Source organism: Dendrobates tinctorius, unplaced genomic scaffold (genome assembly GCF_039654945.1).
Source record: "Dendrobates tinctorius isolate UK_male_01 unplaced genomic scaffold, ASM3965494v1 ptg000058l, whole genome shotgun sequence".
Classification (NCBI taxonomy): domain Eukaryota; kingdom Metazoa; phylum Chordata; class Amphibia; order Anura; family Dendrobatidae; genus Dendrobates; species Dendrobates tinctorius.
The window spans coordinates 1,511,827-1,656,005 of NW_027361726.1; the positions used below are offsets into that span (position 1 = coordinate 1,511,827).

General features: G+C 45.2%; 3 protein-coding genes across 5 annotated transcripts in view; 1 reads left to right on the top strand and 2 right to left on the bottom strand.

Moving 5' to 3' along the window:
- Positions 1-1,397: 1,397 nt before the first annotated feature.
- Positions 1,398-52,173, bottom strand: TXNDC16 (thioredoxin domain containing 16). 3 transcript variants are annotated; one of them, XM_073577918.1, is made up of 20 exons: positions 51,951-52,159; positions 37,070-37,254; positions 36,748-36,830; positions 36,388-36,449; positions 34,397-34,471; positions 32,722-32,843; positions 30,981-31,071; positions 30,265-30,421; positions 29,917-30,083; positions 29,678-29,738; positions 29,306-29,408; positions 27,943-28,089; positions 27,248-27,307; positions 25,165-25,333; positions 20,917-21,053; positions 20,424-20,505; positions 16,520-16,658; positions 4,170-4,330; positions 2,968-3,158; positions 1,398-2,145 (listed from the first exon to the last, which is right to left on the bottom strand). In XM_073577918.1, exons 2-20 carry the CDS (start codon positions 37,221-37,223, stop codon positions 1,895-1,897), a joined length of 2,412 nt encoding a protein of 803 aa, XP_073434019.1. In that variant the 5' UTR covers positions 37,224-37,254; positions 51,951-52,159; the 3' UTR covers positions 1,398-1,894. The 3 variants fall into 3 exon arrangements, with proteins under 3 accessions (XP_073434019.1, XP_073434017.1, XP_073434020.1); XM_073577916.1 differs by having other exon boundaries at positions 51,726-52,156; XM_073577919.1 differs by having other exon boundaries at positions 1,948-2,145; positions 3,032-3,158; positions 51,726-52,173.
- A 103-nt stretch (positions 52,174-52,276) lies between these two features.
- On the top strand, positions 52,277-66,041 carry GPR137C (G protein-coupled receptor 137C). The gene is made up of 7 exons (XM_073577921.1): positions 52,277-52,654; positions 56,843-56,886; positions 57,905-58,127; positions 59,885-60,034; positions 60,589-60,714; positions 62,625-62,749; positions 62,825-66,041. The coding sequence occupies exons 1-7, from the start codon at positions 52,322-52,324 to the stop codon at positions 62,961-62,963; spliced, it is 1,140 nt and encodes a 379-aa protein (XP_073434022.1). The 5' UTR covers positions 52,277-52,321; the 3' UTR covers positions 62,964-66,041.
- Positions 66,042-114,106: 48,065 nt separating this feature from the next.
- ERO1A (endoplasmic reticulum oxidoreductase 1 alpha) overlaps positions 114,107-144,179 on the bottom strand; it is a 65,910-nt gene continuing 35,837 nt past the window's right edge. Inside the window, exons 8-16 of the mRNA XM_073577920.1 lie at positions 124,724-124,770; positions 123,962-123,973; positions 122,033-122,059; positions 121,719-121,811; positions 121,338-121,584; positions 119,215-119,284; positions 117,941-118,027; positions 117,448-117,581; positions 114,107-117,017 (exon numbers count right to left, since the gene is read on the bottom strand). Coding sequence (XP_073434021.1) covers positions 116,960-117,017; positions 117,448-117,581; positions 117,941-118,027; positions 119,215-119,284; positions 121,338-121,584; positions 121,719-121,811; positions 122,033-122,059; positions 123,962-123,973; positions 124,724-124,770 — 775 coding nt within the window. The 3' untranslated portion in view covers positions 114,107-116,959. The remainder of the gene's footprint in view (positions 117,018-117,447; positions 117,582-117,940; positions 118,028-119,214; positions 119,285-121,337; positions 121,585-121,718; positions 121,812-122,032; positions 122,060-123,961; positions 123,974-124,723; positions 124,771-144,179) is intronic.

Here is a 144,179-nt window from a genome sequence, read left to right on the forward strand (position 1 = left end):
TGCTGTCTAGCTGCGTGAGCTGCTGCCACACACAAATCTTAAAACATCCCAAGGATTTTGATTTTTTGCCGCTGACTTTTCACATCTCCACACACTTGTACTTCCGTCATGCTGTTATGTAGAGATGGCAGAGCACAGTCTTTGGCTACACGACAGGTTCTGCTTCCAGTATCGCATTGGCCTGGTAATAAATAACACCTGAAACCCCTCCGGCCGCATTCACAAGAGTTTGAATTTATTCCAGCGAAAAATTGGTCCATAGAAAAACCAAATGTCACAAGAATCGCGTCAATGTGCACTCGGCTTTATCTCAGTGACATCAAACTTTTATCCTTGGAGATCCGCCGTGTGTTGCACAGATTTGCACCCTATCATTCAGCTTACACTTTAGTCTTTTGAAATCAGTTCCCAAATCTGCAGTGCCAGTAATTTCCACTGCAGAAATTTTTGCTGCATCATGTGGATGAGGTTTAACAAAATGTCATGAACAATTCTGCTACTGTAACATCCAGCGAATTATTGGCTGTGTATGAGAAGAGCTTCTGTCTGGACACAAGACTCAGTGACATCACACACGAGATATGGACAAATTGCAGAAACTGACATCTGATTTATTACAATGTGACCAGGGAGCACCGCTCCTGCTTCCCTAATCTGCATCTTCTGCCGAGTGTCTCTGTGAGCACCGCTCCGGCTCCCTTCATCTGTGTTTTCTGCAGTATGTTTCGGTGAGCGCTGCTCCGGCTCCTTCATCTGTCTTCTGCAGTGTGTCTCAGTGAGCGCCGCTGCGGCTCCTTCATTAGTGTCTTCTGCCAACTGTCTCAGTGAGCCCCGCTCCGACGCCTTCATCTGTGTCTTCTGCCGAGTGTCTCGGTGAGCGCCACTTGGGCTCCCTTCATCTCGGCCTTCTGCAGTGTGTCCCAGGGAGCGACACTCCAGCTCCCTTCATCTGTGTATTCTGTCGAGTGTCTCAGTGAGCGATGCTCCAGGTCCCTTCATCTCTGTCTTCTGCTGACTGTCTCAGTGAGCGCTGCCCCGGCGCCTTCATCTGGGTTTTCTGCAGTGTATCTCAGTGAGCGCCGCTCCGGCTCCTTCATCTGTGTCTTCTGCAGTGTGTCTCAGTGAGCGCTGCTCAGGCTCCCTTCATCTATGTCTTCTACAGTGTGTCTCAGTGAGCACCGGTCCGGCTCCTTTATCTCTGTCTTCTGCAGTGTGTCTCAGCGAGCGTCGCTCTGGCTCCCTTCATCTGTGTCTTCTGCCAAGTGTCTCAGCACAATATCCCCAGGACTGAGGTTACATATGATCTGATCGCTCTGCCCTCACCCTGTAATAGAAGACAGGCAACTGGCGATTTTTAGGAAAATCCATTAAAAAAAACAAAAACTCAACAGCTCCAATGTAGTAAAGCACATTTATTAGAGGAAAAGGAACCATCTATATGGGAAGACATAACATAAAACCACAGGGCCCAATTAAAAAAATTAAAGGGTACATCATCTAATTAGCATGGACATCAGTCTGAAAAAACAGTGCTGCAGTATAAAGCATGGCACAGATAGAGCAGACTATTCACAGAATAGGGGATAAGTTGCTAGTAGATGGGGTCCTGCAGCTGGGACGCCCACCAAACCCAAAAACAGGTTTCTGGAGCCCCTGTTAGAATGGAGCGGTGGTTGAGCATGCGTAGTGTGTATGGTACTGACAGACATCGCCAAAGACAGCCCTGACAGACAATAAAATCTGTGCCCATTCTTGGGATTGTTGGGGGTCACGGCGGCCGGACTGCCAGCAAAATGCGACTTATGTCCTGTATGTAGATAAGTGTTGAATGGTTCTGGTCGGCCATGCACAGATCAGACACTCAGACTGAGAAATCCGGTAAGTCGCTCCCGGTTCACAGCTCCTGGTGCGGCGCGGACTCTTCTTCTCCATCTATAAACTGCGGGAAGGTCCCGCGGAGACTTGAGGCTTTTCTTTGCCGCTTCTCCTCCTCGTCTTCATCGTACACTGAGGCTTTTCTACTTCTGCTGGATTTCATATGTATCCGAATTTTCTGAGCAGCCAAGTTGGGATCAGCTTCATCCATCATGGCGAGGAAATCGTAGTGTGGAAGCGGAGCCCCCCAATCATCCTTAGATAAAGCGTCTGGAAGGGTAAAAATGAGAACATTACAGCATGTCGGGAAATAAATCATAAGACCCGTCTGCTGTACGGGCACCAATCATCACATGGTCCTCATCAATGCTGCGATGCGAGGTACCGCAGCTCCGCTACGTTCACTTTGCGAGAAAAATTGTAAAAAAAAAAGCTGCAATACCAAACACAACCTATGGCCAGGTGTGGCACTGTTTATAGAATAGAGCGGACATGTTTTGTCTAATCTTTGAGCTCTGTTGCAGTAGCAGGACTCGTTCACACAACGCGTTTTTTTTTTCATTTTGGAGCAATTTTCTTGAAGTGATAAAATCTCAAGGAGTTTTTACAAAAGCATGGCAAAAAAAACCCGCACATTACGAACACATGGTGTGAACATGGCCTTAAGAGTCAAGCTCCGAGCTAATCCGATACACTGCGTTATGCCTAGTGTAGACTGGAAAGGACCGGAGGTGATGTCGGAGGGGACGGGACATGATGCCGGTGTGGACCGGGTGTGATGATGCCAGGGAGGGGGGGACCGGATGTGATGCCGGGAGGGTCTGGTCACGATGCCAGGCGGGAACGGACGTGATGCCGGAGGTCTCTTTTTCTAGCCCTGCACCAGGTATAACATTAGGTAAGTTTTACAAAGACAAAATTAGTCTTTCATCACCGGATATCTGACTGCGGAGCCCCTCGACTGTCTCAAATACTGGCTCTGCAGAAACCATCTTTCTGGAGCTGAGGCCGAGCAGTCCCATAGAAAATGATCAGAGCGGAGGGGGCACAAGCTGGAACTCCGAAGAAGAATCTTATCTGATGGCCACTTACAGATGGGATCTTCCTCGCCAGCTTTTATCATTTCCAGCCAATATAAGATGCCGACTTCATTAACCTGCTGATCTAAGGGAAGAGCGAAGACTTGTCCCGAAGAATCAGAAGTGATGAGTACAAGCTGAGGCAAGGGTGGGATCACGCTGAAATACGCCTTCAGTACCAGGAGCCCGTCCGGAGTGTTCCTTCTGCAAGAAAGTGGAAAGTAATGAAAAAGATAAGTGGCGAACATTGGTATATTGGAGAGAGACTAATATAATAAAGAAATTCCTAAATGTATAACCCCCAAAATTAATACCATGGACAAAAATGGGACCGGTTGTCATACACACGTATGTAAGAGAAGGGGGGAGAAATAACCAAGCAGACAACCACAGGTCCAGATAGAAAAATAATATTGCTTTATTAGTAGGCAGACAAGGATTAGTATGTACATGCTGATAAAACCAATAGACAACCTCAAGAAATGAGGGCACAACAGACCATAAACGCCCATAGCACAAAGTGATGATATAACTTGGTTCTTAGATCAATATTCATACCAGGTGATGAATATATATCACATAATAGTATTATATATTTGCGCATGCGTTCCGTGCTCCTGCTGCCTTGCCGGCCACGGCGCCTATGGGTGATGGGCATCGAATCACGTGGGGCCCCACGTGTTTCTGACTTCACGGCCCGAGCGTAGGTCGTCATGGTAGCGTACTACAACTTCCGGGTCTTACACACGATATTCTTCCGGTCTGTGGTCTTTTTAAACCCGAGCTTGTTCTCCAACATCACGCCCCCTGACGAAGGCATTCCGAAACGCGCGTTGGGGTGGGCACACGGACCACTCAAGCCGCAATTACCTACTCTATCAGGTGAAGTACTGGTGCTTTTGTTCCATATTTTTTATTTAATTTTTTTGACGGTTTTTACATCTACTTCTTCAAAATTGGTTAATGAATTTTGTGCTAAATCAAAAACACTTTATTTTTGTCTTTAACCTTTCTTCTTTTATTTGCAACTTTTTAGAGCAAAACGACAAGTTCAGCTAAAAATGTTCGGACGTACATATAATTGCTCCGTTAAAGGGGTTTGGAGGATATCGGTAGAAAGTCATTGGGATTTATTATTTCCCTTCACAGTTAGGTTCCATCTGCAAAGTCCATGAATACGCCTGAAATACTTGCAAGAAGCGGATTATTACTCACATGTTCAGCCAGCAAGTCGTCATCTGCTCCAGATACCTTCCTCTCACCAGACTTAAAACGTGCTTCTCGATGCGAGGGTCGACAACACCATCAGAGAAGAGGATGAGCATAGGCTTCTGGAGTTTCATGAGGGCGGGGAGCGACTCCACGGTGACCTCCGGCTGTGGAAAGACGAAGAAAAGAAGTCTGGATAATTAAAGGGACGTGGCTACAAGACCTGCTGTTCTGATTGGCATTTATTGCATCCTGATACAAAATTACAATTGATCCCTTTTTTTTTTCCAAGCATTTCGCAACCTTGTTGAACTGCAAAGAGAGTCTCTAGTCTGGACCTGGAACTGCAAACATTATAGATGAGGACCGTTGATTTCAATGAGAGTGGTGTAATTGCTTCATTTCCACAGTGGAGGCGCTGCATGGAATCTTAACACTTGCTGCCTGATGCCGCCAGACAGAACAACGGATCACTACAGAACAACAGTTCACTGAAGGAAAAAGTGGAATATAGGCAACCCCTTTAAGGATCAGGATTGTTAGTCGATCATAGATCTGTGACATTTTTCTTATTGCCTGTTCTGCTCTAATATGTCGTATGATAAGAAGGATGGAGATTCATGCAGCGGGTGTAAGGCGCAGCTCATGGCAAGCGCGGTCTGTGTTATACAGCCAGCACCTGCCTCTGACAGCGGCAAGTAAGAGGCACAAGCCCAGAAGGGCGACCATTCAGGAGCCCCACCACGATGTGATCGCGGGGTACCGATGGACTATCATGGCAGCCATGGTTGTCGCCGCCCCTTTGGTCGTTCAGTGAAGTGTCGCCACAGGTGACTGGCCGAGCTTCATTTGAGGCAGGGATTGTTTTTACTATAAGCTGAAGAACTAATCTTATGGGAAACTAGAAACAAAACAAAAAAAAAAGTCAAAATATGAAAAAGAAAAATGATTTTCAATAGAAAAAATAAATAAATAAAAAATAACAAGCTTTCCCCAATTCAAAAATATAAAAATTTAAAAAGAAAATGAATAACGAACATTGCACAAATAAAACCCAAAAAAAGTCAGAATCGTATTTTTTTTTTTCACCATACTTGGATTTTTTTCTCCTTTTCCAGCACATTGCGGTAAAGTGAACGGTGTCTGACAGAGAACGAGCCCTCACATGGCTGTGAGGGCGGAAAAATAAAAAGTTATGGCTCTGGGAAGAAGGGGAAAAAAAATGCAAAAATGAAAACTGGTGGCATCCTTAAGAGGGTAAAAAGATGTAACTGCGTGATTTACTGATCGTCTTCTCATAAAAGGGCTGTAACTGACTGCAGACGCCCCTGTGATCATCACAGCGCCGCAGTTACGTTCCCTAATGAAGCCTTTGGCAAAGAAGCGCATGTGAACTGTGCCAAGGAAATAAGATCAGGCAGAAAGCAAGCAGCACAGGGCATTTCAGGAGAGTGGACAATACGGCAGTGTGGTTATCTTTGCAATGACTCGGCTGCGTGTGACGAGAAAAGTAGAGGGGGACACAAACAGAAGCGGAAGGAACAGGGTCCCCGCAGCACAGAGTGCTTCAGGAGATTTCATGGGCTATTTTTTTTTTTTTTTTTTTTATTTAGGGACAAAAACACAGTAAATATATATAAAGCCAAAAATCAGACATATTTTCCAAAACATCTGTAACGTGAACAAGAATCTACATTGTGACCTCGTTTCATCCAATCTTCATATTAACATAGGAAGGAGATGGAAAGTAAAGAGAAGAGAGTAGAAATTCAGGCATGAAGGAAAAGACAGAAAGAGAAGGGTAAATGGGGAAAGAAATGAAAGTGTGAAGTATGGAGGGGATAGAGTGCCCCCCAATCCAGGCAGCCATGCCAACAAAGACCCAAATGACATGGAAGTGTGAGGGTCTACTGCACGAGACGGCCATACTCACTGCAGAGCTGGAATCCCATCCAGTAGAGACATGATTTTATAGAAGACCTCGTATCTGCTGTAGAGAGAAGCCGCCAAGTCCTCCATGTAATTAAATCATTGACCTTAGAAATCAGGGGGGATGGGCTAGGGGGATTAGCTTTCTACAGTAAAGGTACTGTCACACTTAGCGATGTACCAGCGATCTCGACCAGTGATATGACGCGGTCAGGATCGCTGGTGCATCGCTAAGTGGTCGCTAGTGAGCTGCCACACAGGCAGATCTCACCAGCGACATCGCTGGGGACGGGGGTCGCTACTTACCTGTCACACTAGGAGATCCTGACGTCCTCCCGCCCGGCTCCACGCTCGTCTCTCCACAGGAAGCGCCGCAGGAAGCTGATGACGAGAAGCGGTCCAGGACGTTCTCGCGCGATCAGCGATAACCAGCGGGGGAGCGGTCGGAGGTAACTATCAGACACAGCGATATCGCTAGCAATATCGCTATAACGTCACAAGTTATAGCGATATTGCTAGCGATATCGCTAAGTGTGACAGTACTTTAACAGCGGAACACAAGCTCTGGCAGCCATCACCAAAAATCTTAGGAGAGACGGATTGTAGGAGGAAACGGAAGTCTCAGAGCTGTAGAAGGAATAGTTCAGGACTAGTGATGAGCGAGTATACTCGTTGCTCGGGTTTTCCCGAACATGCTCGGGTGATCTCCAAGTATTTGGATGTGCTCGGAGATTTAGTTTCTTTCGCCCCCACTGCATGATTTGTGGCTGCTGGACAGCCTGAATACATGTGGGGATTGCCTGTTTGTTAGGGAATCTCCACATGTATTCAGGCTGTCTAGCAGCCGCAAAATCATGCAGCTGCGTCGACACAAAATCTCCGAGCACCCTTGGGAAAACCAGAGCAACGAGCATACTCGCTCATCACTATTCAGGACCCATACGTTGAAATGTCTGTAATCGACCTGATAATGCTTTTCCCTTCAGTCCAGAACGGTTGTAAAACCGGACAGGATCCTGAACCACCGAGAAAGAAGTCTGAGATTCACTTCCCGAACCGAGAATTCATGGGCGATTTGTGTGCCAAGGACAATATCCTTTCCCTTTGTTCCATGGAGCTAGTGATGCCCAAGTCCTCTTGCCATTGTGTTAGTAATCGGGGGGCGGACGATCCATTGGGTTAGTTAGCATTGAGGGATGAAGCACATGACGAATCCTCCCTCACCCAGACAAAGAGTTTCCAAAGCAGGAAGGGTTCATGTGTATTGAGTGTAGTTTGGAAGAGAGCAACCAAAGTGACAGTTGGAGAGAACGCCATGTGCCCAGTGGCAAGGGGTCAATAATAGCTGGAAGTGCCTCTAATGAAGGCCAATCAGCATCTACACTAATATGGGAGGCCCTAAAATTTCCCTGAGATCCAAAGTCTGAACACAGGGTCTGACAGACCAGGGGAAAATCCCAGAGAGCAGATAACAGGCAATAATGGAGATGGAATGGGAAGAAGTTTGTGTATCTCTGGTCTGGCTGGAGCAGCAATCGAGTGTAGCACTAATTGTAGGATGAGATTTTAACGAAGTTTGGGAAATGGAAGGGAACCAGGGGAGCCGCTATAGTGGCCTCTGAAAAGCTTTGTTCTATCTGTACCCATGGCTTCACCGACGCGTGCCTCACCAATCTATACCAACTAGACATGTGAGCAGACAGATAATTGCTTTTATATCCAGAAGAAACAAATCAACCTCGACATTTTGGTCTACGTTGGAGGGATCGCTGGAGTCTAGCTGCTTTATTAGCCCATAGGAAACCTATAGATGTGACACTAGGACACTACAGATTTGAAGAAGGATCTATGGACTTTAATGGGAAGAGTTTGAAAAAGATATAATATGCGAGGGAGAACATTCATTTTAGGAATTTCACATCTGCCAAACCAAGCAAAGTTTACACCATTTTGAACAATCAACTTTAATGTTCTGAAGCAATGGTAAAAAAATCAAGCTTGAAGATGGAATTAGTATCAGCGGTGAGGAGAATGCCTAGATACTTCAGGGACCGAGGTGACTAACAAAATTTACATGAATTGTGTAATGAGGAAACTAATTTCAAAGGGAGATTTATATTCAGAGCCTCCGACTTCGTTATGTTAATTTTAGAATTAGACAAACTGCATATTTGTTACATTCCAACATCAAGCTATGAAGAGATACAATCGGGTAGTCATGAAGAATAATATCCGTATAAGCTGCAACTTTGTAAGATATTTAGAATCTTTAGACCCATAATATCTGGGCTGGATCGGATACACCGAAGGAAGGGCTCAAGAGCGAGGATAAAAATTAGGGGAGAAAGGGGACAGCCTTGCCGAGTGCCATTTGCATTGGAAATTTCATGGAGAAAACACTATTCACCCGCACACAGGCGGAGGAAGTACGACAGAGAGAACTGATCCACTTTAGCATGGAGATCTGCAACCCAATAGATTTCAACTCTTTTTCCACCTAGTTGACCCGATCAAAGGAGTTTTCGGCATCTGTGGATAAGAGCATCAAGGGTGTCATCCAATTTGTCTCTATAAATGAGATTCAAGGCCTTCATGGTGTTGTCCCTTGCTTCTCTGCCGGACGTAAATCCCGACTGGTCAGTGTGAATTATGTCTCCGGGCACAAGAGCTAGTATGGTTGCTAGAATTGTGGTATAAAACAGGATTTTTGGGTTGCTTACCGTAAAATCTGTTTCTCGAAGCCTTCATTGGGGGACACAGAAACCATGGGTGTATGCTGCTGCCACTAGGAGGCTGACACCATGCACAAATAAGGTTAGCTCCTCCTCCGCAGTATACACCCCACTGACCGGCACTAATTTCCTCAGTTAGTGAGAAAGCAGTAGGAGAAGTAACAACACAGAATGAAAACAGAACAAACAACTCAACTGGAATCAACAACAACATAAGAACAGGAGTTGCAGAACATGGGAGGGTGCTGTGTCCCCCAATGAAGGCTTCGAGAAACAGATTTTACGGTAAGCAACCCAAAAATCCTGTTTTCTCCATCGCTTCATTGGGGGACACAGAAACCATGGGACGTCCCAAAGCAGTCCCTGGGGGGGGGGGGGGAGAAGCAAACTTCCATTAGGTCTGAGGACCCACCACTGCCGCCTGCAGGATCCTTCTGCCTAGGCTGCCGTCCGCCGAAGCGTAGGTGTGGACCGAAGACCAGGTTGCCGCTTTGCAGAGCTGCTGCACGGAAGCTCTGTGGCGCACCGCCCAGGAGGCACCCACTGCCCGGGTAGAGTGAGCTCTAATTCCAGGAGGGGGCACTCGATGCTTGACCGGGTAGGCCTCCAAAATAGCCGATATGATCCAGCGAGCAATGGTAGCCTTAGAGGCCGGCTGACCTTTGCGCACACCATCTGGAATGATGAAAAGAGAGAGTCTGTCTTCCGCAAGGGAGACGTCCTAGCCAGGTAAACCTTCATCGCCCTGACAAGGTCTAGCTTGTTCAAGGAGCGCTCCAGAGGGTGGAGTGGACCTGGACAAAAGGACGGGAGAACAATGTCCTCATTTAGGTGGAAAGTGGACACCACCTTAGGAAGAAAGGAAGGCGGGGGCCGCAGGACCACCTTGTCCTGATGGAGCACCAAGAAAGGGGGGGCGACAAGAAAGGGCCGCCAATTCCGACACACGCCGGATGGAGGTGATGGCCACTAGAAAGGCTACTTTAAAGGAGAGAAGGGATAGGGCGACTTCCCTGAGAGGTTCAAAGGGTGACCGTTGAAGAGCCTCCAGAACCAGATTGAGATCCCAAGGATCCACATGAGCGTGGTACGGGGGTGCCGTATGAGCCACTCCCTGAAGAAAGGTTTTGACCTGCGGACGGGAGGCCAACATCTTCTGAAAAAGGATGGAAAGTGCCGAGACCCGACCCTTCAGAGAGCTGAGGGCAAGGCCCGCATCTAGGCCTGCCTGGAGGAACGCCAGGATAGAAGGGAGAGAAAAGGACATGGGCAGAACGTCATTGGCCTCGCACCAAGTGAAATAGGCCTTCCACGTACGATAAGAAATTCTGGAAGACGATGGTTTTCGAGCCTGGATCATGGTGTGAATAACCCAATCCGAAAAACCTGACCGATTCAGAACCGCGGTTTCAACAGCCACACCATTAAATTGAGCGGCTGAGAATTGGGGTGGCAGATTGGACCCTGAGACAACAGATCTGCTCTGTCTGGAAGCTTCCAGGGGGCGTCCGCAAGAAGGTTGACGATGTCCGCGAACCAAGCCCTTCTGGGCCAATCCGGAGCGATGAGGATGACTGGTACCCCCTCCGCCATGATTTTCTTCAACAGTTTGGGAAGAAGAGGAAGGGGAGGAAACAGATAGGGGAGCTTGAACTGAGACCAGGGAATGGTCAGAGCATCGGCGCCCACTGCGAGAGGATTTCGGGCCCTGTCTACGAACTGTGGGACCTTCCTGTTCAGGCGAGACGCCAGAAGATCTACGTCCGGAGTCCCCCAACGACGGCAAAGCTGATGGAAGACGTCCGGATGTAAGGACCACTCTCTCGCCGCGAGACCCTCGCGGCTGAGAAAATCGGCAGCCCAGTTGTCCATGCCGGGAATGTGCACTGCAGATATCGCTGGGACCGATACCTCTGCCTAGTGAAGAATCTTGGACACTTCCGCTAGAGCCGAGGAGCTCCGTGTCCCTCCTTGGTGGTTGACATACGCCACCGCTGTGGTATTGTCTGTCTGAATCCGGACCGGCAGACCCTGGAGAAGCCTTTCCCAGTGAATGAGAGACAGATAAATCGCCCGAATCTCGAGGACGTTGATAGGCAGAGTTGTCTCCTGAGTCGACCACTGACCGTGAACAGTCTGATTTCGAAACACTGCACCCCAGCCGAGAAGGCTGGCGTCCGTTGACACGATCTGCCAGTGAATCGGAAGGAATGACCGGCCCAGGGAAATGAGAGGTGACGTCAACCACCAATTGAGGGACCGTTTGACCCGGGGCGAGAGGTGAATTGGGCGATCCAGGGAGAGAACGGACCTGTTCCACCGAGATAGGATGGCCTGTTGAAGCCGTCTCGTGTGGAATTGAGCAAAGGGAATCGCTTCGGTCGTCGCAACCATCTTTCCCAAGACTTTCATGGCTGACCGGAAGGATGGAAGCTTTGTACTCTGCAGCGATCGTACATCTCGCCGCAGGGAGATCATTTTCTCTTCCGGAAGAAAGATCCTCAATTGACGGGTATTGAACAATAAGCCTAGAAACACAAGACGTTGGGTCGGAACGAGGCATGACTTTCTTTTGTTTACGAGCCACCCGAATCTGGACAGGGTGTCGAGAACGATGGTAAGGCTTTGGAGAGTCTGGTGAAAACGAAGCTTTGATCAGAATGTCGTCGAGGTACGGGAAAAGAATGAGACCTCTGACCTCAACAGGGCCATCACCGCCGCCATAATCTTCGTAAACACTCTGGGCGTGGTGGCGAGACCAAGCGGCAGGGCGACAAACTGGTAGTGGTCCTAATGAATCGCGAAACGCAGGAATTTCTGATGCCCGTGAAAGATGGGGACATGCAGATAGGCATCTTGAATATCTATTGAGCACATGAATTCCTGCGCCTCCATGGAAGTGATTACTGAACGAAGGGACTCCATCCTGAAGTGTCGCAGGCGGACCCTCTTGTTCAGTAGTTTGAGGTCCAGAATGGGCCGAACAGTTCCGCCTTTTTTCGGCACTACAAACAGGTTTGAGCAGAACCCTGTGAATCGTTCTGTTTCGGGAATGGGCACAATCACCCCCGAACTGAGAAGAGAGGCGATGGATGCAAAGAAGCTCGGAACTAAGGCGGGGTCTTTTGGAGGTCGGGACTCGAAGAAGCGATCCCGGGGCCGAGAGATGAACTCTATTTTGTATCCTGAGGAAACACCCTCCCTGACCCAAGCATCTTCCACCGAGGCAAGCCAGACGTCTCTGAAGAAAAGTAGTCGGCCGACCAGTTGGGAAAGCGCCCCGGAACTTTGCTGATAGTCATGCCGATGTGGACCTTCCAGTTCTGGACCTGGAGGATCTGCCCTGGGAGGAGTGAGATCGCCAGGATGGAGTGGGCCTAAAGGAGACCTTCTTCCTATCCTGGCGTGCTTGCGGCCTTTGTTGGTTGGAAAAAGGTTCTGCCGTCGCGAAGCGGCGGAAAGACCGAAAGGGCCAAAACTGGCGCCTTGGAGGCTTGGACTGAGGGAGAAGAGAGCTTGTGTCCCCAGTGGCGTCTTTGATAATCTGGTCCAGCTGGGATCCGAAGAGACGCGCACCCTGAAAGGGCAGATTGGTAAGGGACTTTTTTGAAGACAAATCCGCCTGCCAGGCCTTGAGCCAAATTGTAAGCCGGATTGCAACTAAGTTGCTGGACGCTTGAACTGCGCAAATGGCAGCATCTAAGGAGGCGGAGACCAAATATTCCCCTGCATGGGAGATCTGGTTGGCTAGCTCTGCCAGTCGCTCTGGTTGGGCTCCATCAAGAATGCCTTGGCGGAGATCCTCCGCCCAAGTAGCTATGGCCTTGGCTACCCAAGTGGAAGCAAAGGTTGGGCTTAGCACCGTCGCAGCCGCTTTGAATGCTGACTTTGCTAAGGATTCTATGATCCTGTCGTTAGAATCCTTCAGAGACACCACGCCTGAAATTGGAAGGACCGTGTTGTTAGATAGTCTAGACACGGGAGCGTCTACAGAGGGGGAAGCCGACCAGTTGTCAGTGAGCTCCTGAGAAAATGGATATAGCACGCCGAAACGCTTCCCTCTTTGAAAGCGCCTGGTGGGATTTTCTCTTTCCCTGGTGAGGAGCTTGCCAAACTCAGAGTGAGAGGAGAAGACTCTGGAAGGTGTTTCTGCCCTTCTGAACGAAACCTCCTGATCTGAGGGTTTCGCAGGGGAGGCTGTAATCTCGAAAGTATGGTTAATTGCTGCAATGAGGTTCTGTACCGTAACCTTCATGTCCGCGTCATGTTCCGAATCCAGCTCTAAAATCTCTTCGGATGGCGCATCCGAGAATGCTTCGCCTGACTTGGGTGAGGAGGCACGGGAAGGAGAGTGCTGGGAAGGACTATGTGGTGAGGTGGGGCGAGGAGAGGATTCCGACCGGAGATCCTGCCTGGGCCTTTTGCGGCTCATACTAGCTGTCTCAGATGGAGCCTCTTGTGACCTGCTGGATCCTCCAGAAGTGTCCAGGGGCAACTTATCAAGAACAGCCACTAGGGATTGAGACACCTTAATAAGAACCGCCACCGATTGAGACAGAGAAGAAGCCCAGTCAGGAATGGGGAATTCACTCTCACGTGGAGCAATAGGTGGCTCCTGGGCAGCGGGCTGGATGGGATTGCTGCAGTCAAGGCAGAGGGGAGTAGACTGACCTGAGGGAAGTTTGTGTTTGCAAGAAGAACATGCAAAAAACTTGACTAAAGTGCAAGTGGAAGAAGGGAGACGGGCCCGATCAGGCTTAGAGTTAGACATAATGAGGGAACAGTCACTGAAGGAGTGCCGGAAGGTTAGGGGACAGGAGGCAGAGGAGGGTGTCAGTCTGCACAGCAGAGCCTACTCACGGTCCGGTGTCCTGCGGCTGCTTCCAGCAAACGCTTGCTGTGTCCCCCAATGCTGCACCGCTCATCTGGGTCTGTGGGGCCCCCGATTCTGACAGGCTGAGAAAATGGCATCAGCCTGAGAAGAGCCGGGTAGAAAAGCGCGCGCTTCCTGAGGAGACAGGGGAAAGGAGAGGGCGGGGCTGACCGCAGTAAGGAGGCGGAAGATGGCGTCGCCCGCTGCCTATAGGCAGGTTAGGAGGCTGAGCGCCGCCCCTGGGACACAGACACCAAGGAAGAGAGCGGTGGGCGGGAGAGAAGCCCGTCTAAGGAGGAAGGCGGGGGCGTGGCCGCAATGCCGAGGTAGGCCCAAACTGAAGCCGGGGCCTGTAGTAGATGCGGCTGCCGCGGCGATCGCCCCCATAACGGAGACATGACCGCAGCCCGGTTGCTAATCAGCACTAGGATAAGTGCAGCCGGGGAGGAGGAGAGAAAGGGGCTGCTGAAGGGAGCCGACACCTGGGGGAAAATGGAGCCATGACTGCAGCCCGGCTGCTAACAAGCCCTGAGATAAGTGCAGCTGGGAAAGGAGGAGGATACTTGAGGGAGATGCCACTCAGGGGTCTTATACTTACCCTCTAATCCTGCCGCTCTTCAGTGTCTTCTGAGTATGTACCGGTGGAGGAAGATGTACCTCTATCATCCAGCCGAAGGATGTCCACGTCTCTTCCAGCCGACAGGCTCTGGCGGGCGAGTGGGTGGGAGACGGGGACGAGGACCGGTGGATCGCCTGACACGCATCCGTGCTCGGGGCTCTTGGTCCTGCCGTGGAGAGCTATGAGGATACGGGGTGGCAGTACACGCCGTACTCATAGCCTCTTTGTGGGACTACAGATGTGACCATTCACTCTGTATCCCTCCGGAAACCTGAAAAGAAAATGACGCACACTGAGGTAGATATGGGTCTAATGAAAGACCCGTGTCCACCTCCTACTGACACTAAGTTAAACTGAGGAAACTAGTGCCGGTCGGTGGGGTGTATACTGCGGAGGAGGAGCTAACCTTTTTTTGTGCATAGTGTCAGCCTCCTAGCGGCAGCAGCATACACCCATGGTTTCTGTGTCCCCCGATAAAGTGATAGAGAAAGTGTCAACTCTACATTAAGTAAAGATATTGGGCGATAGCCAGAGCCCTGAGTAGGATCTTTACTTACTTTAAGTATAATTGTAATGTGGGCATATCTGGGAAGAGTCATGTCAGTGATGGCAGACAAGCAGAGACTTAACAAGTAGGAGCAGAGTTTTTGGAAATAGATCATGGGGAGACCACCAAGACCTGGGGCTTTACCTGAATTTTTGTGTTGTGGTCACGGAGGTTCTTATGTGGCCAGCAAATCACTAATAGCTGAAGCTTGCTCTGTTTTTATACGTGACTCATGTTTGATTAAGATCTGCCGGACCACACATTTATGCGCGCCACAGATTACCGTATGTTGGGGAACATGCCCTCACTAGAATTAGTGGCAAGAAATTAGGACTATCCACAATTTGCATAGTTTCAGGCGCTCCCTCAAAACACATTTGTTCAGAGCGGCCTATCACATTCATTAATCACAGTCATTCTATGTGTAAGTGTGCTTGAGTAGCCCATTCACCATCTCCATCCATCCCTCACGACGGCTTGACCATCATTGTAAATACATCACTGTAAATACACACCTGTACTTTGTATCTCCCCCACCCCATTGTAGATTGTAGCTCTCACGAGCAGGGTCGTCTCATTTTGCTTTCATTATTGTATTGTTAACATTGTTACTTATGACTTGTGTTTGGAACTGTTAAACTGTAAAGCGCTGCGGAATATGTTGGCGCTATATAAAGATTATTATTATTAGTGGCAAAATAATCCAATAAGGTATTCTGGATTTCTTGAATAGTAAGCTGATTATCTAATAGTGATGTATTTAATATCCATTGCCCATGTCTGGGAATAAAACCGGATAGTGAGAATAACCCGTGAGTAATCAGAGAAACAAACACTGTCAATAGCGACTTGTACAAGATAGTGTACACCATCGTGTTTGATGAAGAAGTAATGTAAACATGGATATTTATCATGTACCGATGAGTATAACGTACACTCTCAGTCACATGGATGTAGAAGACGCCAGGTGTCGATCAGTTGGTCTTTATGTAACCCCCATCTGATACGTCTCATGAGGATGGAGCTGCAGGCGATGGGGTCATGTCATGATCTGTTAGTTGGAGATACGTGGAAGATAAGACTGGCAGTTACCTAGCAGGAGAATTTAGTGTCACACTGCAGCACAAAGTATTTCAGATGCTTTCATGCCGGCAATGGGGTAGTTTCATGATCTTTTAGAAGAAGACAAGTGGGGGATAAGACTGGGAGTTACCTAGCAGAAGAATTTAGAGTCACACTGCAGCACAGAGTGTTTCAGGACACAAGTGGAAGGCACATTGACGAGGACAGTGCTGCATTTTGTCATATAAGAGAATGGAGACAACAGTCTCTTTGGGAAAATTACAGCAGAACAGAGTATTTCAGAAGAAGACTAAGTGGAAGATGCTGTGCGCCACAGCAGCACAGAGAATGTAAGACAAACTGACCCACACTGCATGTGCAAAACACACAGTGGTGACATGAATAAAGGGACTAGACAGGTCGACTGTCACAGTCCCGAGGGCATCATGAAAGCTGCACACTGACGCCCCACATAATAAAATGCCGCCTTTCGTCGTACTGACCGGGGAGGGGAGGGCATTTTATACCCATGGTTTCCTGTGTCCGCCAATGAAGAAATAGAGAAATATTATTTATTAAATGTAAAAAACTCACAAACTCTCCTAGAAGTTCCCGTCGTAGAAGTGGGAGGATGTCATCTACGGTAGCGCTGTGGATGGAGACGGCATTGACTTTCTGCAAGGAGTGCTGGGAAAACAGCACGGCAGGGGGCAGCGTGCCATAATGCTGAGCCCTGCAGGATGGTGCAACCGGACATAGAGGAGAAGAGAGAAAAATATTAAAAGTCACCACCGACATTTACAACGTGATGTGAAAAGATAGCAAAGTAAGAGATTACCAAGGCTGGGGGACTGATGCGACTACTGGGGAAATGTGCGCCTGGGGTCCTGCTGTGTATTGGGGATGAGGTGGCAGCCGTGACTAATGGGGACGTGGCGAAGTCACCTGCTGTGACTACTGAAAAGTAATAGGGGGTCCTGCAATTTCCTAAGATATAGAGGGGTGCTGCGACTGCCAAGGAGGTTAGTAGGGGATGTAGTGACTAGTGGGGAAATGAGAGTGTGCAGTGACTACTGGGGAAATGAAAGGGTGCATGCAGTGACTGCTGGGGAAATGAGAGGGTGCATGCAGTGACTGCTGGGGAAATGAGAGGGTGCCTTGACTGCTGGGGAAATGAGAGGGTGCCTTGACTGCTGGGGAAATGAGAGGGTGCCTTGACTGCTGGGGAAATGAGAGGGTGCAGTGACTGCTGGGGAAATGAGAGGGTGCAGTGACTAGTGGGGAAATGAGAGGGTGCAGTGACTAGTGGGGAAATGAGAGGGTGCAGTGACTAGTGGGGAAATGAGAGGGTGCATGCAGTGACTGCTGGGGAAATGAGAGGGTGCATGCAGTGACTGCTGGGGAAATGAGAGGGTGCATGCAGTGACTGCTGGGGAAATGAGAGGGTGCACTGACTGCTGGGGAAATGAGAGGGTGCACTGACTGCTGGGGAAATGAGAGGGTGCACTGACTACTGGGGAAATGAGAGGGTGCACTGACTACTGGGGAAATGAGAGGGTGCACTGACTACTGGGGAAATGAGAGGGTGCAGTGACTAGTGGGGAAATGAGAGGGTGCAGTGACTAGTGGGGAAATGAGAGGGTGCAGTGACTAGTGGGGAAATGAGAAGGTGCATGCAGTGACTGCTGGGGAAATGAGAGGGTGCATGCAGTGACTGCTGGGGAAATGAGAGGGTGCATGCAGTGACTGCTGGGGAAATGAGAGGGTGCACTGACTGCTGGGGAAATGAGAGGGTGCACTGACTGCTGGGGAAATGAGAGGGTGCACTGACTACTGGGGAAATGAGAGGGTGCACTGACTACTGGGGAAATGAGAGGGTGCACTGACTACTGGGGAAATGAGAGGGTGCACTGACTACTGGGGAAATGAGAGGGTGCACTGACTACTGGGGAAATGAGAGGGTGCACTGACTAGTGGGGAAATGAGAGGGTGCACTGACTAGTGGGGAAATGAGAGGGTGCAATGACTAGTGGGGAAATGAGAGGGTGCAGTGACTAGTGGGGAAATGAGAGGGTGCAGTGACTAGTGGGAAAATGAGAGGGTGCAGTGACTAGTGGGGAAAATGAGAGGGTGCAGTGACTAGTGGGGAAAATGAGAGGGTGCAGTGACTAGTGGGGAAAATGAGAGGGTGCAGTGACTAGTGGGGAAAATGAGAGGGTGCAGTGACTAGTGGGGAAAATGAGAGGGTGCAGTGACTAGTGGGGAAAATGAGAGGGTGCAGTGACTAGTGGGGAAAATGAGAGGGTGCAGTGACTAGTGGGGAAAATGAGAGGGTGCAGTGACTAGTGGGGAAATGAGAGAGTGCAGTGACTAGTGGGGAAATGAGAGAGAGCAGTGACTAGTGGTTAAATGAGAGGGTGCAGTGACTAGTGGTTAAATGAGAGGGTGCAGTGACTAGTGGGGAAATGAGAGGGTGCAGTGACTAGTGGGGAAATGAGAGGGTGCACTGACTAGTGGGGAAATGAGAGGGTGCACTGACTAGTGGGGAAATGAGAGGGTGCACTGACTAGTGGGGAAATGAGAGGGTGCACTGACTAGTGGGGAAATGAGAGGGTGCACTGACTAGTGGGGAAATGAGAGGGTGCACTGACTAGTGGGGAAATGAGAGGGTGCACTGACTAGTGGGGAAATGAGAGGGTGCAGTGACTAGTGGGGAAATGAGAGGGTGCAGTGACTAGTAGGGAAATGAGAGGGTGCAGTGACTAGTGGGCAAATGAGAGGGTGCAGTGACTACTGGGGAAATGAGAGGGTGCAGTGACTACTGGGGAAATTAGGGGGTGCAGTGACTACTGGGGAAATTAGGGGGTGCTGTGACTACTGGGGAAACAACGGGCAGGGAGATTTGTGACTACTGGACATTGGTGGAGGTTTTAGCTGTGACTGAGGGGGGATGACCTCTGTGACTAGTGGATGAGTATGAGTCATCTGCTATGACTACTGGGGGCTTTGGCAAGACCTGGATGAGATCACCACTGAATGAGAAGTCTTCTCCTGATGAAGCACCTCGCACTGCGTAATATAAGACCGCACATGGAACGTCACGTCCTGGTCGCCTTCCGTATTCCCAGATCTACCCATATATTTTCTGTCCTATGTCGTCCGGGGAATTCAGTCCCGGGAATCTGTGTCATTTCCAGGAATCAGATTCCTAAATTACCCTGCGATCTGGGGTCAGGAGGATGCAGGAAAGCCATATGGTGGGACCGCATGTTGTGCTACCACTGTTTACTCGACCCCTCGTTCACATTCATCAATGTTCAACTTTTGGCAACGGGAAAAGAAAAAATTCCACAAAATGAGAGAATTTTCATAAATTAACATTTTTCCTGTTTTCTTAAAGGAAACCTAAATTGTATTCAAACCACAGCATGGAACACAAAGCGGCCCCTCACTGCCATGGTCATCAGCCGTCAACTATAACGGATGTTCTGGTTTAACTGGTCGTGCACCATTAACGCCAGACTCAACATTCGACTCCTGTTACCAGATGTTATTAGGAGTGAAACGAAGGGGATAACTCCCATTATTTTCTCCTTTTTCCACTTAATCCTGTAATGGATCCTTTATTGTGATGACATGAAATTTAAAGGGGTGTTACTGAAATAATAAGTTATTTCATGTCCTTAGGATGAGGATAACTTAGTGATCACTGATGGTCTGACCGGAGGGACGCTCAGTGAGCTCACTAATGGGGGTTTCTGGAGCTCAAACTTAAAGGGATTGGAGGTGCACATTCAGGACTTCCACTCTATAGTGGAACTATAAGGTGGCGACGTTTGGATACTGTCTAGTTATTAGTAGGTTGTGTATAGCAGATGGAGAGCAGGTAAGCAGTCCAAAGTTGCCGAGCAGGAGTCCTGTGTATCGACTCCTATCTGACGAAATCTCCGGCGCCTCTTCTGATTGGTATGCCCGATGTAACGTCAAAATATGGCATCTTTCTGAAAAAATACGAACCACCTCTCTGCAGAGGATGAGTCTGGTACTGCAGCTCAGGCTGTGTGCACATGCTGCGGATTAGGTGCGGATTCATCCGCGCGGATTTTGTAAGGAGAATCCGCAGAAAGAATTGACATGTCAATTCTTTCTGCGGATTGAAAACCGCAGATAATCCGCGCGGAAAATTCCGCACCGTCTGCACTGCGGTTTTTGATTCCCATAGGGAATCATGGTACTGTACACCGCAGCAGAAACTGCTGCGGGTCCGCAGCGGCCAAAACCGCTGCGGAACCGCAGCAAAATCCGCAGCGTATGCACACAGCCTAAGGTCAAATAAAAAGCTGCAATACCAGATCTATCCTGTGGATAAGTGTGGTGCTGTTATTGGAAAAGGAGCCATGTTTCTGTACTCATGGAAAACTCCTTTAAGTGAGACGATGGGTCCTGATGTAACAACAGCGCTGAGGGAAGGAGAAATAATGGTCCATCATTTACTCACAGGACGGAGGCGGCTTCTCCGTTGTAAATTCCCACAACGGCAAAACCTCGGAGGTTTCCTGCTGCGCTGATGAAATCTTCAGCTGCTCCAGAGAGAAAGAAAAAAGAGCAACAATTACATCCCATCAGTACAGGACTTTATGCGTATGTCTACTTGCGGTCAGTGAATGGCTGAAGAAAAACTGAACCCATATTGACAGCACAAATCACACTCCTGTGCTGACAGTTTGGTTTGCTACAATGTATCAGTGCAGGTAAAATGTATCAGCCTGGATGGTCCAGTCTGATAACAATTGTTATATTCGCTATCAGTAAAGATCTTGGAAATGGAAAATAATTAAAATACAAAGAATATCAGAAAGTTGCAGAAGTTTTCATTATGCATCAAATAAGCAAATTTATATAAACCAGAAATTCCGTCAGTGTATTAATAGACATATCCCGAACCCCAGCCCTATAACATTGGCCAGACCGTCCTGCTCCACGTCCAGTACCTTCTCTCATACCGGGAGTAAATAATCCCAGAGCCGAGATGTTGTAGAAAGGGGATAATGATCTGTGCATCACTCCACGTATATAATCTCCTGCCTCCTCCACTGTCTGTAACCGCTGGGGACACTCCAGTGTAAACCTGTGCGATAAATGGACGTGTTACTAATAGTCTGACAGCAAGAAAGTGATACAAACAAAGCAGGAAACACAGAAATACGGTGCATCCTGTATTACAGAGCTGCACTCACTATTCTGCTGGTGTAGTCACTGTGTACATACATTGCATTACTGATCCTGAGTTACATCCTGTATTATAACCCAGAGCTGCACTCACTATTCTGCTGGTGTAGTCACTGTGTACATTACATTACTGATTCTGAGTTACATCCTGTATTATACTCCAGAGCTGCACTCACTATTCTGCTGGTGCAGTCACTGTGTACATACATTACTGATCCCGAGTTACATCCTGTATTATACCCCAGAGCTGCACTCACTATTCTGCTGGTGCAGTCACTGTGTAAATACATTACTGATCCTGAGTTACATTCTGTATTATACCACAGAGCTGCACTCACTATTCTGTTGGTGTAGTCACTGTGTATATACATTACATTACTGATCCTGAGTTACATCCTGTATTATACCCCAGAGCTGCACTCACTATTCTGCTGGTGCAGTCACTGTATACATACATTACATTATTGATCCCGAGTTACATCCTGTATTATACTCCACAGCTGTACTCACTATTCTGCTGGTGCAGTCACTGTGTACATACATTACTGCTCCTGAGTTACATCCTGTATTATACTCCAGAGCTGCACTCACTATTCTGCTGGTGCAGTCACTGTGCACATACATTACTGATCCCGAGTTACATCCTGTACTATGCTCCAGAGCTGCACTCACTATTCTGCTGGTGCAGTCACTGTGTACATACATTACTGATCCTGAGTTACATCCTGTATTATGCTCCAGAGCTGCACTTACTATTCTGCTGGTGCAGTCACTGTGTACATACATTACATTACTGATCCAGAGTTACATCCTGTATTCTACTCCAGAGCTGCACTCACTATTCTGCTGGTGCAGTCACTGTGTACATACATTACATTACTGATCCAGAGTTACATCCTGTATTATACTCCAGAGCTGCACTCACTATTCTGCTGGTGCAGTCACTGTGTACATACATTACTGATCCTGAGTTACATCCTGTATTATGCTCCAGAGCTGCACTTACTATTCTGCTGGTGCAGTCACTGTGTACATACATTACATTACTGATCCTGAGTTACATCCTGTATTATACTCCAGAGCTGCACTCACTATTCTGCTGGTGCAGTCACTGTGTACATACATTACATTACTGATCCCGAGTTACATCCTGTATTATACCCCAGAGCTGCACTCACTATTCTGCTGGTGTAGTCGCTGTGTACATACATTACATTACTGATCCTGAGTTACATCCTGTATTATACTCCAGAGCTGCACTCACTATTCTGCTGGTGCAGTCACTGTGTACATACATTACATTACTGATCCTGAGTTACATCCTGTATTATACTCCAGAGCTGCACTCACTATTCTGCAGTTAGATATTGCAGCCCATGGACAGGTGGGGCACAGTATGACTTTGGGAGCGAGGGGGGGCAGTGCAGTGCGACACGGTAGTGACTGAATCATCACATAAGTAATTATTGGTAATTTTGAAGCCTGTTCCTCTTTAATTGGAGACAAATTGGGGGACGTCGGCGGCAGATGACACATAATACAATCAGGATGAGTGTGCAGAGGAGCTACCCCCGGTATTACATCGGATCGGATACAATTACAGATCATTGCATTAGGAGAATGGTGAACTTCTGGATCTTTCTCATCCATGCGCTACCAGAATAGAAGCAGCGGCTTATAGGTCTCCTAGTTATATCAGCTGCAGGGAAGGCCAGGGTACCAGTATGGCCGTCATCACTGACATTGCCTGACAGAGTAAGTGCCTCGATGCAGGAGGATCAGGACATATAAAACAGGCCGATATACTCAGGGGCTCTAGAAATCTGGGAGCACCATCACCTACAGCACCACCACCGCAGGAACCATCCCAGCCCTCACGCTCTAACATCCTCTCATTTTAAGTGATTCCTTTTCATTTGAATTCTGCCAGCACAATAAGTGCAAGAACTTCCCTTTCCATTATGCATTGTTCCAGCCATTGTCCAGCCCACATCTATGTTATGCCTTTATGCAGCTTGACAGACATGAGCGCAAGAGAAAAAAAGATAATGACCTGCCCCACTCCATACAGACACAAAGCCCTGCACCCACTTCCTGTAGAGATACAAAGCCTCATCCCCACTTCCTGTAGAGATAGAAAGCCTCATCCCCACTTCCTGTAGAGATACAAAGCCCTGCACCCACTTCCTGTAGAGATACAAAGCCTCATCCCCACTTCCTGTAGAGATAGAAAGCCTCGTCCCCACTTCCTGTAGAGATACAAAGCCCCGCTCAAACTTCCTGTACAGATACAAAGCCCCACCCCCCGCTTCCTGTAGAGATACAAAGCTCCGATCCCACTTCCTGTAGAGATTCAAAGCCCCATCCCCACTTCCTGTAGAGATACAAAGCCCCGACCCCACTTCCTGTAGAGATACAAAGCCCCGCCCCCACTTCCTTTAGAGATAGAAAGTCCCGCCCCAACTCCTGTAGACACAAAACCCCGCCTCCACTTCCTGTAGAGATACAAAGCCCCGCCTCCACTTCCTGTAGATACAAAGCTCTGCCTCCACTTCCTGTAGAGATACAAAGCCCTGCCCCACCTTCTGTAGACACAAAGCCCCGCCCTCACCTGTAGAGATACAAAGCTCCGATCCCACTTCATGTAGAGATACAAAGCCCCACCTCCAGTTCCTGTAGAGATACAAAGCCCCGCCCCACCTCCTGTAGAGATAAAAAGCCCAGCCCCCACCTCCTGTAGATACAAAGCTCCGATCCCACTTCCTGTAGAGATACAAAGCCTCGCCCCCACCTTCTGTAGATACAAAGCTCCGATCCCACTTCTTGTAGAGATACAAAGCCTCGCCCCCACCTCCTGTAGATACAAAGCTCCGATCCCACTTACTGTAGAGATACAAAGCTCCGATCCCACTTCCTGTAGAGATACAAAGCCTCGCCCCCACCTCCTGTAGATACAAAGCTCCGATCCCACTTACTGTAGAGATACAAAGCTCCGATCCCACTTCCTGTAGAGATACAAAGCCTCGCCCCCACCTCCTGTAGATACAAAGCTCCGATCCCACTTACTGTAGAGATACAAAGCCTCGCCCCCACCTCCTGTAGATACAAAGCTCCGATCCCACTTCTTGTAGAGATACAAAGCCTCGCCCCCACCTCCTGTAGATACAAAGCTCCGATCCCACTTACTGTAGAGATACAAAGCTCCGATCCCACTTCCTGTAGAGATACAAAGCCTCGCCCCCACCTCCTGTAGATACAAAGCTCCGATCCCACTTACTGTAGAGATACAAAGCTCCGATCCCACTTACTGTAGATACAAAGCCTCGCCCCCACCTCCTGTAGATACAAAGCTCCGATCCCACTTACTGTAGAGATACAAAGCCTCGCCCCCACCTCCTGTAGATACAAAGCTCCGATCCCACTTCTTGTAGAGATACAAAGCCTCGCCCCCACCTCCTGTAGATACAAAGCTCCGATCCCACTTACTGTAGAGATACAAAGCTCCGATCCCACTTCCTGTAGAGATACAAAGCCTCGCCCCCACCTCCTGTAGATACAAAGCTCCGGTCCCACTTACTGTAGAGATACAAAGCATCATCCCCCAGTTCCTGTAGACTGTAGAGATACAAAGCCCCACCCCACTTCCTTTATAGATACAAAGCCTTGCCCCCAACTCCTGTAGAGATGCAAAACTCCGATCCCACTTACTGTAGATACAAAGTCAAGCCCCCATTTCCTGTAGATACAAAGCCCCACCCCACTTCCTGTAGATATGCAAAGCTCCACCCCCACTTCCTGTAGAGATACAAAGCCCCGCCCCCACTTCCTGCATTCAGTTTTGATGCCTCTGCTGCATTTGTCATAAAACAATGTAAGGAGGGAGACCCCTAGTGGCCGCACTTTGATGTGATTTTTGGGGGTAAAAAAACAATTTATGAACCAATTTCCATTTTGTCCATTTCTCACATTATACATCAAAGGAGACCAGCGGTGGATGTGCGTCTACTCACAGCAGGAGAAATCGGGCCAGCTCATCGGTGCCCATCATGCCCCCGTACAGAAGTGGCCGCTGACCTGCCTGGTAAATCTTCACTGAAGGGAAACTGGTGATTTGCTCCTTAGTGCAGACGTCCGTCCAGTCCGCGCAGTTCACCGTGGCCATAGACACATCCAGCCTCTCTACAGGAAGACATGAAACAGATCAGTCGCAGCGCCGCACAATCTGCGAAAAGTCCAATAACCTGGCATATTCATCCGATGTCCTAGTCTGCAGCACGTTCTGATCTCTGGGGCATTCATCATGTGAAGAGGATCGGTCAGCGTGCCCTCCTGCAGGAATCAGTCAGCGTGCCCTCCTGCAGGAATCAGTCAGCGTGCCCTCCTGCAGGAATCAGTCAGCGTGCCCTCCTGCAGGAATCAGTCAGCGTGCCCTCCTGCAGGAATCAGTCAGCGTGCCCTCCTGCAGGAATCAGTCAGCGTGCCCTCCTGCAGGAATCAGTCAGCGTGCCCTCCTGCAGGAATCAGTCAGCGTGCCCTCCTGCAGGAATCAGTCAGCGTGCCCTCCTGCAGGAATCAGTCAGCGTGCTCTCCTGCAGGAATCAGTCAGCGTGCCCTCCTGCAGGAATCAGTCAGCGTGCCCTCCTGCAGGAATCAGTCAGCGTGCCCTCCTGCAGGAATCAGTCAGCGTGCCCTCCTGCAGGAATCAGTCAGCGTGCCCTCCTGCAGGAATCAGTCAGCGTGCCCTCCTGCAGGAATCAGTCAGCGTGCCCTCCTGCAGGAATCAGTCAGCGTGCCCTCCTGCAGGAATCAGTCAGCGTGCCCTCCTGCAGGAATCAGTCAGCGTGCCCTCCTGCAGGAATCAGTCAGCGTGCCCTCCTGCAGGAATCAGTAAGCATGTCCTAAAATCAGCATGCAAAATGCACAGATATCACCATTACCTTCCTTTTGTCTCCACTATGGGAGCTCAATGCATATGAATTTATACAGTCACCACTAGGGGGAGCTCACTACATACAGACTTATACAGCCACCACTAGGGGGAGCTCATTACATATAGATTTATACAGTCACCACTAGAGGGAGCTCACTACATACAGATTTATAGTCACCACTAGAGGGAGCTCACTACAGATTTATACAGCCACCACTAGGGGGAGCTCACTACATACAGATTTATACAGTCACCACTAGAGGGAGCTCACTACATACAGATTTATGCAGTCACCACTAGGGGGAGCTGTATAGGACATACTGCGCTTTGCCATCTCCGCCAGTTCCACAGACTATGAATTGAGCGGCCGCGAACATGGGGGTCCACATGCCCACCACTTATCTTGTGGTCTTATTACACCCCCCTTGTATACGCACCCCTAGTGGTGGCTATAGGCAACCAGAATTAGATCAGAGAGACAAGGATGTAAAACAAGGCACATTCCTTATGCACAACAAATAAACTTTGAAAAATTTCCTTTACTTCTTCTCAGTGATAATTTTCAATCTGGTGGTCCGTATGGCACACCACCACCATTGCGCCTGTGAATGTGCCCGCTGAAAATGTACCTGGAGATGGCGCCATCGTGCAATCCCATCAGCGCTCAGGTTTTCCGGTTGTCTCTATAGGAACTAAGTATTTACTTGTTTGTGAAAAGCCCCTTCTAAGGTGAGAGGGCGGAGCCCCACCATGTCGGGGAAGGTTAATTCCTGCACTTCACCCTATTATTTTATCAGCTGAAAAGGAAAATCAGCACTGAAGCTGTGTCCAGGAAGAAAATCCCTTTAATTACTTCAAAGTGGTAAAAAATGCAGCTGATTTATTACTCGGAGTATCTCATGATGCCTACTAGGTATGAGGCAGGAATAAGAAAACTATGATGGAAAAAGAAAGGATATAAAAAAAACAAAAAAAAACACTTCTGCAGGCTGCAGTGTAAAGAATGGTGGTTTCCATGCTTAGTTATCATTTTCTCTTCTCGTCACAAAATAATTATATTGCTCCAAAAATTATTATATTGGGTTTTAAAGTAAAAGATGACGTCCAATCCTTACTGAAACCCTAACCTGTAGCATAGTCGTCATTAGAGAGAAGCCACGCACCTTTATATTTCTTGGCCACCTCTTGAAAAGACTTCAGAAAAGTTAAGGACACATGTTCCCCTGTAGGAGAAGAACAAGATGAATCAACACATAACGTTCCTGCTCATTTGTCTTCACCTTTATCCCAAAGCTTAAAGGGGTGTTCAGTGTTCAGTAAGCGCTACATGATCTCATTAGTGAAAGTGTTAAAGGGATATTCGCAAAATTGCAAGGTATTCCCTAATCATAGAATAGGGGATAACTTACTGATGTCTCTGGGGGTCCGAGCACTGAGACAGCGATCCCAAGAACGAGAGTCAAGAACTCTGAGGACACGGTAATACAGAGCAATATCAAATACATGCTTCCCCTCTGCTCCATTCATTACCTATAGGACTGCTGGAAACAGACCCTGCACTCAGCAGCCCCATGGATAATGAATAGAGCGGAGGTTTAGAAAACCCACCCTAAATGGGGCTGCAGAGTCTCAGGCTTCAATGGCCCTCATTGTAGGACCCTCGTGTGCACTCAGCCGTAGAAAATACCCCGACAGCTCCTAGGAAATGATGTGCACGTGTTCAAGTCTCCTCCATTATGGACCCCCAGGTGGTTGCGACTTATGTGCAGGATTACTGGAAGCTAAACATTATGACAAATGTCTGCAGTTACATCACGTCGGCTTCTACTTCCAGAAAAGAGCACAGCTGGGAACTCACAGATCAGGAAGAAGAGGACAGCAGTGGGGCGAGCGCCGGAGGACACCATCCGGAAAGTGTCATCTGTCAGTGACGGCACCAGCGGCAGGGGCAGCCGGGGCCTTCTGCTCCTGAATATGTCCTTTGCTACCTCGTCATCCTGGACTTCTGCAGGAAGGAAAGTATTCACAGCGCAAATATTTACATGGCGGAGGCACTGCCTGAAAAGGAACCACCATGTGTGCATCTAAGCTGCAAATTATCTAGGCAGTATCCAAGCAGTACGGTACCCAAGCAGCATGGTTTCTAATACGCACAGGAACCAAGCAGCAGGTTTCTAATAAGCACAGTACGCGAGCAGCATGGTTTGTTACAAGAACGGTACCCGAGCAACAGATTTCTAATACCCACGGTACCCAAGCAGCATAGTTTCAAATAAGCACAGTACCCGAGCAGCATAGTTTCAAATAAGCACAGTACCCGAGCAGCATAGTTTCTTACAAGGACGGTACCTGCGCAGCCCAGTATCCCAGCAGCCATCTTGTGAACTACGTATAACCATATGTACCATGGCTTATTATGCGTCAGCATCGCACTAAACTACTTTGTGCGGTTAGATGTGTATTTTGGTGGTGGTCTTGCTCACCGCAGGAGCGCACTGTGCCAGTCCTGCAGATGGCGGTCCGTGTATAGAGTAACCAGGGAGGCCGCTGCAGTGAGGGCAATCAGCTTCATACTTCACTTTGTGAATGTGGCAAACACAGCGAGGACCGTCAGCTTCATGCTTCACTGTGCGCACGCGGCAAACACAGCGAGGACTGATCAGCGGGGCCACCAGCTTCATGCTTCACTGTGCGCATGCGGCAAACACAGCGAGGACTGATCAGCAGGGTCATCGGCTTCATGCTTCACTGTGCGCATGCAGCAAACACAGCGAGGACTGATCTGCAAGGGCAACAGCTTCATGTTTCACTGTGTGCATGCAGCAAACACAGCGAGGACAGATGAGCTTCATGCTTCACTGTATGCATGTAGCAAACACAGCGAGGACTGATGAGCTTCATGCTTCACTGTGTGCATGCAGCAAACACTGCGAGGACTGATCAGCAAGGGCCATCAGCTTCATGCTTCACTCTGTGCACGTGGCAAACACAGCGAAGACTGATTAGCGAGGGCCATCAGCTTCATGCTTCACTGTGTGCATGTGGCAAACACAGCGAGGACTGATCAGCGAGGGCCATGAGCTTCATGCTTCACTCTGTGCACGTGGCAAACACAGCGAGGACTGATCAGTGAGGACTGCAATGGGCAGATGCCTGTGAGCCGCTATATAAAGGATCCAACCTGCCAGGACCTCACGTCCTGCCGGCAAGAATCCGATTACCTGGGTCGGCGAGTACGTCATCAGGCTTCTCCTCTTTAGGGACATGTATGAGGTCAAGGATCTGCTGAGTCGTCTCCAACGTCAGGTACTTCACTGCTGAGCTCTGTAGACAGGAAGGCTGTTAAAGGGGACTCCAGCGTATCGTTAGGATATGAAGGGGACAATCCTGAGAAAGAAGGGGCTGCAGAGCTGGTGCAGAAATGGAGGCCACTTCACGCTCAGCAGTCAGAACCCCATTTTTTTTTAACATACCATCACTTTCTAAGATGGAAATATCCCTTTAAGTAGAGCGCACAGTCATGGTGGAGTTTCTTTATATTGGGGTGCTGGGGGGTTTTGTACGGATGTGTTGGGTTCTCCGCGCACACTCACCTCGTCCGGTCTCTTCACGGCCACGTTGTAGGTGGCAGGAACCTTTACCTGAGACTTCTCCCTGGAAATAACAGAAAAACTACAACTGAAGAAAGCGCTAATTTTTACCGCTGGGTGCACACGAGATTCCCCCTAACCAGAAATGAACACAATCGGGGGTACGCAATCATTTTGGCGCCACTTGGTAAGACCCCAGCCCCCAGATTCACGTTGGAGAAGTAAATGCCCCTGACTTGCACCTCGATAACACGGCCACGCCGGCTTTTCCCAGTAGCTGCCACGCCACGTCCTCTGCGGTCTCCAGATCCGCTTCATAGGTCTCCTGCTGGCTCAGGATGAAGATCACGGGTAATCCGAGCTGGAGGTGAACGCTGGAAAACTCCTCCGGATCCACGGAAGACTGAACCTGGAGAAGCAGAGCTGGAAATGACAGCCGCGCACAGTTCACAAGGGGGATGCAGTCTCCACATGGAGAAAACAACAAAAGCTAGAAAAATCTAAGTCCAGAAGAGACAGAGGAGATATTTGCTTTAAAAAAAAAAAAAAGAAAATGTAAATAGAAAAACGCTTGCAGCGCGCACACGTACCACCAGAGGGAGTCCCATGAGTTTCAGAAAGCGATGGACGCCGATTGTAGTCAGCGGCTGATCTGACAGCGATCGCCGACACTTCTGACTGACGCCCGTCACCGATTTACAATGGATGAATGCGAGTCTGGCTGGGACTAGGCTGGGGTCTTCAGCGCTATCAACAAATAACCAATAAAATAAAACACAAGCACATCATAAACTATTCCCATCCTACAAACGTGTGTTGGGATTTCTTTCTACATCAGCCATTTCTGGTGGCAGGCGCAGTTTTTAGCCGCTATGGAGCAATGATTCGGTGACCCCGACAAAATGCATAGCCCCTGATCCTGCAACATGGGCAGCTGCTGAAAAAGCTTTATTCTATAAAATCCTAAATATTTCCTGGCTTATTTCATTCTATAGATCAATGGCCTGCAATGAGCGGTTCTGCGGCTGTAAAGAAACTAATAGTCCCAGCATGCCCTGAAAGCAGAGCACTGCTAAAGCGATGGGGACATAACAAGAAAATGGTGCAACTGCACCCTCTGCTGGCACAAAGAGAAAAGTGCAAGAAAAGCAAACAAAGAACTCGTCTATTGCGGCAAAACAGCCATAACGATTCCCCTCCTCATACCACAATTTTATATTATTTTTTTTTTTATAATTTTTAACAACCAAAAAATGATAAGAATTATTGTACCTACGTGGAGATAAATTCATGATCACGACGTTACCTAATGTCCTTCAGCACATTCATCTCTGTGGTCACAACAAACTGGTGTGTCGACCCATGGACAAAAGCGGCCTCCATGACATAGCGGTGCTCTGAGGACAAAGGGGGTGGCATGACTGGGCAGTTTTTCACATTTTTCTTGTTCTTCACGTTTTTTACTCCCTTTTTTCCCCAAGAGTCGTCATTGTCATTTCACGGATTGTGTTTTTTGTTTTCTTTTTAAAGGACACCAATAATTTTATTATACAAGGGTAACTTTTTTTTTTTTTTTACTTTTTAAAGTCCTTGGAGGGGATCTGAACCCACAATCATCTCATCAGCAGTGTAGTATATAGGAGAAGTGATGATCTCCTAAGGGAATACAGAGAAGGTCTTCAGATCCGTCTGTACTGGAACCATGGGCACAGGACTGATGTCAGCACCCGGGGAAAGGGCCCTGAGCAGGCAGGGGGGCCCACTCACTGTCAGGGACACCAGCGTGCTATGGGGGCCCGATGTCTGTGCCAGCACCTGTGGGCCCTCCGCTTGCTCAGGGCCCCGATACTAGAGATACTTACCTCTCCCATGCGGCCTCTCCCAAGTCTCCGGACTGTGATGTTCAGGTCAGAGGGCGCGATGACGTCACGTGTGTGCGCCCTCTGCTCTCAGCAGTCACAGTGCAGAGAGCCAGAAAATGGCGATACTGAGGAGTCCGGCGCAGAGTAGCGGCCGTGAGGAGAGGGGAGGATTTCATTATTCTTTTTTTTTTTTTTTTTCCCCCATATTTGGAGCAGTATTTGGTGGCTCAATGGTTGGCACCGTAGCCTTGCAGCGCTGGGGTCCTGGGTTCAAATCCCACCAGGGACAACATCGGCAGGAGCAATATTATGGGGCTCATTATTCTGTAAGGAAGAACAGGTGAAGTGTCACTGGATGCGCTGCTGATAATTATATTCAACTAATGTTTTCCTTGGAAACTTTATTTTAACAGGTTTACAAAGTCAACACAGGATCTCTTCGTCCGGAAAACATTTAAAACCCTATTGTGCGCTCTTCTTTTTCTCAGTTTTCCCTACTATTATATTCTGTATGGAGCAATATATGGGGCTCATAACACTGTATAGAGCACTATGTGGTGCCGATAATACTGTATAGAGCACAATACTGTCCTGTCTAAAATGAGAAGTCTGCAGTCACTCTGTGTGTCTCTCTGTGTGACTGCAGACTTTTGAATCCCCTCAGGAAACGCACTGGGCGCTACGAAGATTCGCCGATTTCTGAGCTATTAATATCACTCGTGTAAGGTAAGAAGTGAAATCTTCAGCACTGTACTATACCTATCTTTCTCTGCTGTATCTGTGCATCATGAATTGTGGTATGTGGGGCCCACTGAGACTCTTTCGCCAGGGAACCATGAAAACCTGGAGCCGGCCCTGCATGAGCACCCCACTACTGCGTCGTAGGAGGAAGAATGATGAGGACATGAGAGTCATGTGATCAACCCACTTAAATGTCGCTGCCAGAGACTGACAGCAGCATTTATACAGCAGCAATCCGCGCTGGCGATCGCTACTGTTAGAGCACAGCCGGCACCCGCAATGGATGCAGCAGGCTCGGCTCCAAACCCTGTGTGATGAACATGTCAGGAAGGGGTTAAATACATTTTGTATGTTATTTGGAATGGCTGATAACAGGGAACAATAACACACCAGACAATCATTGCATCAGCCCCTATAAAACAGCCCCCGTTATTTCTACCATACCTGGCGTCCCAATCGCATGGACATAAGCGAAGACGATGTTCTTCTTCCCTTTTGCGGCGTCTTCTAATTTCCGCAGTTCCGGGGTGGAGGTGATGTATCGGACCTCGTTGTACAGTAAGACGCTGAAATATAGAGACGGACGGGCGGCGATGAGCAGGACGACACATTAACCCCTTACTGACCAGAGTCTCAGCCATAAATGATCAGATGCTGTACAGGGATTTTGACAATTCACCATTTTTGCAGCACAGTGAATCCGAGCCGGCTAAGACCCAGCAGTTCTGCCATGGCGGGTGGGTGGCCAGTGATCGCCGGATCTAACACAGGCAGCGGTATTGGACTTGGCTAAGCGAGGAGGCTGTAGGGAATATACGGAATATACCGGCATCGGGGCACAGACCCCGTAAGGAAAAGGCACTCTTTATGGGGGCACCTGCAAGACGGTCCCCTAGAGGAGGAGGCCCTCTTTATGGGGGCATAGGCGAGACAGTCCCCCAGAGTAGGAGGCGCTCTTCATGGGAGCAAAGGCGAGACGGTCCCCCAGAGGAGGCGCTTTTCATGGGAACACAGGCGAGACGGTCCCCCAAAGGAGGGTGCGCTCTCTATGGGGGCACAGGCCGAAACAATCCTCCAGAGGAGGAGGTGCTGTTTATGGGGGCACAGGCAAAATGGTCCCCCAGAGGAGGAGGCGCTTTTTATGGGAATACAGGCGAGAAGGTCCCCCAGAGGAGGAAGAGCTCTTTATGGGGGCACAGGTGAGACTGTCCACCAGAGGAGGAGGCGCTCTTTATGGGGGCACAGGCGAGACAGTTGTCCAGAGGAGAAGGCACTCTTTATGAGAGCAAAGGAGAGATGGTCCCTCAGAAGAGGAGGCCCTCTTTAAGGGGGCACAGGTGAGACGGTTCCCCAAAGGAGGAGGCGCTCTTCATGGGAGCACAGGCGAGATGGTCCCCCAGAGGAGGAGGCGCTCTTTATGGGGGCACAGGCAAGATGGTCCCCCAAAGGAGGATGCACTCTTTATGGGGGCACAGGCGAAATGGTCACCCAGAGGAGGAGGCGCTTTTTATGGGGGCACAGGCGAGACGGTCCCCCAGAGGAGGATGCGCTGTTTATGGGGGCACAGGCCGAAACAATCCTCCAGAGGAGGAGGTGCTCTTTATGGGGGCACAGGCGAAATGGTCCCCCAGAGAAGGAGGCGCTTTTTATGGGGGCACAGGTGAGACGGTCCCCCAGAGGAGGATGCGCTGTTTATGGGGGCACAGGCCGAAACAATCCTCCAGAGGAGGAGGTGCTCTTTATGGGGGCACAGGCGAAATGGTCCCCCAGAGAAGGAGGCGCTTTTTATGGGAATACAGGCGAGAAGGTTCCCAGAGGAAGCGCTCTTTATGGGGGCACAGGTGAGACGGTCCATCAGAGGAGGAGGCGCTCTTTATGGGGGCAGAGGCGAGACAGTCCTCCAGAGGAGAAGGCGCTCTTTAGAGGGGCACATGCAAGATGGTCCCCCAGAGGAGGAGGCGCTCTTTATGGGGGCACAGCTAGAAACCCTACTATGGCACAGAGCAAATCAGGAACATGATCGGTGTCACACAACTTTACCAGCTGCGGAGAGAATGAAATATGGCTGAAATGAAGGATGAGACAAACGAGGCGCCGACACCAAACGGATGTTACTCACAATAAGACATTGGCCACGATGGCATTCACATCAAATAGTGTATCTGTGGGGAAGGACCTCAGTAATCTGGATCCCCTGGAGAAGAAGGAGAAACAGAGCGGCAATGAGAAAAGACCCTGCACCTTATATTCAGCAAGAACTCACAGTAATTGAGGAAGGAAGGATGGAAAAGGAAGGCTGGAAACGGAGAGAGGGAGGAAGGAAGGACGGAAACAGAGGGAGGAAGGAAGGACGGACGGACAGGGATGGAGGACGGAAGGACGGGAAAGGGAGAGAAAGGGCGGGAAAGAGAGAGAGAGAAAGGGCGGAAAGGGAGAGAGAAAGGGCGGAAGGGCGGAAAGGGAGAAAGGGCGGACAGGAAAGGAGGACGGAAAGGAAGGAAGGATGGGAAGGAAGGAAAGGGAGGAAAGGACGGAAAGGAAGGAAAGGAAGGAAAGGATGGATGGAAAGGATGGAAGGAAGGAATTGGTGGAAGGAAAGGAAAGTAAACAAAAAGGTAAAAAATAACTAAAAAAGGAAAGATAGGATAGATAGTGGAGCGCCTTGGGTTTTGGAAGTGGCTCTATGGCCATGATTCGATTTAAATCTGTCAGTTTTGCCTTGGGTGGGTCAGTGTTGAAGTTTGCAAGCTGCAGAGCAGGAGGCTCAATGCACCCAGGCCGGTGTGGAGCTAACACAGAGCCAGGGACTTTCAGGCAGCTGACGCACCCAAATGGCACGGCGGTGCTATTGTCCACCGCAACAGGTCTCTGCCCATCTGTCGCACTGCACCCACCCCGCTGCACTACGATAGATAGATAGATAGATAGATAGATAGATAGATAGATAGATAGAAAATGGAACGGTACATTTAACAAATGCAAGGAGGGTGCAAACGCCTTCCAAACAAAATATCTAGATTTTGTCAGGAGTATATAAAAATGAAAAAAGGTAGTCAGCACTCCTATAGTTACCAAAGGAGAAGGACTTTATTTAGCCCATGTGGCGTGGCGACGTTTCAGGTAAAATGAAACTTTCGCAAATATTTTTTTTTTGGATAGACAGAATAGACAGACAGGAAATTAATAAAAAAGATGAAAACAAAGATGCAGGAAATTGGAAAAAGGAAGAAATTAAATAAGAGAGCAATAGAGAAACAAAGGAATGAAAGAAAAAAAGTAAAGAATAAGGAAGTGAGAGAGAAAGAAAGGACAGGTGGTGGGAAAGAATGTAGAGTAGTAAAGAAAAGGAAGGGAAGAGGAAAAAGAAGGAGTGAGATGTCATACTGAAGGAATGGACAAAGAGAAGGCGCACAGGAAGAAATAAGGAAAAAAGAAGTAAGGAAGGAGAGGTGGTAAAGTAAGAGGAAGAAACAAAAAATATGATCACCAGCCAGATCCGCTGATGGGCTCCGTATAGGAAACTGGTGTCTGGTTTTCTATGACGTTTCTGGGCTTCAGTGCTCCATGAGACTGCAGATTGCTGAATCCTGACAGTGGGTTGTGTGCACACAGTCAGGACTGCGCTCTGTCTCCTCCTCAAGTGGTCACGTGCGCTTTATATACTTGTGGTCACATACCGAAAAGTAACTGTTACTGGTTCTCTCAATGTTCTGAACCTTGTCAGTATGTGACCACAAATATTTAAATGTGACAGCGTGCTAGAGGAGACAGAGCGCAGACCTGTGTGCACACGGCCCAGTGTCAGGATTTGTGGCAATATGTAATCAGACGGAGCGCTGAGGCCCAGAAAAGTCATATAAAAACAGGTAACTTTCCGATATCGACTGCTCCTTGGCCCTTTCCCACCAGAGTGTTGAACCCCAGAAAACCCCTTGAATTACTGTATAGTGAAAAGTTCCACAACATGATACAAAACTTTTTGCTAAACTCCTGCTTTCTGTCAGTGAATGGGAACATCATTGTCTACATCCAGAAATGTCTCCGTTCTGAGGGTTTGTTGCAATGTGTGACCCTGACCTCATATAACGATGACCCCCATTCTGTTCTTACCTGAATAAATAGGCGTTGTCCTCCACACAGAACCGCAGCACCGCTTCCTCGCCACAGATGACCTAGGACACAACACATCAATGTTGGAGTCCCTCAGGGATCATCTTGTTGCACCCAACACCAATCATACTGCCTCCGTATTACCAATTTAAAGGGACAGTAAGTATGAAATCTATCTATTCTACTCAGCCACTTTAGACAGACAAAAAAAGTCAGTGTGTTTAGGAAACCTCAACAAAAATTCCCTCCACCTAATGACTACTACCAGATCTTCCATCCACAGCATAATCAGGGGATGCTGAGAGTTGTAGTTTTTCACCGGATATTGACAGCATTATCTGCTGTAATAGATTTCTTTACCTTAGCTACGGCGATCCCGTAATCCTGTAAGACGGGGGATGACTTCTGTAACTCCTCCAGGAATATGACATTACCGGAAAGACCTGCAGCAAAACGGATCATAAGAACACTGATATAAAGTGCCAGACCGACACGGCTACTAGAAGTGGAAGAAGTGAACAAAAAAAATGGATGCTCATTATCTAATAAGAGACAATGAAAAACCTGGACAGACAGAAGACTCCTCACAGCTGAGAGTCTGCTACAATTGTATCCAGTCTATATCCAGTCTAAACAATCTTTTGTGAGCTTAGGGTCCTAATACTACAAAGCATTTACCCACCCGCGCTGCTGAAGTACAGGAGAGACGTCGTCCCCGGCTGCAGGACGTCAGAATAGTCATCTGTGGTCAGTATGGGCAGACCGTGGGCAGCTCCGAACACCAAACATCTGCTCATATAGAAGAGCAGCAAAAGGAATCCATGGGACACAGTCATCTTTTAATATGCAAGACTGCATGGAGGAAAGCTGAAAGAGAAGAGATGAGATGTCAAATACCAGAACTAAACGCACTATTCTGCTGGTGCAGTCACTGTGTACATACATTACTGATCCTGAGTTACACATCCTGTATTATACTCCAGAGCTGCACTCACTATTCTGCTGGTGCAGTCACTGTGTACATACAGTCATATGTTAAAGTTTGGGCACCCCTATTAATGTTAACCTTTTTTCTTTGTAACAATTTTGTTTTTTGCAACAGCTATTTCAGTTTCATATATCTAATATGGACTCAGTTATATTTCTGGATTCAAATGAGGTTTATTGTACTAACAGAAAATGTGCAATCTGCATTTAAACAAAATTTGATCGGTGCAAAAGTATGGGCACCTCAACATAAAAGTGACATTAATATTTCGTAGATCCTCATTACATTACTGATCCTGAGTTACCTCCTGTATTATACTTCAGAGCTGCACTTACCATTCTGCTGCTGGAGTCCCACCATATGTGACTTATTGTCTGGCTTTCTCTCCAGAGTGAGGCTGTGTGCACACGTAAGCGTTTTTTTCGTGTTTTTTTAAGCGTTTTTACTGACAAAAACGCTTAAAATAGGGATTTTTGTGTACTCACCGTAAAATCCTTTTCTCCGAGCCAATCATTGGGGGACACAGAAGGTGGATGTTGTGCTGCTTGCCACTAGGAGGACACTAAGTAAAACACAGAAAAAAGTTAGCTACTCCCCTACAGTATACACCCTCTCGCTGGCTGGGAATTCCCCAGTTCAGTGAAAAAGCAGTAGCATTAAATGAATGACAATAATCATAACTCTGTCAAAGCCTAAAAATGCTACAGTGAGCCAAAAGGCCAAACAGGGTGGGTGCTGTGTCCCCCAATGATTGGCCCAGAGAAAAGGATTTTACGGTGAGTACACAAAAATCCCTATTTCTCCTACACCTCATTGGGCGACACATACAGTGGGACGTTCTAAAGCAGTCCCTGGGAGGGGAACATACAATTGCTAATACCCCATGTACCACTGACTCAACACTGTGGTACTGCCGATTGCAGAACGTGTCTGCCAAGAGCTGCATCCGCAGAGGCCTGAGAATGAATTAGGCAATGTTTGTAAAGGTATGCAGGCTGGACCAAGTCGCAGCCTTGCGGACAGGCCTGAGAATGAATTTGGTAATGTTTTGTAAAGGTATGTAGGCTGGACTAAGTCGCAGCGTTGAAGACACGTTATGCCGACGCCTGGTGCCGAATGGCCCAAGAGGCGCCCACTGAGCGGATAGAATGCGCCTTAATCCCTGCTGGGACAGGTGTGTCCCGAACACGGTAGGATTCCTGAATAGCCAAGCAAATCCACCTGGCTAGCATGGTTTTTGAAGCGGCTAGACCCTTCATATGCCCCTCTGGAAGTATGAACAGGGCATCTGACTTGCGGAAGGGAGCCGTCCGCGAGATGTACTGTCTCAGAGCCCTAACCACATCCAGGGTGTGGAGGTCCTTCTCAATGCGATGGACCGGTGCTGGACAAAAGGAGGGCAAAACAATTTCCTAGTTGAGATGGAAAGAGGATACGACTTTGGGCAGGAAGGACGGGGACGACCTGAGAACTGCCTTGTCCTGATGAAAATTCAGGAACAGAGGACGGCAGGACAGGGCCACCAATTCCGAAACTCGTCTGATTGACGAAATTGCCACTAGAAAGACCACTTTCCAAGAAAGAATAGTTAGTGGTACGTCCTGCAACAGTTCGAAAGGAGCCTCCTGTAAGGCCCCGAGAACCAAGTTAAGGTCCCATGATTCCAATGACCTTTTATAGGGAGGCGCTACATGAGAAACTCCCTGAATGAACGTCTTGAACTGAAGTTTGGTGGCAATTTTGCGTTGAAATAGCACTGACAAGGCTGAAATTTGGCCCTTGAGCGAGCTAGGCGCGAGGCCTGACTTTAATCCTGACTGAAGGAATTGCAATATGGCAGGAATGGAAAACACTAGAGGGGATCGATCATGATCCTTGCACCACGAAATGGTTTTCCAGGTGCTTTGATAAATGCGCATGGACACGGGCTTCCTAGCACTAATCATAGTGGAAATCATGTCGTGAGAAAAACCAGCCTGTGCTAGAATCCAGTATTCAACGGCCACGCCATCAAAGACAGGGCCCCAGAGTTCTGGTGGTAAATCGGACCCTAAGAGAGTAGAACCATGCGATCTGGAAGTCGCCAAGGGATGCCGGCGACTAGTTGTACTAGTTCTGCGTACCATGACCGGCACAGCCAATCTGGCGCGACTAGGATCACTGGTACTCCCTCTGTTCTGATCTTCTTGATGACCCTCGTGAGTAAGGGGAGAGGGGGAAAGATGTATCGGAGCCGGAACTGGTGCCATGGCAGAACTAGGGCGTCTGCTCTGATGGCGCATGGATCGCGCGATCGGGCAATGAACCGAGGAACCTTGTTGTTTAGCCTTGAGGCCATGAGATCCACATCCGGAGTGCCCCAACGACGGCAAATCTGTTGAAAGACTTCCGGATGAAGAGACCACTCTCCCGAGGCAAGGCCTTGGCGACTGAGAAAGTCTGCCGCCCAATTCTCTATGCCCGGGATGTGGATCGCTGAGATGGGCGAACGGCTGGAGTTGGCCCAATGGAGGATGTGACTCACTTCGTGCATGGCCATCCTGCTCCGAGTACCCCCCTGACGGTTGATATACGCTACAGCTGTGGCGTTGTTGGATTGGATCCTGATGGGGTGACCTGCGAGGAGATGGTGGAAACTCAGTAGGGCTAATCTGATTGCTCGTATCTCCAAGATGTTGATGGGAAGATGTGACTCCCGAATTGACCAACGACCCTGTGCCATGTGGTGAGGAAACACCGCACCCCAGCCCAGAAGACTTGTGTCGGTGGCCACCACCAACTATCGTATTGGGAGAAAAGACCTCCCTTCACTCAGGGAGGATTTCAGTGTCCACCACTTGAGGGCTTGTCTGACCCGCAGGGACAGAAGGCACCGACAGTACAAGGAAGACGGGTTCTTGTCCCAAGTCAACAAGGCTTGTTGCAAAGGGCGGAGATGGAATTGCGCAAATGGCACCGCTTACATTGCTGCCACCATCTTTCGGAGAACTCTCATGCTCAAACGAATAGAATGAGAGACCGGACGGGAAAGAGTCCGCGCTGCCTGTTGCAAAGCTTGGGCCTTTTCTGGAGGGAGAATGACCAACCCGCGGGAAGTGTCCAAGACTATTCCCAAAAAGGAAGTCTGCTGGACCGGTGTTGGGGAAGACTTTTCAAAGTTTATCTTCCGACCCAGGCGAGAAAGTGTATTTACTGTGACATTCACAGATTTCTCGCAGGCTGGAAGAAGGTATGGACCCTTGATCAACAGGTTGTCCAGATATGGCAGTACCACCACTTCCCGAGCGTGGAGAATGGCCATGGCGTAAAGGGGTATTTAGCCTCGATAAGCGGTTCACAGGGCAAAAGCCTATGTGGTTGGTTCCTACGTTTCTAGACAATGTCCTTCAAACTCCGGATGGCTGGCAAATACCCTGCGTACACGTTTAGTCTTCTTAAAGGTGATAACGTGTTCCGGAGCAGGAATATTCTCCTCGTCCAACGTCAGAAACTTGTTGACTGTCAGGGAATCAAGCGATTCATGGACATTTGGGGAATTCTGAGGGACTGACGTGTCAGACTCGAATTCAGAGACATGTTCTCTGCGAACATTAGGAGAGGAAGAGCAAGAGAAGGAACTCGCTGATGCTGAATCGCGAGCGTGACTAGGGGACGCGTCATTGGTCCGCTTTCTAGAGACCTGAGGATCTCTTGAACGAGCACGGCCCCTGCTGGTGGACGGTTCCCGGCTGTCGCCAAAGCCCTCCTCGGGCGGTAAAGACGCGTTCTGACTTAAAGAGGATTCCAGAAGGAGTCTATAGCCTTGGTCAGTGACTCCACAAACCGTGACAAGGACGCGGCCCACACAGGGGGACTAAACGCAGGGAGCACCTTGCAGCAGCGGCATTTTAGCACAAGCTGGGTCGCAATCCGTGCATAGCGGATTAGTCTGGGTACTGGGCAAGGCAGTCTTGCAAGAGGTACCAGTGGTAAAGAACGCAGTGCGCTTCTTATTAGCCCCCTTTTTGCTTTCTTAGACTGAGACATAGTGCCCGTGAGTTACAAGCAGAGCCTGGGCTGCAGCTGCAGGGAATGTGCAGCGAAGGGGTTAAGCTTTTCTCTGAGAACAGATGCAGCTTATCCGCGGTCCTGATGCTGTGTCCCTGGGAGGAATATCGGTGGCCCTGTAGCGTCACCAGGTGTTGTCCATCCGTGCGCACACCCCTGCAGCCGTCACGGAGCCCGAGGAGCAGAGAAGGGGTTAAGGACATGGCCCCCGAGACTAGCAGGGCGCCTCTCGTACAGAGCGAGAGGCGCCAAAGACGTGGGCGGCAACGCTAACAGTGGGCGGCGCTATGTAAATTGCGGCCTAGTAGGCCGAAAAACCGGGGACTAAATTTTTGAGTCCACCCGCAGCGAACGCCGGGTGAAGGGGGGGAGCGGGGGGCCGCGACGGGGCGCCGGTATGCCCCCACATAGACTCGGTCAGCGCTTCTCTCAGGGACCAGGACCCGACCCCATACCTTCAATCCGGTGCTTGCGCCGTCTGCGCTGTCCAGGAGCCTGCAGGTTTCAACCCATCTCAGATCCTGAAGTAAAAGAGCTCCCGGGCGATGTAGCAGAGCCGGAAACGTTGTGAAAGGGGTATTGCTCAATCGGTTCACCCTATGGGCAGGGGGACGGAGAGCTATGGGGCTGATTCAGGGCATCCGAAAGCACTGGTCAAGTCTTCTCCGTGCGTTCGCCCTCATATCCGTGTGGGGTACCGGGACCGTAAAGGAACCATCGCCAGAAGAATCATCCCCAGTCGTCGCAGGAAAGTGTACGGGGAGTTATACGCCGCTTGCTTGCCTGTTGTTGGTTTGGGGGAGAGCGGGCCATAGAAAGGAACCGTTGCCCCCTTCACTCCGTTAATTAAAAAATAAAAATTTACAGAAAATTAAAAAATAAAAAAACGGTGGGGTCTGAAGCCAGACCCAAGTGCCTCCTACAGACACTAAGCAAGAATTGGAGAAATCCCAGCCAGCGAGAGGGTGTATACTGCAGGGGAGGAGCTAACTTTTTTCTGGTTTACTTAGTGTCTTCCTAGCAGCAAGCAGCATAACACCCAGTGTCTGTGTCCCCCAATGAGGCATAGGAGAAAACCGCTTACAAGAAGCTTCCCATTCATTTTAATGAATTCTGCACTTTTTGTGCATATTGATGCGTTTTTTTTCCGCGAAAAAAACGCATTGCGGTAATAAACGCAGCATGCTCATTAATTATGCAGAAAAATCCGCATTTCTAGCGATTTTCTATGAGGCTGGAGACGCACGGAAAAAAAACACATAAAAAACGCGCGTTTTCTGGGAAGGAGTCCGGTTTTCTGTCAGGAATTTTCTGCATACGTGTGCACATACCCTCACAGTCAGCGGCCATGCCCATGAGAAGCAGTTAGCACAGAAGTTTTACGACATGTAAACAGGAAATAAGATATTTACAAACTTGTAATTGTGTTTCCCTAAACACTTCAGTACATTTTATGGTCGGATCCGTCAGGCAGGAATCTCTCGCCCATGCGCCATTTCAATCTATGCTGAAAATTTCTATCACCAATTTCCGGTTCAGATTTCCCTGAGGCATCAAGAGACGAGTACAGACTCATTCTCATTATGTCTATCAAGCGTCCATTCTCACCAGGGCCATATTTGGTGCCATAGGCAGATGAGGCCGATGGCGCCCCTTCCCCACCCAATAAACCCTCATCCCCCAAGTAAAGGAATGGGTTAGAGACTGAAGTAAAAAGGAGCCCTAATGCACCCCCCACCCCATCAGGTCAGGCAACAAGCTGACGACCACTTCCACTGGAATTGTTACCTTTTTCACCAAATAATATCATCAAAATGTAAAAAAAAAAAAAAGTGGTGTACTTCAGGGCTGAGGCTCAGAGTGCGTTATCAAAGTTAGATCTAGAATCATTGTTTGTGGACCATTTACACAATACCAGGCACAAATAGTGATATTCATCCCTGACATCATATACTTAAAGGTCAGGCTCAATGACAGTCATGGAATCTAATATAACTTATAACCATAATGGTGGCCAATTGGTTTCAAATAAGGTGTCCAGAATTTGACGGAAACCCTAATGGAAACTAAACAGCCCCCATTATGATGGAGGGTACTTATGATGGTTTTTACATCCCTCATCTGACACATACTGTTTGCAACAAAAACTGATGGCAGTTATAGTGCTAGAGTACTCCTGTACAGATGGTGGTTCTTGTGTCATATTCCTGTCCTGATAGTGGTTCTGGGGTCGTGAATCAAGTGCTGATGAGGGCTTTGGTGCAGCATTCATCACCAGAACCATCATCAGCACATAAATCTGAAACCAAAGTCATGATCAGTACATAAATAGCAAACAAGAGCCATCGATAGTACTTAAATACAGCACCAGAACTATAATCAGTAAGTAAATAGGACACTAGAACCACCACAAGTACATGAAATCACCCCACAATCGCACTCAGCACAATAATACATCACCAAAACCACCATCAGTACATTAATGAGTCACCAGAGCCTCAATCGGTACTTGAATATACCACAAGAACCACCATCTATTTATATAATTGCCTTGTAATGTTTTCATTTCCTGTTCTATCCAGATGTCACCGTATCCCAGAATTCCAAGCGGAGGAAGTTCACCGTCCGCCATATTGGGACACCCAAGTGATGGGTGTCTCAATATGGAAATTGCTACTGGTACCAACCTATTGCGCTGTACCACCAGCGGAACACCGTCGCACCACACACACTCACAAACACTCTATACGCCATACGCACCACACACACTCTATAAGCTGTACGCACCACACACTCACCCTCTTGCGCGGTACCACGAGCAGAACACCGTCACACTGCGCCTGCGCAAATTCCACGCAGGTGCAGTGAATCATTCAACTGATCCCGGCAGAGAATGTGCGACGTGTCTACAGGCAGAGGAAGCCGGTCACATTAAGGCTGTGTGCCCACGATGCGATTTTTAAGCGTTTTTTATGCGATTTTCGGCGCGAAAACGTTTAAAAATTGTGTACAGAACGCCCCCCATGCATTCCTATGGCATTCCGCACATGCTGTGCTAATGCTGCGCTTTTTTCCGCGGCAGAATTGCATCGCGGAAAAAATCGCAGCATGCTCATTCTTTTGTGCGGAATCGTAAAGAATTGCCGCGATTCCGCACCCATAGGAATGCATGAGAATCGCTTACTTCCCGCATGTGGCTATGCCCACCATGCGGGAAGTGAAGCGTCTCATGTGCGGTTGGTACCCACGGTGTGGAGGAGAGGAGACTGTCCTCCAGGCCCTGGGTACCATACCCCTGTAAAAAAAAAGAATAAAAAATAAAAAAATCGGGGTATATTTACCTTCCGACGTCCCGCGCTGCATTCTCGGCCTAAGCGTTCCCAGTAATGCCTTGCGGCAAGGCCCTGTAATGACGTGGTCTCGCCAGATCGCTATAGTAACGCGAGACCAACGTCATCACAGGTCTCGCAAGGCATCGCTGGGAACACTGGGACGTCGGAAGGTAAATATACCCCGATTTTTTATTTTTTTATCATTTTTAACATCCTATCTTTTACTATTGATGCTGCATAGGCGGCCTCAATAGTAAAAAGCTGCTCACACTTGTCAAACACTATGTTTGACGAGTGTGACCAACCTGTCAATCACTTTCCAAGCAATGCTTCAAATCGCTTGGAAAGTGCTTGAGAAAATCGCAGCAAAATCGCGAACAGAATCGTGGTAAAATCGCGGTGAGATCGCGCGGGGAAAAAAATGCGCGATTTCTGGGAAGGAGTCCGGTTTTCACTGTGCGTTTTAAAATGCTACTTGGGCACATAGCCTAAAGGGGTTTTCCCACGAACGAAAGTTCATTTTAAAAATTGTCTGTGTCTGACACACATATCCTGGGCAGGGGAGGAAGCAAAAGACAATACTGACATTACAGCAGGGGATCACAGAGGATTCATTTTGTGAGGTAAAATATTTCACTGACTGTTTTTAAACAATATTTTACCTCACAAAATGTATCCTCTGCGATCTCCTGCTGTAATGTCAGTATTGTCTTTTGCTTCCTCCCCTGCCCAGGAGCTGTGGTATGTTCTGTACACGGTCAGACACAGGGGTGAGAGAGACAGAGCACACGGGGGAGACAGCTCAAGCGGGACAGCACATGAGGGGAGAACACAGGAAGGAGAGAGACAGCAGACAAGGGGGATAGCACATGGTGTAGACAGGTCAAAGAAGAGAGCACAGACGGGAGAAGTCAGCACATGGGGAAAGAGAGAGTGGATAGGTGGGTGAGCACATGGGGGGAGAGATTCTCAACGCTGCAAAGCCTGCACCTATCGTGACATTAACAGCCCCCCCCCCCCCCCCCGATGCAATAGCATTGTAACTGAGGTTACAAAACCAATTTAGTTCTTCAGGAAGTCAGTAAAAAGTAGTTAGGAGTGTTCAAATCAAGAAAATGATAAGGGTGCCCATACTTTTGCACCGGTCAAATTTTGTTTAAATGCAGATTGCACATTTTCTGTTAGCACAATAAACCTCATTTGAATCCAGAAATATAACTGAGTCCATCAGTTATTAGATATGTGAAACTGAAATACCTGTTGCAAAAACCAAAATTGTTATAAAGAAAAAAGGTTAACATTAATAGGGGTGCCCAAACTTTTACATATGACTGTACCATGTGGTGCTCGGCGCTATATACCATGTGTGGCTGGGCTATATATACCATGGGGTGCTGGGTGCTATATACCATGTGTGGCTGGGCTATATATACCATGTGGTGCTGGGCGCTATATACCATGTGTGGCTGGGCTATATACCATGTGGTGCTGGGAGCTATATACCATGGTTGGCTGGGCTATATATACCATGTGTGGCTGGGCTATATACCATGTGGTGCTGGGAGCTATATACCATGGGGTGCTGGGCGCTATATACCATGTGTGGCTGGGCTATATACCATGTGGTGCAGGGAGCTATATACCATGTGTGGCTGGGCTATATACCATGTGGTGCTGGGAGCTATATACCATGGTTGGCTGGGCTATATATACCATGTGTGGCTGGGCTATATACCATGTGGTGCTGGGAGCTATATACCATGGGGTGCTGGGCGCTATATACCATGTCTGGCTGGGCTATATACCATGGTTGGCTGGGCTATAGATACCATGTGGTGCTGGGCGCTATATACCATGTGGTGCTGGGCGCTATATACCATGTGTGGCTGGGCGCTATATACCATGTGGTGCTGGGCGCTATATACCATGTGGTGCTGGGCGCTATATACCATGTGGTGCTGGGCGCTATATACCATGTGGTGCTGGGCGCTATATACCATGTGGTGCTGGGCGCTATATACCATGTGGTGCTGGGCGCTATATACCATGTGGTGCTGGGCGCTATATACCATGTGGTGCTGGGCTGTCTATACCATGTGGTGCTGGGCTGTCTATACCATGTGGTGCTGGGCTGTCTATACCATGTGGTGCTGGGCTGTCTATACCATGTGGTGCTGGGCTGTCTATACCATGTGGTGCTGGGCTGTCTATACCATGTGGTGCTGGGCTGTCTATACCATGTGGTGCTGGGCTGTCTATACCATGTGGTGCTGGGCTGTCTATACCATGTGGTGCTGGGCTGTCTATACCATGTGGTGCTGGGCTGTCTATACCATGTGGTGCTGGGCTGTCTATACCATGTGGTGCTGGGCTGTCTATACCATGTGGTGCTGGGCTGTATATACCATGTGATGATGGGCTGTATATACCATGTGGTGCTGGGCTGTATATACCATGTGGTGCTGGGTGCTATCTACCATGTGTGGCTGGGCTATATACCATGGGTGGCTGGACTATATATACCATGTGGTGCTGGGTGCTATATATGGGAGGTAACGACCATGCTATTTTAGAATTTTGGATAACTAGAGGAGGAAGACCTGTGAAGACTCAGATGTCAAGGTTAGATTTCAGAAAGGCTGATTTTAAGGGATTCAGAAAGGGAATTGGAGGGATCCAATGGCTGGATATCCTTAAAGACAAAAATGTCCAGGAAGGATGGAAAATCTTGAAAAATGAAATTCTCAAAGCACAATTGTTAACAATTCCAAAAAGAGGGAACAATAGGAAGCATTTATGGAAACCAGGATGGATGAACACAGAACTTAAGCACATGCTAAAAAGGAAGAAAGAAAGGTTTATAAAATGGAAAGAGGGAGGTATATCTAAAGAAGAATATAATGCTGTCTGCAGAAATTGCAGGGCACAAATCAGATTATCTAAAGCTGACAATGAATTGAGGCTTGCTAGAGATGTCAAAAGCAATAATAAAGGATTTTGGGGATATGTCAAAAGTAAAAGAAAAGTCAAAGATGCTATAGGATTTTTACAGGATGAAAATGATGAAATGGTAAGACAGGATTGTTGAGAAGGCCGAACTTTTAAATTCCTATTTTGCCTCTGTTTTCTCTCAGAAAGGAAATGTAACATCAACTGTTCTTCACTGTCCTATTAAAGGAATAGAAGAATCCAGGATATCTATAAACAGAAAGATAGTGAGGAAACACTTAGCTAACCTAAATGAATTCAAGTCTCCAGGTCCAGATGAATTACACCCCAGAGTACTGAAGGAGATAGCAGAAGAAATTTTTGAACCCCTCTCCATAATCTTTGAAAATTCTTGGAGAACAGAAGTCCCAGAAGACTGGAGAAGAGCAAATGTTGTTCCTATCTTCAAAAAGGGGAAGAAGGTGGACCCAGGCAACTATAGGCCGGTGAGTCTGACTTCTATACCAGGAAAGATCTTTGAACAAATTATTAAACAACATGTATGTCAGTACCTGGATAAGAATGAAGTGATTAAACAGAGTCAGCATGGGTTTGTAACTAATAAGTCATGTCAGACTAACTTAATTTCCTTCTATGATGGAATCACTGATTGGGTGGATCAAGGAAATGCTGTAGATATAGTATATCTTGACTTCAGCAAAGCATTTGACAAAGTATCTCATACAATCCTTATTGAAAAAATGACTAAGTATGGAATGGACAAGGCAACTGTTAGGTGGATTCATAACTGGCTTAGTGATCGGACCCAAAGAGTGGTCGTAAATGGCTGCACATCCAGTTGGAAGAATGTCTCAAGTGGGGTACCACAGGGCTCTGTCCTGGCCCTGTATTGTTCAACATCTTTATCAACGATTTAGATGAAGGAATTGAGGGTAAACTGATTAAATTTGCTGATGACACAAAGCTAGGGGGGATAGCTAATACTAGAGAAGAGAGAGAGGATTCAAAAAGATATAAATAAACTGGAGCAGTGGGCAGCAACTAACAGAATGGTTTTTAACAGGGAAAAAGCCAAAGTACTACATCTGGGCAATAAAAATGAAAAAAGCATATACAGAATGGGAGGAATAGGGCTAAGCAACAGCACATGTGAAAAAGACTTGGGTATACTAATAGATCACAGACTGAATATGAGTCAACAGTGTGATGCAGCAGCAAAAAAGGCAAATGCAATTCTAGGATGTATTAACAGAAGGATACAGTCTAGATCACGTGAAGTCATAATTTCCCTCTACTCCTCTTTGGTCAGACCTCATCTGGAATATTGTGTCCAGTTTTGGGCACCACATTTTAAAAAAGACATCAACAAACTGGAGCAAGTTCAGAAAAGAGCGACCAGAATGGTGACCGGTCTGCAAACCCTGTCTTATGAGGAAAGGTTGCAGGATTTGGGAATGTTTAGTTTGCAAAAGAGAAGACTGAGAGGAGACTTAATAGCTGTCTACAAATATCTAAAGGGCTGTCAAATTGTAGAAGGATCATCTTTATTCTCATTTGCACAAGGAAAGACTAGAAGCAATGGGATGAAACTGAATGGGAGGAGACACAGATTAGATATTAGAAAAAACTTTTTGACAGAGTGATCAATGAGTGGAACAGGCTTCCACGAGAAGTGATGAGTTCTCCTTCAATGGAAGTCTTCAAACAGAGGCTGGACAGACATCTGACTGGGATGATTTAGCGAATCCTGCTTTGAGCAGGGGGTTGGACCAGATGGCCCAGGAGGTCCCTTCCAACTCTTCGATTCTATGATTCTATGATATACACCATGTGGTGCTGGGCTATATACCTTGTGTGGTTGGGCTATATATACCATGTGTGACTGGGCTGTATACTATGCGACTGTTATATACCATGGGGGGTACATTTTACATTATATTCTATGGGGGAGGCTGTGTTATATGGGGGGGTGCATTATATTCTATTTGGGGCTACATTATAATCTATTGGGGGCTGTATTATATTACATTCTATGGGGGTGATTGTATCATACTCTATGAGGGGGCTACATTTTATCCTATGGGGGTTAAATTATATTGTATGGCGGGGCTGCATTATACTCGATGGGGTGGATGCATTATACTATATGTGGGCTGCATTATACTGTATTGAGGACTATGGGGAATACATTATATGAAGAACTATGGGGTGCATTATACTATGGGAAGTGAATTGTACTACATGGATGACTATGGCAGTGCATTATACTATATGGAGCACTATGTGGAGTGTATTATACTATATGGAGGACTGGGCAATGTATTTTAATATATAGAGGGCTATGAGGAGTGTATTATACTATATGGAGGACTATGGGGCACATTATATTATATGGAGGACTATGGGAAGTGTATAATACTATATGGAGGACTGAGGAATGTATTATACTATATGGAGGACTATGGGGCACATTATATTATATGGAGGACTATTGGGTGTAAACTGCAGATATGCTGCTGATAACATGATACTGTATGGGGACAGATTAATCCATTAGTGATTGTTCTGTTCCCATCATTCTTTCTCAGACGGTGGAAAGAGGCCGGGAAACAAGTGTTGAACGACTTCAATATTGTCGATCACACTCATTTAGCGGCCTGAACGCAGCGCATGTAAATACAATCAAAATGCTTCTGTGTGATGTGCAGTATGTGAGCATTTGGGGCCTCATTTTAAACTTTGCCTACAACCAGCCCTGCCCCACAGCCCCTCACATACATGTCCCCACAGCCCCTCATATACAGTACAAGGCCCCACAGCCCCTCATATACAGTACAAGTCCCCACAGCCCCTCGCATACATGTCCCCACAGCCCCGCATATACAATACATGTCCCCACAGCTCCTCGCATACAGTACATGTCCTCACAGCCCCTCATATACAGTACAAGTCCCCACAGCCCCTCATATACAGTACAAGTCCCCACAGCCCCTCGCATACATGTCCCCACAGCCCCGCATATACAGTACAAGTCCCCACAGCCCCTCATATACAGTACAAGTCCCCACAGCCCCTCGCATAAATGTCCCCACAGCCCCGCATATACAATACATGTCCCCACAGCCCCTCGCATACAGTACATGTCCTCACAGCCCCTCATATACAGTACAAGTCCCCACAGCCCCTCGCATACATGTCCCCACAGCCCCTCGCATACAGTACATGTCCCCACAGCCCCTCGCATACATGTCCCCACAGCCCCTCGCATACATGTCCCCACAGCCCCTCGCATACATGTCCCCACAGCCCCTCGCATACATGTCCCCACAGCCCCTCGCATACATGTCCCCACAGCCCCTCGCATACATGTCCCCACAGCCCCTCATATACAGTACAAGTCCCCACAGCCCCTCGCATACATGTCCCCACAGCCCCTCGCATACATGTCCCCACAGCCCCTCGCATACATGTCCCCACAGCCCCTCATATACAGTACAAGTCCCCACAGCCCCTCGCATACATGTCCCCACAGCCCCTCGCATACATGTCCCCACAGCCCCTCGCATACATGTCCCCACAGCCCCTCATATACAGTACAAGTCCCCACAGCCCCTCGCATACATGTCCCCACAGCCCCTCGCATACATGTCCCCACAGCCCCTCGCATACATGTCCCCACAGCCCCTCGCATACATGTTCCCCACAGCCCCTCGCATACATGTCCCCACAGCCCCTCGCATACATGTCCCCACAGCCCCTCGCATACATGTCCCCACAGCCCCTCGCGTACATGTCCCCACAGCCCCTCGCATACATGTTCCCCACAGCCCCTCGCATACATGTCCCCACAGCCCCTCGCATACATGTCCCCACAGCCCCTCGCATACATGTTCCCCACAGCCCCTCGCATACAGTACATGTCCCCACAGCCCCTTGTCTATATATCCCCTTGTATACATGTCCCCCTCGTCTATTTGTCCCCACAGCCCCTCGTCTGTTCGTCCTCCCGTGCTGACACGCACCTGTACAGCAGCCGCCAGGCTGAACCTCTCCTGCTGCCGCAGCAAAGCGCTGCTTCCTGCTGGTATCGGGGCTGCGCTGGATAAGGAGGCCACGCCCCTTTTGATGACTTCATCCCCCCCACAGGGCTTTTCGCCTACTTGGATCTAGTCACAACCATCTTGCAATCTGCTGGGGCATGCTGGGAGTTGTGGTCCCTCTGTGACCAGATGCCAGATATTACTCACAACCTCACTGACAGCATCACCGCCTGAAAGTCCCGCCCTCCCATCGCCATAGCGATTCCTCCGGACCAATCACCATATGCCAGGGGGCGGAATCTGCAGCTGAGACAAAAGAAATAACAGACGTCCTAATCAACTAATGAGATTTCTGTTCTTCCTGCTGGGCGGAGTTGACTCCGTCCAATCGTGTTAGAGCAGAGGCCATGCTCTTGAGAGGCCGGGCCGTTCTGGGATAATTGACAGCAACAGCGACCTATAAGAGAGCAGAAGCCGCAGTGGGCGGAGTTCTGTGTGGCCAATCCGCTGCGCGCAGAGTAGCTGAAATGCTCGGGCTCAGCTGATGTCTTCCAGTGGAGTTGTTGTGGAGCAGTGGCATGCTCGGGCTCACCATGAGCGCCGCCATCCCGTGGGCAGTGCAGCTGGGGCTGACGGTGCTGTGCACGGCGCTGTGCTCGCTGCTCTTCCTGGCGGTGTACGTGCAGCTCTGGCTGCTGCTGCACTACAGGCAGAAGCGGCTGAGTTACCAGAGCCTGCTGCTGTTCCTAGGGCTGCTGTGGGCCGGCTTCCGGACCGTGCTGTTCTCCTTCTACCTGAGCAGCCGTGCCCGGGCCAGTGTGCTGCAGCCCTTCCCGCACTGGCTGCTGTACTGCGCCCCCATCTGCCTGCAATTCTGCTCCCTGTGTGTGCTCACCCTCTACTTCTCACAGGTGAGTGAGTGCAGGGGGCGGCTCTGCCACTATTGTCAGTGGCTGCTATTGTCAGCGGCTGCAGTCCCGCGAGTGGCCGGCAGGTGGCGCGCTGCTCACGGCCGCTTGTTTTCTCCAGTGCGGGAGGGGTGACGTCACCGCTTAACCCTTCATTCCCTGTAGCTGTGAGGCTGGCGGCAGGGGGCGCTCGTGTTCCCGGTACATCAGTGCGGACGGTCTGCTGAGCTCGCTATAGGGGGCTGCTTCTCCCTGTGGCCTGCAGCCGCAGGGGGTGTGCTGTTCGTCTCTAGCATGCGTTGCCATTTCATGTTTTGCACTGCGGTCCCGTTGGTTGTTTGCTTTGTTTTTTATTTTTGCGGTGATGTCAATAATGCTCTCTTACTCATTTTATATAGCGCCATTAATTCCACAGCGCTTTACAGGCATTATCACAATCCCCGATGGGGCTCACAATCTAAATTCCCTATCAGTGTTTTATTTTGGGTGCCTGTTCACCCTGTGGCCTGAAGGGGGCGTGTGGCTGTGGCATTACTCCCTGCAGTTCATGATCTGCCCTCCAGGTGGCAGCTGTATCTTGCAGTAGATGACATCACTGCTTCACCCTTCACAGCCCGGAGCTCTGCACGGATGCCTGCTCCCATGTCCTGCAGGGTGTGTGAGCTGTGACAATGATTTTTCTGTATCATTGTGCCTCCTGTGCTCCTTATGTGCTTTCGTTTTTTGTTTTTTTTTTCCCTCCAGTACATATTGTATTTTATTGCATGCTTGTTATAAATCTTCAGTGCAGTTCCTTATATGACCTGTAGGTGACGTGCTAATGTCACTTGTTGGATGTTGTGGTGTAACTCCTTGCACTGAAGTGCTTTGCAGTTTGCTCTTTGGCCTGTAGAGGGCACTGTCTGCCAGGGATCTCTGGATGACATCATTGGTTAACCCTCTCCTCCCCATGCTGCTGCTCTCAGGGGATGTGATGGCTTCCTGTGCGGTTGTGGATGCTGAGCTGTAATTGACTTTCTTGGGTTCTTTCTCAGACTGCTGTCTGTGGTGATCAGTTGCATAGGTTTGTGTCTGTCTGTAAGGCGATGGAGGTTTCAGTTCTCTGGACTTTACTTCATCTTGCTCTTCACACATCAACTTCAATTATCGCCCTAAATTCCCAGGTTAAGAACTTTCCTGCCAGCTACTGAACATGAAGGCCTGCGGCCATTGTGGGGGTCTCTACCTCCATTGTTAATCTGAGTGGGATGTGCTCCAAACTACAAAACTAGGGAGCTTTCATTCTTGTTACAACATGAAGCCCTAGATCAGAGCCCAATCACCACACCACTTACTGGGCGAGAAGGGCCCTGTTTGTGGTGGTGGGGGGGGGGGGGGGGGGTGTGGTTTGGTGACTGGGCAGGTTGGGCTCTGTGTGGGGGTGACTGGGTGGGTTGGGCCCTGTGTGGGTGGGGTGCAGTTGGTGACTGGGCAGGTTGGGCTCTGTGTGGGGGTGACTGGGCTTCCTTCAGAGGCGCTTATGGGAGCGGATGTGAAACCTTCACTTAGGGTATGTTTCCACGGGATGTATTCCTTCAGTATTTGCTGCGGATTGGATGCATTGTGCAGATGTTACAGCATAGTGGAGGGGATTTTATGAAATCCCATCTCCACTCTGCATACAAACACGTAGGTGGCAGACCTGTGTATATGCACATGCAGCGCGTCTTTCTAGACCACAGCATGTCTAGTTATCTTGAGAAAACACTCAGTCTCCTCAAGATAGTTAGGTCCATATATATTTGGACAGACAACATTCTTCTAATTTTGGTGATAGACATTACCACAATGAATTTTAAACAAAACAATTCAGATGCAGTTGAAGTTCAGACTTTCAGCTTTCATTTGAGGGTATCCACATTAAAATTGGATGAAGGGTTTAGGCGTTTCAGCTCCTTAACATGTGCCAGCCTGTTTTTAAAGGGACCAAAAGTAATTGGACAATTGACTCCAAGGCTATTTCATGGACAGGTGTGGGCAATCCCTTCGTTATGTCATTCTCAATTAAGCAGATGAAAGGCCTGGAGTTGATTTGAGGTGTGGTGCTTGCATTTGGAAGGTTTTGCTGTGATGGAAACATGCGGTCCAAGGAGCTCTCCATGCAGGTGAAACAAGCCATCCTTAAGCTGCAAAAACAGAAAAAACCCATCCGAGAAGTTGCTACAACATTAGGAGTGGCAAAATCTACAGTTTGGTACATCCTGAGAAAGAAAGCAAGCACTGGTGAACTCACCAATGCAAAAAAGACCTCAGCGCCCACAGAAGACAACAGTGGTGGATGATCGCAGAATAATCTCCATGGTGAAGAGAAACCCCTTCACAACAGCTAACCAAGTGAACAACACTCTCCAGGAGGTAGGCGTATCAATATCCAAATCTACCATAAAGAGAAGACTGCATGAAAGTAAATACAGAGGGTTCCCTGCACGGTGCAAGCCACTCATAAGCATCAAGAATCAAAAGGCTAGACTGGACTTTGCTAAAAAACATCTAAAAAAGCCAGCACAGTTCTGGAAGAACATTCTTTGGACAGATGAAACCAAGATCAACCTCTACCAGAATGATGGAAAGAGAAGTATGGCGAAGGCGTGGTACATCTCATGATCCAAAGCATACCACATCATCTGTAAAACACGGTGGAGGCAGTGTGATGGCTTGCGCATGCATGGCTGCCAGTGGCACTGGGTCACTAGTGTTTATTGATGATGTGACACAGGACAGAAGCAGCCGAATGAATTCTGAGGTATTCAGAGCCATACTGTGTGCTCAGATCCAGCCAAATGCAGCCAAACTGATCGTCATTTCATACTACAGATGGACAGTGACACAAAACATAAAGCCAAAGCAACCCAGGAGTTTGTTAAAGCAAAGAAGTGGAATATTCTTGAATGACCAAGTCAGTCACCTGATCTCAACCCAATTGAGCATGCATTTCACTTGTTAAAGACTAAACTTCAGACAGAAAGGCCCACAAACAAACAGCAACTGAAAACCACCGCAGTGAAGGCCTGGCAGAGCATCAAAAAGGAGGAAACACAGCGTCTGGTGATGTCCATGAGTTCAAGACTTCAGGCAGTCATTGCCAACAAAGGGTTTTCAACCAAGTACTGTAAATGAAATGTTCATTTCTAATTATTCAATCTGTCCAATTACTTTTGGTCCCTTTAAACAGGGTGGCACATGTTAAGGAGCAGGAACTCCTAAACCCTTCATCCAATTTTAATGTGGATACCCTCAAATGAAAGCTGAAGGCCTGAACTTCAACATGCATCTGAATTGTATTGTTTAAAATTCATTGTGGTAATGTCTAGAACCAAAATTAGAAAAAATGTTCTCTGTCCAAATATATGGACCAACTGCATAACAGTTCTATGTATAGGATGCCGTAACTCCGCATGGGTCAATGAACACATGCAGCATCGCTGCATGTACAAAAGGGGCTGCGCTTTGAGCAGATCCAGGTATCCGCTGTGTCCAAAGCTCTGCCAATACACCATGGACACCCATATATTTTTATAATTCTACCATTGATGTCTAAAGGCCGCACCAGCTCTGGGAGACACCGGCTGTTTTTCTAAACCTGTACGACCGCTGTCTTAATCATGAGCAAAATTTATTCGGCGTGCAGTCACAACGGTGTGGATGAAAAGGGAGCGGGCCCCCCCAATGTTAATGATGCATCGGACACCCCTCCCCCAGTTCTTTGTCACCTACTTATGGGCAGTCTTCAACAGTCCTTCCTGGAAACGAAGACTATCCTTCGTGCCTGCAACCCCCACCAGATTATGTAGCCAGATACTGCACCTACAATGCCAATGCCTCATGTCACTCTGGAGGAGGGGGGGAGCAACTTTAGAGCTGGAGTGCTGTAAAAGGGGAGGGGAGTGACTGTAGAGCTGGAGTGCCGTAAAAGGAGGGGGGGAGTGACTGTAGAGCTGGAATGCCGTAAATGGGGAGTGACTGTAGAGCTGGAGTGATGTACAAGAACTGGCTGACAGCAGATCTCCTGCTGTCCACTGCTCCTCCAAGAAACCCATGTCCATCCTCCTGTGATGTTGGGCTCTTTCCATGTCACCCAGAGTCCATGTAGCCAACTTGGCCGATATCGTGGCACAGCGTGCCATCTAACATCGTCTTTCTTTTTTTTTGTAGGTGATCTTTAAAGCTCGCTGTTCACCAGAATTCAATAGATACAAGTACGTACCAGACCTGCTGGGGTCCTGTCTGTAGTGGCTGTGGCGTCAGATACAGGGGTTGGTGACCACCAATGGATGGCCCTGTATTTCTAAATCTCATGTCTATAAGGGGCACTTTCTTTTTGGATACTGAATGCAGAATATTCCCCAGGTGTCTGAGGCCTGCCTCTGCATTGTGTAGATGGGACCCCTGACAATGCTGGGACTGGGGAGGCAGTGACACTTGTCAGCTGCTCATCTCTCACCACTCACTTTATTGGGAGTTCCAGACCTTATTGTAGACCAGAAGTTGGCAATTAATTTTCCTGAGGTTCCACATGAGACCCTGACTGTTGTGGAGGGCTGAACCTATAGCTTGAATCTAACTCAACTCAATATCCACTTAATATTGTATCGCTTAATATTAAGCAAAATTAAGTATGCTGACATCCCCTATATATCTTTGAACCAAAGTAGAGCCCCTTCTGTATATCATATAAACCCCCCCACACTGTGTGTGTGTGTGTATATATATATATAGCCTGAGGCCCCACAAGCCTCATGTTCATACACATGAAAAGACCACCACATACCTCAGTCCCATTCCCTGATGCTGACTCTCCGGTGGTACATAGCTGATGCCATGATATGACATCATTGCGTCAGCTGTTTCACATGCTGATTGGTGGAGGAAGTGGCCGGAGGCCCCTCCTCCACCAATGCTGTCTGCGCCTAGGCAGACAACAGAGCCAGTGGGCAGTCAGTGTAGCCTGCAGACCTCTGGCTTCCAGCCCCATGGCTGTCTCGGGCCACACTTTGCCCTGGTCTGCTGTAGAGTCGGTCAACCATTTTTGGGAGTGCTTGGTGGCAGGCTCTGCTGGTGTTAGATGAGGGTCTTGGAGGTGGGAGACCCTCAGACCAGACATGTATGGGGTCTGCAGTCCAGGAACCCCCCCTTGGCTCGGGGGTGGTTGAGGGTGATGTTGGAAATGATAAACTTTCTCCAACCTCTGGACTAATGTCTCCTTCTCTCATACAGAATCCCGCTACATCTCGGATTCTTCCTCACCAGTCTCGCCTTCCTAACCGTGAACTTATCTTGCATTTTGCTGGGTGATGGGGCCAATGATCAGCGCAGCTGGATCACTATGATCAGGATGATATTTAGTGACTGTCTCTTTGCCATCTGCTCAATTTCCCTGGCCAACAACACCTATAGGATTGCCAACATGTCTCCGGCATATGTCTACCTAGAATCAAAGGTGAGTCTTTCCTATAGAAGACCATCAGTGTTGTCATAGGGTCACCAGTCGCCCTCATAGCAGGAAATTAAATACAGTGTGTGTGTATATATATGTGTGTAAAATATATCTATATCTATATCTATATATATATATATATATATATATATATATATCTCACAAAGCATCTTTCACTTTAACAGAGCTGCTCAAAAGAAGCTGAGCTATGATTGGTTGCCACGAGCAACAGTTTTCCTTGCAACTAAGCATCTCTCATTTCACCAGAACTGGTTAAAAGAAGCTGAGCTGCGATTGGTTGCTATGAGCAAGTTTTCCCACTCAACAACACTTCAGCAGACACTGACATGGTGGGAGAAATCTAGCATCCCTGGGAACATAAGCTCCCAGCCATTGTCTGCCCCCAGAAAGGAGGACAGGGCACATGACCGAAACAAATTCCCTCCTGTGCCCATATACACATCACACATCCTCCATCATATAGGCACATCTTCCCTCTTAAAGGGATCATTGGTATGGAAGTCAGAGCAAATCCATTCAGCGCTTTGGTTTTGACCCCAGGCCTCTCTAAGGGATCTCTGGTATGGAAGTTAGGGCAAATCCACTCGGCTCTGTGCTTCTGACCCCTGGCCTTTCTTAAAGGGATCCCCAGTATGGAAGTTAGGGCAATTGCCTTCAAATGCTCTGGTACTGCCCCCAGGCTCTCTTAAAGGGATCTCTTGTATGTAAGTTAGGGAAAATCCCTCAGCGCTCTGATTCTGACCCCAGGGTTCTATTAAAGGGATCATTGGTATGCAAGTCAGGGCAAATCTACTCAGTGCTCTGGTTCTGATCCCAGGCTCTCTTAAAGGGATCTCTGGTATGGAAGTTAGGGCAAATCCACTCTATGCTCTGGAAGTGACCCCAGGCCTCTCAAAGGGATCTCTGGTATGGAAGTTATGGTAAATCCCTCAGTGCTCTGATTCTCACCTCAGGCTTCTATTAAAGGGATCATTGGTATGGAAGTCGGGGCAAATCCACTCAGCGCTCTGGTTCTGACGCCAGGCCTCTTAAAGGGATCCCTAGTATGGAAGTTAGGACCATTCCACTTAGCGCTCTGGTTCTGACCCCAGGCTGACGGGATGATGTGGGATATTAGGGGTAGTAGTTTGGTGGCTCTGGCTCACAGGATTATATGGGATATTAGGGGTAGTAGTCTGGTAGCTCTGGCTGATGGTAGGATGTTGGATTTTATAGTGAATGTGGCTATGCGGAGTGGGCGGGGCTATACACTCATATAGAATTAAAATTTGTTATAACTAACTGTAGTTAGTTACTATGTCCGGGCAGCGCCGGGCTCTTCAGCTAGTTGGTATATAAAGTTGGAGCAAGAGTGTTCCTTTCAATAGTAGGAAGGTGGATTTCTAGATGCTAAGCTGTGTCCTAATGAGCATGAAAGTCTTGGGGCTCATACTTGCATGTGAGAAACTTAAAGTGGTCTCGCATCAATACCCAGCACTGCTGCTGGCACTCAGATCATAGCGTTCAGCTGCATGTTGGTCTATGCAGCTGAACGCACTGATTCCAGTGCCGGCGGCAACGCCAGGTGTTGACGTCAGACTCGTCCAAACTTCTTCCATGTGAGTATGAGCCCTTGCCCAACATTAAACCTTTAAGACAATTATTTTTTTTTTTTTTTTTTTTTTTTTTTTTAGTGATGTCAACTCAGAATGAGACACCCTTGTGTCCTTGGATAATTGTGTTGTGATCTGTTTCTCTAGGGCACCTCCGGAAGCCAGGCTGTTGTAACTGGCTCCATTATCAGCGCACTCTATATTCTGAGGGCCTTGTACAACTTGGTTGTGGTTTCCATCCAGCCAGAAAGCAAACCAAGTCCGTTCAGCTATGGGTGGAGCGGGGTCTCCGATCATGTAAGTCATCGGCCATGGTATGTCTATGGGATTATAATGACCAGTGGCTGCGGACAGATCCTTATCACTGTATACAAGAAGCTCCCCTAGTGGTAGCTGCAGACAGAATCCTTATGTATCTCTGTATACAGGGTGCTCCCCCTAGTGGTGACTGCAGATAGGACCCCCTTAGTGGTGGCTGCAGGCTTATTATACAATAGTGCAGTTTTGTGCTGGAGATTTTAGACTCTACGGTCATTCAACCACTGAAGATACTTTGTATAATTACAAGGGTTGTCCTCCAGGATTAGACAACATGGTTGCTTTCTTTCAAATAACACTGCAGCTCATGTCTAGGCTCCATGGATGTGAATTGGGCTCTGTTGATCGCATGCCTCATGGCAGATTGCTGCTGTTTCTGGGAGAAGGCATCCATGGCTTTTCTGATCAAGGATGGCCCCCTTGAATCTTGTGCTCCATTTTGATCATGTCTGCAGTAAGGATGGAGGGGGGGGGGGGGGGGCTGCATGCACTGGTGTGAGGGATTAACTTGAAGTCTCCATGTGTCCCCCTAGGCTGTTACAGATGACACAAATAGTCTGGAATACCTCATCTTTGGGCTTATCCTCCTGTTCTGTGAGTTCTTGCCAATGGCCCTGATAACTTGCTTCTTTCGTGCTAAGAAGCTGAGCCAAAACCTGGTGAGTTCTTGCCCCATGGTGTATAAATCCAGCACTTGGAGTCATTCCCATCTCTGTAAGTGATGGGGTTTATGCCGACACTTGAATTGCTGGAGTCTGACCTCTGGGACATGGTGCCGCTCCCTGCATGGATGGGTGGTTGGAGGAGCCTCTTGGGGCAACAGTAAAGGAGCTGCAGACTCTTCACTTGGGTTCACAGCTGTCAAAAGGAGGTCAGACAATCCTCCACCCATTGCAATTAATGAGAAGGGGAGCCCCCATTATAAGGTTTTTGTGGCAGTCATGTCCACAGCATACATGATTGGCACCAATTACCCATCACAATGGCTGGGTTCACATTGCATTATGGCCATGCGTTTAACACATCCATTACATAGCGGCATTAACGCACCCATTGGCCGCCATTATAGTAACGCATTCCAAATTCGGCAGGCATTACTTTGTGACGAACACTGAGTGTCTACAGCGTTCGCTGTGCGTTAGATCCAACGCACTCTAGAACGGATGAGTTTGCTGTGCATAGACCAGTATGACTGACACTCAAAAGCAGAAAAGAATAGGCCACAAATCGGGGATCACCCTGAATAGGAATTGGCAAAAATATTACATTTTTTATTAAATTGAGCACAGCAAACAACACATTAAAAACATTTAAAAATGGTCACACATGTGACACATTCAAAAGATATACATATCTCATAATAGAGAACCAAACCTGATAACCACTACCACTTTTGGCAGAGAAAATGTCCTATACCCAAGGTCCATGTGAACTAATACCCAATTAGAAGGTTTTGAAAGCACACTAATACACTGTAGCAATCACAAATGAATCATAGATATCAGTAATGCAGATATATATTAAGTGGATGTTATCATAAGCTCAGATAATGCCTTGAGACAGTGCATACAATTATATAGCTCTGGCATACTCTTATTCACAATGCGGTACATAAAAAAACAAATGTTTCTGGAATGTACTGAAAAAACCTCATTTGGAAATACCTCAGCCGGAAATCAGGCTCCAAGAGCAGACCAGATCATCCAGACCAGAAATGGGCTAGAAGGAGTGCGAACAACCAAAGGACATCTCCATGTCCACCTTCAAATGATATACACAGAACCCAATACATCACATGTGGAGTGGGGCAGGCTGGACCAAAGACCCGCCGCGTGTCGCCACTCTAGGTGGCTTCGTCAGGGGTACCTCTTGCCAGTCACTGTGCTATTATATAGGCTTATCTACTTAAGGAATAGGGAGCAGCTGCGTCATTGCTAGCCAATGCAGGATTAATGCCCGAACATGCCTGCAACTCAGCGGTTTCTCATCAGACGTTAACCATAGCTGACAGACCTTAGCGCCGGCATGTGACGTCATATGAAAAGACCCCTTACAGAAGGTGCTTATAAACATAAAGATTATTCCATATAGATTACTATGATAAAAAGGAAACGCCAAGCACATGTAGCCAGATAAGATTGTGGCTACCTGTTGTATAGTTTGTTTATAAACTGCCTTCATCTATAGCTGTGTAAACTGCACTGAAAAACCTAAAACATGACTCGCCATAAGTTGATAAGGCGAGATATGTATTAGTCCAAGGCCTAGTTGTCAGCAAGGGTAATTAGCAGTGCATGAAATGCTAATGCACAAACAAGTGAAATCAGCCAAGTGGGCGGTTCTCATTCACCCACAACTATCGTGTCACTATGCTTTACTAGACCAGTATGACTAACCCATAGAAACAAAATGCTACCATGTGTTAGTGCTAGGGGTTAAAAAGATGTAAAAAAACGACATCAGCGTTAGTGCATCCGTTCAACAGATCCATTAACGCAATGTGAACCTAGCCTTAATAGAAGCTGGTGGCAGATGCCCTTTCTAACTCTGAACATTTCTTACGTCCCAGGAGCCGGCTGGTATGGTGAATAGTCACAGCTTCGGGTCAAGGGCGTACTTTTTTGACAATCCTAGAAGATATGATAGTGACGATGACTTGCCCAGACTGGCAGGTGCCAGACCCGAGAGATCAAGGTGGGTGTTAGCGAGTGCCTCTGGTCTTTCTGGTGCAGCATCGCATATCTTGACTTTATTTTTTTTCTCTTCCAGTTTGTCATCCACTCCCAAATCCTCCGGATGGTATGGAACAATATGTCCGACCAGCAGCTGTGCACTTGCCCCACCTCTGAGCGCGTCGGCCTCTGGGACTCCCATCCTGTTTACATGTGGTGCCAATACACTGGCATGACCCTGCTGACTGGGGGCCCACCTGCACCTTCCGCCGCCTGTCACTGTGACAGTAGGGCGCGTCCAGTACCTGATGTTTACATTAACACTGCATCTGAGAATCCACATTCCGTTTTTTGGGGGGGTTTTTTTAAACCCCTTCTGAATCCCAGTGTTGGATGCAAACGTCCTTAACGATTGCTGAGGTTCCTGCAGGGTCTTCAGCAGTGAAATTGCGGCTGGCAGCTTACACTTTTCAAGCAGAGACTTGATTCCTGCCAACTCCAGACACAGAAACCAAAGAGGATTAAAGCATGACAGTAATGTGGATGGATTCTTCAAGGGGTGGGGTTCATGGAGTCGTCTTGTTGCACCCCCTCCCCCTCCCACTTCACCATTTATTTCTGGTCCCGGCAAGTCTAATATGGACGTACTTCCAGTCTGATCCCAGGGGGTATTGGCTCTTGTAACAAGGCGGCTTGTACTCTGCAGACAGCTGTGAATTAAGCAAGGAAGAGTAATACCAGCAATGATTTCTGTGGTCACACTGCTGGTTATGGTTATGTCCACTAGGGAAGCTAAGAAAATCCTTCTACACCCCATAATATGTAATGAGCTCCCCCTAGTGGTGGCTTCTTCCAGCCAGTGTTCATCTAGTACCATATGTATCCATGCAGTGTGGCTGCCTCCCTGGTGTGTGGATTGCAACTTTGTACCATTCAGTAAAGCTGGACTGGACTAATCAGGCACAACTAGTAGATGAGGGAGAGGGGCTTCCTGTTTTCCATCAGCTAGGCCTGTTTTTGCTTATACTCAGAACACCCCTGTAAGGGTATATGCACACGAGTCATTCCTATGAGGGAAAAACCTGAGACTGACTTGTGCAGTAGCGCTTTACGTTGCACAGGGTGACATTTGCTGGGGTGATGCACAGGGGTTTTTTTGTCTATTTTTTTTTTTTTTTTTTGTTTTTTTAAACTTAACACTTTAGTAGTTTTTTGGCCTTGGGCACTTATTTATTGATTCTATATCATTTTTTTTTTTTTTTTTTTTTACATCTATTGTGCTAATTATGAAATGTCAAGTGTAGCAGTTGTATGCAAATCAGGCTGGAAGTGCATTGAGGGTGTCTATGTACTTAAGCTGCTTCCAAGCGCCCACACATTCAGTGCACTTCCAGTCTACTTTGCAAATGGCTTATAATCTGCAGTAATTTGTGTAACACATCTGTACAAAAGTCTCTATTAAAAAGATGGGCTGCAGTACACCAGATGACCTGAGAACAAAAGTGGTGCTGTTGGCGCAATTTAACGGAAATCCTGCTAATGGTCAGTGTCTTAATAAATTTCCCCCTTTCAGTAAAATGTGACACGTTTATGAAGATGCATAGACTTCCCAAAAGTTCTGCTATTACTTTGCTTCAATGTCCAAAAAGCAAATCTATGCCAAAGTAATGACTGGTTCAAAAGTACTCCATCTGCTGGTTGAGCTGAGTCCTAGAAACTAAAGGAGGTGACATTTCCTGGTAAAAACTTCAATTTGCGAATAAGTGATTGTAAATTTTTCTTGCCTTAAAGAATTTCTTAGAAATTCTGTGTTGCAAACAAATCCCGCATTGTGTGGTCTGTACAATGGCTGCCTTCATATCAGCTGCTTAAATGGGGAGGGTGGAGGATGTTTAAGATTCTTCTGCACTTTTCCTCATTGCAGCAGATGCTTGTGTCCTCATGAAGTTGCCATTTTCAATACCCAGACTACATTCCCTTTTCTAGTTCACAAAAGAGAAAATATTCTCAGAACAGCACCACGCCTGTCCATAGGTTGGGTCTGGTATTGCAGCTTTTTTTTTTTTTTTTTTTTTTTTTTTTTTTTTTTTGTGAATGATGCTGTAATCCTTCAGAGTATTGAGGTGTTTGCTAGTTTCTGACCCTGCCTTATCCCTAGTAAATAACTTGTGTTTACAAAAAGAGAGCTCTGCTTCCTAATATCAAGTACCGAATCCATAAACTTCATTTTTCTCTTCCCTCTTTTTTTTTTTTTTTTTTTTTTTTTTTTTTTTTTTTTTTCTCTTGCTAGTTTAATTTTCAGATCTATTTTTTCTGTGCATTGCAATGAATCTGTTTAAAAGAAACTGTCAACAAGCTGCTGTTAATTGATCCTAATTTGGCTATAATCTAGTTATTGTGTTAACAAAGCTAAAGCATCCTAATGCATTAAGGTTAAAGGGCTGGGTAAGGGACTACAATCTAATGTTTCATGTTGGCCCCACCCAATGTGGCTTCACTATAGAAGGCAGACTAGTTAACAGCAGCTTCCTGACTGTTTCTTTACAATCAAAAGCTGGGCTTCTCATTAGTTAGTTCCCAATATGGGCACAAATATGAAAAAAAAGCAATTTACATGGTGGGGAGGTAGGAGCACAAATAACCCCTTTCTGCACAATCTAATTGTTGCACTAGGATGTGATTATCACTGTGTGGATGGAATATATGGCATTGTAAACCTGAACTTGCTTGTTTGCAGTTGCATTCTGACCGGACTGGAACGTGCTTGTTTATATATAAACTGGTTATCGCCGAAGACCCCAGACTGGCTCCTGACCTGTGTTCTGATGCACTTTAAGAGCTGGATTAGTTTGAGGATGTGTATTTTATATTTTTTTTTTTTTTCCCCTTTATTTCTATGTTGGTCCATCCCCTTTGTTTAAGAAATGTATAATAAACGCTAGATTTTAATGTCCTGGTATTACAGCAGTTTTCTTGGCCTGTTCTCCATAGACTGACTGCCATTTTGCTTAGTTGACAAAATGGACCTCTGGCACAAGGGAGAGGAGGAGCCAATCAGATAGCTAGAACGATTATCTGGTTGTGGTGGTCACCTCTTGGTCCCCTCCTAGTTTAATCCTATGCCTGCCAGTAACAAACTGCAATGTTATTTACCTCCCACCCCCTCTGCTAGCAGAGGATTTTTTTTTTTTTTTCTTTACGACTGTTTTCTACTTGCTGGTTTTTAACCTGCAGTGGCCAATGAATGTACTGAGTAATTTTACTAAACCTGTAAGGAAGCACTACCATACTGAAATAAAATTATCTGCACTAAAGCTGCCTCCTGTGTCTGAGCGTCTACCATGCTGGCTCCATGGCTGCTGTGAATGACCACTTGGCTGACAGGCCTGACGGTAGGGTGCAGCCAGCAATGCCATCAGTCACCAGCCTTGGCCGATCTTCGTGTTAGGCCTGTTTCACACTTCAATTGTTTGACGTCGGTCAAAATCTGCCGTCTTTCAAAAAAGATCCGCCTTTTTTCCCATAGACTTGCATTAGCAGTGGATTTTGACAGATGGTCATCCGTTGCATCTGTTTTTTGACGGATCTGTCATAATTTTGGCATCCGCTGTCTTGAGCGGACGGACAATGAAATGGTTTTTTTGAGTGTTAAAATAGCAGATGGGAACAGATCAGTCACTGTCCACCATCCATTATAATGGACGACTCTCCCATCTCCCAGCCCCGTCACAAACAGCAAGATTGCTGATTTTGTGAAGCATCAGTGACTGCCCCACCAGGTATCGCTGCTCGTGCAGGATTGTCCTAGGCCACTCTTTGATCATTGGTCTACCGCTGGCCAGCACGCATCACTGCATGTGGCAGTGAGAGACCAACGATCGGCAACGCTGGGAGCTGGTATCCAAGGTAAACGGCAGGTTTCTAAGAGCTGCGTGGCTCTTGGATACCCGCTGTTTACCTTCGATACCAGCAGGGCTGTGGAGTCAGTAAGCCACAGTTGCGACTCCGACTCCTGGATTTTATCAGGCTCCGACTCCTTCATAAATGGCCAATTCATAACAACAAATTTACTGTTGTAAAATATTAAACATCGTGCTTATTCAGTTTCTCACCATCATATAAGTAATCAGACCACTTAGAGCAAAAACTACATTTATTAGAATATAGCAAATAACTTTTATAAAATTTTCTAAACTGTAAGTAAATATGCAATAAACACTTTTATGCAGTTAATAAGAAGAAATCTATAAATTTGTCCTCAGAAAAAGTATTGCCTCGGTAAGATCCTCCTTCATGGATGCCCTCAAATCTGATCTAATTATTTTGAGAGCAGAGAACAACCTCTCTACACTAACTTGTGTTGGTGGCAAAGCAGTAACCACTCGGGCAACATCTCTGACAATGTCAGGATACAGAGGAATCGCTTGTTGCACTGTTATTTTTGATGAACGGTCAAATTTCTCAATTTCTTTTAGTGCACATGAAAAATTCTGCTGAAATGTACTGGCTGTGTTCCTTGATGGGGATGACTCTTCTATGCGGGAACGCTTTGCACGGTCCTTGTGATCCAAATATTTTTCGAACTTAAATTCTTCATCAGTTGATGAGGGTGAAGATGTGGCAGGACGACCAAATTCTTGTTCCTCCTGACTGTTCTGCAACCCTTTCATCCTTACTGCAAACAGAGCTTCTTTTCCTTTACTTAGCTGTTGATCATCTAGAAGAATCCGATGCATTGGGTCTACATAAACAGCTGCCAAAAGTATGTTATTTTGTAATAGTAGCTCCTCTCTCCATTTCATTGATATAGCAATGCCACTTGCAATTAGCCCTCCTCTTTGGAACAGGCGAAACATCAGGTTCTTCAACTCCTTTAAGAAAATACCTGGAGTTAAGTCCTCTGCTTGTAATTTTTTAGTCACTGTAAATGGGTGCTCTAGCAATTTTTCCAGCTCAGTCACCTGATTCCACTGACTTTCATTTAGCGTCAGTTGAGGGTTAGCCATGTCTACAAGAAAGGTTTTCAGTTCAACCAAGCGCTGAATCATTAAGTACTGCCCCATCGTGTGGCTTGATCAATAATTGCCCCTTTTCCAGCACGTCTCTTCAAAATTGAGTCAACTTTAGGGGTTCTGGCAACAGTAGCCAATTTTCTCACCTTGCCAATCAGTGCAGCAGCATGTCCTTCTTGCAGACTGTCTCTTATAGCCAGCTGTAGTGTATGCACAACACAGCGCATGTGATGAATGAAAGAACATATTGACACAGTTTCAACAAGATCATCTAAACTTTCATGTTGCTGTTCATCTGAAGCAACTTCAGTTTGCTCCTCAGTTACAATACTGTGTTCCTCTATTTCAAACATTTCTGTGTCTGTGGACCCAGAATGTTCTTCTAGCTGCTGGTCACCATCATTACTCTCATTCATTAGCTTAATAGTACTTATCATATTTGAAGCATTGTCAGTTACGACAGAAAGAACTTGCTCTTTTAAGTTCATAGTCTTGCAGAACCTTTTCCACCAAGACCTGGAGAAACTCACTGGTGTGATGAGCTTTGGTGTCTTTTACTGCCAATGTCTTGGTAACTATTTCATTTTTGTCACAAACAAATCGGACATTGATGGCAAAATAGTTCACTCTGTGACGTGTGCAGGCATCCATTTTAAACAGAAAGCGTCCCTTGAGAGTTTTTTAAGTTCTTCCTTTTGTTTAAAAGCTTCTTCGATTACTAATTTTCTAATACTCTCTCCAGAGAAACACCAAGCTTGCGGGCCATTTCCCCATTCAGACACATAAAAGCTGGTTGTGAAAATAATGAAATGGGCACACTATCCTTTACAACAAGCTCTATGATCTGTTTTTTAAATGTATCTACTGTCATTGTCACAGTAACTTTGTCACTGACAAAATATCTTGCAACTGATGGCTGCAAAGTTCTCTGCTCCTTTGTTTGGCTGGAAGAGCTGGGCACTGGTTCATTGGTTTGGATGCAGTCTTTCTCATCCACTGCTTTCAGTACTTCTGGATGAAAGCGCTGTAAATGTCTCTTTAGATTAGAAGCTCTGGTAGGAGCATTTTTATCTTTGCCTGAATATGCACTCATCTTGGCTTCACAGCATTTGTTTTCGTCTGGATCATTTGTCATACACTGACAGACATAATGTTTTCTATCTTGAGTGATGGTGAAATGTTCAAATACAGCTGATTTAATGTGATGCTTCTTTGACATTCTCAGGTTTTTAATTCTGCATTCACAATCCAAATGACAATTGTTTTTCCTAAAAACAATTGTACAAAATTATTGCCAGGTCGTACAACTGATATAGTGGTCAGTAATACTGTTATTATTCCTCATGTACTCACAGTTAACTGATGCAAAGTTTGTTGAAAGGATAATACTTCTTACAGTCTTCCTCTTCTGAGTAGCAGGCAGCTGTGAGATGCTTGGAAGACGCACACCTAGTATGATCTAGTCTAGAGGAGGAGCTTTACTACTAAGAATTTGCAACACATTTTCACTTTCAGTTTCATACATTGTAAGTAGGGGGGTTGGGGCAGCATGAGGTTAACCAAGTATAAGATTAGATAAGGGCAGTGGAGAACAGTGACACACAAGAAGTAAGAAATGTCTATCTCCAGCAGAACTGCTTATCACTGTTGTTCATAGTTTGATAGAACATATATATTTGAGTAACATTTATAAAATTCATATGAAAGTTCAATTATGAAATATTAATACATTTTTTTTTTTTTTATTTAAAGCTGGAGTCGGAACATTTCTACCGACTCCAACCAAAACTAACTCCGACTCCACAGCCCTGGATACCAGCTTGCTCACTGGTCCTGATTACTGGTGGGTCTAACTGTCCCAGCAATCCCATCCATGTTGGATCGTTGGGACATTGAAGCGTGTAACGGGGCCTTTACAGTACGATGCCCAGTTCATGTAGGCAGAGCCTGAGTGAAAGCATTGATGTCATTCACCGACCCTCACATTCCCCAGCTGCAACCCTCTAGGACAATGACCACATACATGTACTCAAGGCAGAGTAGTTCCACTGCCTGGCCAGCTGATGATTAATGCCCTGACCAGGTCTGTACACATAGGACGCCATTCTCCCAGCACAATGTGGAATCGCATCAAGTGCTGTGATGCATTTCATGCAAAATGTATCCAGCTGTGATTATCTTTAATCCAGCCCTCAGTTTTGATTTTTTTTTTTTCTCATAGTATCCGCTTAATTTAGCTTCAGTAAAAGTGATGGCGGACAGGACAGAATGGGATCATGCAGATTGCACTGCAACATATTACATGCAGGCTCTACAAGCCAGATTGAACATTTTTTAATGAATCATCGATACACGGGTATTACGTACCTGGTAATGTGTTGTGTTTTTTTCCATTATCCACGACAGCACCACGAGAGAGGGGATCCGCACTTCAAGGACAGGAAACCTTCAAGATAAAAAGGGCGGCACCTCTCTCCATCAGTTATACAGAGCATGAGGAACTCCGCAGCTTAGTGTACATTCAAATAATACATCAAGCTATCGCTTACAATTCTATCTACCAACACCCAAGGGAGTGCCTAACCCTAAAGATGCACCGATTATACTAATGTGATCAATAGGGAGGGACTATAAGGGTGCAGTCATGGATCTTGAAAAAACACTTTACCAGGTACATAATACCTGTGTTTTTCCATCACTTGTGATGGCACCACGAGATAATTAGATTTGTAGTTTCTTAGGGAGGGATCTCAACCTTCTCCCAAATGTGAGGTCAGAGGAAGCAGACAGATATAACCTATGTTTGAAGAAGGTAGACTGAGAGGACCAAGTAGCTGCCTTATAGATCTGGTTGATGGAAGCATCTTCTCTCTCTCTGCCTAGGATGTTGCCATGGCTCTCATGGAATGGGCCTTCAAACCTTCTGGAACAGTCCTGCCTGCACTAGTATATGCTAGCTTAATGGCCTCTCTCACCCATCTAGCTATAGTTTGTTTAAAGACCTTAAGTACCCCTTCTCGCCCCCCCCCCCCGAAACGAGATAAACAAGGCCATCTAAGTATTGTAGGAGACACCTCCTGACGTCCTAGGCAATGAAGTCTTTCCTCCTTCTGGTTACTAGGGCAAGGACAAAAGGATGGTAGGATGATCTCCTGAGTTCTAAAGAATCTTGACACCACCTTGGGAAGATAAGCTGGGTCTAACCTTAAAGGCCCCATTACAACGATGTCCCAGAGATCCCACTAACGATCTGACGTGGATGTCATCGCTGGGACATAGTTGGCTGATTGCTGGTGACCTGTCACATAGACTTGCCAGCGATCAGGACCAGCAAGCAAGCTGGTATCTAGGGTAAACAGTGGGTAACTAAGAGCCTGCGGCTCTTAGATGCCTGCTGTCTACCCTGGATACCAGTGTGCACTCTGGTATCCAGGGTAAACAGCGAGTATCCAAGAGCTGTGTGGCTTAGTTACCTGCTGTTTACCCTAGATACCAGCTCCTAGCGTCGCTGATCGTTGGTCTCTTGCTGCCACACACAGCGATGCGTGCTGGCCAGCGGGAGACCAACTATCAAAAAATGGCCCACAAAATTGGCGATCTTGCGGTGTGTGTTACGGGGCCTTTACATAACCCTATCGTCCCTGACCTGAGTGTAGGGAGCGTCTGCTGACAATGCCCTGTAAGTTGCCTATTCTACTTGCTGAAGTGAGTGCCACTAATAAGGCTGTTTTTATTTTGATAACCCTTTCTGACACCGTGCTCAGTGGCTCAAAGGGACTTTCTGTTAAGGCTCATAATACTAGATTGAGATCCCAAGGAGGATGTGTAGGAGATGGGACAGAGCTTGCTCTACTACAGGCTCTGATATATCTATCCACCCACCTATCACTCACCAGGTCACAGTGAAATAATGCCGCCAAGGCTGGAACTTGCACTTTGAGGGTACTAACTGCTAGTCCCAATTCTAGACCCTTTGGCGACTATCGTTACTTCCCCTTCCTGTATTGGCCCTGAGGCAGATAAAAATGTTCTCCATATTCACATAAATTTTTGTGGTTATTGGTTTTCTGCTACTAAGCAGTGTGGACAGTAGCCCTGCTGAGAAGCCCTTCTTTTCTAATAATGACCTCTCAAATTCCAGGCTGTTAAATGCAGTCCGGGCCTCTGAGGATGATGGAAGGGACCCTGTGTTAGACGGTCCTGGTCCTCTGGGTACCCATGGATCCGATACGGACATTATTGTTATAGCACCATTTATTCCATGGCGCTTTACATGTAAGGAGGGGTATACATAATAAAAACAAGTACAATAATGTTAAACAATACAAGTCATAACTGGTACAGGAGGAGAGAGGACCCTGCCCGCGAAGGCTCACAATCTACAAGGGATGGGTGAGAATACAGTAGGCGAGGGTAGAGCTAATCATGCAGCGGTTTGGTCGATCGGTGGTTACTGCAGGTTATATGCTTGTCGGAAGAGGTGGGTCTTCAGGCTCTTTTTGAAGGTTTCGATGGTAGGTGAGAGTCTGATATGTTGTGGTAGAGAGTTCCAGAGTAGGGGTGATGCGCGAGAGAAATCTTGTATGCGATTGTGGGAAGAGGAGATAAGAGGGGAGTAGAGAAGGAAATCTTGTGAGGATCGGAGGTTGCGTGCAGGAAAGTACTGGGAGACTAGGTCACAGATGTATGGAGGAGACAGGTTGTGGATGGCTTTGTATGTCATGGTTAGGGTTTTGTACTGGAGTCTCTGGGCAGTGGGGAGCCAGTGAAGGGATTGACAGAGGGGAGAAGCTGGGGAATAGCGGGGGGACAGGTGGATTAGTCGGGCAGCAGAGTTTAGAATAGATTGGAGGGGTGCGAGAGTGTTCGAGGGGAGGCCACAGCAGGAGGTTGCAGTAGTCAAGGCGAGAGATGATGAGGGCATGGACTAGGGTTTTTGCAGATTTTTGGTTGAGGAATGAACGGATTCGTGAAATATTTCTGAGTTGAAGTCGGCAGGAAGTGGAAAGGGCTTGGATATGTGGTTTGAAAGAGAGATCAGCGTCAAGGATTACCCCGAGGCAGCGAGCTTGTGGGACTGGGGAGAGTGGGCAGCCATTTACTGTAATGGATAGGTTCGTTGGGGGGGGGGGTCACGTGAGATGGGGGAAAGATGATGAATTCTGTTTTGTCCATGTTAAGTTTCAGAAATCTAGCGGAGAAGAAGGATGAAATAGTGGACAGACATTGAGGGATTCTGGTTAGTAGGGAGGTGATATCTGGTCCAGAGATGTAGATCTGTGTCATCAGCATAGAGATGATACTGAAAGCCATGAGATTCTATGAGCTGTCCCAGGCCAAAGGTGTAAATGGAGATGAGCAGGGGTCCTAGGACTGAACCTTGTGGGACTCCGACAGATAGGGGGGGAGGTGAGGAGGTGGTGTGTGAGTGGGAGACACTGAATGTCAGGTCTGTTAGGCATGATGAGATCCAGGATAGGGCCAAGTCTGTGATGCCAAGGGATGAGAGGGTCTGTAATAATAGGGAATGGTCCACTGTGTCAAAGGCAGCCGACAGGTCCAGGAGGAGGAGGACGACCGAGTAGTGTCGCTTGATCTTGGCGGTTAAGAGGTCATTGGTGACCTTAGTAAGGGCAGTTTCAGTGGAGTGGTGTGACCGGAAGCCATATTGTAAGCGGTCGAAGAGGGAGCAAGAAGAGAGATGGGAGGACAGTTCAAGGTAGACGTGTTGTTCCAGTAGCTTGGAGGCATAGGGGAGAAGTGATATAGGGCGATACAGAGGCTGGGTCAAGAGAGGGCTTTTTGAGGATAGGTGTGATGGAGGCATGTTTAAAGCTTGAGGGGAAAATACCAGTAGTTAGTGATAGGTTGAAGAGATGGGTTAGGGTTGGGATGAAGACTATGGTGAGGTTTGGGATGAAGTGGGAAGGGATCGGGTCAAGTGCACAGGTGGTGAGATGTGATCTTGAGAGTAGAGTGGAGAGTCGATCTTCTGTAATGGTGGAGAAGTTGGTTTTGGAGGTGGAGGGCTGGGAAGTCGGGAGGAGGGGCTCTGGGTGGTTGTTGACCAAAACTGTCTCTGATGTTATCAATCTTCTGTTTGAAAAATGAGGCAAAGTCTTCAGCTGAGATGAGTGGGGAGGGAGGAGGTGCTGGGGGACGGAGGAGAGAATTGAAGGTGTTGAATAACTGTTTAGGGTTGTGAGACAGGGAGGATATGAGAGATGAGAAGTAGGTTTGTTTAGCTGTGGCGAGTGTGGTCTTGAAAGTAGTGAGGGACTGTTTGAATGCGATGAAGTGCTCGTTGGAGTGGAATCTTTTCCATCTGCGCTCAGCAGCCCTGGAAGCACGCCTCAGTTCTTTGGTTAGGCTGGTGTGCCAGGGCTGTCTGTTGATTTTGCGAGCTTTGGTATGTGTAAGTGGTGCAGCAGATTCCAAAGCTACAGCTATTGTGGTGTTATATAGAGCAGCAGCGTCATCCGCATTGTGTAAGGAACTTATATCTGTGAGAGGGAGGAGGGATTCAGAGAATGAGTGTAGGTCAAGGTGTTTAAGATTTTTGCGAGGGTGTGAAAGTTTGTGGGGTGGGGATTGTAGACATGGAGTGGAGAGGCAAGAGAATGTGAGAAGGTTGTGGTCAGAGAGAGGAAGAGGTGAGTTAGAGAGGATAGGGAGCAGAGGCGGGTGAAGATGAGGTCCAGTGTGTGGCCATCTTTGTGGGTGGCTGTAGAAGACCATTGAGTGAGGCCGAAGGAGGAAGTGAGAGATAGAAGTTTAGTGGAAGCTGAGAGGGAAGTGTCAATGGGGATGTTGAAGTCGCCCATGATGATAGTAGGGATGTCCGCGGAAAGTAAATGAAGTAGCCAGGTGGTGAAGTGGACAAAGAAGGTGGTAGCTGGCCGTGGGGGGCGGTAGATGACAGCCAGTTGGAGGGGGAGTAGATGGCACAGAGTGCACCTCAAAGGAAGGGAGGGTAACAGAGGGTGGCATTGGGATTGGGGTGAAGGAGCAGGTATCTGACAGGAGAAAACCAACTTCTCCGCCACGTTTGCTGCTGGGGCGGGGGGTGTGAGAAAGGTGGAGCCACCATATGAAAGTGCAGCAGGAGAGGCTGTGTCAGAAGGGGTGAGCCAGGTTTCGGTGATGGCGAGGAAGGAAAGTTTGGTAGTAACAAAAAGATCATGGATGTAGGAAAGCTTGTTGCAGACAGAGCGAGCGTTCCACAGAGCTACGGTTAGTGGGACTGGGGAAGCGGGGGCTGGGTGAATGGGTATAAGGTTGGAGTGGTTACGGAAGGTTGTGATAGAGCGTGGATGGGAGGTAGAAATGACATTAGCCAGTAGAACCACAGTCTTTTTGGCCAAAACGAGGCTATTAAAATTATTCTGGCCTTGTCTCCTGATTTTCCTCAGTAATGCTGGTATGAGGCATATTAGAGGGAAGGCGTAAAGGAGCCCTGATGTCCATTCTATCCTGAAGGCGTCCACTGCCAGCGGTCTGTCTGCTGGACTTGGGGAACAAAACTTCTGGACTTTTCTGTTGGCTCTTGAAGCATAGAATACCTATTCTGGGCCAACTCCACATGTCCACTAGGGTGACCGGATCTCATATGGGGGGGAAAAAAAGTCAGAATCTTGTTCGTCTGGACCCCACAAAACGATTCCCCTTTAAAGATATTGAGAGAGCCAAAATTTGAGCTCGATCAAACGACGTTAACCCGTGCCGCTCGTCGCTCAAAGTTTGAAAAAATCCAAATTGAGGTATTTTAAGATTTAGGTATTTTGCATAGTCTGTTAGACTATAAAGAATGTGACAACAACATTACAGAAATAGCCCTGACCAAATTTTCGAACCATTTGTGGTATTTGAATGCAGAGTTGGTGGGATTATTGTTTTTTGATCCCACCATTACAGACAATGAAAAGTTGTTAATGGCTAATAAATTGCTCAGTAGCACAGATGAACCATCAGAGCACGCTAACCTACATGAGTTGATAATTTTACATAGTTATCTAATCTATTCTAGAGCTTTTGTTAAAGTAGTTTTTGAAACGTCAGAATATAATACTCGGCATTTGCTTACAACTTGCAGGACATATTGCTTTTGTTCTTCATCTTTTGTCAGAAGGTCGTTAAAGTCGGTTACTTCCTACCTCTTTTAATTTTTCTTTCCTAACTTTTGGATTTACAACCCTAGCGTGCTCTGATGGTTCATCTGTGCTACTGAGCAATTTATTAGCCATTAACAACTTTTCATTGTCTGTAATGGTGGGATCAAAAAACGATAATCCCACCAACTCTGCATTCAAATACCACAAATGGTTCGAAAATTTGGTCAGGGCTATTTCTGCAATGTTGTTGTCACATTCTTTATAGTCTAACAGACTATGCAAAATACCTAAATCTTAAAATACCTCAATTTGGATTTTTTCAAACTTTGAGCGACGAGCGGCACGGGTTAACATCGTTTGATCGAGCTCAAATTTTGGCTCTCTCAATATCTGGAAAGGGGAATCGTTTTGTGGGGTCCAGACGGACAAAATTCCGACATCGATTTTTTGCGGTCACCCTAATGTCCACTATCCGATTGAAAATGGACTTTTTTCAGGCCCTATTCTCCTTGTCTTAACTGATGGCGACTTAAGAAGTCTGCCTTCAGGTTGCCTACTCCTTGGATATGCAGGGCCGATAATGAGAGGAAATGATGTTCTGCCAGACATAGGATCCTCTCTTATCTGCATCAGCTTTAGAGAACGGGTGCCCCCCCTGGTGATTTATATAGGACACTGCCGACTGGTTGTCTGACAGGACTCTCACATGTTGGTCCTGTAAATGCGGTAACAGCCCATTCAGTGCCTTTTTGACCACCAGCAGTTCCCACTCATTTGAGGATAGGCCCCTTTCTTCCTGAGACCAGGGATTCTGGAGCCACACGGTATCTATGTGGACTCCCCACCCCCCAGGGACTGGCATCCGTTGTGACTGTCCTGGAGGCGCTGCATGTCCATGGTACTCCTCTTGGGGCTGACTCGATTTGTAACCACCTGAGTGACTGAACTAGAGTCCGGGAGGGTAAACTTCCGCTCTGCTTCAGTAGTACTAGGTCGTTTTGCAGTACGCACCACTGTAGTTCCCTTGTATGGAACTGAGCCCATTTCACCGCTGGTGTGCAGGAGGTTAGGGTCCCCAACAATGACATCGCTTTCCTGAGTGTCATTTCCAGTCTTTTTATTGCTGCCAAGACCAATTGATTGATTTTTTGCTCTTTTTCCTCTGGGAGGTGACATTCCTGTGACAGGAGTGAGTCTATCAGTAGCCCCAAGAAGACCTGTACCATTGCTGGTTCCAGTCTGGATTTTTTTTTTTTTTTTAGATTTAGCTGCCATCTGAGAGTCTGTAATGTGTCCATACAGTTGTGGCCAAAAGTATTGACACCCCTGCAATTTTGTCAGATAATACTCAGTTTCTTCCTGAAAATGATTGCAAACACAAATTCTTTGATATTATTATCTTCATTTAATGTCTTAAATGAAAATCACAAAGAATTGTCCTAAAGCCAAATGGGATATAATTCCACACCAAACATAAAAAAAGAGGGTGGACACAAGTATTGGCACTGTTCGAAAAATCGTGATGCTTCTCTAATTTGTGTAATTAACAGCACCTGTAACTTACCTGTGGCACCTAACAGGTGTTGGCAATAACTAAATCACACTTGTAGCCAGTTGACATGGATTAAAGTTGACTCAACCTCTCTCCTGTGTCCTTGTGTGTACCACATTGAGCATGGAGAAAAGAAAGAAGACCAAAGAACTGTCTGAGGACTTGAGAAACCAAATTGTGAGGAAGCATGAGTAATCTCAAGGCTACAAGTCCATCTCCAAAGACCTGAATGTTCCTGTGTCTACCGTGCGCAGTGTCATCAAGAAGTTTAACCCCTTCACCCACAAGGGTGGTTTGCACGTTCATGACCGGGCCAATTTTTACAATTCTGACCACTGTCCCTTTATGAGGTAATAACTCTGAAACGCTTCCATGGATCCCGGTAATTCTGACATTGTTTTCTCGTGACATATTGTACTTCATGTTAGTGGTAAAATTTCATTCATATAACTTACGTTTATTTGTGAAAAAAACGGAAATTTGGCAAAAATTTAGAAAATTTCGCAATTTTCCAACTTTGAATTTTTATGCCCTTAAATCACAGAGATACGGCACACAAAAAAATTTAAGTAACATTTCCCACATGTTCACTTTACATCAGCACAATTTTGTTAGGAAGTTATAAGGCTTAAAAGTTGACCAGCGATTTCTCATTTTTACAACACCATTTTATTTTTACGGACCACATCACATTTGAAGCCACTTTGAGGGGTCTATATGATAGAAAATACCCAAAAGTGACACCATTCTAAAAACTGCACCCCTCAAGGTGCTCAAAATCACATTCAAGAAGATTATTAACCCTTCAGGTGCTTCACAGGAATTTTTTTAATATTTAAAAAAAAAAATGAACATTTAACTTTTTTTCACAAAAAAAAAAAAAACAGGTTCAAGTTTTTTATTTTACCAAGGGTAAAAGGAGAAATTGGAATGGAAAAGTTATTGTGCAATTTGTCCTGAGTACGTTGATACCTGATATGTGGGGGGGAAACCACTGTTTCGGCGCATGGCAGAGCTCAGAAGGGAAGGAGCGCCGTTTGACTTTTTCAATGCAAAATTGGCTGGAATTTTGATCGGACGCCATGTCACGTTTGGAGAGCCCCTGATGTACCTAAACAGGGGAAACCCCCCACAAGTGACCCCATGTTGGAAACTAGACCCCCCAAGGTACTTATCTAGATATGTGGTGAGAACTTTGAACCCACAAGGGCTTCACAGAAGTTTAACGTACAGCGGTACAATTAAAATCATATTTTTTCCACAAAAATGATCTTTTCATCCCCAATTTTTATTTTCCCAAGGGTAACAGGACCCTAAAAGTTGTTGTCCAATTTGTCCTGAGTACCCTGATACCCCATATGTGGGAGAAAACTACTGTATGGGCCCACATCGGGGCTCGGATGAGAAGTAGTGACTAGAGTTGAGCGAAACGGGTCGAACAATTTCAAAAGTCGCCGACTTTTGGCAAAGTCGGGTTTCATGAAACGAAACCCGACCCTAGGATGAGGTCGGCCACGAGGTCGGCAACTTACGCGCCAAAGACGCGTTTCAAAAGTTTGTTTAGCGCTCTTTTTCAGCCAATCAGGATCCACGGACACTGTGGGCAACGTGATGACATAGGCAGGGGTCGCCACCATCTTTCAGAAGGGCATGCAAGTGATTGGCTTGCTTTGGTGGGCGTCACAGGGGTTATAAAAGGGTGTGCACGCCAACCGCCATCTTACTTCTGCCGATCTTCAATTCAATAAGGAATAAATTCTTGGACTTTGAGTGCGCTGCCAGACGAATTCAATAACCACACAAGGTTAAAAAAGTTAACCCTTTAATCCCTACGCGTTTCGAAGCGTAACGCTTCTTCTTCAGGGGTAGATACATGACTACAGAGAGCTGTCATCACATTTATACATACAGGATTCAAATTTGGCGCCCTCAGAGACACGAGGAGCGCCGCAAAAGGTCAAAGATCAAAGTGATTCAAGCATCAAAAGTTCATAAAGGTTAAACATTCTCTAGTTAAAATCAAATCTTTATTAAGTTTTACAGATAAAAGAAAAAGAAGAAGAGAAAAAGGATGATAAAAATATAAAGAAAAACGAAAAAAAATGTACATATGTGTAAAAAGAACCCATGACGTTAAAAAAGAAAAAAAGAATCAAAGTCCAGCGAACACACCGCTATACCAGGGAGAGTGTTTGAATTTAAAAGAGAATTTGTGATCCGACCATTGGTATGAGTCTCAAAAATAGATATTTATAAAGTGATAAAAGGTGTATATATATGAATAAAAATATGCTAATGAAGTTGATGTGAACAAATGAATAAAGATAAAAATAATAAAAATAAAGATGAAAATAAATAAATAAATATGTGTCACTAGTTATTTTATTTCAAATTCCATGAAAAATCCGTGGCGTGAGCTGGAAGACAAAAGGAAAAAAAGAAAAAAAGGGGAAAAAAAAAAGGAAAACGCAAATAGAAGAAACCATGATCGGATACCGCTGAAGAAATATTAAAAATATTGTATAAAAAAGAAATCACCCAGAGCAAGAACTAATTATTATAAAAATCTGTATGCATGAAGATATTTTTTGAACAGAAAAACGCATAATTGATTTCATTTCAGTTATCTTTTCGAGATGTGAGGTTCCAATAACACGAACCAGAGGAACAGGAAAAAATTGTAGGAAACGAAAAAATGCAAAACAATGACCAAAAAAAGGGAAATTAACACCTTAGTTTCCAGAACAATGTCCCATTATAAGGAATATGAACAAAAACAATACATAAAAAGTAAAAAATACATCCAAAACACAAGCATGAATGAATAAAAAATATTATTAAATAAAAATATTGTTATTATTATTATGGAAAACGTGTAAAAGTACAAGAATTATTTAAAGAATATATACACCCGTATTGGCCATAATAAGTGCATATTAAAGTATATATGGATAAGATTAACCCACTAAGAGGGTGTAAAAAATGTACAAAGAGAAATATATATATATATATAAAATATACATATACATAAACAGAGAGAAATTATTAAATATTATAAACCATTCACCACCAGGTGAAAAAAAAGACCACATATGTGAAACGGAATACACACCAAAATCACAGTGTATGAAGAGATAAAATCAAAAATTAATTGGTATGATAAAAACATATAAAATATGAGGCATATAAAAATACAATAAAAACTCATAAATGTACCTGATTTAAAAAAGACAATAGGTAGATTAATAAATTAGTGCACATTTAGAATATCAAAGAAACACTTCAGAAATTTCATTTAACCCATTAGGTTTCAGAGTGTTCAACCTATAGATCCAGAAGATTTCCTTCCTATTGAGTTGTCCTATCCTATCCGGATGGTTGAAGGGAATCTGCTCAATGGGACTAATTTTTAATCCCTGAGGGTTTTTATCATGTTTTAAAGAGAAATGTCTAGACAGACCATGCAAAAGAAAACCCTTTTTAATGTTATGTCTATGGGAGTTCATTCTTAGATGTAACGGTTGTGTGGTTCTCCCCACATATTGTCTCCCACAGTCACACTCAATTAAATAAATGACATATTCTGAGGTGCAGTTAAGGAAATCACGAATAGGAAAAGATTCATCTGTAGTAGTGGATCTAAAATATTTCATTCTATGAGTAATATTGCTGCAACAAGCACAATTTTTCTTTCCACACCGAAAAATACCCCTAGGTATATTATTATTAATCACTCGAGTTTCTGTCTTATTTCTTAAACGACTGGAGGCTACAAAATTTTTAATATTAGGAGCCCTCCTAAAAGTAATCATTGGATTATTAGGGAGAATTTTTTGCAGAAGTGAATCATTAAGTAAAATGTGCCAGTTTTTACAGAGAACTCTCCTGATTTCCTTGTTCTCTAGACAATATTGGGTTATAAAATTAGTAGTATATTTATTCTTATCTATTTCAACTTCTTTTTTTCTTCCGTTAATCAAGGAGTTTTGAGACATATTAAGACATCTATTATAGGCATTTGTTACTAATTTCTCAGGATAATTCTTTTTATTAAATCTGTTCATCAGGATTTTTGCTTGATCTTTATAATCCCCTACATCTGAACAATTTTTTCTAATCCTTCTATATTGATTATCAGGAATGTTCCTGAGCCACTTTCCATAGTGACCACTATTAAAAGGGATATAGCTGTTAGTATCAACGTTCTTAAAAAATGTTTTGGTTGCAATAAAATTCTCTTTAATAAAAATAGTCAAATCTAAAAAGTTAATTTCATTACTGTCAAATGTTGAGGAAAAAGACAAACCCCAATTGTTCATGTTAAGATCATGAATAAAATTATGAATATCATCATTGCTGTTATCCCATATAAAAAAGAGGTCATCAATGAATCTTTTATAAAGAATTATATTGTCATACCATTTTGATTTAAAAATATGGGACTCCTCAAAAATACCCATGAAAATATTAGCATAGGTTGGTGCGACCTTAGAGCCCATCGCAGTCCCCAGCTGTTGATGATATAAACTACCCTCAAAAGTAAAAAAATTATTTTTTAAAATAAATTCCATGCCTTTTAAAATAAAGTTTTTCTGTGCCTTGTTAAGTCTCTTATCACTTATTAAAACTTTATTAAAACAAGCCAATCCCAATGTATGCGAAATATTGGAATAAAGTGACGATACATCCATACTTAAAAATATAAAATTGGGTTTCCATTCGATATCATGAAGATATTGTATTAAATCAGTTGAGTCCCTGATGAAACTTTTCAGTGATGGGATATGTGTAACCATGATTCTATCTATAAAGTGAGATAGGTTACTAGTAACTGAGTCTATACCCGATATAATGGGTCTCCCCGGTGGACTTTCTAAATTCTTATGGATCTTAGGTAAATGATAAAAAAATTGTGTGCGAGTCCGTACAAATTTTAAAAATCTATATTCATTATTATTAAAGATATTATTATCTTTTCCTTCCTGAATTAGTTTATCATAATTGATTTTAACACTAGGGATGGTATCAAATGAAGTTTTCTTATAGTACCTGGGATCAGATAAAATTCTATGAGCTTCATTACAATAGTCTGACCTATTCTGCACGACTATACCACCACCTTTATCCGCTGAGCGAATTACTATATCGTGATTAGTTTTTAAGGATTTTAGGGCCAATTTTTCAGTTTTAGTTAAATTGGGTTTAGTTTTTACAGATTTTAATTCCTTAAATTCTTTCTGCACAATGGCGTTAAAGACATCCAGGTGATGACCTCTACTTTCAATCGGATAAAACTTGGTCTTAACCGGTACATCTAAATGAAACCCATCAGGATCTATAGTGTCATCATTAGATGAATCAATATTAATGCTTTTTCGAACAGGAATGGATTCCTTTATTAAAAAATGCCTTTTCAGTGTCAATTTTCGAATAAAAACTTGTAAATCAAGAAAAAGGTTAAAATCATTAATTTTATGTGTTGGACAAAATGTTAGTCCCTTAGATAGGACTCTAGTTTCATCTTTAGTTAAAACATAGGAAGATAGATTAAAAATGTTATTACTACCATCATCTAAATTTGCATCACTTTTAGTCTTAATTAAATTTTTACTTTCCCTTTCTTTTTTTCTCCCCCCTCTGGTTCCTCTATAGGATTTTTTCTTTTCCCGTTTTTTGGTGAAAAGAATTTTTTTATTTCTGTGTTCTTCAAAATTCGGGGTAAAAAAGGAACCGTAGCATTGTTGTCTAAATTAGTATTATCAATCAAAACAGTTTCATTAGTTGGAGTGCTGGATATATCATTATCATAAATCGAAAAATCAAAGAGGGATTTTTGTGTGCACTCTGGAAATTCGATAAGGGCAGGTGATGGGATGACTACAGGGATAGGTTTAATAATCTTAGTTTTACCAATAATAGGATTAGCGGAATCAATGAGATTTTTACTCACATTAAATCCTTTCACTTGTTCCTTAATACTATCTAATTGTTTTATAGCATTGATTAAAGGTGCTGTCATCTTCGTGATTTTTAACTGAGGTGATTTTAAAAGAGCATTTCCCACATTTCCTCCATTAAATTGCTCTTGTGCTGGGATAAGTCCATTATCCTTCCTAGTCTGTAATTTAGTACTAGGGTCAGTCATACAAACTTTATCAAAAACGTCAGAATCTTTTTTGTTGCCACATGTATTTGATTCATTGCCATTACTAACCACAGTATCAGTTCGATTTATGTTCCCTTTACCCACTATATTTTTATTTTTAATTTTATTGTCATTAAAAATCCTGTAATCCTCTCTATCCCTTTGCAATTTCTTAGATTTTTTTAAAATGGTCTCATGTTCAACCTGCATCACATGCGTTATTACATTGGAATTAATTTTTTTATATTCTGGGTGTTTAAAAAATGGGATCAGTTCTTTAGAGAAATTCAACACTTTATCTGCTGCTAATTCAGCAAGCTTAGATCTCTTCTTGTATAATAACAATATCATTCTATGCATACATATGTCCAAACTCTTATCCCATTCTTCCGTAAAATCTGAGTCCATGGGAAATGGAGAATCAAAAACTAACCTTAGCCCCCGTGGGCAAATGTTCTCCTCCAAATAGATAGATAAAAAACGGGCATCCAAATTATAGTATAGTTCTTCCTTCATAGCCTCTTTCAAATTCGTGAAGATTTTCCGGAATAAATTAGTCTCTTCATCCTTAAAGACCTCCGTAGTTTCCTCATTCTGAGCTGTATATCCAATATTCCCGATAGTCTGTAGGATTAGCCGTTCCCTTGATGAAAGCCTGTTTTGGAAATATTCCATCCTTTTTCACTGAAACGGACCCTCTGCTGCTTAATCAACCAAAAACACCGGCCGAACTTTCCAGGAACCGCCAGAGAAATTTCAAGGTTATTTTCACTAGAAGGTTGAAACAAAAGCGCAATAGGGTCTTATCCGGGTAAAATGTTCAATTCATAAATGTGTTAAACTCACCTTCTCAAAGATAAAATAAAGCTTGTATAGTGAGTCAGCCTGCTGCACGTCCAACGGTCCACAGCGGAACCGTACCACAATTCAATAAGGAATAAATTCTTGGACTTTGAGTGCGCTGCCAGACGAATTCAATAACCACACAAGGTTAAAAAAGTTAACCCTTTAATCCCTACGCGTTTCGAAGCGTAACGCTTCTTCTTCAGGGGTAGATACATGACTACAGAGAGCTGTCATCACATTTATACATACAGGATTCAAATTTGGCGCCCTCAGAGACACGAGGAGCGCCGCAAAAGGTCAAAGATCAAAGTGATTCAAGCATCAAAAGTTCATAAAGGTTAAACATTCTCTAGTTAAAATCAAATCTTTATTAAGTTTTACAGATAAAAGAAAAAGAAGAAGAGAAAAAGGATGATAAAAATATAAAGAAAAACGAAAAAAAATGTACATATGTGTAAAAAGAACCCATGACGTTAAAAAAGAAAAAAAGAATCAAAGTCCAGCGAACACACCGCTATACCAGGGAGAGTGTTTGAATTTAAAAGAGAATTTGTGATCCGACCATTGGTATGAGTCTCAAAAATAGATATTTATAAAGTGATAAAAGGTGTATATATATGAATAAAAATATGCTAATGAAGTTGATGTGAACAAATGAATAAAGATAAAAATAATAAAAATAAAGATGAAAATAAATAAATAAATATGTGTCACTAGTTATTTTATTTCAAATTCCATGAAAAATCCGTGGCGTGAGCTGGAAGACAAAAGGAAAAAAAGAAAAAAAGGGGAAAAAAAAAGGAAAACGCAAATAGAAGAAACCATGATCGGATACCGCTGAAGAAATATTAAAAATATTGTATAAAAAAGAAATCACCCAGAGCAAGAACTAATTATTATAAAAATCTGTATGCATGAAGATATTTTTTGAACAGAAAAACGCATAATTGATTTCATTTCAGTTATCTTTTCGAGATGTGAGGTTCCATCTCACATCTAAATGTGCACTAATTTATTAATCTACCTATTGTCTTTTTTAAATCAGGTACATTTATGAGTTTTTATTGTATTTTTATATGCCTCATATTTTATATGTTTTTATCATACCAATTAATTTTTGATTTTATCTCTTCATACACTGTGATTTTGGTGTGTATTCCGTTTCACATATGTGGTCTTTTTTTTCACCTGGTGGTGAATGGTTTATAATATTTAATAATTTCTCTCTGTTTATGTATATGTATATTTTATATATATATATATATTTCTCTTTGTACATTTTTTACACCCTCTTAGTGGGTTAATCTTATCCATATATACTTTAATATGCACTTATTATGGCCAATACGGGTGTATATATTCTTTAAATAATTCTTGTACTTTTACACGTTTTCCATAATAATAATAACAATATTTTTATTTAATAATATTTTTTATTCATTCATGCTTGTGTTTTGGACGTATTTTTTACTTTTTATGTATTGTTTTTGTTCATATTCCTTATAATGGGACATTGTTCTGGAAACTAAGGTGTTAATTTCCCTTTTTTTGGTCATTGTTTTGCATTTTTTCGTTTCCTACAATTTTTTCCTGTTCCTCTGGTTCGTGTTATTGGAACCTCACATCTCGAAAAGATAACTGAAATGAAATCAATTATGCGTTTTTCTGTTCAAAAAATATCTTCATGCATACAGATTTTTATAATAATTAGTTCTTGCTCTGGGTGATTTCTTTTTTATACAATATTTTTAATATTTCTTCAGCGGTATCCGATCATGGTTTCTTCTATTTGCGTTTTCCTTTTTTTTTCCCCTTTTTTTCTTTTTTTCCTTTTGTCTTCCAGCTCACGCCACGGATTTTTCATGGAATTTGAAATAAAATAACTAGTGACACATATTTATTTATTTATTTTCATCTTTATTTTTATTATTTTTATCTTTATTCATTTGTTCACATCAACTTCATTAGCATATTTTTATTCATATATATACACCTTTTATCACTTTATAAATATCTATTTTTGAGACTCATACCAATGGTCGGATCACAAATTCTCTTTTAAATTCAAACACTCTCCCTGGTATAGCGGTGTGTTCGCTGGACTTTGATTCTTTTTTTCTTTTTTAACGTCATGGGTTCTTTTTACACATATGTACATTTTTTTTTCGTTTTTCTTTATATTTTTATCATCCTTTTTCTCTTCTTCTTTTTCTTTTATCTGTAAAACTTAATAAAGATTTGATTTTAACTAGAGAATGTTTAACCTTTATGAACTTTTGATGCTTGAATCACTTTGATCTTTGACCTTTTGCGGCGCTCCTCGTGTCTCTGAGGGCGCCAAATTTGAATCCTGTATGTATAAATGTGATGACAGCTCTCTGTAGTCATGTATCTACCCCTGAAGAAGAAGCGTTACGCTTCGAAACGCGTAGGGATTAAAGGGTTAACTTTTTTAACCTTGTGTGGTTATTGAATTCGTCTGGCAGCGCACTCAAAGTCCAAGAATTTATTCCTTATTGAATTGTGGTACGGTTCCGCTGTGGACCGTTGGACGTGCAGCAGGCTGACTCACTATACAAGCTTTATTTTATCTTTGAGAAGGTGAGTTTAACACATTTATGAATTGAACATTTTACCCGGATAAGACCCTATTGCGCTTTTGTTTCAACCTTCTAGTGAAAATAACCTTGAAATTTCTCTGGCGGTTCCTGGAAAGTTCGGCCGGTGTTTTTGGTTGATTAAGCAGCAGAGGGTCCGTTTCAGTGAAAAAGGATGGAATATTTCCAAAACAGGCTTTCATCAAGGGAACGGCTAATCCTACAGACTATCGGGAATATTGGATATACAGCTCAGAATGAGGAAACTACGGAGGTCTTTAAGGATGAAGAGACTAATTTATTCCGGAAAATCTTCACGAATTTGAAAGAGGCTATGAAGGAAGAACTATACTATAATTTGGATGCCCGTTTTTTATCTATCTATTTGGAGGAGAACATTTGCCCACGGGGGCTAAGGTTAGTTTTTGATTCTCCATTTCCCATGGACTCAGATTTTACGGAAGAATGGGATAAGAGTTTGGACATATGTATGCATAGAATGATATTGTTATTATACAAGAAGAGATCTAAGCTTGCTGAATTAGCAGCAGATAAAGTGTTGAATTTCTCTAAAGAACTGATCCCATTTTTTAAACACCCAGAATATAAAAAAATTAATTCCAATGTAATAACGCATGTGATGCAGGTTGAACATGAGACCATTTTAAAAAAATCTAAGAAATTGCAAAGGGATAGAGAGGATTACAGGATTTTTAATGACAATAAAATTAAAAATAAAAATATAGTGGGTAAAGGGAACATAAATCGAACTGATACTGTGGTTAGTAATGGCAATGAATCAAATACATGTGGCAACAAAAAAGATTCTGACGTTTTTGATAAAGTTTGTATGACTGACCCTAGTACTAAATTACAGACTAGGAAGGATAATGGACTTATCCCAGCACAAGAGCAATTTAATGGAGGAAATGTGGGAAATGCTCTTTTAAAATCACCTCAGTTAAAAATCACGAAGATGACAGCACCTTTAATCAATGCTATAAAACAATTAGATAGTATTAAGGAACAAGTGAAAGGATTTAATGTGAGTAAAAATCTCATTGATTCCGCTAATCCTATTATTGGTAAAACTAAGATTATTAAACCTATCCCTGTAGTCATCCCATCACCTGCCCTTATCGAATTTCCAGAGTGCACACAAAAATCCCTCTTTGATTTTTCGATTTATGATAATGATATATCCAGCACTCCAACTAATGAAACTGTTTTGATTGATAATACTAATTTAGACAACAATGCTACGGTTCCTTTTTTACCCCGAATTTTGAAGAACACAGAAATAAAAAAATTCTTTTCACCAAAAAACGGGAAAAGAAAAAATCCTATAGAGGAACCAGAGGGGGGAGAAAAAAAGAAAGGGAAAGTAAAAATTTAATTAAGACTAAAAGTGATGCAAATTTAGATGATGGTAGTAATAACATTTTTAATCTATCTTCCTATGTTTTAACTAAAGATGAAACTAGAGTCCTATCTAAGGGACTAACATTTTGTCCAACACATAAAATTAATGATTTTAACCTTTTTCTTGATTTACAAGTTTTTATTCGAAAATTGACACTGAAAAGGCATTTTTTAATAAAGGAATCCATTCCTGTTCGAAAAAGCATTAATATTGATTCATCTAATGATGACACTATAGATCCTGATGGGTTTCATTTAGATGTACCGGTTAAGACCAAGTTTTATCCGATTGAAAGTAGAGGTCATCACCTGGATGTCTTTAACGCCATTGTGCAGAAAGAATTTAAGGAATTAAAATCTGTAAAAACTAAACCCAATTTAACTAAAACTGAAAAATTGGCCCTAAAATCCTTAAAAACTAATCACGATATAGTAATTCGCTCAGCGGATAAAGGTGGTGGTATAGTCGTGCAGAATAGGTCAGACTATTGTAATGAAGCTCATAGAATTTTATCTGATCCCAGGTACTATAAGAAAACTTCATTTGATACCATCCCTAGTGTTAAAATCAATTATGATAAACTAATTCAGGAAGGAAAAGATAATAATATCTTTAATAATAATGAATATAGATTTTTAAAATTTGTACGGACTCGCACACAATTTTTTTATCATTTACCTAAGATCCATAAGAATTTAGAAAGTCCACCGGGGAGACCCATTATATCGGGTATAGACTCAGTTACTAGTAACCTATCTCACTTTATAGATAGAATCATGGTTACACATATCCCATCACTGAAAAGTTTCATCAGGGACTCAACTGATTTAATACAATATCTTCATGATATCGAATGGAAACCCAATTTTATATTTTTAAGTATGGATGTATCGTCACTTTATTCCAATATTTCGCATACATTGGGATTGGCTTGTTTTAATAAAGTTTTAATAAGTGATAAGAGACTTAACAAGGCACAGAAAAACTTTATTTTAAAAGGCATGGAATTTATTTTAAAAAATAATTTTTTTACTTTTGAGGGTAGTTTATATCATCAACAGCTGGGGACTGCGATGGGCTCTAAGGTCGCACCAACCTATGCTAATATTTTCATGGGTATTTTTGAGGAGTCCCATATTTTTAAATCAAAATGGTATGACAATATAATTCTTTATAAAAGATTCATTGATGACCTCTTTTTTATATGGGATAACAGCAATGATGATATTCATAATTTTATTCATGATCTTAACATGAACAATTGGGGTTTGTCTTTTTCCTCAACATTTGACAGTAATGAAATTAACTTTTTAGATTTGACTATTTTTATTAAAGAGAATTTTATTGCAACCAAAACATTTTTTAAGAACGTTGATACTAACAGCTATATCCCTTTTAATAGTGGTCACTATGGAAAGTGGCTCAGGAACATTCCTGATAATCAATATAGAAGGATTAGAAAAAATTGTTCAGATGTAGGGGATTATAAAGATCAAGCAAAAATCCTGATGAACAGATTTAATAAAAAGAATTATCCTGAGAAATTAGTAACAAATGCCTATAATAGATGTCTTAATATGTCTCAAAACTCCTTGATTAACGGAAGAAAAAAAGAAGTTGAAATAGATAAGAATAAATATACTACTAATTTTATAACCCAATATTGTCTAGAGAACAAGGAAATCAGGAGAGTTCTCTGTAAAAACTGGCACATTTTACTTAATGATTCACTTCTGCAAAAAATTCTCCCTAATAATCCAATGATTACTTTTAGGAGGGCTCCTAATATTAAAAATTTTGTAGCCCCCAGTCGTTTAAGAAATAAGACAGAAACTCGAGTGATTAATAATAATATACCTAGGGGTATTTTTCGGTGTGGAAAGAAAAATTGTGCTTGTTGCAGCAATATTACTCATAGAATGAAATATTTTAGATCCACTACTACAGATGAATCTTTTCCTATTCGTGATTTCCTTAACTGCACCTCAGAATATGTCATTTATTTAATTGAGTGTGACTGTGGGAGACAATATGTGGGGAGAACCACACAACCGTTACATCTAAGAATGAACTCCCATAGACATAACATTAAAAAGGGTTTTCTTTTGCATGGTCTGTCTAGACATTTCTCTTTAAAACATGATAAAAACCCTCAGGGATTAAAAATTAGTCCCATTGAGCAGATTCCCTTCAACCATCCGGATAGGATAGGACAACTCAATAGGAAGGAAATCTTCTGGATCTATAGGTTGAACACTCTGAAACCTAATGGGTTAAATGAAATTTCTGAAGTGTTTCTTTGATATTCTAAATGTGCACTAATTTATTAATCTACCTATTGTCTTTTTTAAATCAGGTACATTTATGAGTTTTTATTGTATTTTTATATGCCTCATATTTTATATGTTTTTATCATACCAATTAATTTTTGATTTTATCTCTTCATACACTGTGATTTTGGTGTGTATTCCGTTTCACATATGTGGTCTTTTTTTTCACCTGGTGGTGAATGGTTTATAATATTTAATAATTTCTCTCTGTTTATGTATATGTATATTTTATATATATATATATATATATTTCTCTTTGTACATTTTTTACACCCTCTTAGTGGGTTAATCTTATCCATATATACTTTAATATGCACTTATTATGGCCAATACGGGTGTATATATTCTTTAAATAATTCTTGTACTTTTACACGTTTTCCATAATAATAATAACAATATTTTTATTTAATAATATTTTTTATTCATTCATGCTTGTGTTTTGGACGTATTTTTTACTTTTTATGTATTGTTTTTGTTCATATTCCTTATAATGGGACATTGTTCTGGAAACTAAGGTGTTAATTTCCCTTTTTTTGGTCATTGTTTTGCATTTTTTCGTTTCCTACAATTTTTTCCTGTTCCTCTGGTTCGTGTTATTGGAACCTCACATCTCGAAAAGATAACTGAAATGAAATCAATTATGCGTTTTTCTGTTCAAAAAATATCTTCATGCATACAGATTTTTATAATAATTAGTTCTTGCTCTGGGTGATTTCTTTTTTATACAATATTTTTAATATTTCTTCAGCGGTATCCGATCATGGTTTCTTCTATTTGCGTTTTCCTTTTTTTTTCCCCTTTTTTTCTTTTTTTCCTTTTGTCTTCCAGCTCACGCCACGGATTTTTCATGGAATTTGAAATAAAATAACTAGTGACACATATTTATTTATTTATTTTCATCTTTATTTTTATTATTTTTATCTTTATTCATTTGTTCACATCAACTTCATTAGCATATTTTTATTCATATATATACACCTTTTATCACTTTATAAATATCTATTTTTGAGACTCATACCAATGGTCGGATCACAAATTCTCTTTTAAATTCAAACACTCTCCCTGGTATAGCGGTGTGTTCGCTGGACTTTGATTCTTTTTTTCTTTTTTAACGTCATGGGTTCTTTTTACACATATGTACATTTTTTTTCGTTTTTCTTTATATTTTTATCATCCTTTTTCTCTTCTTCTTTTTCTTTTATCTGTAAAACTTAATAAAGATTTGATTTTAACTAGAGAATGTTTAACCTTTATGAACTTTTGATGCTTGAATCACTTTGATCTTTGACCTTTTGCGGCGCTCCTCGTGTCTCTGAGGGCGCCAAATTTGAATCCTGTATGTATAAATGTGATGACAGCTCTCTGTAGTCATGTATCTACCCCTGAAGAAGAAGCGTTACGCTTCGAAACGCGTAGGGATTAAAGGGTTAACTTTTTTAACCTTGTGTGGTTATTGAATTCGTCTGGCAGCGCACTCAAAGTCCAAGAATTTATTCCTTATTGAATTGTGGTACGGTTCCGCTGTGGACCGTTGGACGTGCAGCAGGCTGACTCACTATACAAGCTTTATTTTATCTTTGAGAAGGTGAGTTTAACACATTTATGAATTGAACATTTTACCCGGATAAGACCCTATTGCGCTTTTGTTTCAACCTTCTAGTGAAAATAACCTTTTCTGCCGATCTTAGCATAGGGAGAGGTTGCTGATTCTGTAGGGAGAGCGTTAGGCAGGGAAGAAGACAAAAAAACTGCTTCTGCTGCTAGCGATTTTGCCTGTGCAACACACCAGTCACTGTGTGTGCAGTGCAAGGGGAGGCTATATTGTGGTGGATCAGCGGTGTTGGTTGTTAGGCTGCCTTCTAAGGCTTCCTGACAGCTGCATTGCTGTTTCCCCACTGCTCTGCAAACTGCTTTTTTAAAAGCAATCCCAATTTATTTTTTGTCCTGCTAAGGTACTGAGCGTGCATTTATTCACACCATACAGCGGTGTACGCTCCTCACACAGTACCGTGTAACGGCTGTTATCTGTGTGATATCTGTGTGTCACTGTGGAAGGATAAGTGGAGGACTTGTTCCGTTCTTACAGACCTACACTCTAGGGAGATTCCTATTCTGCCCAATTCTACAATTCACTTTTTTCACACCTGTGCCATCGAGCCTGTGACATAGCGCTCTGATATTCAGTGAGCCTCACACAATCCAAAAGTGTCCAGTGTCCACAAGTGTCTGCAGAAATTCAAAATCTCCCTTATCCTGTAGTCACTTTTTCAACACCTGTGCCATCGAGCCTGTGACATAGCGCTCTGATATTCAGTGAGCCTCACACAATCCAAAAGTGTCCAGTGTCCACAAGTGTCTGCAGAAATTCAAAATCTCCCTTATCCTGTAGTCACTTTTTTCACACCTGTGCCATCGAGCCTGTGACATAGCGCTGTGATATTCAGTGGGCCTCACACAATCCAAGTGTCCAGTGTCCACAAGTAATTCAAAATCTCCCAGAAATTCAAAATCTCCCTTATCCTGTAGTCACTTTTTTCACACCTGTGCCATCGAGCCTGTGACATAGCACTGTGATATTCAGTGGGCCTCACACAATCCAAGTGTCCAGTGTCCACAAGTGTCTGCAGAAATTAAAAATCTCCCTTATCCTGTAGTCACTTTTTTCACACCTGTGCCATCGAGCCTGTGACATAGCACTGTGATATTCAGTGGGCCTCACACAATCCAAGTGTCCAGTGTCCACAAATGTCTGCAGAAATTCAAAATCTCCCTTATCCTGTAGTCACTTTTTTCACACCTGTGCCATCGAGCCTGTGACATAGCACTGTGATATTCAGTGGGCCTCACACAATCCAAGTGTCCAGTGTCCACAAGTGTCTGCAGAAATTCAAAATCTCCCAGAAATTCAAAATCTCCCTTATCTTGTAGTCACTTTTTTTACACCAGTGCCATCGAGCCTGTGACATAGCGCTGTGATATTCAGTGGGCCTCACACAATCCAAGTGTCCAGTGTCCACAAGTGTCTGCAGAAATTCAAAATCTCCCAGAAATTCAAAATCTCCCTTATCCTGTAGTCACTTTTTTCACACCTGTGCCATCGAGCCTGTGACATAGCGCTGTGATATTCAGTGGGCCTCACACAATCCAAGTGTCCAGTGTCCACAAGTGTCTGCAGAAATTCAAAATCTCCCAGAAATTCAAAATCTCCCTTATCCTGTAGTCACTTTTTTCACACCTGTGCCATCGAGCCTGTGACATAGCACTGTGATATTCAGTGGGCCTCACACAATCCAAGTGTCCAGTGTCCACAAGTGTCTGCAGAAATTCAAAATCTCCCTTATCCTGTAGTCACTTTTTTCACACCTGTGCCATCGAGCCTGTGACATAGCACTGTGATATTCAGTGGGCCTCACACAATCCAAGTGTCCAGTGTCCACAAGTGTCTGCAGAAATTCAAAATCTCCCTTATCCTGTAGTCACTTTTTTCACACCTGTGCCATCGAGCCTGTGACATAGCACTGTGATATTCAGTGGGCCTCACACAATCCAAGTGTCCAGTGTCCACAAGTGTCTGCAGAAATTCAAAATCTCCCTTATCCTGTAGTCACTTTTTTCACACCTGTGCCATCGAGCCTGTGACATAGCACTGTGATATTCAGTGGGCCTCACACAATCCAAGTGTCCAGTGTCCACAAGTGTCTGCAGAAATTCAAAATCTCCCTTATCCTGTAGTCACTTTTTTCACACCTGTGCCATCGAGCCTGTGACATAGCACTGTGATATTCAGTGGGCCTCACACAATCCAAGTGTCCAGTGTCCACAAGTGTCTGCAGAAATTCAAAATCTCCCTTATCCTGTAGTCACTTTTTTCACACCTGTGCCATCGAGCCTGTGACATAGCACTGTGATATTCAGTGGGGCTCACACAATCCAAGTGTCCAGTGTCCACAAGTGTCTGCAGAAATTCAAAATCTCCCAGAAATTCAAAATCTCCCTTATCCTGTAGTCACTTTTTTCACACCTGTGCCATCGAGCCTGTGACATAGCGCTGTGATATTCAGTGGGCCTCACACAATCCAAGTGTCCAGTGTCCACAAGTGTCTGCAGAAATTCAAAATCTCCCAGAAATTCAAAATCTCCCTTATCCTGTAGTCACTTTTTTCACACCTGTGCCATCGAGCCTGTGACATAGCGCTGTGATATTCAGTGGGCCTCACACAATCCAAGTGTCCAGTGTCCACAAGTGTCTGCAGAAATTCAAAATCTCCCTTATCCTGTAGTCACTTTTTTCACACCTGTGCCATCGAGCCTGTGACATAGCACTGTGATATTCAGTGGGCCTCACACAATCCAAGTGTCCAGTGTCCACAAGTGTCTGCAGAAATTCAAAATCTCCCTTATCCTGTAGTCACTTTTTTCACACCTGTGCCATCGAGCCTGTGACATAGCACTGTGATATTCAGTGGGCCTCACACAATCCAAGTGTCCAGTGTCCACAAGTGTCTGCAGAAATTCAAAATCTCCCAGAAATTCAAAATCTCCCTTATCCTGTAGTCACTTTTTTCACACCTGTGCCATCGAGCCTGTGACATAGCGCTGTGATATTCAGTGGGCCTCACACAATCCAAGTGTCCAGTGTCCACAAGTGTCTGCAGAAATTCAAAATCTCCCAGAAATTCAAAATCTCCCTTATCCTGTAGTCACTTTTTTCACACCTGTGCCATCGAGCCTGTGACATAGCGCTGTGATATTCAGTGGGCCTCACACAATCCAAGTGTCCAGTGTCCACAAGTGTCTGCAGAATATCTAGATCTCCCCTGTCCTATAGACACCTTGTACCTTGTTTTACATTACTATATAGTTTGTAGGATTTTGTCTACATTTCTACCAAAAATGAGGAAGGCTGGTGGAAGAGGCCGTGGAATTGGGCGGGGATTGGCAGCTGGTAATGATGGTGTTGGTGGTGGATCTGATGGTAGTGGCAAAAGCAAAATAGGACCGAATGCAGGAAGTGTTGAGCCTGCGTCATCGTCTGGCTCCATAAGGCTTCGAAGGCTTAGTTTTCTAGGAGTTGGCAAACCGCTTTTAACGCCAGAGCATCAGGAAAAAGATTTGTCTTACATTGCTGACTCAGCCTCCAGCTCTATCGCCTCCTCTTCTGAAGTTGTAAAAAGTAAAAGCACTGAGTCATCATTGGAGGCTCATGTTCATGAACCACACCTTTCCTTGTGTCCTTCACCACAACCAAGATTGAAGGATGACGCAGGCCATACTACTGATTACTCCATGGAGCTGTTTTCACATACCATGCCTGGATTATCAAGTGAAATGGTGAATTACCCAGGCCAAGATGAATCTGACATGGAGTGCACTGATGCACAGCCGCTGATAGATGATTCTGCTGGTACATTCACTCAGAGCACTACATTGTCCTCGCAGTGTACAGAGCCAGATTCTGACCCTGATGAGACTCAGGTGCCCCTTCCCGCACACTATACCACCATACACGGTGACACAGAGGAAGGTGCACATGACATTGAAGAGGAGGTGATGGATGACCCAGTTGTTGACCCAGATTGGCATCCATTGGGGGAAGAGGGTGCTGCTTCCAATAGCTCAGATGAGGAGCATCCACAGCAGACATCAACATCGCAACAGCTGTTATCTGGCAGGCCCGGAGCACTCCAAAGACAGGTTCCAAAAATCAAAAGAGTTGCTGGACAGCTTGTCCAGAGGGTCAAAACATCACAGCGTGCTAGGCCGCAAAGTAGGAAGAGTGCAGTGTGGCACTTTTTTGAACAAAATCCTCATGATCAGGCCAAGGTTATCTATAAGAAGTGCGCAAAGACCTTTAGCCGAGGGAAAAATCTGAAAAATTTGAATACCAGTTGCATGCTTAGACATTTAACCAGCATGCACTTGCAAGCGTGGACACAACACCAAACCTCAAGTGCCACATGTGCAACTGATCACAAAGAAGGTAGTCAGTAACGCTACATTGTTTCCCCCACTGTAAGCCCACCGGTTAGCACAGCAGCAAATGTTGAGGTGTCGTTGCAAGGCCACAGCAGTCAGGGAATCCCACTGTTATATCAACGAAAAACTGAATCTAGGCCATCAGAAAGAACACCAACTCCATCACCATCATCAACCCTCTCTCAGTCCACCCTGTCCACCGCTACTTCCACCATATGCAGCTCTCAAGTCCAGCTCACCCTCCCAGACACTATGAGTAGGTCAAGAAAGTACTCAGTCTCTCATCCGCGTACACTGGGTTTGAACTCCCACATTGCCAAACTAATCTCGTTTGAGATGATGCCCTATCGGTTGGTGGAAAGCGCAGCTTTCCGCGAACTCATGGCCTATGCAGTACCACACTATGACCTACCCAGTCGCCACTTCTTCTCTCGCAAAGCCATCCCAGCCCTCCACCATCATGTGAAAGACCGCATTGTCCATGCACTCAAGCAGTCAGTGAGTGGAAAGGTGCACCTCACAACTGATGCATGGTCCAGTCGGCATGGCCAGGGCCGTTACGTGTCCATCACTGCGCACTGGGTTAATGTGGTGGATGCAGGGTCCACAGCGGACAGCGGTGGTGGGACATTGCTGCCTAGCCCACGGTATAGGAAACAGTTGGCTGTAGGCGTTCCACCCTCCTCCTCCAGAAGCGAAAGCTCGTCCACAGAGCGCAGTCGTACGAGCACTCCATCTGCAGCTGCCACTGTTGCACACGAGGTGTCCCCCTATCGAGCAGCTAGTGGAAAGCATCAGCAGGCTGTGTTGCAGATGATGTGTTTGGGCGACAGACACACCGCCGAGGTGCTGGCCGAGTACTTGATGCGACAAACTGAGTCATGGCTGGGCAGTGTACATCTTGAGGCAGGCAAGGTAGTTAGTGATAACGGCCGTAATTTTGTGGCAGCCATAGCCCTTTCAAAACTCAGCCACATACCTTGCTTGGCTCACACCTTGAACCTGGTGGTGCAGTGCTTCCTCAAAAATTATCCGGAGTTAACAGCCCTGCTCCAGAAGGTGCGAAGACTGTGCGCGCACATCCGCCGGTCGCCTGTACACTCCGTTCGTATGCAGAAGCTGCAGCGATTGCTCCACCTTCCCAACCACCGCCTCATTATCGACATCGCAACAAGGTGGAACTCCACCCTGCACATGGTGGAGCGGCTGTGCGAGCAGAGGCAGGCCATAATGCATTTGTGGGAGGATACACGGCCAGGCACTTTGAGAGCAGACATGGAGTTGACAGGTGTGCAGTGGTCGAAGCTGAAAGACCTCTGTAAAGTCCTTCAGTGTTTTGAGGAATGCACACGGCTGGTAAGCGCAGACGACGCCATCCTAAGCATGAGCATGCCACTTATGCGTCTGCTCATGCAAACTTTGACGCACCTTAAGGAGCAGGCGTCTGCAGCCAATGTTGACGAGGAGGAAGAGGTGGAGGGAATCCTTGATGACATTCAGCCATTGTCTGCTCAGGGACCTCTCCTGGACGAGTTGGAGGAAGAAGAGGAGGAGGATGATGATGGGGATGATTACTTAGGGGAGGAGGATGCATCTCGTGGGGCAAGTGAAAATGTTGGCGTGGCAAGGTCTGGTACAGGGTTTGTGCGTGACTGGAGGGATGTGGATTTGCCAGAAAGTGCTCCTCCAACCAGCACTCGCAGTGCATCATTGACACCGGGAACATTGGCCCACATGTCAGATTATGCCTTGCGGATCCTAAAAAGGGACCTCCGCATTGCCAAAATGATGAACGATGACGACTACTGGTTGGCCAACATCCTGGATCCACGCTATAAAGGCAAATTACAAAACATCATGCCACAGGAGAACCTTGACCTAATATTGGCTAATAAACAAGCAACTCTGGTAAATCGGTTGCTTGAGGCATTCCCAGCACACAGCAGCGGTGATGGTTCTCACACGAGCCGTACGGGCCGGGGGCAGCTTGGCAGAGGTGTTCATGGTGCACACAGCAGAAGTGGCATTGGAGACAGGGGTTTCATGACAATGTTGTGGACTGATTTTTCAAGTACCGCTCACACAACTGGTAATACAGCATCGATGGAAAGTGACAGGAGACAGCAGTTGTCAACTATGGTTACAAACTACTTTTCCTCCCATATCGATGTTTTCCCACACAGGTCATTCCCCTTTGACTATTGGGCTGCTAAACTGGACACCTGGCCTGAATTGGCACAATATGCCTTACAGGAGCTCGCTTGCCCAGCTGCAAGTGTGCTATCGGAAAGAGTCTTCAGTGCAGCTGGATCAATCCTGACAGAAAAAAGGACCCGTCTGTCAACCCAAAATGTGGATGATCTAACCTTCATTAAAATGAACCATGCATGGGTTTCCAAGGATTTTGTCCCACCTTCCCCTGATGACACATAGGGTGACAGAAAAATGGCTTGCTTTGGTCCACCTCTTCCTGGGACTTGACCTATTTCGCCTTTTGCATTAGCTGAATGTCCAACATCAGCATATGCCACTTTCTAAAACTCCCTAACTGTGCTGCCTCCCCCCCCCATGGCCGGGGTCACCACCTAGCGCACGACACCGTGCGAGTGCCGTTGCCCTGGACAGGTGGGTAGGCCGACTCTTGGGCGCGGGCACTGGCACAGGGTCCCTCATAGTGCAATCAAGTGTCTCTGACGGTGGTGGTGCACACCCGCCGTCAGACACACCGCCGTACTATGAGGGGCCCAGTGCCAGTACCGACGCCCACGAGTTGGCCCCCCTTGCTTGGGCAGGGCCCCAGCATTTGCAATCTTTACCTCTCCCTGCTCCTCCGCTGTGTAGTCTGGGCCGTCAAATCCATACTGTGCCTGACACCGTCTGAGCCTGCCTCCTGATGTATAGACATATCTTTTGAATGTGTACGCTATCCATACATGTTATCCGCGGATACGGTACCCTTTCTCACCTTTGTGCAATCACTTGCAAGCCATACTGGGCCTAACACCGTCTGAGCCTGCCTCCTGATGTATAGACATATCTTTTGAATGTGTACGCTATCCATACATGTTATCTGGGGATACGCCTTTCTCACCTTTGTGCAATCACGTGTAACCCATACTGGGCGTGAGAACGGCTGGCGAGCTGTTAAGCAAGCTACAGCACCTGTGGTTTGCACACGTAAGTTTTTCATTTTTTTCAGGAATGACGGTTAGGCCTAATTCCGGAACTGCGGTTGACCTGCACTTACTGGGAAATCATCGTTCGCGAGTAATAATTGTAATCAGTGATCCCCATCACTAACGTTGTTCAGCGGGTTATCTGCACCTGTAAGCGACAAACGCTGGCCTTTTCAGTGTAGCGCACATGCAGCCACAGACATGTAAGGGCATGACACACCAGTTATTGGCCAATCTCATGTGCCAGAGCCTCACGTGTCCCTCTAGTAAGCCGGACTCGGACCGCGGGGCATGACGGAGTCTCGTTCGTTAACGGAATTAAGCTTGCAATGTGTGCATCTGTTCTGTAGCTGGCATGGTTGAGGTTGCCCGTGTTGAGTCAAATTACGCCGTAGGCTCCACTCCTGGTGGTGCCCTTCTGGACATTCCTTTAAGGTTCAGCTTTGCAACCATACTGCCCACGTAAAACAAACACTTTGCCTTCATGAACGCTGTTTGGAGGGTCATGACTCGTGGGAATAACGCCGCCCAATCAGTTAACCTGCTAGAGAGATCCTTCGTTGCTCCCAAGCATGACATCACATTCCCTAGGAGGAAGGTTATGCCACTGTGGCGACCGTACTCCTAGGGGCGACACAAGTGCACTGATGCCCAGCCACTGCTCGATGAATCTGCTGGTACATTGACCCAGACCACTACATTCCCCTCGCACGCTACCCGGCCTGAATCTGACCGTGATGAAACTCAGGTTACCCTTCCCATATACAGTTCCATCTTACACGGTGACAAAGAGGAAGCTGCAGATGAAAGTGCAGGTTCGGCCCACCCACCATCAGACACACCACCGTACTATCAGGGGCCCTGTGCCAGTGCCGTCGCCAACGAGTGTGCCCTCCCTGCTTGCTCAGGATCACAGCACTTGCAAGGTTGAAATACTGTGCAGTGAGATGGAAGATGGGGACGACGAGGAGTCCAGACTAGTACAGGGATTCCCTAGCGAGGAGACTTATTTGATTGTTTTCAATGTTGGGACAGCAATTTTTGGGGAGCACTATACTCTGGAGAATGATAGATGGGGCCCACCATACACTGGAACATTCCAAAGGTGGACATCAGACACTGGAGCAGCATTTACAGGGCCCATTATACACTAGAGCATTAGAAATGGGGCCCATTATGTTTGGAGCATTATTTGGGCCCATAAGACAGTGGAGCTTCATCCATGGGGACCAACAAATACTGTAGCATTATGTGGAGCTCATCATATACTGTTTCAAACATTATATGGGACCAATGATTCTGTATGGAGAAATAGATGGGCCTCGTCATGAGATGTAAAAAGTGAAGTATTTTTCATTGTACTATACCGCTATTTCTCTGCTGTATCGGAGCATGATGAGTTGTGGTATTATGTGTTAAAGGGGCGCTCTTTCGCCCAGGGCACATGAAAACCTGGAGCCAGCCCTACCCCCCCACAGCTTTAGCCAAATAACCCCCATTTTTCAGTGCGTAACTTGTATTATGAAGTTAATTAAGGTTGACCAGCTTAAGTAAGAAGAATTGATGCTTTTGGCCTTCAAATGAGCACTGTAGGTGTGTTTCCTGTCCTCCTCTCACTGCCGACTTTTATTCCCCATTGACTTACATTGGGTTTCGTGTTTCGGGACGACCCCGACTTTTCCCTATAATCGGCCGATCTTGCTCGACCCGACTTTTGGAAAAGTCGGGTTTCACGAAACTCGACCATAAAAAAACAAAAGTCGCTTAACTCTAGTAGTGACGTTTTGGAATGCAGACTTTGATGGAATGCTCTGCTGGTGTCATGTTGCCTTTGGAGAGCCCCTAATGTACCTAAACAGTGGAAACTCCCCACAAGTGACCCCATTTTGGAAACAAGACCCCCCACGGAGCTTATCTATATGTGTGGTGAGCACTTTGAACCCCCAAGGGCTTCACAGAAGTTTAGAACGCCCGGGCGTGAAAATAAAAAAAATATTTTCCCACAAAAATGATATTTTTGCCCCCAATTTTTTATTTTCCTAAGGGCAGCTGGAGAAATTGGACCCCAAAAGTTGTTTTGCAATTTGTCCTGAGTAGGCTGATACCCCATATGTGGGGGTAAAACACTGTTTGGGCGCATGGCAGAGCTTGGAAGGGAAGGAGCACCATTTGACTTTTTCAACGCAGAATTGGCTGGAATTGAGATCCGACGCCATGTTGCATTTGGAGAGCACCTGATGTGCCCAAACAGTGGAAACTCCCCAATTCTAACTCCAACCCTAACCCCAACACACCCTTAACCCTAATCTCATCCCTAGCCCCAACCCTAGCCCTAACCCTAATGGGAAAATGGAAATAAATACATTTTTTTAATTTTATTATTTTTCCCTAACTAAGGGGGTGATAGCGGGGGGTTTGATTTACTATTTATGGCGGTTTTTATTTTTGGCAGCCGTCACACGCTAAAAGACGCTTTTTACTGTAAAAATAGTTTTTGCATGACCACATATTGAGAGCTACAATTTTTCCGTATTTTGACCCACTGAGTCATGTGAGGTCTTATTTTTTGCGGGACGAGTTGACGTTTTTATTGGTATCATGTTCGGGCACGTGACATTTTTTGATCGCTTTTTATTCCGATTTTTGGGACGCAGAATGCACAAAAACCAGCGTTTCATGAATTTCTTTTGGGGGGGTGCATTTATACCATTCTGCGTGCAGTAAAATTGATAAAGCGGTTTTATTCTTCAGGTCAGTATGGTTACAGCGATACCTCATTTATGTCATTTTTTTATGTTTTGGCGCTTTTATGCAATAAAAATAATTTTATACAAAAAATTATTATGGCATCGCTTTATTCTGCGAGCTATAACTTTTTCACTTTTTCTCTGATGATGCTGTGTGGCGGCTCGTTTTTTTCGGGACAAGATGACGTTTTCAGCAGTACCATGGATATTTATATGCATCTTTTTCATCGCGCGTCATTGCACTTTTTGTTCGGCCGTATGATAAAAAACGAAGCAAAAAATGATTTATTTTTTAAGGGGTTCGCTGAAGGGGTTAATTAATGGGACAGTTTTATATGGCAGGTCGTTACGGACACGGCGATACCAAATATGTGTACTTTTGGTTTTTTGTTTTTTTTTTTATTTAAAAAAATATGAATTAGGGAATATTTTTTTTTTATTTAGCGATTTTTTTTTAAAATTATTTTTACACTTTCTTTTATTTTTAACTTTATTAGGTTGTCCCAGGTGGGACATCACTGTCCTGTGACAGATCAGCAATCTGTCACAGGAAGTGCAGAAGGCTTCCTCATGCCTGCGCTTTGCAGGCACTGAAGAAGCCAGCTCACTGCAGGCCCCCGAAGGTCCCCGTCGCCATCTTGGATCCGGGGGCCTGCAGGGAAAGACCCCCCCCCACAGCAGCGCTGCACATTACGCTGCTGTGGGGGGCTCAGGGAAACACGGAGGGACCCCCCTCCCTGCCGATGCTTCCCTTTAACCCCCGTTACACTGCGATCGTGTTTGATCGCGGTGAGCAAGGGGTCAACGTGTCGGGGGCGGTCCGTGACCGCCCCTGACACATAGTGCCAGGTGTCAGCTGTCAGCTGTGATAATCAGCTGACACCCGGCCGCGATTAGCGGCGCTCACCACGTGGGCGCCACTGATCGCGCTAGACGTACTATCCCATCCATGGGCATAGGGGCCCAGGGCCCATGGCCGGGATAGTACGTCTGATGTCAGAAAGGGGTTAAAGCCCATGGCACTGTGGCTAACCTCCCTAGATGTGGACGGAAAAGAAAAATTGACAAGATATTTCAACGCAAGATTGTGCAGATGTTGGATAAAGAACCTCGACTAACATCCAAACAAGTTCAAGCTGCCCTGCAGTCCGAGGGTACAACAGTGTCAACCCGTACTATTCGTCGGTGTCTGAATGAAAAGGGACTGTATGGTAGGAGACCCAGGAAGACCCCACTTCTTACACCGAGACATAAAAAAAGCGCCAGGGTGGAGTTTGCCAAAACTTACCTGAAAAAGCCTAAAACGTTTTGGAAGAATGTTCTCTGGTCAGATGAGACAAAAGTAGAGCTTTTTGGGCAAAGGCATCAACATAGAGTTTACAGGAGAGAAAAAAAGAGGCATTCAAAGAAAAAAGGAGATTTTTGTGTACTCACCGTAAAATCTCTTTCTCTTAGCCTTTAATTGGGGGACACAGAACCGTGGGTGTTATGCTGCTGTCCACTAGGAGGCGACACTATGCATAATCTGAAAAAGATTAACTTTGGCTCCTCCTCTGCAGTATACACCCCTGGACGGCGTCAGCCTTCTCCAGTTTTGTGCAAAAGCATTAGGAGGAATATACCAGAAACATAACCATGCCTGTAAAGAAGGCTACTATAAACAGGCTCAAACAACAATATGAGAACCCAACCATAACAACGGCCCGCAAGGGCAACAGGGTGGGAGCTGTGTCCCCCAATTAAAGGCTGAGAGATTTTACGGTGAGTACACAAAAATCTCCTTTACTGTCGCCTTATTGGGGGACACAGAACCGTGGGACGTCCCAAAGCAGTCCCTGGGTGGGAAGCAGTGGATGAATATTGTGCTGACAGTCCCCTAGACTTGGGGTACTGCCGCCTGCAGGACCAGTCTACCCAGGCTCGCATCCGCTGAGGACTGGGTATGCACTCTGTAGTGTTTTGTAAATGAGTGCAGGCTAGTCCAAGTGGCTGTCTTACACACTTGATGTGCCAAGGCTTGATGCCGAATGGCCCTAGAGGCCCCTACCGCCCGCGTAGAGCGTGCCGTGATAGCGGCCGGAAGGGGAGATTTGTTGAGGAGGTAAGCCTCTTGAATGGTGGACTTGATCCACCTAGCAAGGGTGGCTTTGGAAGCCGGTAGGCCCTTGCGAACGCCTTCTGGAAGAAGGAAAAGTGAATCAGACTTCCGGAAGGGAGCAGTCCTAGACACGTAAATACGCAATGCCCTGACAAGGTCAAGCGTATGCAAAGCCTTCTCTCCCCTATGAACGGGAGCCGGGCAAAGAGACGGTAGTGATATTTCCTCATTGAGGTGGAAGCTGGACACAATCTTCGGAAGGAAGGATGGTACTGTACGGAGAACCACCTTGTCCTGATGAAAAACCAGGAAGGGTTGTCTGCAGGAAAGAGCTGAAAGTTCAGACACCCTGCGTAGCGAGGTGATTGCCACCAGGAAAACCACTTTCTGTGATAGAAAGCGGAGTGAGACCACCCTAAAGGGTTCAAAAGGAGGTGACTGTAGTGCTGTCAAGACCAGGTTGAGGTCGCATGTCTCCAACGGACGTTTGTAGGGGGGAACCAATCGGGAAACCCCTTGGAGAAAAGTCTTCACTTGCGGCTTGTTAGCAATACGCCTCTGAAAGAGCACTGAAAGCGCTGACACCTGGCTCTTCAGCGAGCCCAGGGATAGCCCGGCGTCCAGGCCTGACTGAAGGAAACCGAGGACCTTTGGAAGAGAATAGGGAAGTGGGATATGCCCACGAGATTCGCACCATGTGAAGAAAACCTTCCAGGTACGATAGTAAATCCTGGCTGAAGTTGGCTTTCGAGCCCTGATCATGGTTTTAACAACGTCCGGTGAAAAACCTGCTTGGGTCAAAACCCAGGTCTCAATGGCCACGCCGTCAAATTGAGAGCCCCTGAGTTCTGGTGGAAGAATGGGCCTTGTGACAGAAGGTCGGGACGTGTGGGGAGACGCCAGGGAGCGTCTGCTGTGAGTTGCACGACGTCAGCGTACCATGTACGCCTGGGCCAGTCTGGAGCGATCAGAATGGTGGGAACACCCTCTTGTTTGATCTTCCTCAGGACTCTGGAGATCAGGGGGAGGGGTGGTAAAATGTACAGAAGCTGGAACTGGGTCCAGTCCTGAACCAGGGCATCTGCTCCGAGCGACCGCGGATCGCGCGTCCTGGCCATGAAATTGGGAACCTTGGCATTGAGATGGGATGCCATCAGATCCCCGTCCGGGGTCCCCCAACGATGACAGATCTGACAGAAGACTTCGGGATGGAGAGACCATTCCCCCGAGTCCATTCCTTGTCGGCTGAGATAGTCGGCTTCCCAGTTGTCCACACCCGGAATGTGAACCGCGGAGAGTACCGACCTTGCAGCCTCCGCCCATTGTAGGATATGTGTTACTTCGGTCATTGCCTGGATGCTGCGGGTGCCGCCTTGATGGTTCATGTATGCCACTGCCGTGGCATTGTCTGACTGTACTCTGATATGAGAGTCTGCTAGCAAGTGATGGAAGGCTTTCAAAGCCAGGAAGATGGCCCGAATTTCCAGGATGTTGATGGGCATGGTCGATTCCCTTGGTGACCACCTGCCTTGTGCTCTGTGATGCAGGTGCACCGCACCACAACCCATAAGGCTTGCGTCGGTGGTCAAAACCTTCCATTGACCGGAGAGAAAGGATTTTCCCCTTGCAAGCGAGGTTGGCTTGAGCCACCAGTGCAGGGACCTCCTGGTGTTTGCTGATAACCGGAACTCCCTGTCGAGGGAGAACGGATTCCTGTCCCAGGACTTGAGGATGGCCAGTTGAAGGGGTCTGAGGTGAAACTGGGCAAATGGTACCGCCTCATTGCTGCTGCCATCCTGCCAAGTACTCTCATGGCATACCGGAGAGATCTGGGGGACTTGCAGAGGAGTGTGTGAACTCCCAGACGGAGAGCCAGTGCCTGGTCCCTGGGAGGATCACCAGACCCTTGGAGGTGTCGAATAGCATCCCCAGGAAGGTCAGAGACTGACTCGGGGTAGTCGAGGACTTCTGTAAATTGACTAACCATCCCAGGCGCGTCAGAGTGTCGATCGTGATCGAGAGGTTGACCTCGCAGTCCTTGAGGGTGGGGGCCTTGATGAGAAGGTCGTCCAGGTAGCTGCCATGACCTTTGTAAATGTTCTGGGAGCCGTGGCGAGACCGAACGGGAGGGCCACAAACTGGTAATGGTCTTGGTTGATTGCGAATCTGAGAAACCTCTGATGGGCAGGAGCAATCGGTATATGCAGGTATGCGTCCTGTATGTCTATGGAGGCAAGATATTCTCCTTTTTCCATAGACGCAACGATTGACTGGAGGGATTCCATGCAGAAGTGACGAACTCGAAAGTACTTATCGAGTTGCTTGAGGTCTAGTATGGGTCGGACGCTGCCTCCCTTCTTGGGCACCACGAACAGGTTGGAGTAGAACCCTCGGAAGCGCTCTTCTGCTGGGACTGGCACTATGACTGCTGCTCGCAGGAGGGAAGAAACCGCTTGACGGAAGGCCTGAGCTTTGAGCGGGGATTTTGGAGGGACAGATGGAAAAAAACCTGTGCGGTGGGCTGGTAGTAAACTCGATTTTGTATCCTGAAGACACCATTTCCTTGACCCACTTGTCTTCTGTAATAGGCAGCCGCCTACAAGTGGGGTGTCTTCCAGAGAGCATGAGTCAGGATGAGGGAAAAGTCTGAGGTTTTCCTCCTTTAGGTTTTACCTGGCTTGCCTTTGATTGCCAGTTCCTGTCCGGCCTCTGTGCCGCACGTGTGTTGTCCCTGCGGGGGGAACAATTACGGTTTTCTGCTGGGCGTGAGACGGACCAGCCTGAAGAATTCCGAAAGGATCAGAAACGATATTGATTACGCCTTTTAAACGTGCGTTTTGGTCTTAGTTGAGGGAGGGGAAGTACTTTTGCCCCCAGTAGCATTGGATATCATTGTATCCAGCTTTTCACCGAAAAGACGGCCACTGAAGTACGGAAGATTTGTTAGGGACTTTTTTGAGGCCGCATCCGCTTTCCATTCTCTTAGCCAGAGAATACGCCGGATTGTGATGGCGTTTGATGCTATTCCCGCTATCCCTCTTGCAGAGTCCAACGCTGCATGGACCATGTAATCTGCCACTACTGCAATTTGCACCACCTGGTCCGCCAGCTGAGGATTTGAAGCTTGAAGGCCCTTTTGCAATAGATCAGCCCAAGCCATGATGGCCTTGGCTGCCCAAACTGAAGCAAATGCGGGAGCCAGAGAGGCACCTGCCGCTTCAAAGATTGAACGAGCCATGCGTTCTACTTGTCTGTCTGCTGTGTCCTTGAGGGTTGAACTGTCCGGCAGCGAGAGAAGCGTTTGTGCTGCTAGTCTAGAGACTGGAGGGTCCACTTCAGGCGGATCTGTCCAATCCTTGGTGTCTTTCTGTGGAAAGGGGTATTTTGCTTCCAAATACTTGCGATTGGCGAATTTTTTCTCAGGCTGCGAAAAATGCTTAGAAAGGATTTTTTGAAATTCCGGGTGATTAGGGAAGACCTTCGATGGTTTCTGAACACTTTCAAAGGAAATCTTGTGTTCTGGTGCTTCCAGGGTTGGATCTGAAATGTCCAGCACCTGAAGGATGGAAGAGACGATATCCTCAACTATCGCAGTATTGCTAGGGGAACAAGGGAGCAAAGCGTTCTGTTTCGTTATCTGAATTGGAGTCACATATGCCCTCTGAGTCTTGCGCATCGCTAAGGAGCTCCCTAGCGGGCGAACTAGAGCGGAGGTTTCCCGTGGTCTGGGATCGTTGTGGAGATCCGCATTGTCCTTCTCTATCAGGGGACGGCCTCGGTGACCTGAGGCCACCGAGTCTTTCCCTGGAGGGGGAAGACCTATTGCTATGTGAGGACGCAGATGAACGCGACCCGTGGGTCCGCTTATGCCTCGAACTGTCGGAAGCGCCCTGATTATGAGACCGGACGTCCCTTTGCTGGGCAACGTTCATAGCAGAGACATGACCCTGCAGTAATGTGGAGGTCAGGTTATCTATAGACTGTGTCATAGACTGCAACATCTGAGTCGCCCATTCTGGCGCAGTAGCGGTCGCAGAAGCGTTGGTAGGGGACTTCTTGGGGTTCTGATCCTGTTTTTTGGGTACAATCCCAGCAGTGCGGGTACGTGCTGCCGCTGGGGAGAGTGGCCTTGCAGGCTGTGCAGACTGCATAAAAGCAGTCTTGCCTGGTTCTTTTCCTTGAGCCCGACATAGTACCTAGGCTGATTAGTGGAGGCCCTACAGGGGGTATCTACGCAGAGGAAAGGAGTAGGAGAGCGCTATAGGTTATAGGAATTCACAGCTGAGTACCAAGGACCCAGCTGTGATCTTACCCCACCGGTGCTCCCCCTTAGGCCCAGCGCTGATAAGTCCCACATCCTGTGCCCCCCGGAGACTGCTGTGCTGCCTTCCTCCAGGTGCAGCAAGATGGCCACCGGATTCTGAGGTGGAGAGGGAAGGGGGCGGAGAGCTGGAAAAGGGCACACTGGGCCATGTAAAAGCGCGCCCTTCCTGCCTCGATCCGCCCCTTCTATGACACTACAGTGCCATTTTCGTCATCCGGGGGGGCGGGAATGGGGCTGCTGCCTAAATTTGAGGTCTCCTGCCCAGCAGGGCTCCAGGACAGCGCGGTCGTCCGGGCGGGGGGGGGGGGGTCGGATTTAAACCAGACCCCCCCAGAATGAAAGGAGGGCTGGCGGTGGGGCCATGCATGTGACTGGGGCCCTGTGGAGGGTCCCTTGGGGCGCCATTGCTGCAGAGACCGGGGCGCAGAGAGCCCGGTCTCTGATAAGTGCCGTGCCTCTCTGCACCTCCCCCGGTCCCAAAAGGAGCCCACAGGTGGACTGGGGTCCCTGGTGCCTGGTACAGGCCCTACCTGCGGTGTGTCAACCTAATACCCCCAGAGGGGGATTAGGGAGGGTGCTGCTGTCACCGTCAGGGGGCTTCATCGTCACCTCGAGCCGTCACCAGAGCCGGACGGAACTGAGGAAGGAGGGGGGGTCTCGACCTCGAACCAGTACCCGAGGGACTGGTGAGGGAGCGACATGGGGAATAGCTACCTCGACCTCAACCGGGTACCCCTAATGGGGGACCGAGGAGGGAGCCATGCCGGGAGTCTCGCTGGAGACCCTCTTTTCTTCATCTGTAGTCCTTTGGAAAAAAAATCCAGGAAAAAAACGGAGTAAAAAAAAAAAAATCTTAGGTGTGCCTCCTGCGACACTAAACAAAAACTGGAGAAGGCTGACGCCATCCAGGGGTGTATACTGCAGAGGAGGAGCCAAAGTTAATCTTTTTCAGATTATGCATAGTGTCGCCTCCTAGTGGACAGCAGCATAACACCCACGGTTCTGTGTCCCCCAATAAGGCGACAAAGTAAAAACACGGTCCCCTACAGTCAAACATGGCGGAGGTTCCCTGATGTTTTGGGGTTGCTTTGCTGCCTCTAGCACTGGACTGCTTGACGTGTGCATGGCATTATGAAGTCTGAAGACTACCAACAAATTTTGCAGCATAATGTAGGGCCTAGTGTGAGAAAGCTGGGTCTCCCTCGGAGGTCATGGGTCTTCCAGCAGGACAATGACCCAAAACACACTTCAAAAAGCACTAGAAAATGGTTTGAGAGAAAGCACTGGAGACTTCTAAGGTTGCCAGCAATGAGTCCAGACCTGAATCCCATAGAACACCTGTGGAGAGATCTAAAAATGGCGGCTTGGAGAAGGCACCCTTCTAATATCAGGGACCTGGAGCAGTTTGCCAAAGAATGGTCTAAAATTTCAGCAGAGCATTGTAAGAAACTCATTGATGGTTACCGGAAGCGGTTGGTCGCAGTTATTTTGGCTAAAGGTTGTGCAACCAAGTATTAGGCTGAGGGTGCCAATACTTTTGTCTGGGCCATTTTTGGAGTTGTGTGAGAAATGATCGATGTTTTGCTTCATTCTCTTTTGTGTTTTTTCATTTAAGACAAATTAAATGAAGATAATAATACCAAAGAATTTGTGTTTGCAATAATTTTCAGGAAGAAACTGAGTATTATCTGACAAAATTGCAGGGGTGTCAATACTTTTGGCCACAACTGTAACTATTCTCACCTGTTCCTGACAGTGAGAAAAATTCTTCCCCACTATCAAGAAGTCGTCCAAATATGGAACTATTAGAACATCCTTCTCTCTGAGATGCACTGTAACCTCTAAAATGAGCTTTGTGAATACTCAAGGGGCTATTGCTAACCCAAAGGGCAGAGCTCTCTATTGAAAATGGCGAAGTTGAGAACCTATTTGCAATGCCACCCTGGAGGACCTTGCGATCCTGCTGCCGGATGGGTTGGTGATAATATACATCCTTGAGATCTAATACGGCCATGTAACACTGTGGGAAAAGGAGTTTCACCGCTGATCTTACTGTCTCCATTTTGAATGGATGAATTATTAGATAACTGTTGAGACCTTTCAGATTTATGATGGTTCTCCAGGAGTTGTCCGGCTTCCTTATAAGAAATAGAGGGGAATAAAAACCCCTCCACCTTTCCTCCATTGGAACTTCCTCCAACACCTGCTTTTCTAACAGCGACACTACCTCTTCTTCCACAGTTTGCTGTCTTTCTTGCAAGGGTTGTACTGGGGTCTGTGTGTACCTCTGTGGTGGCCAGTCGTGGAACCTCAACTCCAGGCCAAAACCCACAACCTGCCGAATCCAGGCGCTGGACGAAATCCTCTCCCAGGCAAGGAGGAAGCGAGAAAGTCTCCCTCCCACCTGGGAGCAGCAGTCACTGGGAGGATTTTTTGGTATCTCTGGAGTGCTTGCCAAAGTAGAAGCCTCTCCCTCCCCCTGGGTCGTTTGTCGGAGCTGTTTCTGTCTCAGTCTCTATATTGTTGTCTCTTGAATTTCCAACCTTTTTGAAAGGAGTGCCAAAAGGACAGAAATGGCTGTCTTGAAAAACTATTCTCGTCTCCAGCCTTCTCTAGTACTTCATCTAGTGCCTGTTCAAACAAGAAGTTTCCCTCACAAGGCAGAGAGCAGAGCTTAATTTTTGCTTGTGTATCCCCCGGCCAGCACTTAAGCTATACCGTGTGACGTCCCGCATTGGCCAATGCTGCTGATTTGGCTGCCAACTCTGCAGAGTCCGCCGAGGCATCCGCTTAAAATACTGCCGCTGCTCTGATGGCCGGTATTGCTTCTAAGATGGCTTCCCTGGACACTTTCCACCTGATCTTATAGATTGTCAACCCAGACCTGCAAAGATCTCGCCGACACCTCCCAAGCTGATTTAAGAAAACTATCAGTTTTCCTATCTAATGGTTCCTTCAGGGAACCCAGGTCTTCAAACAGGAGGGAAGATTTTCTAGAAATCTTTGAGATGGCCACATCAATCCTCGGAGCCTTATCCCAAGACGAAGAGGCTTCCTCATCAAAAGGGTATTTCCTTTTTAAAGAACAAATTGAGTTCTCTTTTCTGTTTTTTTCCCATTCTTTTAGGAGACCCTGCACCTGCTCATTTATGGGAAAGGATCTGCATCTCTTCCTCTGCAGGCTGCCAAACAAACTCCTGGGCCATCTTTTTTGCTTTCTCATCCACCAGCCCCATGGTAGATCGGACGGCCTTTATAACTCAGTAGCATCCACTGGAAATGTCACTTCCTCGTCCGAGCTGCTGTCAGAGTATCAGGACTGATCTGAGTCGTCTTGCTCTGATCCAGAGGAGTGCTCCTGAGATACAAATGAGGGGCTGGACCTGTCTCTCCCCTTATTGTCTATGTCCATTGGGGCCTGTAGTGCCTTAACTGATCTGCAAACCTCTGATTGTATGAGGGACCTCAGATTTGCAGAAAACAAGGAAGTCTCCTCAGTAATCGTCCTGTCAATACAGTCTTGACATAGTTTCTTATCCCATGATGTTGTCAGCTGAAGCCTACATAGGGAACATTCTCTATTTTTTGTTTTAGACTTGCTCTTTTTAGGTACTCCCAGGTCCAGAGGATGAATGGTGCTCTTAATATCTGCCGGAGAGTATGGACCCCCTCCTTTCAGGAACAATGAAGATCCACCTGTGCGCTGCCCGAGCGCCCCCCCCACACTGCTGCTACGGTATGACTGATTTTTCTCTGGTGAGCATGACCGCTTGTCTCACTCCTGCTGCTTGTGAGGCTGCAAGTGCTCAGGCGAAAAGGCCTCCATGTTTGCCCACACCCATACTTCTGCCTGCACCTTTAAATACCTGTGCAGATTGGCACCACCTGGCTATTCGTCCAACCGCACCCTATGTGCGCCGCCAGGCCGCGTGCTCGTGCCAGCCTTGTGCGCGAACCCCTTTGTGCGCGCACTTGCCCCGGGTCCTGCGCGCCAGCCTCCAGCTCTGTGCGTGCTCTCCCCCTCCTGAACCGCACACACCCGGTACCCATTTTCGGAGCGCGCTGACCCCCCTGCTCCCAGGACCGTGAGAATGCGCACCCAGAGTTCACTTCCGATGCGCGCGCCCCCGGAGCTCACTTCCAGTGTGCGTGCCCCGGTGCTTCACCCCCGGAAAACGCTTACGCGTGCCATGCAGCTGCGCCCACCGTCTTCCAGATCACGGGAAGAACGCAAGGATGCCGCTGTCATATGGAGGGAGCAGCTCATCCCTGGATGTTCAGAGGTACTCCAGGGAGGGCGTGGATAGGGGCTTCCAACCAGGCTCTGATCCACTGGTCACCTGATAGTCAAGCTCAACAGGGAGGATACGATAACGTGGCCTATGCGTAGCTTAATTCATCCGGGCACCGATGTGCCTCACGGGCTGCATGGCCACCATTTGTGGTGAGGGCACAGTAAGTGTGGCCTCCAAGGAACTTCGCCTCAATGTAGCTTGTGGGCTGCATGCATCAGGAAGGGTACACAAACGTGGCATCCGAGGCGCCTATCTCCACCCGGGCATTGCCTCACGGGCTGTGGCCATGCTTCGCTCAGGGAGGGCACGGTAAAACGTGGCCTCCGAGGCGACTACAGACATCTGGTGACGGATGCAGCAGTCAGTTGCCTGCCAAAAACCATCCGACCCAGGCCTGGGAATCCTCTTCAGTCTTCAAGTTTTGATCTTGAAGGTTCCCCATCAAGGACAGGAAACCAACTGATGCCGAGAGAGGAGCAACCTTTTTTATCTTGAAGGTTTCCTGTCCTTGAAGGGAGGATCCCCTCTCTCATGCCATCATGGGTGATGGGAAAAAATTCTCTAATGACATTGATTGTACTTCCAGAAATAAAGCCTATGGCCAAATACTAAATCTTTCATAAATGGGCCGCCTATGTCCAAAATCTACTCCTGCAAGTCGGTACAGCAAGTAGGAGCTGATGGAGCCGTGGTTGTCGCCTCCTCCCTATGAACTCTCCCAAAAAAGAAAGTAATGTGATACGAGGCTTATGGTCATCAACATGAAGTTTATTTCAATGTGCTAAAGTTGTAACAGTTCTGTACAGTTGGAGGGGAATGGGTTAATAAATACACAAATATCACATACAGGTACAAAAAGGTGCCGACTGTTCTGGCCGTAGATTGCAAGCTCTTGTATGCAGAACACGATTGTGTCGCCTGGTATTGCAGCCGCACCATCCCACAGCGAGCAGCGATGGAGACCGGGCGGTAATATATGGCTGTGGCATTAGAAGACCCCACACCCACCCCAAGGTCCTGGACCTTCTACATGTCTTGATATCTGCCAGCCTTCCTCAAAGCCTGCGAGCATTTAGTCAGTGAAATCAGGCATGAAATTGGTTTGGTCAATTTCTCAACTTTTTCATGCCACTCAGATGTGTATAAAGCATGCTGAGAGTTGTAGTTTTTACAACAGCTGGGTGCAGACTATGCACAAATTCAGAACAATCCTTACCCTATATAGCCACTTATGAATTATTCAGATGCATAGCGCTGCAGTATAAAGCATGAGGGCCAAATTAGCTCAAAGCCCATAGATGCACATACAAGGGATTGACAACTTGCTGCAAATGGGAGAAAGGGTCAGAAACTTTCTGTAGGATTCCTGATGAAAGCCTGTAGGGGGGATTGACAATAACCTCACCCCTGCATAGAGGTTACATGGTAATCGCTCTTTGGATCAAGCATTGTTGTGCATCTAAGGCCTGGTTCAGACAAGCATATGTTACATACCTGCGCTGGCCATGTTAAAATTGGATAGCGCTATTAAAACAGATTTGACATGGCATAATGGTCCACGTGGAAAGAAAATACCACCAACACCATCTGTATTGCAGCCATATTCTACTGATCCATTGCAATAAATATTGGAAATTGTATTTGGACAATAATTGTTTTATATGTTGATCTATAAGACAGACATACTAACGATAAAACAGATGAGAATCTTTATTGAAAAATGCACTCATACAACTCATCTGCCCCCACCTCATACCTACAGACGTAGCAGGGCGGAATGTGTATTTGGGGTTGCATTGTAACTGCTTGGCCAGCATGAGTTTAGAGACCGCTGCGGTCAAAGCCCAGCACATGCAGAAGCATCCAGTCTTCAATCCGTTTAGAACATGCATTTAAGATCAGGTTCTATTTGGGCAATTTAATAAAAGGTCAAAAAGTGTCCCATCCCAACAGCAGAAATGAATCCGTGAGGAACACATGGTTTACGGATATATGATCTTTTTTTACACCACCACTGGACTAGTCTGATCCAGCTGCAATTCTTTCCATGCAGACCATTGTTTTTTGTGTAAAACCATTCATGTGAACTACCCCATTGACTTGCATTACTCCCAGTTTTGGAAACAGATGTTTAATACATTCATCTGAAAAAAAAACCTTACTTGCAGACCAATTTTTTTCCCCGGTGATGTGTAATTATTTTTATTTCTATAGCGCCAACATATCTCGCAGCACTTTATATTTCACGATATCTATACACAGTACTGATTCAGTTATATGCAGCAGCTTAGTCCCGTGAGGATTTACACTATCTTTACCCTGTTTCTCAATTCTTGTTCTTCAGATAAGGTGTCAAAAGAATTAGCTGTAAGCAATTCAAGTCATAATTAAAAGTCAACCCGTAAAGATATTACACATTATATATATATATATATATATATATATATATATATATATATATATATATATATATATATATATATATATATATACACACATATACACACACACACACATACAGATAATGTCTTCAGAAATCCTAATACAAGGCCCGGCATAAAAATAGTGGAATGGAGGATTTAAAAAGAAAAAAAAAAAAAAAAAAGCAACAGATAAAAACAAGAAGAGAAGTTACATGCAGACATTAATAGGTAACTTTTGTTAAGTTTGATTTGAAGTTCTCCAGCCATCTAGTGGTAGGTTATGAAACTGCATATGAATGGGAGCACTTCAGGAATACAGTTCCAAAAATGTACCACTAGAGGGCAGCCTTAGCACAATCATATGTCTGCAAAGCAAGACATTGTGAAATCATGCAGATTATATATATATATATATATATATATATATATATATATATATATATATATATATATATATATATATATATATATATATATATATATATATATATATATTTTTATTTTATTTTTTTTTTAGACTGTATGGAAACTGGGTAACAATAAGAATCTGAACTGTTAGTGGTCCCTGAGTACCAGTAGTATGTACAACTCCTTCCATCTCTCCCTATACCTCCCACTGGGAGAACAGATTCACAGAAAAAAAAAAAAAAAGGACATCTAAAATTGCAATTAATAGGGATACTCTGCATTTTACCACTTGGTTTCATCAGATAGTCCTTAGCTATAGAGAAGGCTAATGCTACTGCCATCAAAACCAAGGGTATTTTATTTAGGGGGGTACTATCTTCTAATTTATAACAAAGCAACAGAATTTAAAACCAACATAAAATATTTGATGGGAAAAAAAATTAAAATTAAAGGGGCAGATAATCGACAAAAATGGGCAACGTTACAAGGGGCGTAATGTCTTAGGATAGGTTTTTCTATCCTATCTTTAAAAATGCATTGATTCGCGCTCCATCGGGAAATGGGGTAGGAGTGCACCTAAAAGTCACGCGGAATAGAAAATCTGAAGCATTTATTTTACAATATACACAGGCAGGTCCTTCAAAGACCTGTTTTCACCGTGAGAATGTATAAATTCTCAGACTTTGACCAAGAGTTATTGTCAAACATGTAGGGGACCCTCAATAGTGCAAAAAAGTCTAGTCCTCCCAGAGCCTCCTTCCCTTTCTGGTCACACGTCTTGTAGAAGTCTTTTAAAGTTTTCTAATTCCTTTATACTTGTAGAAATCCTGCAGGAAAAGTAAAAAAGATCAATGTACAAAGAATATAAATTTAAAGTGTGCTTATGAACATGCTCGGGGAAACAAAAAAAAAAATAAATAAATAAAAAACAAGAAACTCATCTCAAAACATCTTAATCTATTGGAAATAAAACAATCTACTTGTCTACTTGTGAGGTTGGACGAGCAAAAAAAAACCAAAAAAAAAAAACCACACAGGTATTTTTTCTTCCACCTTACAGGATCACAGTAATGGTGTGGTTTCCTAATACAGGTCCAAGCCTCCAGAATCTATAAAATCTGATTTACAGGAAATTAAGAGCATTGGAACTTTCGAATATGCGTCATGCCTCAAGTTCCCCTTATTATAGGACCTCGGCTTACAATCCCCCACAGATGCAGGGCTAACTTTGCCGCTTGGAAAAGGCAGCACACCCACCTGCCAAAAGCATTGAGAAGAGCCACGATTTCTTGACGCTTTAGGTGGAATCCATAAGAAGGTCCAGTCTCAGGCATGCGCTGAAGTTGTTTTTCTGAGAAAAGGATTTTCAGTGCTGTACCCAACCCCTGAGTCTGCAGGATGGAGAATGGAAATTAGTGATCCATGACCTCATCGCCACGCTGCTGGGAGTCAACTACTAGAAGGAGGATGGTGGACGGCTATAGGATAATGTGATCTACACGGAACAAAGTGGAGCCCGGAGCAGCCCAGCAACAAAGATGGAGGACTGCAGCAGTCATCAGATCCATGCAGTGAAGCAGAGCAACATAACAGACAATGCAGTAAAATCCCAAAACCAGAAGGGGGGGGGGGACAGAGGAAAAAAAAAAACAAAAAAACAAAAAACAAAAAACAAACAAAAAAAAAAAAACACTACACCATACAAGTAAGGCCCCAACCAAAATGTAGCATCTTATGTCCAACCACCCACCTGCAGCTTCCCCCAAAGCCGACATTTAATGCAGCCGACACAGTCCATTATCCTGGAGATGTTCCTGAAATGCTGTCGGAAGTCCTCCTGTGGGAGAGAAAACAGAGTCATCATACAGACAGGAAAAACAGTGTCAGGTGTGTATCGGGGAGGCAGCACAGGAGCAGAAGGGGTTTCCACAGTCCGGTAATGCTCCTCTACTTAGGTGGGTAAAGCTCAGCTACTAATTTTAAAGTACCACCAGGCTTGGATCCAATTTTGTCAGACAACACCTTTAGTGCTCATTCATGCATCCATTTTTCACATATGCGCCCTATCTGTATTTATGGATAGAGTACCTACCCATTATAAATTTTATGCACCAGTTCACGTGTCCGAAAATAAAAATCAGAGACACATGTCTGTTTTTGATCTATGCCACAAAGCAAAAGTAACAAGTTTATGGGTCCATGAAATATCAGCCAGCACATGCATGGTCTCCGTGTACAGTCTGTTAACGCAGCCAAAGCTCCTGAGGTGAAACATTGATTAATTATGGTCTGTGTTTTTACGTCTGAATGAGGCCTTGTGCTGACATCACATGACGCAACGGCTGCATGCGACCAACAGCCCCCTACCAGCGGCAACCAATAAGTGCATGGACTTGTGGCATAACGGAGTTGTTACCTGCAAACCCATGAGCTTATTTGCCTTTGCAGGCAAGTTACTGCGCTCCAGCATGCTGTAGCACACACCGTGCAAATGCAACCTTATAAGAAACCCATCACTAGATTCACGCTGCTCAAACCACAGGCACAACTGCAGCCAGAAGCATTCAAAGCATATACTTTGGCATTTCAGATAAAGTTCAAAGAGCCTGAGGAACCATATGATGTGACGCAACTAGTCCGATAATGTCCCTAACTGGTTTATTTCCACACCTCTCTAGGTAACCAGCAGGTCTCTTCTAAGAGTGCGCATACGAACCCAGCCATCACTTGGATACAGCAGAGAGAATCTGGCCGGGAACCACATTGGACTCATCTTTCACTACGGTCCCAGATTGGCTTTTCAATCTGCGTTTTCTCTGAACCAACACAGGGTGTCAGAGTAAAAAACACCCCTAGGTGCAACAGTGCAGACAGGAGCCGATTAATGCTGCCGGCAGATCGGGAAACAGATGAGATGAGCGGTCATGCAGGGGCACGTTATACCATTGATCGCAGGGCCATCAGCATTTGTGGTCAAAACAAAAACCTGCGTTAGCCTGGTCATTTGTGCAGCTCAACATTTACCTTTAATCTGTCGGCTTGCTTCTTATCCCCAGCAAAAAGGGAGTTTTCATCAAAATGCAGAGGAAAATCTCTACAATATATGCAAAAAAGAAGTCAGCGATATATTTCAGAAGAGGTTGGTGAGAAATTATATAATATTATAATATATATTTTTAGTACACATACAGTGCCTAGTGAAAGTATTCCGCCCCCTGGAACTTTTCAACCTTTTCCCACATATCATGCTTCAAAACATAAAGATACCAAATGTAAATTTTTGGTGAAGAATCAACAAGTGGGACACAATTGTGAAGTTGAACGAAATCTATTGGTTATTTTAATTTTTTGTGGAAAAGTCAAAAACTGAAATCAGTTTGTCTGATTTTTCTCTTTATAGGTATATTTTTAAGTAAAGTGTAAATTGCTCTTTTATTCTATACACTGACAATGTGTCTTCGAATTTCCAAGCACTAAATTTTGTATTTATTTTCAGAAAACGAGAAATGGTCAAAATAGAAAAGAAATGCAGTGCTTGCAGACCTCAAATGCTGCCAAGAAAACAAGTTCATAATCATTTAGAAACAACAATACTAATGTTTTAACTCAGGAAGAGTTCAGAAATCAGTATTTTGTGGAATAACCATGATTGTTAATCACAGCTTTCATGTGTCTTGGCATGCTTTCCACCAGTCTTTCACACTGCTTTTGGGTTACCTTATGCTACTCCTGGTACAAAAATTTAAGTTCTTGATGGCTTGTGACTATCCATCTTCCTCTTGATTACATTCCAGAGGCTTTCAATGGGGTTCAGGTCTGGAGATTGGGCTGGCCATGACAGGGATTTGATGTGGTGGTCCCTCATCCACACATTGATTGACCTAACTGCTTGGCATGGCGCATTATCCTACTGGAAAAACCAGTCCTCAGAGTTGGGGAACATTGCCTGAGCAGAAGGAATCAACTCTTTCCAGGATAACTTTATTTACGGCTTAATTCATACGTCCCTCGCAAAGATTAACCTGACCAATTCCAGCCTTGCTGAAGCATCCCCAGAACATCACCGATCCTCCACCAAATTTCACAGTGGAAGACACTGTGGCTTGTACGCCTCTGCAGGTCTCTGTCTAACCATTAGACAACCAGGTGTCAGGCAAAGCTGAAAATTAGACTCAGAGAAGATTACCTTACTTCAGTCCTCTATGGTCCAATCCTTATATCTTTGGCAAACTTCAGCCTGGCTCTCCTTTGCTTCTCATTGATGAAAAGCTTTTTTTCTAGCTTCACATGACTTGAGCCCTGCCTCTAAGAGTATGTTATGAACTGTTCCTGCCATACACTTCACCCCAGCTGCCATTTGCCATTCCTTTTGTAGGTAACTTGATGTCATCCTGCAGTTGCTGAGTGATATTCGAATAAGATGACGGTCATCCCGGTCAGTGGAGAGTCTTTTTCGCCCTCTGCCGGTCTGTAGCTTTGTTGTCCCCAATGTCTGCTGCTTGACCTTGTTGTAACGGACTGCAGACTTAGAAATTTTAAGGATGGAGGCAACATGACGTTCACTGTATCCCTTTGCTAGTAAAGCCAGTATTGAGCCCTTCTTTTCCTCACTCAAGACTTTTCTTTTCAACTCCTTTGGCATGGTTAAAAGCCATTTTTTCATTCCTATTACTTTTGGGATATTACTAGCACTTGTTTTGCATTCCAGCTTGTCCTACTGCAAGAGGATTGTGAACACCACAGCAGGGTTTTTTTATACTTTCCTTCGTTAAATAAGATGTGGTTGAGGTGTTCACCTAATCAGAAGCACATTAAGTAGAATGAGGTGTACCCTGGTTGGATTTCTACTGACACTGGAATGGAATTGGCTGTCAGACATGTAGAGAAGCTGATTTTTGTAAAACTGTGCAGTGCTCTCTTAATTTTTGCCAGAGGCAGGTGTGGGTGTGGTTGTGTGTATACACCATATCCTGTACACAGGCTACAGTCCACAACAATGGTGTGTTGGATCACTCACTGGACATAATACATATACAACTACCCAGAGCAATGAATTATAAATACACCCTGCAGGGCATAGATTTCTGAGGCAGAAGGCAAAGACCCTGCGAGAGTCATAAAGCCCCCAAGAGCGCAGCAGGACTTACTTGGCATCCCGGAGAATATCAAGCAGAAGGTTCTTAGTTTTCAGGTCTTGGGTTTTGTTTCCTGTATACAGCAAATAAGACTGACGCTCGAAGAAGGGCAGCACCTTGGAAATTGCTCGAAGCTCAATTAAATAGATAAAATACAAGTTTTTCAGTCTTCTCGGACCTTCATTCTGAGTCTGTGCAGCATCAAAGCGGATCTGAAATTCTGTGATATTGTGGCCCCAGATTTTATTCATCCACGTGTCTGAACAAGGACATAAAACAAAGGGCAATTTTTGGCAGTGTTTTATGCCACTGTGGCAGTAAAGCCATCGTCACCGCCAATGCGGTTATATAAAACTCATGTTTTACGCCTTCGGATTGAGCACAGGCTTTTACCTTGCAGCAGATATCTTGCACTGAGATGAATATTGATGCTGGCATGTAGTCCTGAAATGAGCCGGTAGAACGCCCTCTTCTCAACACACAGACCTAAACGTACACAAGAAAAATTACATATGCAAAAAAGCTAAATAAAATACATAAAAACTTTCCATGTGGAATGCACCAACCCCGCACCAAATCCATATCATACAATAATCAAAAGTTGGGCTCCAGCCATAATAAACAGTAGGATGCACTCACTATATATATATATATATATATATATATATATATATAAAAGTTTACATTTACAATTCTAGCAGACCTACCTTCCAACCAGCTGTAAAACATGACCTCTGCAAAAGATCAGTAAAAATGGTTAGATGAACATAATGAGCATTGCGATGAAATCATTATCTAGTTCAAATACAATTTATATTAGTCAATCTGAAGCTTGCAAGTCACTTGGACATTAAAACATTTCAGAAAAACACTCAGGGGGTAAAATAACCTATGTGATGAGAAATCAGAATCAAGCAGTTGAGGCTGTGTGCACCCGCAGCAGTTTGTGCTGCGGTGTACAGTACCATGATTCCCTATGGGAATCAAAAACCGCAATGCAGACGGTGCGGAATTTTCCGCGGTTTTCAATCCGCAGAAAGAATTGACATGTCAATTCTTTCTGCGGATTCTGCTGCGGTTTGCCATCTCCTCCATTGAGATGAAAAACCGCAGGGCAAAACCGCAGGTATTTTGACTTGCGGTTTCACCTGCGGATTTTACAAAATCCGCGCGGATGAATCCGCACCTAATCCGCAGCGTGTGCAATACAACAGTTGGCCAGCAGACGGCGATCCAAATTAAACTAGGATTACTCTATACAAGGCCAAGTTCACACGACAGTATTTTCAGGCCAAGTGCTCGCACCCCAAAAAATAAAATAAATATGACTTCACATGGACAGCACTTGGAATATTGTTTTTCAATTGGACTGTTCTGATGACCACGTTGTTGAAAAAATACTGCAAAAGCGCAACGTGTGAACAAGCCCTTAAGAGGATGAATGGAGTAGAGGTGCCTCATCTCCCAACAACCTTATATACTTCGAAAAACCCTGCTAGGTCACTTAAGGCCTGTTTCACACATCCGTTTGTCAGCATCAGTCAAGATCCACCGATTTGGAAAAAAAAAAAAAAAAAGGATCTGCCATTCAATGCAACGTTTTTAGCAACGTCTGATCCGCATTTTTGCTACTCCTGGAGATTTAACCCTAAATACCGGCCGAAGGAAAAAGTCTCTCATCCCACGATATCCCGGCACGGCTCTTGACACCACGAGTTGCCCGCTCTCGGATCCAGCTACATTGGCAGTATTTTTTTTTATTTTTTCTGCGCGGATCCTTTAACTGTCCCAGGTCGGCGGATCCCGGCGCACCAACGGTCCGGTGGCTCCCGTTGGTGTTTCCACGGCTACGGATCCGTTCTCTGCCTTTTTGGCGGATGACTACTGACAAGAAAAACGTAAGTGTGAAACAGGCCTAAAAGGTATTGTCAGAGGAAATAAGTCAGGAAATCCAGAAGATATTTACTAGAGGATCTGTGGCAGAAATCCAAGGCAGACAGTAACATTTCTGCACAGAGGTGCAATCTATTGCTGCTAATCTGCCAGGTCTTGCATGTAGAATCTGTGAGATTAGCTTCTACTTTAAGGTTTTTGCAACAGACCAAAATTTGTGTAGATCTTTTTCTAGTGCAAGTGAAAAAGGTTACAAAAATCCTATTCACAGTCATCAGATGCAGATTATGAGTGCTTTACTCACACTCCCCGGGTCCAGCACAAGTCTGTCACTGTTCCAGATGTAGGTTCTTATCTGCACTGCAGCCAATCAGTGTCTTGTGACGCAAAGTTCAGTGATTGGCTGCAGATGCCACGTCTGCGCACAAAACAGATAATGGGGACAGCAGTGAAGGCTCACAACTGGAACCGGGGAGGATGAGGAGTAAAAGGACAGTATTGTAAAAAACAAAACTGCCGCTGGGGTTTACCAAAACCATAAAATAACTAACTGCAGGTTTTGTATGAATTTTCAGAGTGCGCTCCATAATAAAATAATTGTCAAATCCTGAACCTGTGAATGGGTTCTGAGAAACTGGTAGCAAATTCAAGAAAACCTGAGCTTTTCCCCAGACACCAGGCTCATAGTAAACACTATTGGAAATGGGCTCAATACGATGAATGTTAGATTATATTCCCCTTACCGTCGTTTTCACCTGAAAGCAGAAGAAAGAAAGTATATCAAACTGCAGCCATATAAAAGCAGTTGTACAACACAGCATAGTCTTCAATTTACTGTTTCCCAAACGTCCCATAAAAACAAATGCCGATACATGAACCTCGCCTCGGGCAGCAATCTGGGCTAGGACAATAGCGGTAGGTACATCCCGTACTGCCACTGTAGACAGCAGCCATCTTGCCCACAGCTACCTAATGGCATACTGCCACGTGGGACTATGGGCACCTACCCTAGGAGAGGCAGTACTCACAGTCATATTGATTGCCACTCATCTTACCCCAAGTTTTTAAAGGGCCCATAGACTTGTAAGGGCAATGCTGATCTGTGACAAGGATGAAAATAAAAAGCTCCGTCCAATCCATTTTTATTTTTCGGTGGACAGCCCCATGTACTAGAATATGTAGGGAAGAGTGGATGCTCATCCTTTAGAAATGTTATATTTATAGTGGGTCTGTACATTTTTATAGGAATGATAAGTGACTTAACACATAAGATTACATCTCGTGTCACCAGCAGCTATCATCTCTGCCCATGCCAGAAATCACATTAGGCCTCAGAAATAAGGTCTGTGATGGCCATAGAAACCAACCAGATGCCTGCTTACATTTTCAAACCTTCCCTGGAAAAATTAAAACTTGAATCTGATTGGCTGCTAAGGACAGCACTAACATGGTTTCTTAGCGCAATGTTTAGGCCTGAGGCCTAGCAAGACAGATCCCAGATTTACCTCGTCCAGATGCCAGAGGATTCAATGGCCTCTTTACTGCTTTTGGCCTATAAAGAAAACAATATACATGGTCAATAATCCCACATGTGGTTGCAATAAACATCATTAAAGAACTACCTCTCTAACCTCCTCTGGCTAATTCATCTACAGCTGCCCCTGTGTGGTCCTTTTTAACATAAACCTGCAAACAACCATGAGCAGATTTATTAATCCTGTCCTGGAATTTAAAGCATAAAACTAAGCCGGACAGACAAATTGTGTTAATGTTATCACACCGATGCGCGCTGTGCGACATGTCGACATTTTCCTAGCGCCAACTTCTGGCAGACTTTCTTTACAGCAATATTTCATGTGAAAATAATGGTGTAGGCCATTACTGAACCGGACTCTTCTCAGGCAGCCTTGGCAGGTGAATAACCAGTGTCTAATGCTTGCGTTTCTCAAACAGAATTTTGGGGTATTTTGCTTAGCAAATCTTCCCATGCGTCATGCTAAATGATGGCCATGATCCAGAGAGAATCAACCATGCACATTTGAGGGGTCTTAGGGCAAGTGGACACAAAGTATGTTGGAGGGGAAGACGGGTGTGGCTATGTAGCCGAGGAAGGAGGACGCACGCTGTAGGAGCTCCCGATCATCGTGCTTGTATCCTGTATCTGACACCTTGCTGCTGTGACATACTCGGCGGCGTTTGGTGCCTCTGGATACTGGGACCCCCCAGGAAGAAGCAAAACGGCTCTGGTGAGCTGGCGGCGGGGCCTGCATGAGGCGGCGGCCAACTTAGACACACGCTCTATCAGTGAGAGCGGTGACGTCCAGCCTCTATCGCCGCAGCGTTACCGGGCAGTGATCTGCATCCTGAGGAAATGAGGGGATACGCGGTGAGTGCCCCGCGTTCCGCCCCTCCTATTAATAGACTCACTCACCTGTTGGTGCCACTACTGTGGGGACTTCTGCTCCCCCCACTGCTTCTGTCTCTGCAGGTGCTGCGGATCTCTTCCCCCCCCCCCCCCACCCCCGGTTACTAGAAGCCTCTGATATAATACCAGGCATCGCCCTCACTGATCTATGTGACCCCCTCTGCATGGAAGCTGCTCCCGGGCCAAAATCATTAAACTTTACCCCTGCTGTGCTTATAATTGGAGGGGAAGAAACCCCAGACAATACACCTCTAGTCATAGTGTTGTGCCGCACTGCCATTGATCATGAATCAAACTAAAGGATCGGCAGCAGCAGAAAAATTAAAAGAGTTTGCCAGACTCGACCCCTCTGAAAGTGCACGGTCTCTTAGAAATAACCCTTCACAAGCTCAGCGTAAAAATCGTCCCTCTGGGGGTGAGGAGGAGAACGAGCAGGAAAAACTGACCCTTAAACAAGCGTCTGAACAGTTGAAGCAGGCCATCCCTAACTAGGAAATCCCTGACTGGGAAAATAGAGGACGTTTACACTGAGGTGGGGAGACAGTCAAGATATGCAGGCCATGAGGGGAAGCATTACGGAAGTGGAGACAAGTGTGTCCCAGGTAGAGGACACCATCACACCTATGGATGCCAAGTTAGCAAAGGTGGCGGGCTCTATGAACGCCTGGAAACAGAAGGCGGATGATCTGGAGAACAGAATGTGTCGGAATAATATCCGTGTCATCAGTCTGCCAGAACACTCAGAAGGTCAGCATCCTGAGCAGTTTCTGGAGGGCTGGCTCAAGGCCTCTCGGGGGGATGAATTCTCCTCAGTGTTCGCTGTTGGGGTTCCTACAAAACCCCTTCCTCCGGGAGCCCCACCTGGCACGTCTCCTCAACTGTAAAGACAGATACCATTCTGTGTCTCGCACGGCAAAAAAGTCCCATCAAGTTCGACAATGCTGTGATCTCGATCTTCCTGGATTTTTCCATGGAACTTCAGAAGCAGGGAGCACAATTCATCAAAATCAAGAAGCGGCTCAAGGAGAGGAACATTCTGTATTCAATGATCTATCCGACCTGGCTCCGGGTTGTCCACGTGCAAAAGAATCCTAATGTATTTACTGCTAACCTGAATTCTTTTACTAATGGTCTAAAGCCCCCGTCACACATAGTGATCTCGTTAGCAAGATCGCTGCTGAGTCACAAGTATTGTGACGCAACAGCGATCTCACCAGCGAGATCACTGTGTGTGACACTGACCAGCCCCCCTGCTGGTTATCGCTGATCGTCCTGGAATGGCCAGGACATTTTTTTGATCGCTGGTCTCCCGCTGGCCAGCACGCATCGCTGCGTGTGACAGGGGGGAGACCAGCGGTCAGCACGCTGGTAAGGTAAACGCAGGGTTTCTAAGCACCAGGTGATGCTTAGAAACCCGATGTGTACCTTAGTTACCAGCACACTGATGCAGGGAGCTGGTAACCAAGGTACACGTCGGGTTTCTAAGTGACGCACACCCCTTAGAAACCCGATGTGTACTTTAGTTACCATCTCCCTGCATCAGCGCGCTGGTAACTAAAGTACACAGCGACACCACGCGCTCTGCATCGCTGGTGCTGATCGCTGGTGAAGCTGTCTGTTTGACAGCTCACCAGCGATCATGTAGCGACTCACCAGCGATCCTGACAATTTGACATCATTGTCGGGATCGCTGGTGAGTCGCTATGTGTGACGGAGCCCTAACTGGGACTCTCGGTGGGTATCCAGTTACCAACAATACCGACACGGTGTTCACTGATGGTATCCCCTTGTTTGCTTTTTGATAGGGGCGTGGGACCTTGCTCCTATATTGTTAGGTTCTTATTCTGCTTTTTTTTTTTCAAAAGTTTTAATTTTTTATTTTAGGTAAAAGTCGCAGCCAACGGCAGTCCTGTTATCTATGTGATGTCTCTAAATTTTGCTTGGGCACCAATATGCATTATATCCAGATAAGCAAAAATGGGTTCTGAATTAATATGCATGACCTGGAATGTGAGGGGTATTAAACCCCACCAGAAGAAAATTAAGGTGTTCTCACAGATTAGGCAATATCTCCCTCACATCATGGCCTTGGTTGAGACACACCTGACCAGAGACACAGCTCGGTGTGTGCAAAAAACCATGAGTACAATGGTTTATTCATGCATTTCATACCAGCTATTCAGGGGGGGGGGTTTCACTACTAATACATAAGGACGTTAGGTGGGAGGCCCAGAGGGATCCTGAGGGGCGTTTTGTATTTGTGTATGCACTAATTAACTCTAGGAAGTATGTTATTTTGTGTGTCTATAACCACCCCCCACCAGCTAATATGTCAATTCTCTAGAAGGCGTTGAGTTTTGCCCTGAACTATCCAGATGCAGACGTCATCTGCATGGGGATTTCAATCTGGTCATGAATAATCATCTTAATAAACGGAGATTGGGTGAGGGGATACAGGGAGGGGACACCCCCCCCCCCGGCTACATCCCAATTGTCACAGTTCATGGAAGGTAGCAGATGGCTGAATCTATGGAGAACGCGCCACCCCGAGACGCGGGAGTTTGCCATTCATCCACTAAGCGCTCCTTGTCGCACATAGATTATATCTTTGGATCCAGCGGTCTAGCAATGTGGGTGGATAATATTGAGCATGGCAGTAGGGGGATTTCAGATCATAGTCCGGTCATTCTTAAACTTAAATACGGACCGCTAAATAACAGTATGGTATGGAAATTGAACCCGTTCTGGCTGAAGTTGGTGGAATCGCCAGATAGAACGATTGATCAGTGGCACTGCTTCATCTTGTCCCACCCTGAACCCCGGAATATTAACTTATTTTGGCATGCCCTTAAGGCATATCTGAGGGGTTGCTTATCCTCTATGATTTCTTACATCAAACGAGTGACATTAAGGGAGGATGAAGGGATGGAGCAACGTTTGAAAGATTCAGAGGCCGCTTACGTATCTGACCAGACTAGTGGCAATAGGGTGGAGTGGTTGACTGCTCAAAGGATATATGCTCAACACAGACACTAAATCCAAGCGTAAACTATTTTTTGCCCGTCGATATTTCGAGCTGGGGAATCAGGCAAGTAAATTTTTGGCCTATTTGGTGCGTCAACATAATACAACTAATACAATATTACAGATTCGCAACTTAGATGGTACTTTGGTATCCTCAACTGAAGAAATACTGAGCTGTTTTCATGATAATTATAGATCATTGTACAACTCTAAAAATGACGTCGATAGCCAGGGGTGTCTAGACTACCTGTCGGATATAACATTTCCCACATTAAGTCCTCTTCAGCGGGCCTTTATGGACGCTGAATTCACTTTGGAGGAGATAGAGAACGCCATAAAGGACATGGCCTCTGGGAAGGCCCCTGGACCGGATGGGTTTCCCATCGAATTGTACGGGAAATACCGGGAGACATTAGTGCCACTTTTATTGATGGCGTTTCGGGGGATTCGGGGGGGGGGGGGGGGGGGGTTCTATGCCGGAGTCCTCCTATGAGGCTACTATAATAGTGCTTAAAAAGGAGGGGAAGGATCCTTTAGACTTTATCACCTCATATCATTAGTGAATGTGGACTATAAGATTTTTATGAAATCTTGGCCACCAGGTTGAACTCAATCATACTGGAATTTATACACCATGACCAGACTGGCTTTATGCCTAGTAAGAGCACTTCCATCAATATTAGACGACTCCAGTCGGTGGTCCAATATAGCTCTCTGGTGCCAGACAATAAATGGACATTGGCATCGTTGGATGCGGCCAAGGCTTTTGACTCACTTGAGTGGCCTTGCATGTTTACAGAAATATGGATTTGGTGACAGGTTTCTAAAATGGGTTATTATATATGAAGCACAAAGCCCGTGTCATTGTAAACAGTTCCATATCTGAGTCCTTTTCACTACACAGGGGAACCCATCAGGGGTCTCCCCTTTCCCCGGCCCTCCCCTTTCCCCAGCCCTTTTTGCTCTTGCGATCGAGGCATTGGCAATTCGCATAAGATCCTCCCCTAATATGTGGCCATAGAAATAGCAGATCGGATAGACACCATAGGCTTATATGCTGACGATATGGTGATATTTATGAATAGAGCAGAGGAAACACTGACAAGAGTGATTACCACTAAAAATAAATTCAGTAAATATTCCGGCTTGTATATAAATTGGGAGAAATCTGCCCTGATGCCTCTCTCCCATGCCCCGACTTGAGACTCTCTCCTCATTGCCCATTGTACCCAGTTTTAAATATCTGGGTGTTCATATTTCTCAAAGCAGCACGTTTGATTTGCAGCTTAATATACACCCATTGCTAGAGATGGTTAAAGTTAAATTCACAATTTGGAGTAAACACCCGCTGTCTGTAGCCGGACGCATTAACTTAGGCCTCTTTCACACTTCAGTTTTTTACAATCAGTCACAATCCGCCAGGTTTTGAAAAAAAAAAAAAACGGATCCTCAATTTTCTTTTGAGGATCCGTTTTTTTTCCCCATTGACTTCCATTACTGGCGGATTGCCGTCCGTTGCATCCGTTTTTTTTTGCGGATCCGCCAAAAGTTGCTGTCCGTCACCATCCTCAAAGATTTGAAAACGGAGCTTGCAACGTTTTTTTTTTTTCTGGCGGATCCTCCAGACACTAATTTAACCCGAAATTCTCTCTCGGTGCTGGACAAAAAAAAAAAAAATTCTCTCTCCCCTTTAAATTTCCTCATTTTCAGGATCCGTCATCCGTTCACATCAGTTGAGAACGAATCCGCTTGTCTGCCTTTTTGGCGGATTTGAACTGATGCAAAAAAACTGAAGTGTGAAAGAGGCCTTAAAATGCCCACTGGGCTTTTTGGAACTGGGAAAAATAAATGTCCCTCGTTTGTTGCCCCTGCTTCGTCTGGAAACAGATTGAGAGGGTGATTGGATTTGGGGGCATTATAGCTGAAATGCCCTTATGGAATAATGGTTATCTTCCGGTGTTACTTGAACACCCATCCGCCGAATTCTGGACTCCACACAATGTTTCCACGATAGGCGATTTGCACGATCATGGAACCCTATTGTCTTTTGAACAATTACAGATTAAATGCGATGTCCCAAGATTCCAATTCTTCCGCTATTTGCAATTAATGCCAGCTTTTCAGTCACACATGAGATATGTGGGTGTAAACAATGCTATTACATCTCTACCCTTGATAGGAATCCTTAAATCCCAGGGTCTCATCTCCTCTCTGTATACATACATGCTGTCGGTAGGGGCGGAATCTGCCATAAATTTAGGAAATGGGAAAGGCTCATCCCCGATATACAGGGAGAGGAGTGGGGAGAAATTCTGGAGTCTCCAATCGGGGTGTCTCCGTCTATTAATAACAGAATGATACGGTTATATATCAAACCAATCATATCCGACGCGACTCTAAGATGGGCCAATTCTAATCATTGGAATGTTTAAGATGTCATTCCTTAGATGCAGACTTTATCCACATGATCTGGCAGTGTCCTATTATCACACAATACTGGAAGGAGGTGACGTCATTATCTTCTCTGGTACAAGCTCCTGTTCCCCTTGAGCCACTGGTTTGTTTGTTTGTTTGGGGTATGGGATGAGGAGACATGGGGTCACTATGCTGGGATTTTTCTGCGGGAGACGCTATTCATGATACGAAAGGTACTGGCACTGCGGTGGAAGGGAGGCTCATGTCCCTCCCTTAGAATCTGGATTGATTTGGTGAACTCGATTATCCCATATGAGCGCACGTTGTATGGAAACAGAGGATGCCTGGGTAAATTTGAAAAGATCTGGGAGAGGTGGAATTCCTCATCTTACTCTGTAGAGTGGAGACGTCACATGATAAAAAACTGATTGTATGGAATCAGGCTGCGAAATAGTAGTTCTTGTAGTTATAGTTTAGAAGTTAGATAGGTTTCATCACTTGAGCAATAATATGAAGACTAGTGTAATTTAACCCCTTTCCTACAATGGACATAATATTCCGTCCATGTGACCTGAGACCTAATTCCCCTGGACGGAATATTACGTCATAGCGATCAGCGACGCACACGTGGTGAGCGCCGCTGATCGCGGCCGGGTGTCAGCTGATTATCACAGCTGACACCCAGCACAATGTGTCAGGGACAGTCACGGACCGCCCCCGACACGTTAACCCCTTGCACACCGCGATCAAACACGATCGCGGTGTACCGGGGGTTAAAGGGAAGCATCGGCAGGGAGGGGGCTCCCTCCGTGCTTCCCTGAGCCCCCCACAGCAAGCGCAATGTGCAGCGCTGCTGCGGGGGTCTCCTTCCCTGCAGGTCCCCGGATCCAAGATGGCGACGGGGACCTTCGGGGGCCTGCAGCGAGCTGCGTTCCTCAGTGCCTGCAAAGTGCAGGCACGAGGAAGTCTTCATCAATGCCTGTGACAGATCGCTGATCTGTCACAGTGATCTGTGACGTGACAGATCAGCGATCTGTCACAGGACAGTAATGTCCCACCTGGGACAAAGAAAGAAAAAGAAAAAAAACGCTAAATATTCCCTAATAAATTCATTTTTTGGAAATAAAAAAAAATAAAGTACACATATTTGGTATCGCCGCGTCCGTAATGACCCGCCCTATAAAACTGTCCCATTAGTTAAACCCCTTTAGCAAACCCCTTAAAAAATAAAAAATGAAGCAAAAAAATAATGATTTATTATCATACCGCCGAACAAAAAGTGCAACAACGCACGATCAAAAAGACGCATATAAATATTCATGGTACCGCTGAAAACGTCATCTTGTCCTGCAAAAAAACGAGCCGCAACACACAGCGTCATCAGCGAAAAAATAAAAAAAAGTTATAGCTCGCAGAATAAAGCGATGCAAAAATTTTATATAAAATTGTTTTCATTGCATAAAAGCGCTAAAACATAAAAAAAAAAAAAGACATAAATGAGGTATCGCTGTAACCGTACTGACCCGAAGAATAAAACCACTTTATCAATTTTACCGCATGCAGAACGGTGTAAACGCACCCCCCAAAAGAAATTCATGAAACGCTGGTTTTTGTTAATTCTGCGTCCCAAAAATCGGAATAAAAAGCGATCAAAAGATGTCACGTGCCCGAAAATGATACCAATAAAAACGTCAACTCATCCCGCAAAAAAATAAGACCTCACATGACTCGGTGGGTCAAAATACGGAAAAATTATAGCTCTCAAAATGTGGTGATGCAAAAACTATTTTTACAATAAAAAGCATCTTTTAGTGTGTGACAGCTGCCAAACATAAAAACCGCCTTAAATAGTAAATCAAACCCCCCCCCATCACCCCCTTAGTGAAAAAATAATAAAATACATTTTTTTTTTTATTTATTTCCATTTTCCCATTAGGGCTAGGGCTGAGATTAGGGTTAGGGGTGTGTTGGGGTTAGGGGTGGAGTTAGAATTGGGGGGTTTCCACTGTGTGGGCACATCAGGTGCTCTCCAAACGCAACATGGCATCTGATCTCAAATCCAGCCAATTCTGAGTTGAAAAAGTCAAATGGTGTTCCTTCCCTTCCAAGCTCTGCCATGCGCCCAAACAGTGTTTTACCCCCACATATGGGGTGTCAGCCTACTCAGGACAAATTGCAAAACAACTTTTGGGGTCCAATTTCTCCTGTTGCCCTTAGGAAAATAAAAAATTGGGGGCAAAAATATTGTTTTTGTGGAAAAAAATATGATTTAATTTTCACGCCCGGGCGTTCTAAACTTCTGTGAAGCACTTGGGGGTTCAAAGTGCTCACCACACATCTAGATAAGTTTCGTGGGGTAGAGGTCTAGTTTCCAAAATGGGGTCACTTGTGGGGAGTTTGATTAGTTTAGGCACATCAGGGGCTCTCCAAACGCACATGACACCCGCAGACCATTCCATCAAAGTCTGCATTCCAAAACGTCACTACTTCCCTTCCAAGCACCGACGTGTGCCCATACAGTAGTTTTCTCCCACATATGAGGCATCAGCGTACTCAGGACAAATTGGACAACAACTTTTGGCGTCCAATTTCTCCTGGTACCCTTGGGAAAATAAAAAAAATTAGGGACTAAATGATCATGTTTGTGGAAAAAATACGATTTTTTTATTTTCACGCCCGGGCATTATAAACTTCTGTGAAGCCCTTGGGGGTTCAAAGTTCTCACCACACATATAGATAAGTTACTTGGGGGGTCTAGTTTCCAAAATGGGGTCACTTGTGGGGGGTTTTTACCTGTTTAGGTACATCAGGGGCTCTCCAAACGTGACATGGCGTCCGATCTGAATTCCAGCCAATTTTGCATTGAAAGAGTCAAACGGCGCTCCTTCCCTTCTGAGCTCTGCCAGGCACCGAAACAGTGGTTCCCCCCCCCCACATATCAGGTATCAGCGTACTCAGGACAAATTGCACAATACCTTTTGCAGTCCAATTTCTCCTGTTACCCTTGGTAACAAAAGAAAATTGAACCTGAAGTATTTTTTTTTTGTAAAAAAAGTTAAATGTTCATTTTTTTATTAAAATATTCAAAAAATTCCTGTGAAGCACCTGAAGGGTTAATAAACTTCTTGAATGTGGTTTTGAGCACCTTAAGGGGTGCAGTTTTTAGAATGGTGTCACTTTTGGGAATTTTCTATCATATAGACCCCTCAAAGTGGCTTCACATGTGATGTGGTCCGTAAAAATAAAATGGTGTTGCAAAAATGAGAAATCGCTGGTCAACTTTTAACCCTTATAACTTCCTAACAAAAAAAATAATTTTGGTTCAAAAATTGTGTTGATGTAAAGTAAATATGTGGGAAATGTTACTTAAGTTTTTTGTGTGCCGTATCTCTGTGATTTAAGGGCATAAAAATTCAAAGTTGGAAAATTGCAAAATTTTCGCCAAGTTTGTTTTTTCACAAATAAACACAAGTTATTTGAATGAAATTTTACCACTAACATGAAGTACAATATGTCACAAGAAAACATTGTCAGAATCACAGAGATCCATGGAAGCGTTTCAGAGTTATTACCTCATAAAGGGACAGTGGTCAGAATTGTAAAAATTGGCCCGGGAGTTAACGTGCAAACCACCCTTGGTAGTGAAGGGGTTAATTAGCATTATGTTTTATTCTGTATGTAAACCGGTATGCACATTTTGCTTTGCATTTAATGCGATGTGAAATATATATACTCTATACAGTATTTATCACCATGTGCAAGTATGTATGCTGTATACCCTGGGGTACGGGGAAGCAGCATCCTACTCTATGCCTAACTCCACTGTGCACACTGCTTAGGTAATATGTATTTGGCGATGCATTCCTCACATTTATTTTCATGCTTTGGGTCATTTTAACCTGCATACATGAGAGGTGAGAGGCTGTGGTAGCGCTGTAGCAGCAATGGCTGCATATATTGCATATTGTGGGTAATTAGAATCCACATATGTGTAAGGCTATGGTGGTGTAGCAGCAGCAACAGCTGATTAATGAATAGTCATTCAATGGTGTGAATTATGTGTTAGATTCTATTCACATTAAGGTAGTAAATTTCATTCACATCTATGCAGGTTTTTCGCATGCAATTTCCTACAGCCATGTCATGGTGGTGTAGCAGCAGCAACAGCTGATTAACCCCTTCACCCCCAAGGGTGGTTTGCACGTTCATGACCGGGCCAATTTTTACAATTCTGACCACTGTCCCTTTATGAGGTCATAACTCTGGAACGCTTCCATGGATACCGGTGATTCTGACATTGTTTCTCGTGACATATTGTACTTCATGTTACTGGTAAAATTTCATTCAAATAACTTGCGTTTATTTGTGAAAAAAACAGAAATTTTGCAAAAATTTTGAAAATTTCGCAATTTTCCAACTTTGAATTTTTATGCCCTTAAATCACAGAGAAACGGCACACAAAAAACTTGATAACTAACATTTCCCACATGTTTACTTTACATCAGCACAATTTTGGAACCAAAATTTTTTTTTGTTAGGAAGTTATAAGGGTTAAAAGTTGACCAGCGATTTCTCATTTTTACAACACCATTTTATTTGTAGGACCACATCACATTTGAGTCCACTTTGAGGGGTCTATAGGATAGAAAATACCCAAAAGTGACACCATTCTAAAAAATGCACGCCTTAAGGTGCTCAAAACCACATTCAAGAAGTTTATTAACCCTTTAGGTGCGTCACAGGAATTTTTTTGAATATTTAAAAAAAAAATGAACATCTAACTTTTTTTCACAAAAAAAGTACTTCAGGTTCAATTTTTTTTATTTTACCAAGGGTAACAGGAGAAATTGGACAGCAAAAGTTATTGTGCAATTTGTCCTGAGTACGCTGATACCTGATTTGTGCGGGGGAACAACTGTTTCGGCGCATGGCAGAGCTCAGAATGGAAGGAGCGCCGTTTGACTTTTTCAATGCAAAATTGGCTGGAATTCAGATCGGACGCCATGTCACGTTTGGAGAGTCCCTGATGTACCTAAACAGTGGAAACCCCTACAAGTGACCCCATTTTGGAAACTAGATCCCCCAAGGAACTTATCTAGATATGTGGTGAGAACTTTGAACCCACAAGGGCTTTACAGAAGTTTATAACGTACAGCGGTACAATTAAAAAATCATTTTTGCCACAAAAATGATCTTTTCACCCCAATTTTAATTTTCCCAAGGGTAACAGGACCCTAAAGTTATTGTGCAATTTGTCCTGAGTATGCTGATACCCCACATGTGGGGGTAAACCACTATTTGGGCGCATGGCAGAGCTCGGAAGGGAAGCAGCACCATTTGACGTTTTTGGCTGGAATTGAGATCGGACATCATGTCGCAATTGGAAAACCCCTGATGTACCAAAACAGTGGAAACCCCCCACAAATTACACCATTTTGGAAACTAGACCCCCTACGGAACTTATCTAGATGTGTGGTGAGAACTTTGAACCCCCCAGTGCTTCACAGAAGTTTATAACGCCCGGGCGTGAAAATAAAAAATTCGTATTTTTTCCACAAACATGATCTTTTAGTCACCATTTTTTTTATTTTCCCAAGGGTAACAGGAGAAATTAGACCCCAAAAGTTGTTGTCCAATTTGTCCTGAGTATGCTGATACCCCATATGTGGGAGAAAACTACTGTATGGGCACACGTCGGGGCTCGGAAGGGAAGTAGTGACATTTTGAAATACAGACATTGATGGAATGGTCTGCGGGTGTCATGTTGCCTTTGGAGAGCCCCTAATGTACCTAAACAGTGGAAACCCCCCACAAATGACCCCATTTTGAAAACTAGACCCCCTAAGGAACTTATCTAGATGTGTGGTGAGCACTTTGAACCCCCAAGTGCTTCACAGAAGTTTAGAACGCTCGGACGTGAAAATAAAAAAATCATTTTTTTCCACAAAAATGATATTTTTGCCCCCAATTTTTTATTTTTCCAAGGGTAACAGGAGAAATTGGACCCCAAAAATTGTTTTGCAATTTGTCCTGAGTAGGCTGATACCCTACATGTGGGGGTAAAACACTGTTTGGGCGCATGGCAGAGCTTGGAAGGGAAGGAGCACCATATGACTTTTTCAACTCAGAATTGGCTGGAATTGAGATCAGACGCAATGTTGCATTTGGAGAGCCCCTGATGTGCCCAAACAGTGGAAACCCCCAATTCTAACTCCAACCCGAACCCCAACACACCCCTGACCCTAATCTCAGCCCTAGCCCTAACGGAAAAATGGAAATAAATACATTTTTTTAATTTTATTATTTTTCCCTAACTAAGGGGGTGATAACGGGGGGGTTTGATTTACTATTTATGGCGGTTTTTATGTTTGGCGGCTGTCGCACGCTGAAAGACGCTTTTTATTGTAAAAATAGTTATTGCATCACCACATATTGAGAGCTATAATTTTTCCATATTTTGACCCACCGAGTCATGTGAGGTCTTATTTTTTGCAGGACAAGTTGACGTTTTTATCGGTACCATTTTCGGGCACGTGACATTTTTTGATCGCTTTTTATTCCGATTTTTGGGACGCAGAATGAACAAAAACCAGCGTTTCATGAATTTCTTTTGGGGGGGTGCGTTTACATCGTTCCGCGTGCGGTAAAATTGATAAAGCGGTTTTATTCTTCGGGTCAGTACGGTTACAGCGATACCTCATTTAGGTCGTTTTTTTATGTTTTGTCGGTTTTATGCAATGAAAACTATTTTATATAAAAAATAATTATTTTTGCATCGCTTTATTCTGCGAGCTATAACTTATTTTTTTGCTGATGATGCTGTGTGGCGGCTCGTTTTTTGCAGGACAAGATGACGTTTTCAGCGGTACCATGGATATTTATATGCGTCTTTTTGATCGCGCGTTATTACACTTTTTGTTTGGCGGTATGATAATAAATCATTATTTTTTGCTTCGTTTTTTATTTTTATTTTTTAAGGGGTTAACTAATGGGACAGTTTTATAGGGTGGGTCGTTACGGACGCGGCGATACCTAATATGTGTACTTTTATTGTTTTGTTTTTTTTATTTTCAAAAAATGAATTTATTGGGGAATATTTTTTTTTTTTTTTTTTTTTTTTTTACTAATTTATTTGGCGATTTCTTTAATTATTTTTACACTTTTTTTATCTTTTTTTTACTTTATTACATTGTCCCAGGTGGGACATCACTGTCCTGTGACAGATCGCTGATCTGTCACATCACAGATCACTGTGACAGATCAGCAATCTGTCACAGGCATTGAAGCAGACTTCCTCATGCCTGCGCTTTGCAGGCACCGAGGAAGCCAGCTTCCTGCAGGCCCCCGAAGGCCCCCGTCGCCATCTTGGATTCGGGGGCCTGGAGGAAAGGAGTCCCCCGCCGGAGCGCTGCACATTGCGCTGCCGTGGGGGGCTCAGGGAAGCACGGAGGGAGCCCCCTCCCTGTCGATGCTTCCCTTTAACTCCCGGTACACCGCGATCGTGTTTGATCGCGGTGTGCAAGGGGTTAACGTGTCGGGGGCGGTCCGTGACCGCCCCTGACACATTGTGCCGGGAGTCAGCTGTGATAATCAGCTGACACCCGGCCGCGATCAGCGGCGCTCACCACGTGGGCGCCGCTGATCGCGGTAGACGTACTATCCCGTCCATGGGCATAGGGGCCCGGGTCCCATGAACGGGATAGTACGTCTCATGTCAGGAAGGGGTTAATGAATAGTTATTCAAAGGTGTGAATTATGTGTTAGATTCTATTCGCATTAAGGCAGTACATTTTTTTTCACACCTATGCAGGTTTTTTTGCATGCAATTTTCTATAGTTTTATTAAAAATGTATCCAATCAATAAATACTAAGCATATTGTTGGGCATATTATAATATTCAGGATACTGTAGTCATTTTCTTTAATTTTGACTCTTTATATAATTGAATTTGTATCCTTTTGCTGTTTCTCCTTCCTATAAGTGTTGGTTTGAGGCAATGGTTTTATGGTTGTATGTCAATTAATGTTTAATAAAATATGTATTTTATGAAACGAGTGACACTCTTGGTTATTGGGTCACCTTACAGTGACATAACCTTTGTGATATATTCATGCATTGAGAGTGTAGCCCGCTCCTTTGAAGGATAATGGGCTTGGGTATTGTGCTTACCATGCTGTATACCCTGTCTGTGGTTTAATAAAAAAAAAAAAAAAAAAATATGAAAAATGGGAGTGCTGACTTCAAAGTAAAACATACATAGTTCCATTTATTGAAAAAAAATATGTAAAAATACAAAATGAGAGAGGGAAAAGGCAGGATTCCAAACGATAACCTTAGGGCATATATATATATATATATATATATATATATATATATATAGGCTATACTGAACAAAGCATATAATATCGTTCACACAACAATGGGTGCATAGAAATCAGGCAGACCAGAAACAAAGTGCATAGTGCAAAAAATTATACCAGTCTCCAACATCAGCATAGCTTATCCATGAGTAAACAGCAAGTGCAAAAAAAAAAAAAATTTGACTGGTTTCTACTAGAAAACTTCCATTTGGGGAGTATTTAGGGGATTGTTTTGTTTCCTGAAGCTATTTTGAAGAGGTTTTTTTTTTTTTTTTTTATAAACATAAAGGGTATGTGCAGAGTCTTTCTTCTGAGTTTTTGGAGCAGAAAACCCAAGTTTGAAGATTTATGTCAGGTTGTTTTTTTTTTTCTTTTTAAAGACTTTTGAGAGTTTCCACTCAACTTCAGCTCCAAAAATTAGATGCTGGCATACCTACATCATGTAGCTATCGGACGATGCTGGTGAATTTATGCTGAAGCATCTTTCTAGACCTCTTTACACTGTGTTCCAAATTATTATGCAAAAAGAGTTTAGGAGTGATGAGGTTAGAATTTTTTTGTTTGTCATTTAAACTCATTGATGGTGATGTGTGTCAGGGCTCTTTATATCACTGAAAGCAATTGCAGATACCTGTGCAAATTAGTTTGGCAGGTGTGTCCAAATAAAGGCAAGACTACTTAAGAAGGCTGTTCCACATTATTAAGCAGCCTACATTTTTTGCCAAAATGGGAAAGAAAAAGGATGTGTCGGCTGCTGAGAAGCAACAAATTGTGGAGTATTTAGGTCAAGGCATGACTACAATCAACATTGCCAAGACTCTTCATCGTGATCATCGCACAATCAAGAAGTATGTAGCTGATTCCCAGCACACACGTGTGCGTGCTGAAAAGGAAAAATTGAGGACTCTTTCCAACAGGCAATTGCGTCAGGTTATAAGAGCAGCTGCAAAAATGCCTTGTCATAGCGGCAGACAAGTTTTTGAAGCTGCTGGTGCCTCCAACGTCCCCCCAAACAACAAGATGCAGGGTCCTTCAGAGGTTTGCAGCTGTGCGTAAGCCATCCTGTCAACCACCTCTATCCACTGCACACAAGCAGAAACGGCTCCAGTGGGCAAAACAATACTTGAAGACTGACTTCCAAACTGTTTTGTTCACCGATGAGTGCCGTGCAACGCTCGATGGTCCAGATGGATGGAGTGGAGGATGACTGGTTGATGGACACCCCAGGAAAACACGGCTAAGGCGCCAACAAGGAGGAGGTGGAGAAATGTTTTGGGCTGGAATCATGGGGAGAGAGATTGTCGGCCCCTTTAGGATCCCTGAAGGGGTAAAGATGAACTCCATAATCTATGTGGAGTTTCTACAACAGCACTTCCTGCCATGGTTCAAGAGGAAGAACCGTGCTTTCCGCAGCAAGATCATTTTCATGCATGATAATGCACGGTCTCATGCTGCAAATAACACATCTGCATCTCTGGCTGCTATGGGCATAAAAGAGGACAAAATTATGGTGTGGCCACCATCTTCCCCTGACCTCAACCCTATTGAGAACCTCTGGAGCATCATCAGAAGGTGTGTCTATGATGGCGGGAGGCAGTTCACATCTAAGCAACAGCTCTGGGAGGGTATTCTGTCCACATGCAAAACAATTGAAGCACAAACCATCCAAAAACTGACAAATTCAATGGATGAGAGAGTTCAGAAGCTTCTTTCTAACAAGGGCTCCTATGTGCAGATGTAACATCACCTAGAATAAAGTTTTGACTTGAAAACGGTTTGATTTCATTTTGTAATAAGCTGATAATGCTTATAATTTCACAATTGACCATTTTTTTGTTCAAAATAAAAATAAAAAGGTTGAAAACTCTGCTGTGCATAATAATTTGCAACATGCATTTTGAGGGTTTCTTATTTTTAAAAAATATACTGTTTTCATAGGCAGTTTGTTCAAAAACATTGCAATTCTACTAGAATATCAGATGACTGGAAAATAACAATGACGGCAATTCATATAGGTAATTTAGAGAAAATATAAGGAAATATTTTTTGCATAATAATTTGGAACACAGTGTAGAAGTAGTTATTTTTGTTTGTGCACACTCCATACATTTAAAAAAATAAAAAATAAAAAAGTGACACTTTCCAAGCAAACGTCACTTAAAAAAAATAACAATATAATAAAATAACAATAACAATGTAATAAATAATAAGTAGTCACTTTTATCCACTTCACAGCTTTCGAAGCCTGGGGCGGTTAAAAGAAGTGATAAAATACACATCAAATGCCCATCAAGGCATTTTAACATGGCTGTGCATGTTTTTTTTTCGTCTTTTATTTTTATCATTTTTTTCAGACCGGTTCCAGGCAGAATCCGCCTGAAAAATACATTTGCACACACAAGTTTTTGCCACCAATTTTTTTTTCCAGTCTTCTGATAGCAAGCGCATAATTTGCAGCATTTTACATCAAAGCTTCAAAATAGTGAATTTCTCTCCCGCACCCCATCCAAAGCAAATTTTCAAAACCAGTAGCAGGAGAAGAAAAAAAAAAAAAAAAAAAAAGCTGAAACCACTGAACAGCACCTAAGTTTCACCATAGAAATGACCAGGATGATCCTTTCAAGCGGTTGAGCGATATTTTCAGAGTTTATTCAGAGCGGACCAGCTTCAAAACTCACCTCAAAAAATAGCGTTCACACAGCCTTATACTGATCTGTGGGTTTGATACAACTAAGGCCTCTTTCACACATCAGGTTTTCGCAGTCAGGCGCGATCCGGCACTTTTGACAAAAACCGGATCCGGCGAAATGCAATGCCGGATCCGGTTTCCCCCCCATTGACTTGCATTAGCGCCGGATCGGGCCGGATGGCCATGCGTTTCATCCGGTTTTCGCCGGATCCGGCAATGTGTCGCAATCCGGCGTCTGGAAAAAACGGCTACTGTAATGTTTTTTGTCTCTGGCGAAAAAGCTGGACACGCCGCATCCGGCGTGTCCGGCTTTTTCACACAATGAAAGCCTATGAGCGCCGCAATGCGCTGGATCCGTTTTTTTGGGTCTGAGCATGCTCAGTAGCTCTGCCCACAAGACACATATATAAAAGCATGACAGTGGGACCCTCAGCCACACCCAACATGCCACCCAAGACAGCAACCAGGCGCAGGAGAAGGCAGGAGACCACTGCAGCACCACCACCACCCCAAATGGAGCAGCATGCTGAACAACGGGAGGGGAGTCCAGCAGCAGATGAGAGAAGGTAATTATCAAATCCCCCATTCCTCAAAACTAGGGCCATGGAATATCAAGATATTCATTGGCCCTTTGTTTCTCTTTATTCAACAGCCGCCCAAGAGATGCAGCAGCAGCAGTGGCAGCACTGGCAGCAGCAACAGCACCACCCACAGCCATGGAGTCTGGCCAGCAAGAGGACAACACATCTTCTGGGAGCCCTCCCTCGCATCGTCAGCGTTTGACGGTAAGTTTTTATTTCCAAAATCCATCATCTCTGTAATATATGTCTATTCATTGCCTTTTATTTCAAAACAGGAATCACAAGCTGAAGAGGAGCTCCCAGAAGAAGAAGGAAGGGGTGGACAGATACCTGGAGTGGGCTCACAATTGCTAAGTTTTTTGCATCAAACGCAGAAACACAACATCACACTACACACAACACATAGAAAACAATGTACCGCAGACCACACACAGCAAACAAATGCCAACATCCAAAACACAATTTTTTTTCTTTTCTTCTCTAGTCTTCCCAATCTGGTGCTCGGCCAAGAGGTCCTCGCAGTGCCTCCCAGGGTCACCAGCGTGTAAGTATAATATTTAAGTGAAATTTTGGTACACTTTATTTCATGTCTTAAGTGTGGTGACTAATTTTGCTATTTTTCTCTTTTACTTTAACAGCCTTCACAGCGTGCTCCCGACTCTGACGGTGAGGATGGAGGAATAGATGTGGACCACCTCATCGATCTCGTCAGAGAAAGGGAGCCGCTATGGAATATGGCTGACCGCCGCCATGCTGACCTGATAGTTACCCGACGGCTCTGGGAGGAAATCTGTTCGCTCCTTGTGGACCGCTGGGAGGACCTCGATGCTCGGGCCCAGATTAAAGAGCGTAAGTATATACAGTACCGGTTGCTTGATGTAAACCAGTGTTTCCCGAACTCCAGTCCTTGTGGTCCCCACGGATCATGTGTTCAGGATTTCTATTTACTATGGAAATCCTGAAAATATGACCCCTGGGGACCATGAGGACTGGAGTTTGGGAAACACTGATGTTGTATACTAACCACTTTGTCCTTTCTCGTTTCAGGGGACAGAATTGTGAAGCGGTGGCAGTCTGTGAGGGATCGTTTCAAGAAGGAGTTCAATAAAGAGATGCGGGCCCCGAGTGGATCTGGAGGACGCAGGAGCAAGTACAAGTACGCACGAGCCCTGTCGTTCCTCCGGGATACAATGGTCACCAGAAGGTAAATATTACACACCACATGTGAAAAAAAAAAATGTTTAGATGTAACAATTTTTTTTCAGCCAGGGCCATGCCATGTCACTATTTTAATTGTTTTTTTTTCTCTTTATTCCACAGCACGGTGAACAGCACTCGGGAGCCTGCACGATTGGACCCTTCTGAGGCGATCCCTGAGGAGACCGGCACCGAGGGACACTTCGACCGCCCCGATACATCTGCACCTTCCCACACATTCGACCCATCTGTCCCATCCACCAGCACAGG

Coding starts and splice junctions, on each gene's coding strand:
- TXNDC16 (XM_073577918.1), bottom strand. CDS start 37,223: ATGACTGTGTCCCATGGATTCCTTTTGCTGCTCTTCTATATGAGCAGA. Junction 32,844..34,396: donor ATCGTGGCCAATGTCTTATT/GTGAGTAACATC, acceptor TCTATATTTCAG/CGTCTTACTGTACAACGAGG. Junction 3,159..4,169: donor ACGACTTGCTGGCTGAACAT/GTGAGTAATAAT, acceptor ACTTTCTTGCAG/AAGGAACACTCCGGACGGGC.
- GPR137C (XM_073577921.1), top strand. CDS start 52,322: ATGCTCGGGCTCACCATGAGCGCCGCCATCCCGTGGGCAGTGCAGCTG. Junction 58,128..59,884: donor ATGTCTACCTAGAATCAAAG/GTGAGTCTTTCC, acceptor CTGTTTCTCTAG/GGCACCTCCGGAAGCCAGGC. Junction 60,715..62,624: donor AGAAGCTGAGCCAAAACCTG/GTGAGTTCTTGC, acceptor CTTACGTCCCAG/GAGCCGGCTGGTATGGTGAA.